The 144,179-nt window shown below is 37.6% G+C and overlaps 2 protein-coding genes and 1 non-coding gene across 4 annotated transcripts; 1 reads left to right on the top strand and 2 right to left on the bottom strand.

The window, feature by feature from the left end:
* Positions 1 to 38,756: 38,756 nt before the first annotated feature.
* On the bottom strand, positions 38,757 to 71,255 carry DCK (deoxycytidine kinase). The gene is made up of 7 exons (XM_025887686.2): positions 70,992 to 71,255; positions 65,916 to 66,031; positions 48,672 to 48,865; positions 47,523 to 47,670; positions 45,362 to 45,477; positions 44,488 to 44,578; positions 38,757 to 41,940 (listed from the first exon to the last, which is right to left on the bottom strand). Exons 1-7 carry the CDS (start codon positions 71,080 to 71,082, stop codon positions 41,914 to 41,916), a joined length of 783 nt encoding a protein of 260 aa, XP_025743471.1. The 5' UTR covers positions 71,083 to 71,255; the 3' UTR covers positions 38,757 to 41,913.
* Positions 71,256 to 75,904: 4,649 nt separating this feature from the next.
* On the bottom strand, positions 75,905 to 137,242 carry MOB1B (MOB kinase activator 1B). Of its 2 annotated transcripts, none has more exons than XM_025887549.2 (6): positions 136,860 to 137,242; positions 97,582 to 97,748; positions 93,005 to 93,098; positions 87,279 to 87,412; positions 84,562 to 84,725; positions 75,905 to 81,683 (listed from the first exon to the last, which is right to left on the bottom strand). In XM_025887549.2, the coding sequence occupies exons 1-6, from the start codon at positions 136,871 to 136,873 to the stop codon at positions 81,606 to 81,608; spliced, it is 651 nt and encodes a 216-aa protein (XP_025743334.1). In that variant the 5' UTR covers positions 136,874 to 137,242; the 3' UTR covers positions 75,905 to 81,605. The 2 variants fall into 2 exon arrangements, with proteins under 2 accessions (XP_025743334.1, XP_073747870.1); XM_073891769.1 differs by having other exon boundaries at positions 137,099 to 137,242.
* Positions 137,243 to 140,617: 3,375 nt separating this feature from the next.
* Positions 140,618 to 140,768, top strand: LOC112836154 (small nucleolar RNA SNORA62/SNORA6 family). Its single transcript, XR_003211403.1, has one exon. It is a non-coding gene; the product is annotated as a small nucleolar RNA SNORA62/SNORA6 family (small nucleolar RNA).
* Positions 140,769 to 144,179: the final 3,411 nt, after the last annotated feature.

The following is a 144,179-nucleotide window of genomic DNA, read 5'->3' as shown; positions in this document are numbered from 1 at the left end:
TATCACACACATTACACGCAATATCTTCCTCCTTTTTTCTGTGCTTATTTTCTTTTGTGCCCCTTGCATTGCTTCTATTTTAAATCCCATCATTTCAGTTATCAAGCTTAATTTCTTTCTTTCCAGGAAGCATTGTGTAAAATTACTTTGGGATCTTATTAAAATTGATGCTAATTAACCTGACCATATTTATTTTCACACTCAGATAATATGAGTAATCCATGAGAGACATTGAACTTTAGACACGAGGGAAGTTAAAATGCCTGTGACGCAAATAGAGGCATTAGAAAAAGATTATTGGACAATTTAAAACTAGCTGAATGCTACTTTTTCCTGTTACTGTAGCTGATGTTCCAACATAATCATTTGTTTTTAATTAGTGGGAAAGGAGATGTTTGAAGACACTGCAGAAATCTGGTACCGTAGCAGCCAGAGTAAAATGAAGATGGCCAAAACTTTCCAGTGCAATTGGGATTTTATTCATCTGTAAAATGAGATGGTTGCAGCGCAGGATCTCCTAACTCCCCCCTCACTCCAAATCACCAGCAGTCCATGACTGTGCAATATCCTTAAACAGAGTCCTCAGAAATTCAGCAAGAACAGGAACATCTAAAATTAGCAAAGTCATCTGTTACTCATAGACCTGGAAGGGTTAAATGACTTTAATAAAGCAATCCAGGAATATTTGTAGGTCAAAGAGGGTGACTAATTGCCCAGGTTTGCTCAGTACAAAGGTGTTTACCAGGACACGGGACTTCAGAGTTAAAGCCTGGACAGCTGTAGCCAAACCCTGACAGTTGGTCATCGTAAGGCCAGAGGTAGAGTTTATGAGATCTAAATGACAATTTTTTTTTCCTTATAAATATAATTAAGCTTTTGACACACTGAGAGGTAAAGCTGGAGCTCCCCAGATTTGGGGCACATGGCTGGGATGTGACAAATTACTTCTAATCTTCTGAGGTATCCCAACCATGATTAAAGTAAAAAATAGCATCTGAGCAAAAAAAAAATTTTTTTGTAAGCCTTATTGGAGCCTAAGGCAAAAGGTATGATCTAAATAATAAGCAACAGAGCACTTAGAAGGAATGTAGATAAACATCTTTATTAGGGAGGGATCTAGGGATTGTACTGTCCATAGCACTGACTTATACATAGTACTTCAAACTAAAGAATTTGTCAAGAAACAAATTATTTAAAAATAGTCTAGTGCCATAAAAATAAAAATAAAAAAAGAGTCTAGTGCCTCCCCATTTGTTTTAGTTTTTGTTTTAAAGCTACGAACAAAATAGAAATTGACTTCTCTCTCTCTGGGGTAAACATGGACATTCTTAGCAATGGTACCTAGTTACCTGGCTCCCCAGCCTATATTTCTGCCCTCATATATGCCTGCTCATGGATTTAGGTAAGAACAAGGATCCATCCAGAGAACTTATAAAGATGAATTCATTAAAGTAAGGGATTATTTCCCTTCACCTTAAAGTTAATGTGAAAGATAACTTGAGATTAAAAATGTATAGTTGAGGAAAGAGGATCCTGGGAAGATGCTATTGTAGAAAGTACCAGGAATCTGTCTCCCCACCCAGACAACAATTACACTGGCAGAATCTGTCTGATGTAACTATTTGGGAACTCTGGAGACTATTAAAGGCTTGCAACTTCCAGGGGAAGCCTTGGACTATAAAGTTGTGTTTACTATCAGTCAATTTCATCTGTTAGCACAGGAAATGAGAGACAAAAAAAAACAATAAGGCATATAGAAAACAAATAGCAAAATGACAGAAGTCTCTCCTTATCAGTAATTACTTTAAATGTAAATAGACTAAACTCTCCAATCAAAAGACAGAGATTGGCAAAATGGAAAACACACACACACACAATTCAACTATATGTTGTCTACAAGAAACTTACTTTAGATCCAAAGATACTAACAGGTTGAAAGTGAAAGGATGGAAAAAGACATTTGATGCAGACAGTAACCAAGAGAGCAGGAGTGACTATACTAAATCAGACAAATAAACTTTAAGTCAAAAAAGGTTTTTAATATATATATAGCTTTAGTTTTGCAAGATGAAAAGAATTCTGCAGATAGATGGTGGCAATGTTTACACAACACTATGAAGGTACTTAATATTACTGAACTATACACTTAAAATAAGTTGGTAAATTTTATGCTACGTGTATTATACAATAATAAAAAAACATTTTTTAAAGAAAAAATGTTTATGTTTTATACAATCTCCTGATTCAGGAAAAGACTTAGTTTTTTATGAGGTGGTGATTATGCTTGCAGAGACAATAAGATAACCTCTATTATGATTTATTAAAGCAAGGTAGAGAAAAGATACAATAGCTGGTCCCTAAATCCGAGTGGATTCATTTCAACCCATTTCTTGCCTGACTTCTCAGCCACATTTAACACAATTTATCACTCCCTCTTTTTATATGAATAAAATATCGAACTTCTAAATATAAAAGATTTTTAAATCTAATATTGTAATAGTGTCCTGAGGCTTACTGAAGCCTGAGACAAAAGGAAATTCAGTAATCCTGATCTTGTCTTTTTTTTTTTCTTAACAGAGTTTTTTTTTTTTTAAGATTTTATTTATTTATTCAAGAGAGAGTGAGAAAGAGAGAGAGAGAGCCTGGGGGTGTGGGGTGCTGGGTTGGGGGAGGGGCAGAGGGAGAGGGAGAAACAGACTCCCTGCTGAGCAGGAAGCCCAACGTGGAGCTCCATCCCAGGACTCCGAGATGGTGACCTGAGCCGAAGGCAGATGCTTAACCAACTGAGCCACCCAGGCATCCCCAATTCTGATCTTGTCTTTATTTAGAAGTTTGATGTTTTGCTTATCATGAATTTTTGCTTTAACTTAGGTTTTTTTTTAAAATACTGTGTTGGGTGCCTGGGTGGCTCAGTCGGTTGAGCGACTATTTTTGGCTTGGGTCGTGATCCCGGGGTCCTGGGATGGAGTCCTGCATTGGGACCCCTGCTCAGTGGGGAGCCTGCTTCTCCCTCTGCCTCTGTAGCTCTCCCACCTTGTGCATGCGCTCTCTCTCTGTGTCAAATAAATAAAATAAAATAAAATAAAATAAAATAAAATAAAATAAAATACTGTGTTAAAATGTTAATTATCTTAATTATGGGTTTTTTTGGCACTCTCTTAAATTTTGTGACCTGAGGCAAGTTCCAGCCCTGAAAGGACTCTCTTGGTGTCAACCTCTGTGGTATCACAGTTTGCTAATTTTTCTCCTCTCCTTCTGGTCTCTCCTCACTCTTCTTTGTAGCTCTTCATCTGTTTGTCAACTAAATATCAATGTTCGTTAGGGCTCTTTTTAAGTCTTCTCTTCTTTTTTCTACACATACCACCTGGGTTATCTCAGCTACTTCCATATTCTATTGATTCTCAAACTGTTTCCAGCCACAGTATATAGATAATTTAACCCTAATCTAACCCCCAGTTCTCTGCCTTTGTGGTCAATTCCTGTTCCCACAATGCATTTCTGGAGACATACTTCCCACTTCCAATGAAGTACTTCCTCCTGCCAAAATTTGAATCTCTGTGCCCACCAAAACCCTCGCCCCACCTCCATCATGCCTGCCTCCTACCCTAGGGTACAGGAAGGGAGAGAAAGAACCAAATACCCTTCAGGTCCTCCATTTTATCCTTCCCACCACTTTATCCGCCAGTTGCTCAACTATGCCAAAATATTTCTCAATTTCACAACTTCATACACACTGTCCTCTTCATCTGGCATATTTCCTTATTTTGCTAGCAAACTCCTACTTATCCTTCAAGTTTCAGCCTACATATCCTTGCCAGGGAGATTTCCTCTGACCTCTAGATTATATTAGGTTCTCCTTCTCTGTGTACCTATAGGACTCTGTCCCTTCTCTTTCATAACCCTCATATGCCTTATTGTACCTAGTTGTTCCATTTTCTATCTTCCCCACTAGACCACAAGGTCCATGAGGGCAGAAGCCATACCCATCTTATTCATTATATATATCCAGCTCTAACACAATGCCCAGGATTTCTCAGTTACTTAATAAGTAATTATGTAAGGGAAGGAGGGCAGTCAGTGAGAATAAAACACCATCCAAATAGAACCTGTGCAATCAATAAGCAAGTGAGCCAAGAGTAAAAGGCAGCCATTGCAAAGATCACAAAGTCCATACACTATTAGGAAGCAGCTACTTTTTTCCCTAATCTTGGACACATATTTTTGCTAAATAACCAGGACTCCTTGCTCTAATGCTGTCTGTACAATAGGCAGAGCACAGTGCATTCGTTGGCTTGATTGTCCTGTGGCCTCTGAAATCTTGGCAGACCTCTGCAGGGCCATCTGGCCTTTAGCATCCCTCCTGAAACTCATTTCTGCTCTTCTGTGATCAAATGCTCTGCTGCCCATTGATCTTTCCCAGGATATAGGGGTTTTACTTGCTGTTTCCTGGCGATTACATCTCACCAAGAGTCGTACGGAATAGCTTCACACGGCAGTAGGAAAGAAATTCAAGTTTTCTAGATCCTGAAAGCTCACTGTGAAGTTTGAAACCCTTTCTTAACATAGTTAGATTCATAAGGCTCTTCTAAAAAGATTATGCTGATCCAACAGAAAGCAATACTATACAATGTGTGAAACTAACACATATGGTCTTACTGGTCAACAATTTAAAATAAGTCCAATTCTATAGGTTACAAAAACAAAGAAAAGCAAGAAAAAAAGCCCTCAATTGCCTAAATTTTAGCCTGTCCATTGAAAACTGATGGAGTATATGTAGAATAAAAGTCAACAATTTCAAGCTAGGAAATGTAGGACTTGGCCCTGGTGACTTCATTGAAGACTGAAGGAGAAGAAAGAGACCTTTCTTATCCTGAAAGAATGAAGATTGTCATATGAGCTGAACACATGCACAAAAATCCAGTTTCTTGTAATTACAAAAAAAAAAGTGCAAAAAAAAAAAAAACTAGAAAGAGAAAATAGAGAGCTTCATTAACCTAACTGTGTGTGGTTAATACGCCCTATTAACATGTGGGGGATTTGTCAGGAACACTCTCAGAGCTTCCCTTGACCACATATCCTTACATGTATTAAAGCCTGAGACTTACATAGCTAATAAAACACACTAACAGATTATCATCACCCATGAAAATACTACAGCCTTAAATATTATAGAATGGTAGAGCTGAATGTAAATCCTCTTAAAAGTGTTTTTTTTCCCTGTGTCACTATAAGCACAAGCCCTATCTACAATGTAGTGCCAAAAATAGACACACACTGCCTAGCGTTTGGAGAAAGAGCCTGCATGTGCCACTCCATGCTGCAAAGTCTCTTTACAATAAATGCGACTACTTTTCCAATCCATTTTTTCCTGGGATCTCTCCCTCTGAGCATCAATATGCAAGCCGTGGATGCTTAGATGAAGACAGAAGGGGACAGCCGGGTAATATAAGACTTGAGTCTCTGACTGCCTCCCAAATTGCAGAGGATAAAATTCCCTTGCAGAAGGGCCACTACATTTTATTACTGTGTCCCACTCTTGGCTTTTCTTAAAATGCCGTATCCTCATATTTTTCTTCCAATTAGAAATTCGTAAGGGAAATCTGTGTACCGAAAGGTATAATGAGGGACACACTTTAGATTTTTTCCCAAGAGGACAGAGTTATCAGCCCCAGAGTTTTTTTTAACAGTCTGGCTGACGTTTTGGTGTCAACACCAACTGCTGGTTAAATCATCTAATCAGCCAGGATGAGGCCTTTTGTTCTCTTGCTTTTGTGACTTCATTTTTTTGAACACTTAAAGTTGCCAACAATTCCAAATGCTGTTTTATTACTTCTCTCCGATTCGTTTCCACGCAAAGATAAAAACTATTGTATCGAGATCAAATTATAATAGGATGCATAAATGACCCACTGTTGTAAGACCTACAAATAATAGATATCTCCCTATAATGGTTTGAAAAGGACATTTTTTATATCAAGCCACAGAAGGAAAAAAATGCATCCTCAAATTCTCACCTATATTCATCATCAACAACAATAACAATGATTTATTGACTGTCCACCAGTACCACAAGAGGAGCTCTGGGAGTTTAAATTAGTAAAGCTAGACCTATGCAGTTTATCAGTTCAGAACAAGGTCAGACATTTGCTTACAGACACAGAAAAGGCTTTTCTGTCCCTAACCACGAACCTGAGATTAGGACCTGAGCTGAGATCAAGAGAAGGATGCTTAACTGACTGAGCCACTCAGGCAACCCAATTTTTTTAGGTAAAGATAGGACAAAGGTTAAAATGCAAAGCTGGTTTTTTTCCATATATGTATGACTTTCTGACTTACAACAGGTCAAGCATCGGTGTTGAGGTTTATAGCCAGAGGCGGTTATGAAGCAGGTATGGGTATCTGTAAAAAGAAAAATAACAATTATTTGATGAATCTCAAATAACATAAAATTTTTCATTGAGAGTATAGTAACTCATGATACCTAAGTCAATCTAAGAATCTCTTCATTCCTTCTCTTCTTGACCCTCTTTCAGGGTCTGTTCTTGGCATTCTATTTTTAGATTTCTGCACTCTTATTGCTGAGGTAATATGATGGGCAAATTTCCATTAATGGGCAAAATACTAAAAATCAATTATTTCTTTCTTGAAAATATATAGGAAATATGTCTAAGCAAAACTCTGCAGGAACTTCTACAAGGCTACCTACTCCTAATCTCTTACTGAGATTTGAAATATATAAATACAAATATTCATTTTAGGGTGTTAATCAAAATGAAAAAGTCCCTATAAGAAAAATGTAGGAAAAATGGAATGCTATTGAAGTATGTAGAAATAAAAATGTATTGAATTTCATCAATCATAAGAATTTGAATTCTCTAAGAAAAATTCATACTTAAAATGAATTGAAGCATAGAAACTATGGTCAGGGGGGCCCGGGTGGCTCAGTCAGTTGGGCATCTGGCTCTTGGTTTCTGCTCAGGTCATGATCTCAGGGTCCTGAGAAAGAGCCCCACGTTGGGCTCCATGCTCAGCCGGGAGTCTACTTAAGGATTCTTTCCCTCCTCCTCTGCCCCTCCCCCTGATCTCTCTCTTTCTTTCCCTCTCTCAAAAAAAAAAAAAAGAAAGAAAGAAACTGTGGCCAAATTATCCTTATTTAACAGACTGCCCAATCCTGTTTATATGTTTATATTATCTTGTATCCCTTAATGAAAATCATCTCTATATTGCCTTACTAAGTAGTTCTACATATAGTCCATATACAGTCCCCGAAGATTTACTAGTTATTGTACAAATGAAGTAAAAAAAAAAACTTCATGTTATCTTAGTTGTTATTACAAACATTATTATACTCAAGAGAGGAAAGTCTTAGCATAATGCATGCAGTTTTCAAAAATGGGTACAAAGCAAGTTTTAGGAGTCAGATCCTGACAGAGATATGCCATATTTCCCAAAGCCCACACCTCTCTCTATTTTCTGTCCCTGTGAAAGAACTGAAATTTTCAGAATGCCCACCGAATAAAGAGAATAGGAATTCAGACTATGAGAATGCCATGACCCATTGTTGGCTACTTGGAAGTTTGGGACAAAACCAACAGCCCACTTTATCCCCAGGATTACTGCATTACTCTTTAAAATATTTCCACATGAAGAGCCTTCTGTGTGAATTTTCCTTGCGTTCAACACCCCTGTTTGGCACTGTTTGTTTCTGTGTCTCTGGGTACAATCGTTACAGTCACTTGTCTTAGTAGAGCCATTTGAAATAACCACACTCTGCATAATCCCTACTACTTATTTGAGACTTGGGAAGATAAAACCACTCTGAAGAGTTTCCCATCCTACCTTTAGCCTTAGCATTTTTCCCAGCAAAGAACAAACCTTACCTCTCTCAAGAGCACTTGTGTGTGTTTGGATGAAAAATGTCTTCAAGGAGGAGTAACAACACAGGCTGTATGAGAATGAAGTTGGAGTCACTGAAATCCCTCAAAGACAACGTTTCCCTCTAAATCTGATGGCCCATCCCTACTTATTTGCATATATGCACGTTTGTTTTCTAATAAACATTTTTATTTAGAGGTGGGTTTACATAAGAGTTGAGTAGGTGCACGGAGGCCTCCAATAAGTTAAAGCATTTAAAGCATACATATGAAAAGACCATTTTAGATTATATTTAGTGTCATGGAATTATTGAAGTTACTTTATAGAATATATTTCAACACAGTATCTACATCCCTTTATTGATAATGCTCTTAGAAGATGTTAGGACATGGGCACTTGGGTCATTCAGTCAGTTAAGCACCTGACTCTTGATTTCGGCTCAGGTCGTAATCTCAGGGTTCTGAGATAGAGGCCGAATCGGTCTCCAAGCTGGGCATGGAGATGGAGCCTGCTCAAGATTCTCTCTTTCCTTCTCCCTCTGCCCCTCCCCTCAACACTACACGTGCATGCTGTCTCTCTCAAAAAAAAAAAAAAAAGATGTTAGGATATTGAACAACTCCCTTGAATTAATACAGAATTCTCAACACATCCAAAAGTCTATCTTGCTTTTGAAGCATAAGTTGGGGGCTCTTCCATATAAGCTTAAGATTAAAGATTTTTTTATTTTATTTATTTTTTTGACAGAGAGAGAGATAGCGAAGAGCAGGAACACAAGCAGGGGGAGTGGGAGAGGGAGAGGCAGGCTTCATGCAGAGCAGGGAGCCCGATGCGGGGCTCGATCCCAGGACCCTGGGATCATGATCTGAGCTAAAGGCAGACGCTTAACTAAACTGAGCCACCCAGGCGCCCCTAGGCTTAAGATTATAAGAGCTTTTCAGTTACTCCCTCCGCATCCTTCCCTGAACACACACATAGACAGCTCTAGCCAAGAGACAGAGTAAGTATCTACAGACCCCATTAACAAAATAAAGGTTATCTGCATTCAAGTAATCTAATAACCATTACTCACATTGAAGATGAACAGAATACTTACCCTAACCACTCACTACAAGCCTTATATGAATTACCTCATTTAATACCCAAAACAACTCTATAAGCTACTCATGATTTAAGGTTTAGAGAGTTTTTAGAGATTAGAAAGAATTGCTAAAATCACACATGCTCCACTATCCCAGTTATAGCGTCTATACCAATCTCATATAAACCTTTAGGGCAACTTAATTTTTTTATTTTTATTTTTTGCAAAAGATTTTATTTATTTATTTGAGAGAGAGTGAGAGAGAGCACAAACTGGGGGAGGGGCATAGGAGAGGGAAAAGCAGGCTCCCCGCTGAGCAAGGAGCCTGATGTAGGGCTGGATCCCAGGATCCTGAGATCATGACCTGAGTCAATGGCAGATGCTTAACTGACTGAGCCACCCAAGTGCCCAATATTTTTTTTAAGTAATCTCTATACCCAGTGTGGGGCTCAAACTCACAACCCCAAGAATCAAGAGTCGCATGCTTAACTGACTGAGCCAGCTAGGCATTCCCCTGGGAGCATCTTTAAATCATCATTTCAGAGCTTATAACTTTGTTCTTCTTCCTTGTCCATAAATTGACATGTCTTTCAATTCAGATATCAATTTACCTCCAACACTGGAGCCAAATAAGATTTCTAGAACTAAGCCAATAATCAGAATCAGAAGTAATAATGAAATATTTCAGAGGTAATAAGGCAAAAGTTGGAAGAATGCGAAGGAAGGGAGCTTCTTCTTAAAAGTAGCCATATGGTCTATCAACTGAGAGATGTATATATCCAGTTGTGATATATTCTCAAAGATAATCACTATAATAGTTAAAATAAATGAATTACATCTAATGTGTCAACATGGAAAAAAATCTGAAAAATCTAGTTTGATTGAAATCAAGTCGGATTATGTTATTTACTGAATAATATCATACATTTAATTTTTAGACCCATAAAATAATATTATCTATTGATATGGATACACACATATAAACAAAATGCTTACAACACAGATGGGAAGGAAAAAAATCTACTTCAGCAATGCTTACTTCTGGGGGATTTAGGGAGTTAGGGGCTAGGGAGAAATAAGTACAGGACCTTGACCATTTCTGTAATATTGTATTTGTTTTAAAATATCTGAAGCAAAGATGGCAAAATGTTCACATTCCTTAAATGTAGGATGTGGCTACATGGTATTTGTTGTGTTCCTTTCTATAGATTCCTGAATGTTTGAAATAGTTTGTTATTTCAGCACAATTTTCTGACTGTTTGAAATAGTTTATCATTTTTTTTAAAGGAAAGATGAGAGGATATAGTGTCTTGGTGGTGGGGGTGCTATATGTAAATAAAATATGTGAAACTTGAACTATAGCTAGTTGCAAAGGCAGAGCCTTGGCTGGGCTGGAGATGAGACTCAGATACATCCAAGTTAGGGAGAATAAAAGGATACCCACCACCCTTCATCCTTCTTACAGACACAATCTATTGGCATAAACTGGATTACCTGAGACTTGAGATGCTTTTGGGAAAATAATTAAATCAAATCCACAATTAGGTTTTACATGTATACAATTATGTCAGACTAACTGGGGGAACCTCAAATAAAGTACGATATAATGAGAGACAACAGAAAATGTACCAAAGGGAGCAAGGTGCCTGCTGCAGTAAATTCAGCAAAAGGACCTAAGGGTTGGAGGGCAGTGGATTTAACAGCTGAGAGCAGAACCCAGGGGGACCCAGTCATTCCAGCAGCATGTTAGAGCCCTGCACCTATGAATTAACAGCTGGCTCACAACTTAGGAACTTTGGGGCACAAGAACTTCCCACCATTCCCCAAATTGATGGAAGAAACATTTTATTTTTCCTTCTCAAGAACAGAATTGGCGAAAGGTGCCTGGGTGGCTCACTCGGTTGAGCGACTGCCTTCGGCTCAGGTCATGATCCTGGAGTCCTAGAATCAAGTCCCGCATGGGCTCCCCGCTCAGCGGGGAGTCTGCTTCTCCCTCTGACCCTTCCCCCTCTCGTGTGCTCTCTCTCTCTCTCAAATAAATAAATAAAATCTTAAAAAAAAAAAAAAAAGAACAGAATTGGCCAAGATAATAGCAGGGATCCTAAATGAGAAGGCGGTGGTGGCAGCCAAGTCCCAGCTTACCAGGCTCAAAGGAGCTGCAACATCAGAGTTCCAACCAGATTAGCTCCAGGTGGAAGTTCTGGCTGTAGCAGAAGCAGTGCAGTTCAGCTCAGAAGAAAGCACTGTGTATCTAACTCATCGGGGTTTGAGGCTAACCAAGCCCATTCTAGAACCCCTTGTCTTCACTGTAATGTACAGCAAGGAAGTATTCTTTTCCTCACTTTGCAGAAGTGCCATTGGCTGAGGTGCCGGGGAGAAGAGCCACAGCAAGGCGGGGACGGCGGCGTTGTGGCATGCTGGCACCAAGGAGGCGGCAGCAGCAAGCCTTCCACCGGGATCTGCAGCCAGACTGCAGTAGCAACAGCAGAGTTCCAGTTTGGGCGGCTTTGGCAACCCAGCTTGGGAAGCCCTGTTGCGAGCTCTAGCCTGGGCTCCGCATGAACAAATGAAAAGCATTTTGGGGGGGGATTTCCACAAGTACATGGAGGAGAATTCCACAGGAACCCTAATGGGTTGGTTGGGGGTCAGCGCAATCGAGATGTGAATGCTTTTGTGCTCCCAGGGCGGGAAGTGATGAGATGAGGCTCAAGTCACCGTAACTAGCTGCGGCAAAAGACAGCATGTTTGTGAAAGACTTTGTGCTTTTTGGGGGGGGCGGTGGGGGACGTAATAAAATAAAACACAAGTTTGAATTAGAGTATTCTGCCCAATGTTTTTGCATCCCTCTAAGATATGGAATCTTCTAAGAGGATTTTTGGTTAGGCAAGGGAATGGGACGGGGGAGGGGAGAGAGGGAGAAACTGCAAAGGATCAAATATATCCACGTAAGAATATGTCATGGTGACAATCTCTTCAATTATACACAGTGAGAAACAGGTAATACTGGAGCGTGTTTTAAATGGAACTTTGTGTAAAAGTTGGAATGTCGTCTGTAGCCTGAGGTGAAAGATGAGCGATGAGCATCCTTGCAGCAGGGCCAACTAAGTATATTAAGTCCAGGTGAGATGACGAGGAGCGGAGCAGTAACAGTGACCACAGAGACAGCCTCCCATCTAAAAACGTCCCCCAATTCACCTCCGAGCACTTAAAAGCCACAACGCAATGTATAAAGCATTTGAATACATAAAGGAAGGAAATAATCCAGGGAGAAAGACAAGGGTGGTGGAAACACGGGAGACGATTCTGATGGCCACTCAAAAAGGGAAGACGGTCATCGTCTTCCATGTGCCCTGTGTTGCGAAGCATGTTAGCCGAGTGGTTTGTTGAAAGTGTAAGTACGCTTACTTACCCAGCCCTTTGCCCATATCAGGAATCATGCTGTCTTCTCTGAGAGGTCCCCCTCTGGCTAAGCGGTCCCATCTGTTGATGACTGAGAGAGCAGCAGCAAGGACAGAGCACACACTGACCTCAGTGGGCCCAGCCTCCCGAAAGGGCATATGGGACACACGTGGGCTGTCTCCACCTTCCTGAGTCTTGCACAGGTATAAACACACAAGCGTCACAGCAAAGGATCACACGGGGACCAGGAGAGACGCAAGCATGCTGCAGTCCTGCTGTCAAGGTAACAAGCACCTTCGATTCCTGGCAACAGGATCCTTCCGGACCTGCTGTCAGAGAAACTAAGGGATTAGCCAGACTTCTCCCACTGGGAAGGTCACTGCCATCCAGAGGGCCAATCAATATGTTAATCCCCCCAGAGAGGGCCAGCGTTGGCATCACATAGGAAGGAGCACGGATCATCAGCATTTATATGTTGTGGGGGACACAGCCCCACAGTCCTCACACTTCACACCTCCTTACTGATTCCCATGAAGCCTTAGAGAGTCCAGATAATGCCATATCATGACTTCTTGGCAGCCTTACCTCTGTGGAATATGATCCACATGCAAATCACATAATCCTTTTAGTGAAATTTTAATCCTATCATCTTAGGACTTGAAGGTTCAATGATACTTGGAGATCATTCTGACTACAGATTTTTTAATGAAATAGCATACCTGAAATTCAAAACACAAAAAGACATATCCCTTCCCTTCATTATAGGTATCCTAACACATGGTAGGTGTCTCATGTTTCCCCTGCCTCAACCAAGTAAGAGGATTGCAATAGGAATGCCTAAACATTTTAACACCCCAAATGCCCCCTCTCCTCCCCAGGAGCTATCTCATAAGCAATGACGGTCACAATTGTCTCCGCTACCAAACAACACTGTTTTTCTGCTTTCCTGGTTGCCTATGATGACTGTCAAGCCCTCTGAGACTCTCACCCTTGCCATAGAAAGGTTGAAGCTGTTGAAAAATACACATTGTGTCACAGCTCCACCAAAGTAGGGAATAACTTTTCATGATTTCAGTTTTAAAGTGTTATACAATCCCAAAGCAGCAAGGTTTTTGTTCTTCCAATGTTCCAGAGGTTTTCATGAAAATATTCCTTTGAGATTTTACTTACAGGCTCTCCTTAGCACTAAGACAAGGATCCATGGAAACTGGACAGAGCATGAGCTGAATGAAGAATGCCTCGATGTGGTGCCCCAAAATTAACCCCTTCCCACCAACCCTAGGCTGCCTGTAGCTCTTATTCCTTTCTGATGAATCACTGCTAAGCAAGCTGCTCAGGTTGCTATGCAGGTGGACTCCTAGAGGCCTTGTGAATTCAGAGGATCCCAAGACCTCCCAGAATGGCTAAACCTAAGAAAAACACAGTTAAGGTGCAAGTTGAAATCTCCCTAATTTATTTACAACCGTGGACAGCATTCCATCAAGGAAAATGACTCTTCCTCACAAGGGAGGACAAAACTATCATTAAATGAGGGAGAAGGCACTCCATTAGGCAAAAGCAAAGATCTTACATGTGTCCATATTTATACACCAGAGAGAGAGAACTAGAGTGGACTGAGGAAAAACCAGAGTCAGAAAGCTCATCACTTGAAACATTTTTGCCTTCAGTGACCTCTCTACTAAGAATCAAGGTTTTTCTTATTGTCAGACACAGAATCAACGGGTTGTCTGACATTCATCATTCTTAAGCAGTTTCCCCAACTGTGAATATCAAGAAATGTTAACTTTGGAGAATCTAGTAAATGCTACAGATCTCCCCGCCCCCCGGCCCAGAAAAATAAACACAAACAGTTCCAACAAAATTTGCACGCAATTTGGAACGGAGAAGGTTCACAAACCTCCTTAAAATCCAGGTTAGGCACCCCTGAGCTAGATGGTTTCTGAGATTTCTTCCAACTCCACAGTGAGTTCACAGAAGCTCTGGTTAAACCTGACAAATTAAACACTCTTATTTTTCTTTACTCCCTCCTAAAAACTCACAAGAAAAAAAAAAACAGAAAAATAACAGGAGAGGAAGAGATGGTAACAAAATAACTGGAGGTAGAAGGTTCCTGGACAAGTGAAACTGGTATGGCTGAGCAGAGATTTAAGTAGCCCCCAGAACTCATTCCGCTCACCACCCAGAACATTGCAAAACTGAAGGCTCTGCTACCTGTGAAAGGAAACCTGAAAAGTGAAGTCAATGAAGTTTCATTGTCTCACACAGGCTCTACCAAAGCCCAGGAATTAATTTTGCATTCTTTTTCTTAAAGGAGAGCCCCTAAATGGTACAAGTTTATGCCCCACTAATCTTCCTGCAGTGTGCTGAAACAGAAAGATTGAGTCTTTATTAGAAAGTTAGAGCCCAAGATGACCTTCCTCAACCCATGTCATCAGGGACCTCCTTGGCTGAAGACAGATTTACTAACTTGAGATGTTAAAAACATCTGTGTTTCAGCTATGCCCAGGGATGAGGGATTAAATGAAAATCTACATGCTGAATTGTGGAACCCAGGCCCCGTCCCTCAATTCAGCTTCCAGAATGCTGACAGTAAGTTGTCTCTGGGGGAGGTTGGAGGATTCTTTGAAGAAACTTACAGCAGTTCACATTTCTGAGTTCCCTAACAGAACAGCTGGGTCCCTGTACAACTACTGTATAGTAAAACCAACCAGAATGTAAACCTACAGAGACTCTCATCATGTTCTCTGTAATTCTCTTCTAAATATGAGTCAACAGTCAAGAATCACCAAACATTTAAGGACCATCTCCAACATGAAAGACAGGCTAAAACATACAAAAGGGTTGGGAGGGGGTGCCTGGCTGGTACAGTTGGCTGAGGGGCCAACTCTTGGTTTCAGCTCAGGTCATGATTTCAGGTTCGTGAGATGTTCAGAGTCTGCTTAAGACTCTCTCTCCCTTTGCTGCTCCCTGCCCGCCCCGCGCTCTCTCTTTCTCTCCCTCTAAAATAAATAAATAAATAAATCTTTAAAAAAAAAAATACAAATGGGGTAAAAAACAAGACAAAACAAATAATGTGGAAATAATTGATGCAAAGTACAGAATAAAAAAAACTTTTAACTATAATTAAGCTCAGAGAGATAAAGAGAGGTTATTACATACAAGTTGTCTTAGATTTAAAAATTATCTTAGGGGTGCCTGGGTGGCTCAGTTGATTAAGCATCTGACTCGATTTTGGCTCAGGTCATGATCTTGGGGTCCTGAGTTTGAGCCCCACATCAGGCTCTGTACTCAGCATGGAGTCTCCTTGAAGATTTTCTCCCTCTGCCCCTTTCTCTAAAATAAATAGATATTGAGAAAAAATATCTTAAACACTCACAAAACATGAAAGTACCCCGAGAAGTTAAATTGCCAAAATTTTGAAAACGCTCAACTGAAGTTTTAGAAGATGAAGTTGAACAAAATCTCCCAGTAAGAACAAAAGAATAAAGAAACATTTGGACAGAGTAAAAGTAAGCGTGGTAGGTAAATTCTAAGATGATCCCCAAGATTCCCACTGCCTCGTAGATGGGCCCTGTATAATCCCCTCCCCGTGGGTGAGTAGAACTTGTGAATATAATGCCAATTTCCCTACTTCTTGCCAACACTTGTTATCTGTCTTTTTGATTATAGGTATCTTAATAGGTAAAAAGTATTACCTCGGTGGGGTTTTGATTTGCATTTCCCTAAGAGCTAATGATATTATGCATCTTTTTATGTGCTTATTAGCCATTTGTATGTTTTCTTTGCAGAGATGTCTATTCAGATGCTTTGTCCATTTTTTAAATTCTCTAAGTTCTTTATGTATTCTAAATACAAATCCCTTATCAGAGAAATGATTTGCACAAATTTCCTCCAATTCTTCGGGTTATCTTTTCACTTTCTTAATGGCATCCTTTGAAGCAGTCTTTGTAAGTTTTTATTTAAATTCCAGTTAGTTTACAGTGTTATATTAGTTTCGGGTGTACAATATAGTGATTCAACACATACACACAACACCTGGTGCTCATCACAAGTGCACTCCTTAATCCCTATCATTTATTTCACCCACCCGCCACCCGCCACCACTCTGGTGACCATCAGTTCGTTCCCTATAGTTAAGAGTCTGTTTCTTGGTTCGTCTCCCTTTTTTATCCTCCTATAATCATTTGTTTTGTTTAAATTCCACATAGAGTGAAATCATATGGTATTCATCTTTCTCTGACTGACTTATTTCTTTTTTTAAAAAGTATTTTATTTATTTATTTATTTGAGAGAGAGCAAGCACAAGCTGGGGGAGCGGCAGAGGGAGAGGGAGCAGCAGACTCCCCACTGAGCAGGGAGCCCAACATGGGGCTCGAACCCAGGACCCTGGGATCATGACCTGAGCCAAAAGCAGCCATTTTAATGGACTGAACCACCCAAGCACCCCTCTGATTGACTTATTTCGCTTAGCATAATACTCTCTAGCTCCATCCACATCACTGTAAACGGCAAGATCTCATTCTTTTTATTGCTGAGTAATATTCCATCATATATATATACTACTTCTTCCTACCCATTCATCAGTCAAGGACATTTGGGGTCTTTCCATAATTTGGCTATTGTAGATAATGCTGCTATAAACATCAGGGTACATCTATCTCTTTGAATTAGTATTTTTGTATTCTTTGGACAAATACCTAGTAGTGTAATTGCTGGATTGTAGGGTAGTTCTATTTTTAACTTTTTGAGGAACCTCCATGCTGTTTTCTAGAGTGGCTGCCCCAGTTTGCATTCCCACCAACAGTGTAGGAGGGTTCCCCTTTCTCCACATCCTTGCCAATGCCTGGTTTCCTGTATTGTTAATTTTAGCCATTCTGACAGGTGTGAGGTGATATCTCATCGTGGTTTTGATCTGTATTTCCCTGATGATGAGTGATGTTGAGCATCTTTTCATATGTCTGCTGGCCATCTGGATGTCTTCTTTGGGAAAATGTCTATTCATGTCTTCTGCCCATTTTTAATTTGGATTATTTGTTTTTTGGGTGTTGAGTTTTATAAATTCTTTATATATTTTAAATACTAACCCTTTATCAGATGTCATTTGCAAATATCTTCTCCCATTCCATTTTTAATTTTGATGATGTCCAAAGTATCTATTTTTTTTCTTGCACCGATTAATTTTTTAAACATCATTCCAACTCTTACTTGACATGCAAGATATTTTCCTTGAGTCTTTCCTAGATTCCACTATCTGATGCTCCCTTCAAACAAACTCATCCTAGCTTGATTGATAATTCTCTTCTGGGGTGAACTCTACCACTTCCCCATAATCTTGTATAGATTTCTAAGCAACTCATACTTACTGATTGATATAGTTCTCTTCTGAAGTAGGCTGTAAGCAACTTGAGGGTAGGACCCTATTCATTCGACTTTGTCTTCTTAAATACAAAAACAAACAATGAACAAAAAACTGGCACATAGTGGGCATTCAGTAATGTCTGATAACAAAATGAAAAATATGTGAATAAATGCATGCTAACTGCACAAAGATGGTCTGATGCATTTTGAGGGCCCACAATGTGTTGGTTAACTTTCAGAACCCCTTTATAGGACCACAATTCTCCTATATCCAAATCTTTTCTCATGCTCTTTTCTACATAGAATACATCTTTTCCCTATAGTTCCTCTAGTTTCTTATAATCTTATTTTTTTCTTATAATCTTATTTTTTCTTATCAAGATTTTCCAAATAATGGGATGAAAAAGACCTATTCTATCTGAACATGCATTTTCCTGGGACACATACTTAGTTAACATAAATATATTTGTACTGATTTTTCTAAATAATGCATATTTAGTCATTAGATATATTTGCAGGATAGTAATTCTTTTGTCTGTTATTGTATAGAAAACTCTTAATTATCTATTTTTGTTGGAAGAAACCAAGGAAGTGCAGTAGGAGAAAAAAATAAGAGGAGCATGATCCATAGCAAATCTTGCTTTCAAATTCTTAGGCATCATTAAGCTGAACAGATACCAACAAAACCATCTGCTATAAAGCCCATTTTTTCTTATTTACATTTTTCCCCTATATTGCCTATAACCAAACTTTCTCAACCAAAACATTTATCCTCTTTAACTCAGGGAAAGTATAAAAACAAACATGAGCAAAATAGTTTGAGCCAGTAGCTTGTTCACTAGGATGGATAATTAAGATTTGAATATATATCTTATTTCAGTCCTTATCTTTGTCTACCTAACAGAGTGTGATGAGTAGAAAAACACAGAAACCAAAATTAAAAGTATATACTCTGAAAAGTCCAGGACCAAATTTCATTAACCAACTGCATACAAAACCTTCACATATACCCTAAATTCTATTTAATTTGTTTCAGTTCACTTTTATAAAGCATTCTATAAAAATAAATAACTACTAAGGCTGAATGACAAATACATTCCCATGTGCCACAGAAGAATTAAGTATATTACAGGGGAAAAAACCTATACATTGAAGGGCCAAGGATTAAAGCAGATTCTTTTATTCATTCAACCAATATTTATCAAGCATCTGCTTCATTTTCCAGATACCATTCTAAGCACTGAGAACATGGGGGCAAACAAAACAAATCCCTGCCCTTGTGGAGCTTACATTCTAGTGGAAGCAGACAGACTATAAACAAATATATAAATTGACAGTGGGATAGAAAGAATAAGCAAACATAAAGCAGTCAAAGGGAACGGTGAGAAAAAAACAGGAAGAAGGGGGTGCTACTGGATAGGTTAATCAGATAACTCCTGTTTAATAAGATGATATTTGAGCAGAGACCTGAGGATGTGCGGGAGAGAGCCATGAACAGATCTGAAGGGAAAGCACCCCAAGCAAAAGCAAGTAGCAAGGGCAAAGTCTCCGGGATAAGAATGTGCTTGACATATTCAAGGAATAGCTGAGGCTAGTCTGCTGTGAATGAGCAAGGAGGAAAGTAGTAAGAAGTGAAGGTGGAGATCATGAAGTGGTAAGGTCTTTTTTCTTGTCTCTGATTGAAATGAGACAAAAGATGGGATTACCCTTCCTTCACCCCCCTGAAGAAGTCAGTCCTTTACTTCTATCTGGGATCAAGAGGAAGGAAGGAAAGGAATACATTCATTATAGGAATCACAATGCCAAAGAGGAACAGACTAGTCCTGATGAACAACAGACTGCTTTGAAGTCTACTTCAAGATCATAACATGTGGCTTTTGCAATTTTTTATCTGAAAACATTGTTAATAGCAGGGTGACATTCATGATTTCCTTCAGTCTAAATGCAGTAACCTTCTATTTTCCCATCAGGTGAAATAGAAATGCTAGTCTAAATTCAGCCTAATCATGGTGCTAATAATAGCACAAATGTGAAGAGCATCTCTGAGCTAGAGATCCACAATTTCTGCTTCTGAATTGAGCTTTGTTATATGTCCTCCAGGTTCAGGTTAATCCTCATCCGGTGGTGAGCAAACTTTAAGGAAAGGCACAGGCACCATACCAGAACTGGAACTTAGAACAAACAACTACCAAGCACTGGCCAGGCAAATGTGCCACATGCAGTAACCTCATCTTTCTAGTTGCTGTATTTTTAGTAGTCACTTCTGAGAAACTCATTTTCCCACACTGAAGCTACTAGAACAATTTTCCAACAGAACTTGCACAAAATTTCACCAGCTAATTTGTTTAAATCCCATAGACCCTTCCTTCCTTCTTTCCTTCCTCCCTCCCTTCCTTCCCCTCCCCCCTCCCTCCCTCTCTCCCTTCATTTCCCTTAATAATCATAGTTACATCCTGGGCCTAAATGGTCTCCTTTAGATATGAAGTCTCTCACTGCTTTAGTGAAAGAAAGACTTTTTACTGTGTTTAATTTTAATGGTAAATTAGGTACAAAGGAACATCTGTTTTGAGTGATATTTAGATTGTATTGTAGCTCAAGTCCTCCTCGTGAATTCTCTTTCTAGTGAAATGCTTTTGTGGTTATTACTACAAGACAGATGAATACTTTGTCCTTCAAAATGCATGCCAGTCAAGGAGCTACATGGGAATTCCTGCTGCTTCAAGTCACAGCCTACCACACCTGGTCCTTACATTCCCAGACTCACTGGGATATGAAGACTCTCATTTACTCTTCATCGCTATGGAGAAAAAGACAATGTAACAGAAATTTAAAATGTGATGATGTCACAAAACACTTTTAAATTCCACCTAGTTCTTCAGGTAATTAATTCCTATTCTATACTGTCATCTAATTAGAGGCAAGCAAATCTCTCTTATGGTACCTTTCCTGGATTTTTTTAGGAAGCTTCATCTACAAAGTATTTGTTGAGCATTATTATGTGCCAGGTATTGTTCTAGGTGCTGGAGATACAGCAGTAAACAAAAAAAGTTAAAAATCCCTGCTATTGTTTCCAGTGGAGGGAAACATACATTATAAAATTAAATAAGTGAAATGCTTATTTGTGATAAATGCTATGGAGAAAAATAAGCCAGGAAAGGAGAATAAGAAGGACTGTGGGTAGGGAAGGTGCGATTTTAAATAGGTGGTCAGGGAAGCTTTCACTGAAAAGATTCACTTGAACAAACTGGAGAGATCCAAACCTATAAAATACCCTTTTAGGAAGCATTTTGACTTCATGTCATTTCTTCTCTAAGGACATATTTATTCTCTGTGGTGGTTTTAAGGAAACATATTTCATAACCTTGTGGATCACTTTACACAAATTCAAATATGTTAGCTCAAAATGACCACTCTCACCATTATTATCTAACATTGTTCTGGAGGAGCCAGTAGCCAATGAAATCGGTCAATAGAAATTAGGTATAAAAATAGCAAATTAGGAGGTAAACATCACAATTTGTAGATTATCTATCAATTGCTTTAACATAAAGGCCCGGTGGTGGGGAACCAATTACAACTAAAAGAGAATTCAGCAATGTGAACAGTTACAAAATATGCAGACATGAATTGCCTTCATATCTATTCATACAAACAACCAGTTTAAAAATATAAAGGAAGATAAAACCCCATTTACAATAACAACAAAAGATGTCAAAATACTTAGGAATAAATTTGAAAAAAAATGGTCAAGAACTATGAAGGAAATTTTGAAACACCACTAAGGAGTACAAACAACCACCTTGAACACATGAAAATAAGTATCAAGTTCAAGATAGCAGATCTCACAAACTTAAATATACAGATTATTCAATAGAATCCCAGTGAAAATACCATCAGAATTTTTGTTGGAAAAATAGCTAAGTGCATTTAAAGTGCACGTGGAAAAAGGAAAAAGCCACAAGCCTTTAGATATACATTTATATCTAGGGCGCCTAGGTGGCTCAGTTGGTTAAGCGACTGCCTTCGGCTCAGGTCATGATCCTGGAGCCCCGGGATCGAGTCCCACGTCGGGCTCCCTGCTGAGCAGGGAGTCTGCTTCTCCCTCTGACCCTCTTCCCTCTCATGCTCTCTATCTCTCATTCTCTCTCTCTCAAATAAATAAAATCTTTAAAAAAAAAGATATACATTTATATCTAAAAATATAAAATTAACAATAAAAGGGGAACAAGTCTAGTATATTTATTTTTATTTTGAAACTTCACCAATTAAAATAGTGTGGTGCCACTGAATGAGTGACAGATGAATTAAACAGAATAGAAGGTCTAGAAATAGATATAAATATAATAGGGAATTTAGGATAAATGTGGCATTGAGCATCACTGGGAGAAAAGATGGATTATCAAGTAAATGGTTTAGGAACAATTAGGTTCCTAGGTTTAGGAACAACTAGGTTATAGTCATCTATTTAAAAAAAATGTATGTCATACCCTTTATATCAAAATAAACTTTGGTACATAAAAGTTTTAAACTTAAAAAAAAGGCTCTAGAAACAAGAATTTTTTAATAGAGTAGGTAGAGTCCTACTAGGTATAACACAAAACCTGGAAATCATTAAAAAATGATAAATTCAAATACATAAAAATTTTAATTTCTGCAAGACAAAAACACTACAAGCAAAATTATAAAGCACACACACACAACAGATTTTCAACATGGATAAAAAGTAACATACATTGCTGGTGGAAGTATAAAATGATACCAGCTCTATTGAGAGCAATTTAGTACTATGAAATTTTAAGTGTATATATATATATATATATATATATATGTAGTAAGCCCTTCTAGGTGCCCTCCCTGACAGATGAGCCCTCCCTGACATAAAATTTAATAGTACCAAAGTTCTCTCAATAGAGCTGGTATGTCAGGGATATGTCAGGGAGGGCTCATCTGTCAGGGAGGGCACCTAGAATGACTCAGAAGTCCTTCTAGGATTTTATCCCATATATTTGGTACATATGAGAAAAGACAAGTCCAAAGATATTTATGCAGCATTACTTAAAATATCAAAATATTGGAACAACTGGGATACATCCATATAATGCAATTATATGCAAACTTTGAAGAGTAAGGCAAATCTATATGACTGATATGGAAGGATCTCCATTCTCTGCAGAAGCAGAGACCAAAAACCCAATAGATTAAGTGAGATAGAAAAGGTATGGATGTATGCTTCCAGCTTTTTTGTTCCTGAAGAGTTATAAATATGAGAGGGCATGTAGAGATGGAGAACGGACCTGGATGAGGTCCAGGACTGGGGGCCCTTTCAAAGTATGAGTGGGAACTTTTTAGGTCCAGGAACACAAAGAATAGCACTCAGTGATAAGTTATTCTTAGTGTGGACCCCACACTGATCCTTTGCCTGAGGACACTAACCATCTTACCAACCTGGAGAGTCTTAAAATGTCCCTTGAAGAAAAAGTGGGACTTAATGTGGTGACGTTAGACATCCTACGTAGAGATGGATACCTAAGGGAAAATTCTGTCCCCTGACCAATGTAGAACTGAGGAGAACATGTTGGAAATTTCTGTTTTTAAGAAGAAATTGATAACCCACGGCTATTATATATGTCATCCCAAGGAATTTGAACGTACCCCAATTCCCGAACTTTGTATCATTCATTCCCAGTCATGATGTCTTCTATGCAAAGCACTGTTAAAAACAGCTGTCCTGACAAAACTCATTTATGGTGATGGAAATCAGAATAGTGTTATCTTTAGGAGTAGGTAATGTCAGGGAGGGCTCATCTGAGAGCCTTCTGTAGTACTGAAAATATTCTCTATTTTGATGACTGGTGGGGTTAGTTGCATATATACATACTTTAAAATGTTTGTTTAAAACTTATAGGCTTACTATATATAAACTGTACCCCAAGTTTTAAAAACTAGGCTGAGATCTCCTTCTATTAGACCACAACCTACTTGGACATGGGTTATCCACATTCCTCTTTCTCTCCCATAAAGAATAAAACTCATCTATTCAGCAAAATTCCAATGCCAGGTAGTACAAATGCAAAGTCACAAGGAAAACAGAAACACAAATATATTTAGCTGATGGAGAGATAAAAAAAAAAGTAAATAGTGAACTGTGGCTTCATCAAACATTTACAGAACAGTACAGGGCAGAACAAAGTAGCTGATAATCAAGATATATGTTAGGATTATATTTGCTTTAGGGCAATTTATTTTCAAATTTGTAATTGGTTTTAAAGTTTTCATTTAAATCTAACATTTTGTTAAGAGATTATGATAAAATTTTGGTTAATTGTGGGTTTAGAAAACTATAATCTTTTAACTATTTTTAAAAATGCTGTTTGAAATTTTTAAAAAATACTTTCCTTTCTGAGAGTTTGCATTTGCATTGCCCTACTGCCCAGGACAAACACTCTAAAGTTTAATTCTTTTTCACACTGAATTTTCTTCTCTGCATGTATAAAATACTTCTCCATTTCGGAAGGTGTTGTGATTTGCTTTAGTTCTGGGTCTCTGCTTGTTTCAATCAAAAATACAATACTCCCCACTACCCTATTCTCATTCCCCTTACTTCTCAACAGAAGTAAATTTTGGTGGAAGGGTAAAGAGCAAAGTAAAGTCATAGGCCAAGGGTGGCCAAAGTCAATAACCTCCAGGGCAAACCCACTAAACTCCCTCCTACCAGAAGCCACAATCTGAGGGGTGTGGGATAAGCAAAGTCACTGCAAAACAAACTGCTATAAGATGGAGGACTGCTGTCGGAAGGAGCTGCATCAGATTCACCCAACAGCATCATATTGTCCCATCAGCAATAGTATCTTTTGTAAGGATCCTATGAATTCTGAGCTCATACAATAGTAGGTCAGGAAATAATCAGATATCAAAGAGAAGAAAGAACTTGGTAATATTTTTTAAAAGATTTTATTTATTTATTTGATAGAGAGAGACACAGCAAGAGAGGGAACACAAGGGGGGAGTGGGAGAGGGAGAAGCAGGCTTCCCGCGGAGCAGGGAGCTCGATGCAGGGCTCGATCCCAGGACCCTGGGATCATGACCTGAGCCGAAGGCACATGCTTAACGACTGAGCCAACCAGGTGCCCCAACTTGATAATATCAATAGCAATTATTCCCAACTTTATTTTTCTCTTTTTGGAAAAAAAGATGACAAGGAAAATACAGAATTTATTGTAGCCTGCTAAAATACATCTACCTGAAATTGTTTCTATTATTTATGAATCAAAAACTCCTGATCAGTTTTTATATTTTCATCATCTAAACATTTTTGTAAAGACTTTACACCTTTGAATTCTCCAGAATAAGACAGGTGTGCTATTATGGAAAGGGAATTGAACTTGGCTCTAGAATACCTAATTTGAAAATTATGGCTTTGCCACTTAGTAGATATAAAATGGGAGAGAATACCTAGCTTCACAAGGCAGTCATAAGGAGTAAAAAAGTTCTGTAGCCTGGAACAACTTATACAAATGTAAGGTAATTCCACAGCATTACCAAGTGGAAAGAATGGAGGCTCAGATCTAAAGAGATCCTGGTTCAAATCTCAGCAGTATCACTTTGACCATGTTAAATTCTCTGAACTCAAATGCCCCATCTGGATTGTTGCAAGGATTAAATATTAACTTATAGAAAAGCCCAATCACTTAACAGACATCCAATAAATGATAGCTATTATTTTGAGGTTTTCTCCCTTTTCTTTAGTCATTTTCATTCATTTATTCAACAAATATTTATTAATAGGCACTATGTGAGAGTATAATCATGAATAAGACCTATATAACTCCTGTCTTCATGGAATTGTCATCTAGTAGTGGGCACAAACTGAAAATTACAACATAATTGTATATGTATTGTTAATAGGGAAAGTATAGAGTCCTAAAAGGACCCAGAGGAGAGACACTGAATCCAGACTCGGGTTGGTACTACAGAGGCTTCTTGGAGAAAGTGACATTGAGCTAAAAACTTAAAGAGGAATAGGAATTAGCAAATGGAGAAGAGGGAGTACAGGAAATTTTCTAGGCAAAGACATATGCAAAGACCCAGAAGCAAGAAATATCATGTTTGTCAAAAAAAATACCTCAAAATATCTACCAACATGTATTCTCTGTTCTTGAATTAGAACTTAAATACTTTCATATAAATTTTTCTGTCCTTTCCTTGTCCACTGACATCATGTCTTTCAGCCTTTCATCTGATAAACATCCATTGCAGACCACCGAAGAAAACTTATTTTCATCTTCAGCCAAAATCCTACCATAACCAATCACCATTATCAAGCATAAATTCCTGGTTATGTGGCTCAATAATTTACAACTTATATCCTTATTCCAATCTACTGATACTATAAACATAGCATCAGACTGGATGATGATGAATACATACCACTCTCCACAAGTTTAACAGTCCAATCAGAAAAATAAAACATACAATAGGTTATGCAATAAAATAGTATGTGATTAAATATTAATCACAATTGGACCATGAATGTAATAGATTTTGGTTGGGCAATAAATGTAATAAAAATTAAACAAGGATAGATCACGATAAAAATCTTATAAATGCCACTGCAGTTTGGGAATATTTTCTTCACATCATTCAATGAGGGCCATGGGCTTATTACATAGAGATACTGATGAGTTCATCTATTTAGTCTTTCAACAAATATTTGAGGTTCTATTATTATATGCATACAACAGATACAAAGGCAAAACGAAGGTCCTACCCATACAGATTTTAAATTATTGTTGGCAGAGGAGGCAATAAACAAAGCAAAACATAAAGTGAACACTTTATATATATATATATATCTAATCTTTGAAATAACTCCATGAAATAGGATTTATCATCCTCCTTTTACAAGAGACATGGGATGTCAAATAATTCGTCCAAGATCAGTCAGCAAGTAGCACAGCCAAAATTTTAACCTAGGTCTAACAGACTCTAAAGCCCACGTCCAGTGTGAGCCATCTCATTCCACTGCTGAAACTTTCCATTTCCCTGAACCACAGAGGTTGCTGGAGGCTTCTCTGGCACATGGTTGGGTCCTGAAATGGTGTCCCCAGGTTTTAGCCAAATGATTCTCATACTCTTTCTTCCCACCAAACTAGGTTGTGAGCTATTTCTTACTCCTGCAGTGTTCTTCCTCCTATCTGCATTTCTTTTACTTGTGATTTTGGTTTCCACTTCAAAATATATCCATGGGTTCCATTCTATGCAATTCTCTTCTCTGCTCTTAACATCTTCAACAAATTCTCCATTCATTTTCCTCATTCACCCAAAAGAGCTGCTAAGTAGCACTGTACTCCCCTTCAAAGGAATGGCACTAAAGCAATGTGGCAACTGTGATTATGTTGGAAGGACTATTGTATTTGCATTTATACATATTAACAATAGCTCTACCATGATGCAGTTAAGTGCCTGGCCCTTTTCTACATTATCTCATTTCATCTTTTCTTTCTTTCTTTCTTTCTTTCTTTCTTTCTTTTTTTTTTTTTTTTGGTCAGAGAGAGAGAGAGAGCACAAGCAGGGGGAGAGTGGCAGAGCAGGCAGAGGGAGAAGCAGGCTCCCAGACGAGCAAGGAGCCCGATGCAGGACTCAATCCCAGGACCCTGGGATCATGACTGAGCCGAAGGCAGACATTTAACTGACTGAGCCACCCAGGCGTCCCACATTTCATCCTTTCAGTAACACTGTAAATTATTCAAAATTGTTCCTGTTTTACAGATGAGGAATTGAGGTTCAGAGAGGTTAGTTACTTGCTCAAGGCCAGGTATAGTAAATTCAGGTCTTCCTATGTGGTTCCTCTATACCATGCTGTGTTCCACTTAAAACTATAGAAGTCACAGAAATGTGCATTTGAAAGAACCCCTAATGTCTTTTATAAGATCCCTTCTGGTGCAGACATCATGTAGGCATCCTTTCTACAGAACACTTTCTAGTCATCTAGTCTCCTGAAATCCTGGCTTTGTCACATGCCAATTGGGACCTCTGTGAGCCTCAGAAACGCTCATCTACCTCATCTATAAAAGCGAATACTACCATTTACCTCACAGTTATTGTGAGGATTTAATGACAAAGTATGTAAAGGTCCTTGGCAAACAATAAAGCAATTTACAAATGCTCCCTGAACTTCCTTTACAAGTAAGTTAAACCTGTAGAAAAATTTTATCTTTGTATTTAAGTCATTGTAAATTGATTCTCCTTTATATGTCACTGATTTCATAATGACAGATTTAAATAGAGCAATATATCCACAGCTTTTCCTACCACGCACAATTATTTTACTTTACCACTAAAACTAAGCTTGCAATACAAGCTTTCCTCAAACTCTTTTGGAAACTGAGGAAAATAATCAACTTTGAAACAGCTATGAGAAAGTGAATTTCATCTTAAATGTGCAGTTATGTAAAATAATTAAAATAGCTTGCAATAGGACTAGCTTTAAATCAATTTTCTTATAAGTTTTATTAAAAGTTGTGCAAATATTAAAAATGCCAATATAACTATAATAGAAAACACTTACTAAGCACTTACTTAACCATTTAATAAAATTATTCAGCTACAGGAAAATGATAATTTAACAATTAAAGAAAAGTTTAACAGTTAAAGGAAAGTTAGTGTCAAAGCTATAAAATAATATAGGCAAAAGAAAAACTACACAGCATATGTAACCTGACTTTTAATAGAGCTTTTGGTAAATTACTAAACCTAACAGAAACGTTTCAAAACACTTCATAGAAACTATAGATAAAATAGGTTAAATTTTGTTATCTATAAAATGCCGACATGTATGCTCATTTAAAACTGATCCATGGGTATAATATTATGTTCCTTTATCCATGTAAATGGAAAATCAATTATCTCTATCTTCTATTTATTTAGCTTTCAAATTCATCTTAGTACATTAATCTTAAAGTCTGTCATTTCCAGGATTGTTTCTGTGCTTCTTTCCTTGGCATTCATATTGTTTCCCTTTCTTTTCCAAGGATTTTATTCTAAAAAGCCATAAAAATGTGTGGGCAAATATGTATTTGTGTGTGTGCATGCATGCACAGTATTTGCATCTTTTTCTAAATTAATATTTCTTTTGATAATGAATATAAATCAAATCAGGACAGAAGGTTCATTCCTTCCTCACCCCCCATGAAGGCAAAAAGGTGGAAATACATCATGTCTTTTGTACTGCATAAGCCCATCTCACTAAATGAAAACACTTAATATTTTACTTACAGCCAATGTCCTTCAAATTGCTTGTGGTGATATGTTTTTTCAGCAATGACGTCTGGAAAATCAAAGAAATTCAGTTTTCCACCTTCTAAGCTTCTTATTATCTCTGAATGATGCAGGCTCAAGAGTTGCCAAATGAGATGGGCAAAGGCAGCCAAATAGGGCTTCCTAGCCAATCTAAAAATAGCAGGTGGTGGTGGGCAGATATACCATTTCTCTCTTGCTCTTTTTCTTTTTTTTCCCTAAGAGCTAGGTACCATAAACATGGCTTATTCAATAATAAAACATTACAAAAAATATCATATTCTCTCTTGTCCTAAGATCTAAACATGTGGTCAGTTAGGAAAGTTTTTACATTTTGCTAAGAAAGATGTGAAAGTCAGAGCAAAGCTATATTCTGTATTTCTTACAGGAAGGTTTGCATATCGAATTCCCATTTGTTCTGAAAGGAAATCTCACCATAACTTCTGGAATCAAGAATTGCCTTTGCCTTTCTTCTTTCTTGGAGCATCTTGAATAATAACTATTAACATTTGTATGTTTTGTAATTTAAGAAGTCTTTTCACTGATTTTGTTATTGGCTCCTTACAACAAGCTTGTGACTTGGAAAGGTTCTCTAGCATTACGATTTGACAAAGGAGAAAACTGAGGCTCACAGAAGTTGCAGCTTGCCCAAAGCTATCCAGATAAAAAAGAAGTAGATCTTCTGTCTTTGGATTCTACTTTTGTCACACATAAACACACATACACATACATACACACACACACAGCGCACACACACACACACACATCCCTCCCTAAAGATTCTGACATAATGAAACTTAAGGTTTGAACTTTTAAAGTTTCACACATATGTAAGCATGCACAAATATATATACCAATTATGGGGTAAATGTTACAATTTTTCTTGGATTAGAGGTCCTTTACAAATGCAAAAGTTCTACAAAATATGAAAATATGAGTTTACTAATTATATTAAGAATAAAATGATAAATTTCTTTAAAGAAATTCATTTTTCAAAATTATTATCACTTGTGCTCACTTCAGCAGCACATATACAAAATTATCATCACTTACAAAAGAAATTAAATAAGGAGCTATCATGAGTATTTAAGTTTTGTTTGTTTGAAGGTGGAAGCAAATAGCTCAGAAGGAAATACTCATGTGCAAATTGGTTATCTACCTCTCAATGGTAGGATTACAGATATTTTTTTTCTTCTCATATTTTCTGTACATTTCAAATCTCATATAAGCAAGAAATTATAGGCTTAATTGCATTTTCAAAAATAACAGACATAAAAATTTTCTTACAATATACTTTAAGGGAAAAAGGCAGGACACAAAATTGAATCAATAGTGCCATCTCAATTTGGTAAAAAAGAAAAATGTTTCTTTGTAGATGCAAGTATCTAAAGCTGGAAGGTAGGGATGCCTGAGTGTCTCAGGCGGTTAGGCATCTGCCTTCGGCTCAGGTCATGATCCCAGGACCCTAGGATCAAGCCCACATCGGGCTCCCTGCTTGGCAGGGAGCCTGCTTCTCCCTCTGCCTCTGCTGCTTCCCCTGCTTGTGGGCTCTCTGTCAAATAAATAAATCTTTAAAAAAAATAAAGCTGGAAGGTAACAGTTTGATAGGATAGTGTTACCTCTGAATGATGGGATCCAAGAGTGATCTTCTTACTTGAAACTGTGCAATCCGCAAATTATTTCAATGAGCATACTGTATTTTTTTTAAAGATTTATTTATTTATTTGACAGAGAGGGCAAGAGAGCACAAGTAGGAAGCAGCAGAGGGAGAGGGAGAAGCAGGCTCCCCGCCAAGCAGGGAGCCCGATGCGGGGCTTGATCCCAGGACCCTGGGATCATGACCCGAGCCGAAGGCAGATGCTTAACCATCTGAGCCACCCAGGCGCCCCAAGCATATTGTACTTTTATAAAAAAAAAAAAAAAAAGGAAACTGTTTAGGTTTATTATCACTTCCAATGGGAAATTAAGCAGAAGTAAAAAAAAAAATCATCTCAAATTATAAGTCAATGGAAAAATATTAGTATACCCAAATTCTAATTTAAAAAACTTTTGGCTTTATGTCCATTAAGTTAGGGACAGGTATCTCTCATGACACATAAAAGACGAGGGTCAATAAATTTTGTAGATAATCACATCCAAGCTTAAAAAACCCTAATTAATTATACTTTTCAATATGGAATTCAGGATTTGGGTCTGAATGTAAACAAAAGCCCTCCAAAGATCACAAATATCCACAAATGTACAAATTAGGTCTATGTATATACATATGTGCACACACATGAGGATATATACACAGTGGATGGGTGCAAGGATGTGGACTTTCTAGAAGACTATACTTTTTTCTTTATAATTTTCTAGATTGCTTAATTTTCCATACTAAACATTGCTCTAGGACCCATGAAATTAGGAATGCCTTTCTCTCCTTGTCCTTGATTACTTTGTTTGCAATAAAATAGGAACTACAGAACACCAATAGACAGAGACCAAAGGTTTCATTCACTTTCCTTTTGGTCTCTATTAAATAATATCAAGTATTACCCTGGTATTACCTGTACTGCTCCACCAAAGAAGGCATTCTGCAACTGTCTGAACAGTCCTGAGGTCCTGACCAGGCATGAAACCAATGCAGGATTTTTGCCTGCAGCTTACACCACACACTTGCAGGAGCATCTAGTTAACAGTTGGGTGGGATGAGGAATTGAGTACCCTGTCCTTTTTACCACTAACCCAGGGCAGAAATATTAGGCTCATAACACTAATCATAATATTCTTTTATTCAGGAGCACCTGCGTGGCTCAGTTGCTTGAGTGTCCGACTCTCGGGTTTCAGCTCAGGTCGTGATCTCGAGGGTCATGGGATTGAGCCCCACTACAAGTGCCCCACTCAGCAGGGAGTCTGCTTCAGGATTCTCTCTGCCCCTTCCCTTGCTCACGCTCTCTCTAAAATAAACAAATCTTTAAAAAAAATTAATATTCTCCTTAAGAGAAGAGTAATATAGGCTTCTAACTTCTACAAAAATAAAAAGAACAAGGGCAATTTCTAAACAAACAGACTTCATTATACATACTGAGAATTCTCTTTTTTACAACCTATGATCTAGGAAAGAACACAAAGATCTTTATGCTTGAAAACAATACATAAAACCATAGCCTATTAATCTCATCTACTTCCCAAGAGAAGGAAGGTCTCTTGGTGTTAGGGAGTATCAAGTATCAATTTCTCCTGAGAGTTAACAAATATTTATTATTTTTATACTCTGAATATAATAAAGCTAAGCTTTTATATTTTAAAATTAGAACTTTTATATTCACACATGAAAAATTATAATTATCTAAAACATTAATAAAGACACCAAAAATGTTTATATTCAGCATCACTCAAAAAATAAAAATACACAAAATAAAAAATAAAGGAAAATGCTAAGAACTTAGGTAGCAATCTAATCTCCTTTATGTAGCTTCAAAGTTCCTCAAGCAGAAGAGTAATTCCTAACAACTTAAATTTCCTTCATCAGTCCCTGGCAGGTAGTATGAAATTAATAAAATATCTGCAGAATGACTAATTTAATATTAAATGAATTGCCTAATTTTTAATTTTTATACCAAAGGCATTCTCAACCACCACTCCAATCCCACTCACCAGGGGCAACCACAATGAACAGTTTAGTGAATCTCTCTCTACACAAACATATACCATACACAACATACCATACATACATGTATATGTATGAAAATACACATATAAGTATATATATAAAGGGAAGTACATACTATGTATAGTAATAGATGGATAGATATAGACCTATCTCTATAACTACCTATCCATCCAACCATCTATTAGAGAGAAAGGGGACCATACTATAACTATTCCACTTAAAAAAATACAGTGGATATAGTCATTCATTTTTATTTTTATTTTTTTTTAAAGATTTTATTTATTTATTTGAGAGAGAGAGAATGGAAGAGAGAGAGCATGAGAGGGAGGAGAGTCAGAGGGAGAAGCAGACTCCCTGCCGAGCAGGGAGCCCGATGTGGGGCTCGATCCCAGGACTCCAGGATCATGACCTGAGCCGAAGGCAGTTGCTTAACCAACTGAGCCACCCAGGCGCCCTATAGTCATTCATTTTTAATAACTCCACAAACTTTTCAATTTTCCAGGTGCTTTCAGTCACCAACACACTGAATGAAAAGAAATAATAGTAATGGCTAACATTTATTGAGAATTGTTCTAAACGCTTTATATATACTACACATTAAAGTTACACAACTTTATAAGTGCGTACCATTACTTGTGTCCCTCTTAGATAAGGAAATTAAAATACATTATTTGCCCAAGGTTATAATGGCTTGCCCAAAACTAGACAGTAAGTGGCAGGGTCAGGATTTGAAGCCAGCACTCTGTCTTTGGAGGCTGTATTCTTTTTTTTTTTTTTAAGATTTTTTTTTATTTATTTGACAGAGAGAATGAGATAGCACAAGCAGGGGGAGCAGTAGAGGCAGGGGGAGAAGCAGACTCCCCGCTGAGCAGGGAGCCCAATGCGGGACTCGATCCCAGGACTCTGGGATCATGACCTGAGCTGAAGGCAGATGCTTAACGACTGAGCCACCCAGGCACCCCTGGAGCCTGTACTGTTAACCAATACTAACTCTGTGATGTTAAAAATATTATAAATAAATTCTTACTTAATAATGACTGTTGGTATGTACCAGATGGAAACATAACAGAACACAATGTTTTGGTGTATTTTTTAAAAATTATACCAGAACCTTCTATACTTAGTAGTGCCTTCGAAGTAACCATACCAAGAGGTTATATGTTCAGTTTAGTCTGCCATTAGTCAAAACATTTGAATTAGCAAAAAACGTATGAATTTCATTCACATATATTTCATAAGCTTAACAAGAGATCTAAGTGTCTTACTATTACCTTCTTTTATGGCCCAAAGCAGCTTTTTTCCAGTTTTACTACCCATTTTATTCACTGAACTGTAACTAAATGATTTATGGTCATCAAACAAACACATTATATCCAGTCACAAAAAAAGAACCTGAATCATATTTTTGAAATATCTGACTCAGATTCTAAACTCAGATCTAAGAATGTTTTGAATAATGACAGAATCTTTGAAATAAACATATAGTCTCTGAAGGTAAATACTCTGAAGAGGACAATATTCAATTGTCTGTTTAAGGTCAGTCTGTTAAGTTAGTTACCATACTTAACAGATTTATTTCATTAATTAACCCAGCAACCAGTTCATGTCAACCATCAGCAAAATAATAACTTATGCCCATATTAGCTATTCTGTTCCCAAGTCAGATTTGATAGCTAGTATTCTAAGCATTGTATAACATAACAAAATAGCATTTCTGTGCCAAGTGGAGCATACATTGTTTTACAACATTAGCCAATTTCCTAATTTACTCTTTTAACATAAAGTGATTCCACTCTAGCTGACCGTAACAGCAAGGACAAAATGGCAGTTTTAAGAGATGCTTTACCTTTGAATAAACCTTCTTAGTTTTAAACAAGCAATGATGGTAAAAAACAGTGCCTACATACACATATAGATATATTCAATATCCCCAAACACCAGCATCACCACCAACATTTTGAAGTGATGCCAATTAACATTAAGAGGTCAGGGGCGCCTGGGTGGCTCAGCTGGTTAAACTACTACCTTTGGCTCAGGTCATGATCCTGGAGTCCCAGGATCGAGTCCCACATTTCGACTCAGGTCATGATCCTGTAGTCCCAGGATGTAGTCCCACATCGGGCTCCCTGCTCAGCAGGGAGTCTGCTTCTCCCTCTGACCCTCCCCCCTCTCGTGCTCTCTCTCTCATTTTCTCTCTCTCAAATAAATAAAATCTTAAAAAAAAAAAAAGCATTAAGAGGTGATATGTCTCAGGGCACCTGCGTGGCTCGGTTAAGCAACCAACTCCTGATTTCAGCTCAGGTCATGATCCCAAGGTTGTGAGATCCACCCTGCATCAGGCTCTGCACTCAATGTGGAGTCTGATGGAGATTCTCCCTCTCTCTGCCCTTCCTCCGCTGCATGCGTACAATGTGCTCTCTCTCTCTCAAATAAATAAAAATATTAAAAAAAAAAGGTAATACATCTCAGAAGCAGGGTCAATCAAAGATCAGGTTTTGACTACCTCTGTTACCCAATCACTTTCTTGGCTTTAGTTTTGTTAAGTAAATCTTTCTTCCTGGAAAAATAATCATCTGTCTGAGCTCTGTGTAGTTCCATAGTATAGTAAAAATAAATGTAAGTTTCTTCGTATACACAATTGCTAAATAAATGGTAAACAGCTTGGCAGGACAGCCCTTAATATAAAGTCTAATGAGTAAACATTAGAAAATTAAATTCCCTGTCAACCTGTTAAGCATAATTATCTAACCAAGTACTATCCCATTAAAAAAAAAAATTGGTATTCCTCAATCGAATACTTAGAGAAGCAGCAGGTAGTTGTATGGCAGACTTCCTTATAGTAAAATAATTCTATAAAGCCTTTTGATTGCCTATATTTAATCCAGAAGCACATTTCTTCCCCCAACATTTGAACATATAAAATATCACTCAATTAAGTATTTATTAATCAATTAATGCTTTTGCTCTGGCAATAAAAAAGACCTCTCATCAACTCCTATCTTTTTCCAAGGACTCACCATCAAAATAATTTTGCTTGGATTATAGCCAAAGAGAGGAAAGAATCAAGTATATAATGACCTCATGTGGCAAATGACTATAACTACTGGTTTAACTATGAAATAATCATGGGCTTTATTAACTACTTTTGTTATCAAATTTTTATTTTTAATTGCTATTAGAAACAGGCATTAAATACTGCCCAGAATTAAGGAAGAAAATAAAAATAACCTTAGATACAAAGAGCAGATGTTTAAAAAAAAAAAGCAGAGGTAAAAATAGAGTCACTGTTGACTAAAATGAACCTATATGCCAGAGTCAAATATTTGGGTTCTTGTTTCAGATTTGTTAATTTTTGTGGGATCTTGAGAAATCCCTTAGGCTCTCACATCCGTGAAATGGTGATAAATTCTGTCTTCTACAGACTTGTGAGGCTAGAAGACAGTTATATGAAAGGATTTTATAATAATATTATATGGTACTTTTATCTTACTTATGGTACTTACTAGTCTACATATAAAACATTTTTAAGCTCATCATAAAAACCAAACCAAAAGCCAAAGTACTGTTACCTAGTTTGACTTCTAATTGTCACCTTTTATTCTAGTGCAGTGGACACTGATTAGTATAGTACTTTTCATATACTAGGCATAGAACTAAAACTAAATAAATTCAAAGGATATCCATACTGCTATTAAACTTCCTTAAGGATGGTCTTGGCTCTTTAAAAAAAAAAACACTTCACTATCAATTTAAAATCTGCCAAAGCAGAACTTGGGTGTTAATTTTTTGTGAAATCCCTGAACCACTTCTTATTGATATATTCTGAGAATATCAATATCGTATTAAGAATTTATAACTCAGGGCATCTGAGTGGCTCAGTTGGTTAAGTGTCCAACTCTTGATCTCAGCTCAGGTCTTGATCTCAGGGTTATGAATTTCAAGCCCCGCAGTGGGCTCCAACACTGGGCGTGGAGCCCACTTAAGTCAATAAACATACATTTATAGAGCCATAGCCACAATAATCTAAAAAATGGTGGGGGTAAAACTTATTCAATATTTAAAATACCAGGCAAGGGAGTAGGTAAAACTTCCTCGAATTCCACACCTATCCCTCACCGTCTGTATTGCTGAAAGCACTGTCACTAAGTAAAAAGTTTTTAAATGAAAACTTTTCTCATTAATTTTAGTGGGACACATTATATCATATACCAAGAATACATGATATTATATACCAAGATACCAAAAAAGCATCAACTGAATAAGAACAAATTTATAAGCAATAAACAATATGGATTATATGTAAAATATATTGTAAAAAAGGCTTATTATACTTGCCAAGGTGGAAAACTTGATAGTGGATGGTGGTTAGTGGAGGAGAAGAATAAAGAAATCATTCTTTGGAAGATAAATTCTGCTTTCTGTAGCATGTCTTCCCACCAATTTTCCACCCTTTTGGGGACTAATGATTCAAACTGCACTTAAAATTAACTTATAACACAACAACAACAACCCTTTAGGGAACTTCAAAACACATGGAAATGCCATCTGCACATAACAGACTAGAGTCCTAGAAGATGCAACCTCTTCATTCCTCTCATTTGACATACTTATGCAAAGCAAAATAACCTGATGCATAATTCATGTTTTCAAAATGATAACCTCGGTATGGAAAGTGTTAAGTAAATTAGTATGTTTTTGTCTGAGATGGTAATGGCTTAAATATTGATTTTTACTGCATACTTGTTTAGTGTATTTTGGTGTAGAGAAAGTCTTTGTACCCAAAGAGCAAAAAGGGTGATTGTCTGTAAAGTGATATAACTTTCCAAGACATATTATGGCAAAAAGTTATTAATTGAACAGTTCTTATGGGGGAAGACTGGATTTGGCATTACTAATCTCAGGACTAATATACTTTATAATTAATGACAACATTGTAAGGAACTATATAGGATAAGGAAAAATATTAATTCAACTAACTGAAGATGAGAAAAAAATTCATCATACAAATAAATACTTGAAAAAAAAAAAAACAAAACCTTGTTAGGATAGCCTCAAAAAGCCTCCAAAGTATTACTAAACCTAAGTAGCTCAGGCCTCTAGGAAACACAAAATTATCCATCTTCAAGACTTAATATAAAGCTAATCAAGACAGTATGGCAAAAGAACAGACAAAGAGATCAATGTATACATAGTCAAGTGATCTTCAACAAAGGAGCAAAGGCCGGACAGTGAAGCAATTATCTTTCCAACAAATGGTGCTGGAACAACCGGACATCCACAAACAAAAAGAGGAATCCAGACGTTGACCCTACACCCTTCACAAAATTAACTCAAAATGGATCATAGACCTAAATGTAAAATGCATAGTTCTAAAAGTCCTAGAAGATAACACAGGAGAAACCCTAGATGACCTTGGGTATGGCAATGATTTTTTAGAAACAACACAAGTTATAGGACAAAAACAACAACAACAACAACAACAACAAAGAAGCAACATAAGATATAATCCATAAGAGAAATAATTAATAAGCTGGACTTCATTAAAATTAAAAATTTCTGCTCTGTGAAAAACAATGTCAAGAGGGTAAGATAAACCACGGACTGGGAGAAAGTATTTGCAAATGACACATCTGATAAAGGACTGTTATCTAAAGTATACAAAGAACTCTTAAAACTCAATAAGAAAATGAACCCAATTAAAAATGGGCAAAAGATCTTAAAAGACACCTCAGCAAAGATATACAGATGGCAAATAAACATATGAAAAGATGGTTAATATAATGTCATTAGGAAACTGCAAATTAAAACGAGATACAACCATATACCTATTAGCATGGCCAAAATCCAAACCACTGGTAACACCAAGTACTGGCAAGGTTGTGAGGCAACAGGAACTCACATTCATTAGGAGTAAGATAGCAAAATGATACAACCATTCTGGGAGACAGTTACGAAGTTTCTTAAAAACCTAAACACACTCTTACCATACAATCCAGCAACTGCACTCCTTGATATTCACCCAAGTGACCTCAAAACTTTTGTCCACACAAAAATCCACACACAGATGTTTATAGCAGCTTTATTCATAACTGCCAAAACTTGGAAGCAACCAAGATGTCCTTCAGCAGGGGAGTGGATAACGATGGTACATGGAGACAATGGATTATTCAGTGTTTAAAAAAAAAGAACAAGCTATCAAGCCATGAAAAGAAGCCATGGAAGAAACTAAATGCAAATTACTAAGTGGAAGCCAATTTGAAAAGGCTACATACTGAATGCTTCCAACTAAATGACTTTCTGGAAAAGGCAAAACTATGTAGACAATAAAAAGATTAGTGGTAGCCAGAGGTTGGGTGGGGGTGATGAACAGAACACAGAGGATTTGGGGGGGCCATAAAACTATTTTGTATGATACTACAGTGGTGGATATATGTGATTATTCATTTGTCAAAACCCACAAATGCACAACACTGAATAAACCTTAATGTAAACTATGGACTTTGAGTGATAATGTGACGATGTAGGTTCATTGATTAAAACAAGTGTACCACTCTGGTGGGGGATGTTGATAGTGGAAAAGGCCGTACAAATATGGGAGAAAAGAGTATATGGGAACTGTACTTCCTACTTAATTTTGCTGTGAACCTAAAACTGCTCTAAAAAATAAAGTCTATTTTAAAAAGTTAAACAAGAGAGAGACTGATAAAATCCAAATAAGGTCTGTAATCTGGTTTAGCATTTCTGGAGGTAATAAAATTTACATCTCTCTATAAAAAATACTTTGGGACTCTGTGTCCTTTAAAATATGACAGACCTAATTTCTAGGCAGTTCAGTATACAGTGCTCAAAGTTTCAGACATAGAAGATGAAAATATTCTGATGAGGGAATGCACAATTAAAATTACCTTCTTAAAAGAGTCAACTATAAAAATTAGTACATACAGTCTGATGTAAGATGATCTAATATGGGAAATAGGATCCAAAGAGATAATTCAGACCACTAGGCTCAATACTCTTGACCCACCCAATGCTACATCTTTTGAGTCATAACAAACAAATTTTTTAAGCTTTTATTCAATTCTACAGATTTAAAAAAGGCATTAAGTTAAACATTTCTAGAGGTTACTAAAAATCTCTAAATGATGTCTTCACTTAAAACAGATTCAGTGTTATTTAAACCACTGTCACCTTTTTATATTCATAATTTTTTTCTTCAAAAGTAGAATTTTAATTTTAAAAAGATAATCATTTCAATGGGTATAGCTCTATCACAGTTCATGAGATTTATACTTATTTATTAAGCTAATATTTAGTAAGTAAATTCATTTGTATCAAACACAAACAAAAAAACCCCATACAATATCATGAGAGAGTTTCAATATTCATGGTGAGTGTAGAACTTGAGACAAAGTCTCCCTTTCAAAAGATCAGTGCATCCCAATGTTTAACCTACAAAATTATCATCCTTGATTATCAAAAAACCAAAACAAAAAATGCCATTTTAAAAAGGAAAACGAGTTTCATAGTCAAAGTGACTCTTCCCCTCATTTTCCAAAAACAGAATTTTTCCAAAATGTCAAGTAGAAAGGTTAAATTCATAGAAAAAAACACTACACACCTTAACTAAATAAACTTGAAAAAAAACTTTATCTACAGACCTAAAATGAATCCATGCAGATTTTTTAAAAATTACAACTATTCTACCTCCTTGTCTTCTTTACTATTATATTTCCTTATATATACTTAACAAAAATGATAATGCTTTCAAGATACAGAACATATAAAACAAGATGATTTTTATCAGTAATTTAGAGGAGGAGGAAAAAACCCTAAGGTATAACCCTACACAGAAGCAAAGCAAACCGTGAAACGACGAGTGATCATGACGCTCTCAAAGCAGAAATGTGTGACTTTCATTTAAACTTTCAAACAGCAGGCTGCCAGGGCGCCTGGCTGGCTCAGTCAGAAGGGCATGCACTCTTGATCTTGGTGTTGTGAGTTGGAGACCCATGTTGAGTATAGAGATTACTAAAAAAATAAATAAATAAAAACTAAAAAAAAAAAAAAAAAGAAAAAGAAAATAGCAGGCTGCCTAATTAATCCAGAGAGTAAGAAAGTAAGGGCAGGAAGTAAGAGCTGGGATAAAAGAGACTGCACTGCTAAGAAGATAATCGATCTTGTCTTCAGTTTCTGTTTTGACTTCTGACCAAGTATAAAGGGAAAGAAAAACTACTCGTTCCCAGCACAGGGTCAATAAAAAATAAAATAGAAAAACTTATCCCTTGTTCTGTTCCACTAAATTTTTACTGATAAAAATGGGAAGAAATTTAGGGAAAACTATACTTTCACCTCAAATGAGTTAAAGACAATCATAATTTAAACCATCTTTTAACTATACGAGTAATATTCCATTCTAAAAGAATGGTCTGAGAGAAAGTAGGTAGCTATTTTAAGCTCCATATAAATTGAAACTTTAAACTCATTTATCTTTTAAGTACAGAAACATTTTAAGTTATCATTTCATCTTTAATCCTCTAAAATCCCATGCAAAAAGATGCAGTCTCACCCACCCCACAAATGTGGAAACAAGAGCAGGAAAAAAAGATTAAATACTGGTAAGTTATGCCATTACAAAATGGGAACAAAGTCTGACCTGCTCCTTTATTAATGAGTTATAGACACATTCATAAATATCAATGAAGTAATTAAATACTAAACTGGTCTTATCTTCCACATAAATTAAGATGGAAGGGGAGACACTTGATCAAAAGTATTTAAAATAAAACTTCATAATCCTTTTTTAGGGATTCCTTAAATCCCGCTTTTCAGCTTGTAATAGGTACACTAATTTACACGAGTCACATTACCATTTACATGTAATATTAAAGCTCCCAGTTAAGAAACTGGTCACCAGTGAAATAAGAAGCAAGGGGGGGATGGGCAGACAGCCCACTGAGGAGAATAATGGAGGGGAAAACAGGAGGCTGGGTTCTTTATGGTGTAATTTGGCCAGTACTTACTCTGGAACCATCTACCTCTAGATGTTGTGAGAGATAATTAGATGTCTTAATTTTTTTTAAAGCATAAAAGAAAAGAAACTGCTCGTGAACTTTTATATAGAATTCATCAAAACAATTTTTTTCTTGGAACAAAAATGGTAAAAAACCTGGGTTTTCTAGAGACTTGTATCAATATTGAGCTACGAAGATACACAAAGCTGGAATCATTTGGTTGCCTGTAGTCTTCAGCAAAATCACAAAGTGCTCAAAAATTCTTTGACCTGAGGGGAGGAAATAAATATTAATGTAATTCCTTGACTAATCGGAAATGTCTAATTTTCACCTCTATTTAATAGTATAGAACAGCTGAAGACCCAAACTGTATAAGTAACTCCATCACAAAGCCACAGCATTTATTTTCAAAAGATATATTAGTACTTCAGGAGTAAAAGATAAATGACCTAGGGGCGCCTGGGTGGCTCAGTTGTTAAGCATCTGCCTTCGGCTCAGGTCAGGATCCCAGGGTCCTGGGATCGAGCCCCGCATCGGGCTCCCTGCTCTGCGGGAAGCCTGCTTCTCCCTCTCCCTCTGCCCCTGCTTGTGTTCCTGCTCTTGCTGTCTCTCTCTCTGTCAAATAAATAAATAAAATCTTAAAAAAGAAAAAGATAAATGACCCAAAATGTCATTACAGGAGTTAAGTTTACATCTAAGATTGATACAGTTCTGTAACAGCCTTAACACAATTTCATTATCTCTTTATAATAACATAGACCACTGACATACAGCTTTAGCACCAAAAACGTAAGTAATTGTTATGATTTAAACAACTCTGAATGTCCAGACATGTAAACTTTGTAATTTTTCTGAAGCACAAATTTGAATCATGTATACAAATCTGTGATGTTAATATGCAAGGAAACGTCATATAAGTTGTGAATGAACCTAACCAACTGACCAACATCACAATGCAAAAAGATTCTGTTCTCCATAAATTCTAGATGACACAGTACTTCTTCGGAAGAAACGAAGATTACTGCCTTGTAAAAATACCTAAAGAAATACCTAAAAAATAACTACTGTAATAATGTTACATGGTGACAGATGGTGACTACGCTTATGGTGGTAAGCATTGCATAACATATAGAACTGTGGAATCAATATGTTGTACACCTAAAACTATATATAACATTGTATGTCAGTTATGGATTTCAATAAGAAAAAGAAAGCCAACTACCAGCATTATTAATGAAAGTAAAAGTAAACAATAACATTTAAAGACTATTCTTAGTTAAAACAGAAGTGTTAGATAAAATTAAACAGTGGTTTTATAGATTCAACTCAGTTAAAAATGTTGGTTGGCTGTTAGTATTACAATGGCTGATTTAATTTTATTTCATTTATTTTCATAGTATTACGAATGAATTATATCCTATTTTTTTAAATTTTTTTAAAGTTTTATTTATATTAGAGAGAGACAGCGAGCAAGAGAGAGAGAGAGAGAGAGCAAGCATAAGCAGGGAAAGAGGAAGAAGCAGCCTCCCTGTCAAGCAGGGATCTGGATGCAGGACTCCATCCCAGGACCCTGGGATCATGACCTGAGCCGAAGGCAGACGCTTAACTGACTGTGCCACCCAGGTGCCCCTATATCCTATATTTTTAACATCATTATGGTATGAAGACGTCATCTGAATTTTCCAGATATGCTTTACTTTGTTTCTAGCCTGAGAAAAACTATATGCTACAGAGTATTTAATAATAAATGTTGAGATTTTCAAAATTCTTGAGATATATCCGTTATGAATATCAGGTTTCTGTTACAGTAAATAGCAGGCATTTTATGAAGGAGAAAAAAAAAATCAAATTTCTCTTAAAACTAAACAAACCAAAAAAATGTGGCTTCGATTTTAGATCTTGGATCACCACTAAGTTAATTAACATGGATAGCGGGATATTTATTATACAATTCTCATTACTATTCTCTCTCAAGTGTACATCAATAGGTTTTCTCCCAGTCCCTTTATCAGTACAAGCACCATTCACTAATAGAATGTAATCAGCTCCCAAATACATAGATGATAGATTAACTCTGATTAGGACAATAACTCAATGATCAGGCAATGCCAATTCTTCATTGACAAGGTCCCACATAAAAGTCAGAACTAAAAATCCTTTAATCTCAAGACTTCAGCTAATAGGGCGCCTGGGTGGCTCAGTCATTAAGCATCTGCCTTCGGCTCAGGTCATGATCCCAGGGTCCTGGGATCGAGCCCTGCATCAGGCTCCCTGCTCAGCAGGAAGCCTGCTTCTCCCTCTCCCACTCCCCCTGCTTGTGTTCCTGTTCTCGCTGTGTCTCTGTCTCTGTCAAATAAATAAATAAAATCTTAAAAAAAAAAAAAAGACTTTAGCTAATAAAAAAATGGATGAAATCTTTATCCTACAACTTCAAATATCTTCCATACTGAATTTAGTTGAAAAAGATGAATTTAGTTTCACAAGTAGTTTATTATTCAAATACCTAAAGATTGGTGAGAGAAGGAAGAGGGGAAGAAGGGAAGGGGGTGAGTAAGAACTTCGGTTAATGTGATTATCCCCATATTACAGATAAAGGGACTAAAGGAGAAAAGAACCTCCCCATTCTAGGTAAGGCCACAAAGCTAGAATTTAAAGTTAGGGTTATTATCTGAGGTCTAAACCCCTCTAAAGCTCTTAACTATTTCTTACTGTAATTTTATGTATTCTTTTGTTAGAAAATTGTTTTCTCACAAGTTACCACACTTTTCTAGATAAAACAAAACAAATATTAGTGTATAGTCTTTGTATAAATCTACCTTTTCAATCAGACCGTCGTGTTTGTCTTTAAAGTCTTCATTAATATCCAGTGTTAAAATAGGGATTTCTTGTAGAAAATCAAAGTTGGTTCTATTTTAAAAAGAGAGATGGAAAAAAATAATTAGAAAAAGCAATAAATAAAGACAAACACTAAAAACTCACTCTTATACTATCTCTGGAAAATCAAATGTTGTCAATCATTTTACATTAAATTTATCCAGCAAGTACTTTATCTGGAAGCCCCTTCTTTCTCCCCTAGACTTACTACTATATAATAATACTAATATCTAAAAATCTCAAGTATAAAGTATATAAAGTTAGGCATTGTGACATGTAATTCTTCTCAAAAACCAAAAACTTCCCCTAAAGTAAGGAATGTTTGCATTTTGAAGATGAGAAAACTAAAGCTCAGGAAGGTCACTCTGAGGCTCAAGGGATGCATGCCTAAGGTTACACACCAACAAACCTGGATTTGACCCAAGATCTGACTAATGACAACAAAGTCCATGCTCTTAATAACTGTGCTATACTACTTCCCAAGCCTTGATCTAAAAAACAAATCTGAAGTATCTTATCTTAAATTCTCTCTGAAAGTGAGTACCTAATATATCTGCACACATATATATTTCCTACTTCATCACTTAAATTCCATATATCATGCTGTCAATACCACTGGAGGAGATCAGCTATAAAAATTTTAAGAAAATAGGATCTCATTACAATAAAAAGAACAAAAATTCATACCCAATTCTGGGAGATCCTATAATACTAGTTCAAAATAAAAATGGCTGAAAATGAAAATCTGTACATGTTTAGATTAAAATTTGATAAGGTCTTTAAAATAAATAGTAAATAAGAATAAGGAAGTCTTACTTCAGTGTTCTATGCAGTAGCCAGCTCTCATGCTTATAGTGTAGCTTCTCTAAATATTCAAGAGGAATGCCTTGTTCTTCATTTCTTCCTCGTAAATATATTCTATTCAAGCATTTCTAAAAGCAAACAATAAGAAAGGGGTTGGGGCAAGGAACAATTATTCTTGTCTGCGGCCATTAAATTTTTCTTCTCTAGTATTTCTTTAGTTATGCTAGCCAAAATCTCCATTTATTCCTTCTAGAAAGTTGAAATAGTTCATTTTTCCCTCCTTATGCTTTTCAACCATTTGGTGTCTCTAAACCAAGTAGTAGTACTTTCAGTCTATAAACTTACGGGATCCATACTTGAAAAATACTGTAAAGTAAGTTCAGTAAAAAGTTCAATATACCAAACTGTGCTGCAAAATTTATTATAAATCCTCTTTTTAAGACTTTATTTATTTATTCATGAGAGACAGAGAGAGAGAGAGAGAGAGAGGCAGAGGGAGAAGCAGGATCCCCTCTGAGCAGGGAGCCCGATGCAGGACTCGATCCCAGGACCCTGGGATCATGACCTGAGCTGAAGGCAGACGCTTAACTATCTGAGCCACCCAGGCGCCCATAAATCCTCTTTTCAAATACTTAAATGATCCTGCAATTAAAAGATATTACAAATAATATTGATGAAATCAAAGTTTTGTGTTTATAGACTTTAAGATACTGGCTATATTTTCTAGCAAAATGAAATTATTAGTATTCTTTATGTTCTACATTTGCATTTACTATTTTCTTAATTAAAAACAAAAAATTCTTTTCAAAAAATAAATAAGTGAATTTCAAAATTATTGTTAATTCTGGCTTCCTTGATATTAAAAAGAACAAAATCATCACTTGGAATCTGAAACCTAGTTTCTTTGAAAATTCAGCTTCAATAACAACACAGTATTCTTTCAGGCTAAAAGTCATGACATTTATATTCATCAGAGCCTACTTTGTGGCTTAGGGAAGACATAGGAATAAAAAACATAGAAAAACTGGAATGTAAGCACGAAAACCAGAAATTTGTTAATAGAGTAAGCTCTTATTTAGGTTAGCTTTATGAAAGGAATCTACTTCCTGGATTCATTACATAATTTCATATATAAACAAGAATGGGGGCACCTGGGTGGCTCAGCTCGTTAAACATCTGCCTTTAGCTCGGGTCATGATCCCAGGGGTCCTAGGATGGAACCCTGCATCGGTCTCCCTGCTCAGCAGGGCAACTGCTTCTCCCTCTCTTCCCTGCTCGTGCTCTCTCTTGCTATCTCTGTCTCTCTCTCTGAAATAAATAAATAAAATCTTAAAAAAAAAAAAAAAGAATGGCTATGTTATAACCTATCACGAAAAGCACAAGTAAGCTCCCTCAACTGAAAATGGTAAGGGTCCTCTAAGTCTCTTCTCAGCTGAGGCTGCCATCCAGTCCGACCCATGAACAAACATAAAAGATTTCTTGAAATGGACTTTCATCAGCTTTGAGATTCATTCATAAATTTTGCTGAGTTCCTACTATGTACGTAGGCCCTGTTCTAGGCAATGGAAATTCAACAGTAATTAAAATACCCGGTCTCACACCAAGAAGCCTATATTCTAGGAGTTGCTTGAGCAAATTTTTTAACCTAGCTGTGATAGATAAGAGACCTTGCAGAAGTTGGGAAGAAATAATGAAGAACAAAACTGAGGAAGCACAGAGAAGGGCCTAACAGAGCAACATGCCAAATCTGGGTTTCTTCTTTGCTGGGAAAAGAGAATGCTTCTATCTATACAGTTTGAGTTTCTAATTTGGATGTGGGGAGTAGAGAGTAGGGAGTGGAGTTAAACTAAAATGCCTTCACTGCATACCACTAAAAGGACTTCTAAATATTACTTTAAATTGTCAATGGAGCAAGCAAATTTTTTTAAAACACTTTTTTTTTTGAAGATTTTATTTATTTTAGAGAGTGAGCAAGAGAGAGAGCATGCACAGGGGGAGGGGCAAAAGGAGAGGGAGAAGCAGACTCCCCACTGAGCAGGGAGCCTGGCTGAGTAGGGAGCCTGACTCGGGGCTCGATCCTGGGATTCTGGAATCATTACCTGAGCCAAAGATAGACGTTTAACTGATTGAGCTACCCAGGCGCCCTAGCAAGCAAATTTTTATTGAGTCTCACCTCTGGAGTGGCTCGAAGATAAATGATTCCATCCAGTTCAAGGCTTTGGCCAAACTGTTGATTCATCCAGTCATGCCAGTCTTGATAAATTGTCCATTCTGTTTCATTCATACAGTCAGATTCATACAAATTAGATGCAAAGACATACCTGAAAGAGAGTCTACATCAAAACATAATTCTTTTCCAAAAAACACAAAGAAATAGAAAAGAGAAAATAAATCTATTAAATGGACATGGAACATTCTCCTAAAATCCATGGCAGATAATGCCTTAGACAGCAGAAAAAATCAATAGAATATCTCCAACTACAAGAAATATGTTCTTGGCCAGCAGTTCTCAAAAATGTAGTGTAAGGACCCCTGCTAGTCCCCAAGATCTTTCCAAGGGTTCCGTGAGAGGCCAGATTACTGTATATACAATACTTCAACCACATGGTACACAGACTGAATATAGAAGCATAAATGAGAATCCAGCTATCTCCCATTTAGACATTAAAGAGATTTGCAAAAATATAAAACAATCCTCTTCTAATTTTTTTGTTTTGAAAAATATAATTTTTGCAAGTAGGTTATTTATGCTAATATGTAATGGGTTTATTATTACTAATTTTAAATAAATTAGTAAATGTTCTTTATATTTTTCAATCTTAATTTTTAATAACATAAACATCAGTAAGACACAAAGCTCTTTGGGCTCTTCAATCATTATATTAAGAATGAAAAGGGATCCTGAGAACAAAGTTTGAGAACATTTGTTCTGAGCCAACTCTCTGGCTTAAAAGAATCCTTGCACAAGCAGGGTAACTCTAAGGCCCCCTTAGAGATTTTTGATCTTGCTCAAGATGCAAGTCTTGAATATAGATACAGACTTAACCAGAGTAGATGAAAATTTTAAGAGGGTTGGAAGAAAAAAAACTTCTCTGCAAATCTGAATGAGATGGCTATCATATTCCCTAAAGTTTCCATGGAAGCTAGCAATTAATAATGCTAGAACTAGGGAATGCCGTTACTACCAAACTGCTAAAGGTAATGTTGCATCTCAAATCCTCAACACAGCCTCTCTTATTCCTTTAATTATCAGAAACAGAAATAAAAATCCCAGTTCCAAGCCATGATTCCAGAATGACAAGGGCAAGTCATTTATATATACCTGTCACTGTATATAGATCGTTCAAAAAATAATACAGGTTTCTCTGCATCTTTGAGCTTGCCATCAAGACAGGCAAGCTGGGCTCGTATTCGACTGAGGCAGGCATATGACTGGAAGGTAAAAGACCACCGTTCAGGTTTCTCATACATCATCTGAAGAACATTTCCACCACTTTCCTGAGATGCTGTCAGTTCCTATTTTGAATTTGAAAAAAGAAACAAAAAGCAAAATTAATGATCAATAGAGCTATTTAAATTTTAAAAAAAGCTCAAAAAGAAGTTAGATAAATAAATGCATCACAATTAGCAAAACCAAGATGATTGAAGTCCTCTTCCTCCAGCTCTTTCCCATTGCAGTTTTCAGGTTGCCTGAGGTCTAGAAGAACCTGAAAGTCTAGTTTAACCATCGGTTCCTTAGAGCTTATCCACAAGAAGTCACAAACTAAAAGCCTATGGCAGAAAATACTTGTTTAGCCCTTTTAAACATTTGAATTAGTTGTCAATAGTTATTTAACTCGTTTTTTAAAGATTTTATTTATTTATTGACAGAGAGAAAGAGCACAGCAGGGAGAGTGGCAGGCAGAGGGAGAGAGAAAGGGAGAAGCAGCCTTCCCGCTGAGCGGGCTCCAGGACCTTGGGATCATGAGCTGAGTGGAAGGTCACGACCAGATGCTTAACCAACGGAGCCACCCAGGCGCCCCAGCTGTCAATATTTAATAGCTAAATAATTTCACATAATATACCTAGATTATATCTTCTTTTTAAAAACGCAAAAACCACCAACAGCATTTTCCATGGAACTAGAACAAACAACCCCAAAATTTGTATGGAACCACAAAAAGACCCTGAAGAAAAACAAAGAAAATCGTATTGAATCCGCGGCCTCTGCCCCTCCAGCCAACTTAGTAGTCTGTAAGTTTTAGCAAGCACCTTTAGCCCTGAGTGATGGATTAACTAAAACTTTCTTGGTGTATCTATAGATTCTATATTGTTTCCTAGAAAAACCCGGAACCAAACCCTCTTGAACAACATCCCTCCCCCACCCCGGGGCACCAATACACAATCTCTGAGCACCACGATAAGGTCTGTAGCCGGCACCACTGAGTCTGCACACAATCAAGAAGTGTTAAAGACCACTGTGCTCCCTTTTACTGATTAACTGCCCTAAAGTTCCTTTAAAAATCTTTGGGCCAGGCAGAAACCCTGGAGTTGGTTTTTGGACAAGAGTCCACCTTCTCCCCAGCTGGTGGATCTCCTGAATAAAGCTCATATTCCTTTCCAATCAGAATTCATCTCTTGAGTATTGGCTTTCCAAGTGATGAGCAGTTGAACTTGGGTCTTTCAGTAACAGTATCACAATCGTAGACTTTAAGATAAACTACAAAGCTGTAGTAATCAAAACAGTATGGTACTGGCACAAAAACAGACACAGATCAAAGGAACAGAATAGAGAGCCCAGAAATAAACCCATGTTTATATGGTTAACTAATCTATGATAAAGGAGGCAAGAATATACAATCGGGAAAAGACCATCTCTTCAATAAATGGTGTTGGGAAAACTGGACAGCTATATGTAAATGAATGAAACTGGACCACTTTCTAACACCATACACAAAAATAAACTCAAAATGGATTTGAGACTTAAATGTGAAACCATAAAACTACCTAAAAGAGAATACAGGCAGTAATTTCTCTGACATCAGCCATAGCAGCATTTTTCTAGATACATCTCCTAAGGCAAGGGACCAAAAGCAAAAATAAACTATTGGGACTACACCAAAATAAAAAGCTTTTGCAAAGCAAAGGAAACCATCAACAAAACAAAAAGGCAATCTATTGAATGGAAGAAGATATTGGTAATTGATATATCCATCTGATAAGGGGTTAATACCCAAAATATACTAAAAAAAACTCACACAACTAAACACCAAAAAACCCAATCTGATTAAAAAATGGACAGAGGACCTAAATGGATATTTTTCCAAAGAAGACATACAGATGGCCAAAAGACACATGAGAAGATCCTCAACAACACTCATCATCAGGGAAATGCAAATCAAGACCATGAGATCTTACTTTATACCTGTCAGAATGGCTAAAATCAAAAAAGATAATAAGTGTTGTTGGCAAGGATATAGAGCAAAAGGAATCCTCATAGACTATTGGTGGGAATGTAAATTGGTACAGCCACTGTGAAAAACAGTAGAAGGTTCCTCAAAGATTAAAAATAGAATGACCATATGATTCAGCAATTCCACTACTGGGTATTTACCCAAAGAAAACAAAAACACTAATTCAAAAAAGTAGATGTACCCCTCTGTTTATTGCAGCATTATTTACAATAGCCAAGATATGGAAACCACCTAAGTGTCCACTGACAGATGAATGGATAAGGAAAATGTTATATATATATGTGTGTGTATATATATATCCTATATATAAAATATATACAAAATATAGAAATATAAAAAATAAAAATATATATAAATACATATAGTGGAATAGTACACAGCCAAAAAAAAGGATGAGGTTATGCCATTTGCGACAACATGGATGGACCTAGAGGGTATTGTTAAATGAGAAAGGCAAATATATGATTTCATGCATATGTGGAATCTGAAAAAAACAAATGAATAAAAAAATAAACAAAAAGCAGAATCATCTATAAATACAGAGAACAACAAACTGATGGCTGCCAGAAGGGAGGATGGGGGATGGGCAAAATGGGTGGAAGGGAGTGGGAGATACAAGCTTCTGGTTCTGGAATGAGTAAGTCACAGGAATAAAAGGCACAGCATAGAGAATATAGTCAATTATATTGTAATAGCATTGTATGGTGCCAGATGGTAGATACACTTGTGTATTCAGTTCCTATATAACTGAAATTAATGTAATATCGTGTGTCAACTATACTCAAATGAAAAAAAAATGTTTTTTAATGTGAAAACCAAGCAATACTGTGCCTGTAGTTCCTCTCAATAAAAATTACCTAGAGCCAAGTCACCCATGCTTCCATTAGGTGGGACATATGCTCTCCAGTTTATCAGCCCCTGTCATTCCCTGTTGATTCTCTCAACAGGCCTGATTTATTTGTTAACTACCTGGCCCCCCTAGGCATTTTAGGCCCCAATCTTCTAATAAAACAGAATAAGTCCTCCCTAAAATTTTGTGATTTCATATCATATTTTTAGAACCCATATTTTCAGTTTAAGAAAAAAAATGTAGAATAAAAAATAAAGCAAAATCTCCGTAATTTTTTTTTTTTTTTTTTTTTGAGAGAGAGAGATGGAGAGCATGAGCAGGAGGGGCAGAGGGGGAGAGAAAGAATCCTCAAGCAGACTCCATGCTGAGCGTGGAGTCTAACATGGGGCCCAATCTCATGACCCTGAGATCATGACCTGAGCCGACACCAAGAGTAGAACACCCAACCAAACTGTGCCACCCAGGTGCCCCAAACTCGGTAATCTTATAAATGAATCTGAAATAGCATCTAGAATTCATGAATTATTTTCCTTTCTATAAAATACAGTTTTCCTAGCTCTGTCCACCAAAAGGCCTATAAACAATGACAACCTTTTAGGAACAAACATAAATGTCACCCAGATTATGATCTCTAAATACCATTTCCCACTGAAAGGAATTAGGGTCACATACCTGATTCTACGTCTGAAGAAAGAAATGTACAAGATGAGTTTAACACCTCTTGTCCCAGGAAACAAGTAAACTATCAAAATCAACTGAGGTTGTACCAAGGGAGAGGGAGCCAACATGAAAGGGCTTCCACTTGTCAAAAAGACAGAACCCTTTGAACATCCCGAAAGGAATGGTGAATGGAAGGCAAAAATTTATAAATTCATTAATACTAAAGAAAACCAGGAAAAAAAAACTCTCCAATCATCTTTGGAGATTGCTAGGTCACCAATTAATTACTCTGGAAATCTCTAGATAGAGAGAAAAAATTATCCAAAATTTTATTCTGGCCCTTTCTATACAAATGTTATTTCAAGTTAATGGAATAGTAGATGAGGAAAAGGTCTTCTCTGACTGAAGAAATCTCAGCTAACAGGCTTGATTATTAGAATATTACCTTTTCCAACACCAACTGATATATTAGATTAGGGCAACAATTAGCAATACATCCTAAAAATCATTAGAGAAAAGCTAATAGGGAATTTTATAATGTATGAATTAGGCTGATAAAACCTGAACAGACCAGGGAAATGCAAATCAGAACAGACTGATTGATTTTAACATCACAAAAGACATCCTCCTGGTGGAATGTGAAAGAAAATACACATCATCACCTAAGAAGTGCAGCCAAAAAAGAACACCAAATCTAAAATAAAGCTCTAGAGATCTAACTACAAATTTACAGGAAATACAGAGATTGAGAAACATGTTAACCTGTACCACAGAGATGCACTCAGCCAAGACCGTAATGATGGAAACTGTACAAGAACAAATGACCCAGTTTCTTCAACTAATAAACTGCAAAGAAAAAAGAGGAAGAGGAACCAATAGATTAAAATTTGAAAGGCTTATCAACTAAATATAACATGTGAACCTTATTTGACTCTTGATAACAACAAACTATAAGAAAATTATAATAGAGAAATATGAACACAAACTAGATGTGATGACACAGTGGAATTACTAATCTTTTAGCTGCAGGGTTTTTTTTTAAAAGATTCTTTTTTTCTAGAGTTTCTATTGAGTCTTTAATTTCTACAGATAAAAATATTATCTAGAACAGAGGTCATCAAAGTGTGGCAGGGGAATGACTGAGGAGTCCCGGAGATCCTTGCAGGGGTCTACAAGAAAAAAAATGATTTTAATAATAAATGTACCTTTTTCCATTCTCATTCTCTCATGAATGTATATATTTTTTTTCTTTTTTTTAAGATTTTATTTATTTATTTGATAGAGAGACAGACAGACAGAACAGAAGCAGGGGGAGTGGTTAAGGGAGAAGCAGGTTTCCCACTGAGCAGAAAGCCTGATGCAGGGCTCCATCCCAGGACCCTGGGATCATGACCTGAGCAGGAGGCAGACACTTAACCAACTGGGCCACCCAGGAGCCCTGAATGTATAATTTTCTAGAAGCTACGTAACACATGATATTGCAACAGTTTGAATGTAGAAGCAGATATGAGAACTCAGGAATAAGTCAGATATTAAGAGATGTGCAACATATAAATCAATGTCACTTTTCTCACTAAATTTTTTTTTTTGGAAAATATTTACATTAACATGTAATGGGCTTACTACTGTGATTTTTAAATGAATTAGCTGATAAATTTTTTAAGTGTTTCAAGTTAAATTTCAAATATATTAAATATTGATAGATCTACTTAAGTCTTTGGTTCCTCAATAACCATAGACTACAAATATATATATATATATAAAACTGGAGAGCATATGTCCCACCTAATGGAAGCATGGGTGACTTGGTTCTAGGTAATTTTTACTGAGAGGAACTATAGGCACAGTATTGCTTGGTTTTCACATTAAAAAAAAATTTTTTTTCATTTGAGTATAGTTGACACACTATGTTACATTAATTTCAGTTGTATAGCAACTGATTCAACAAATCTGTATCTTATACTGTGCTCACCACAAGTGTATCTACCATCTGGCACCATACAATGCTATTACAATATAATTGACTATATTCTCTATGCTATGCCCTTTATTCCTGTGACTTATTCATTCCAGAACCAGAAGCTTGTATCTCCCACTCCTCTACACCCATTTTGCCCATCCCCCATCCGCCTCCCCTCTGGCAGCCATCAGTTTGTTCTCTGTATTTATAGATTTGATTCTGCTTTTTGTTTATTTTTTTATTCATTTGTTTTTCTCAGGTTCCACATAAGCATCAAATCATATTTTTGCCTTTCTCTGACTTATTTTACTTAACAATATCCTCTACCCACAAATTTTTGTTATTAGATTTTTATACAGTCTGATTAAAGTAGTTTACATTAGGGGATATCTCATTTAATATGTGGATTTTTTTTTTTAAGAGACTTGGTATTCTAAATGAATCTCTAATTTGTAAAATATATAGGAAATAATTTTGAGCATTTGAGGACTTCCATTGCTACTTCACTACTATGGGTCAAAGTCAATAAATCCTACCATTCTACACTTTCCAAATCAAAAAAGAGGATGAACAGAAAGAAGCCACTGATATTTCTTCCTTTTTGTGGCAATATTCTTTCTTTCTTTCACAGTAATAGAATATATTAGAATACTTTAATACTAGAGTTGTCAGATTAAGAAAGAAAAAACAAAACCCAGAACCTCCAGTTAAATTTGAATTTCAGATAAATAACAAATAACTTTTTAGTATAAGAATCTCCCAAATACTGCATGTACTTTAATTTAATATACAACACCTTATCTTCCCAACCCAGCAGACTTTCATTTTTGTTTTCTTATTTAATTCTTACACGAGCTTCATTTTTCCCATTATCATTCCCATTTTAATGATAAAGAAAAGTATAGGAAAACTAGTGCTTTCTAAGATTACATGGCTAAATAATAGCTGAATTAGAGCTTATAAATATTTAGATTATCTGTAAAATTTTATTGCAACAGCATAAAATGTAACTGAATTTCACCTACAATCTATCCTTAAGCATATGCTTCTCTTTTTAAACTTTTTTTTTTTTAAGATTTTATTTATTTGACAGAGAAAGAGATAGGGAGAGCAGGAACACAAGCAGGGGGAGTGGGAGAGGGAGAAGCAGGCTTCCCGCGGAGCAGGGAACCCGGTGTGGGGCTCCATCCCAGAACACTGGGATCATGACCTGAGCGGAAGACAGACGTTTAATGACTGAGCCACCCAGGCTCCCCCCTTTTTAAACTTTAAAAACCCATTTTATTAAGGAAAATAAAACGAATTCCAATTTTATCTATAAGGAAAAGGACAATCTCACATATCTCGGGATATGTCAGTCATTCTCACTTCCTAATATTCCCCCTCTCTAAATTCCAGTGACCCAACAGTAATCCCTAAAAGGATCAACACATGCCAAATCAAACATATAAACCTAATGCTTCCATTTATAGGAACCACATCCCACTATTATTAGTTCAACTGCAACTGCTTTAGCAAAGAAGAGCTTTTATTCATAGTCCAGACAACCAGAAGGGAAAACATCCTAGGAGAGTAGTCCTCCCTTTGTGAACTAGGAATGATCATTTCCCTGCCTGTCAGAAAACCAAGAATGAGCTCTACCCTAACAGCTGATTATCTGGAATACTACTCTTTTTAAAAGGAAGACAGTTTATCCACCACGTGCACTGTAGGGTCAAATATTTACCCATAGTCCCAGACAAAAGGAATAAATAAGGACCTGTCTTCATAGATCCCTATGGTGGGCAAAGGATGCTTCCTCAGCCTGTAAAGTCAAGCTATATAAAGTTTCCCCCAAAAAGTCATATAAAGTCTTTAATCTTGTATAGTAACTTTCAAGGAATAAAATATGATGGCTTAATTCCTATTCTTAATCTTTGTCCAAATAAACACCCCTGAACGCTTCCTAGAAGGTCACGCTCAAAGTAAGTGGTTTTCCTCCGGGGGGAAAAAATCCAGAAGTGTAAATATTGACCTCAAAGTTTCAGTTAAGAACTAAAAACCACACAAACACATGGCACTGAGGCAGAATTTAAATTACATACCACAAACCACATAATTAACTGAATCTTCTTCTGAAAACTGAAAAAAAAAAAGCATAAAATAGCAAGAAGCTAACTGTCAACAATAGGTCTGTTTAGAAAAAACTCAGCAGATGATGAACTGAAATAAGGGTGTAATTAGTTGCCTTCCCAAACTGCTTAAAGAATAAATTTATTAAATTTCATTAAAAAGGCTTTGTTAATTTAATTATAAACTGACTTTGCACTTATTCAGCATCCTCCAGGGGAAAAATGTTTCATACAAGTCAATCTTTTCAGCTAAATGAAGTTTATCAACTTAACCACTTTTTTTACGTAGTTATTTTTACAGGGAGAAGACACTAGTATGTATTTTATTTTCCTACCCTTGTAAGGATAGCATTTTGAAAATTACTCAGTAATAGACACTTACTCTTAGACAACTTTATAAATATCGACTGCTGGATTTATAAAAGAAGTTTATGTGTAATTGTGCCTCCAATGTACACATAAAATATCAGATACAAACTGTTCAAATTGCTAGTCAATCTTATACTAAATGAGCCCAAATTGGTATTAGTTTTTAGTTCTTGTCTATTTTTCAATTTCTTCCTTAGGTGTCAGGTCATCGACATAACCATGTCTTTATAGTCCCTCCCTTGATAGCCCCTTCTAATCAGAAAATAAGTTTATTAGATTGTGTCAAAAGTGTTAAGTAGATACCCTATGAAGAAACCACATTAATTTTAATGCATAATTTTGTGACCTCCATTGGGGCCGCTCAAATGATGTTTCCTTCCTTTTTCTCAGCTTATTTGTATGTGCCTTATCTAGTACTTTCAACTATTACAAACATTCCCTCTTAAAAGACAAGGTAATTAAATATGTATTTTTAAAGCACACTTCCATCATGTATTGTCATTCAGAGTTTGGCAGACACAAAATAATTTGGTAAACTTTTTACCAATCAAAAAACATTTTCTCTTGGGCGCCTGGGTGGCTCAGATGGTTAAGCGTCTGCCTTCGGCTCAGGTCATGATCCCAGGGTCCTGGGATCGAGTCCCGCATCGGGCTGGGAGCCTGCTTCTCCCTCTGCTTCTCTCTCTCTCTCCCTCTCTCTCTCCCTCTGTCTCTCATGAGTAAATAAATAAAATCTTAAAAAATATATATATAAATAAATAAATAAAATCTTTAAAAAAAAAAACATTTTCTCTTAACAAAACTTCTTCCTTTCTTGGATGTCAGCTACTCCCCCTCAAAGAAGGTCTATGAGTAGACCAAAAAACATAAACATAAATGTACAATGTGAAAAAAACAAAACAAAAACCAAAAAAACTCAAAACAGAAATACCAGGTCATATTAAATTTCTTTCAGTATTGACACCAGCTTTTAGATACTTGCCCAGTTCTTCAGAAAGGTGGTAGATGATTGTGGTTATTTTAAAGTAAATCAAATTCAAAAATAGCTTCAGGGCAAAAAGTGATATAAAGTAATAAAAAAATGAAAAATAACGAAGTAAAATAGAGCCTTTAGGCTTTCTCCCTTTGTACATTAAATTAACCAGAATATTAATGAGCTACAGTTGATTTCATGAGTTACAGTTGATTTCATGATAGGTGCTAGCATTTATCTGATAGCAAAGTAGACTCCAAGCTTAATCCTAACATCATTTAAAGAAGTTTTTTCACTTCACTAAAGGAATTACCTATCTTTGATGCTAAAGTAGAGGGCAGGGTGGTAGTGGTATCCATGTATATACGGAATTCTCTGCAGTAAAAATGTTAATTCCAAACACAAAAATTTAAGTCTTGGATTAGTTTGCTCTGGTCCTGGTTACATTATCCCTGGCATACTTTTATAAAATGAATGTGCTTAGGACTGTGAGCCAAAGGTCATATTTAAGTTTTTCTAATAGTTTTTTTTTTTATCTCTTAGAAGTGGAAAATAGAGAATATTTGTTGAAGATCTCTTCCACATAAATTAATTAAACTTGGTACTTTTGAGTTTTAGTTACATTAAAAAATAAACTTAAGGTACTCCTATTTAGAAATGTGTGTGTGGCAGATACTGCTATGTGTTCCTTAAAGCCACGTTGTTTTTCTTCCTGGACACAAACTAAGTTTTACTTCCCAGCCTCCCTTGTAGTTGAGTGTGGCCATGTGACTCAGTTTCTAGTCAATGGAAGCAGGACAGAAACAATGTATACCATTTCTAAGCTTCACTCTAAAAACCTCTCAAATGTGATGTTTCCCTCTTTCTCCATCAGCAAGAAATAAAGGACACCAAGACCCTAGAGCAGAGGCTCTCAACTTCAGCTCCAGGGCAGGGGTAACAAAGTATGGTCCCCACAACAGCCACATCAGTATCACTTGGGAACTTGTGAGAAATGCACATTTTTAAGCACCCACTCCACACCAGACGTATTAAATCAAAAACTGGAGGTAGGGACTAAATATGTGATTTAACAAGTCTTCCAGGTCATTCTAATAAACACTAAAGTTTAAAGCACTGTTCTAGAGGTTCAATGAGCCACAGTTTAGAAAGGGTATGGGTCCCTGAGTCACAGCATGTAGGCTATCCACCAAACACCATATTGTACTATTCTCTGAGAAATAAAATTTTATTATTTTTAACTACAGAGATTTTAGAGCTCATTATAGCAGCAAGTATTACCTTAAATCTACCTGATACATACATTTAATAATATCTATTAGAAGTGAACTTGGTTCATCTGAAAAGCACTTAGGATAAATTTGCAATGCACAGGGATAACAAAGTAGGTTACATATATAAAATGGGCTTGTTATATAGTAAGAAGTTTGAAACTTTTTTTGAAAAACTTGGAGGACAATATGCTAGGTGAAATAAGCCAGTCACAAAAGGACAAATACTATTGTGATTTCAATTATATGAGGGTATCTACAGTAGTCAAATTCAGGGGCACCTGGCTGGTTCAGTCAGTGGAGCATGCAACTCTTGATCTCGAGGTTGTGGGTTCAAGGCACAGAGTGGATAGAGATTACTTAAAAATAAAATCTTTAAAATTTAAAAAATAAGTAAAATCTTAAAAATTAATTAATTAATTAAAGTAGTCAAATTCATAGATGTAAGAGAGAACAGTAGTTCCCAAGGGTTAAGGGAAAGGGGCAAAGGAGAATTGTTTAATGAATATAGTTTTAGTTCTACAAGATGAAAAGATTCTAAAGATCTGTTTTACAACATTGTAAATACACTTAACACTACTGAACCGTATATTTAAAAATGGTTTAGATGGTAAAATTTATGATATGTGTTTTTACCACAATGAAAATATTAATCACACAAAAAAAGACTACATATCTCCTTTTATTGGCTTTTCCAATACTCTTTTACTCTTGCCCAAAGTAATTCCAAAGTCTACTACATGAAAATAAATTAGAGAACCAATACTGACTCATCACCCAATTATAAAAATAATAGTCAGCTAGTTGCTCTAAAAATATAAATGCTTAAATTAAAACTAAATAAAAAATCTGCAGTACAATTTTACAGCTCTCAACATGTTAGTTGTTGTTTGAGTTTAACTACACCATATTAGAAAATTAACTGTAAGCCAGGATATCATTTTCTAGTTTTTCAGGGTAATCTAAAAGCCCATACAAAACATTTTCTTTTGATTCTATGCATGAAGTTTTGGAGACTACAAATTGCTGGAGTTTTTGTATGCAACTATGAATGTTAAGAATAAAATACATATTAAAAATTTATCCAAGAAAACACTGTGTATAATCTTAACCAACTTGAGTGTAATTTTATCAGTTTTTTCCCCTCTTAAAAGGATCCAGATAAAAAATGTGAATGCCTCAGGGTCAAATTATATTATGTAAAAGTTGATAGAATATCTCTAGAAAGCAGTTTAGCTATATTTATTTTTCAAAATCTATATTCTTGGGCCTACCTAACTTCACTTTTGGAAATTTGTCTTAAATAACCCAGAATACAGATTTAACCACAAAGATTTTATCACATTACTAAGCAAATAGGGTATCATTCCACTATTATTAGGCATTTATATTACATAAATACTGGTACATGCACACAATAAGTTAGGCTGCCTTTAGAAATCATTTACAGAATGTCATTTTTAATTACCTTTGATATAAACATTATGGGGAGGAAAAAAACAAAGCACAAAATTGTTTACGGTTATGCAAAGTAAGATCTATAGTCTTCTCTAGGTAATAAGATTGCAGGCAAGTTTTATTTCCTTCCTTTGGTACTCTATGATATTTTCTTAACTTCAAACAATGAACATGTATTACTGTATAATATTTTTAAAAATTATGTCCGCCCCACTGCCAATATTAGAGATAGTAAATTACTATCATAAGATACATATAGGGTGGTGGGATAATAGATAAGTTTCACTCTGTTTCTGTCATTCATATCTGTAATTCTGTAACTCACTTCATGATAGAATACTTCATTATTTTGCAGAAAGCACAAATTATTGTCAAGATAAGTGAAAACCAGTAATATCGAGTAAAGATACAAAATCATTTATCTTTTAATTCTAATCTAACCTCTGTAAACAATGCAAAAGAGCTGAATTAAGTTCAATCAAAAAAGATTAGAATCTACCAAACAAAATAATCATAAAATAGCCAACAAAAGTTATCAGGTGATTTCAGAACGTATGAGAAGTACTTTATCAAGCATTCCTAATTTTCAAGAATGACTTATCAAAAAATGCTGTTATTTGTTTTTGGTTTTTTTTTTTTAAAGATTTTATTTATTCATGAGAGACAGAGAGAGAGAGAGAGAGAAAAGCAGAGGGAGAAGCAGGCTCCCAAGGAGCAGGGAGCCCGATGTGGGACTCGATCCCAGGACTCCAGGATCATGACCTGAGCCGAAGGCAGACGCTTAACCATCTGAGCCACCCAGGCACCCAAAAAATGCTGTTATTTGAAAAACAAGTATATTTTATCCCTTCTTTATCATAGTTCTAATTTCCAGTAGCTCCTTAGCGGTAAAAAAGTGTTGGATAAAAGTAAAATAATGCTTCGCAATTAATAACAAAGATACCCTAAGACTTCAGCTCAATAAGAAAAACAGGACAGAGCAGAGATATGTTCCTAAGAATTTGTCCATCTCAAAAATAAGCTAAAAGGAAGCAATTAAATCAAAGCTTTGGGCCTAAATAATAATATAAACCACCAAATAAGCAACTATTTGAAATAAACCTTCAATTCAAAGATTGATGATCATCTGGGTGGCAACTTTAAAGATAATCTTACCATGGGAGGGGAAAGGAGGGAAGGCTACATAATCTTTTTAGGTACTCTGCCTCATTATTTTGCTAAAATTGGTGCAGCTTATCAATAGTATAGCAACATTTCAGCCACTAGGTAGCAGGTAAAAAAAATGCAACAGCTAAAAAACAAAATGCAAGCAAAGCATGCAGGTGCAAATTAAGTTACTGACTAGGGTAAGAGATCAAAGGTACCAACAACCCAACTCTTCCAATTCTACAGCAACTGCCAAGAAGTGTGATTAAATGAAGAACATCCAAAGTATGACTGGCCTTGCCAAGGTTCAGTCTGAAGACCGTCTTCTAAGAAAATCGAGATTTTGGACCGTGGGTGATTCACACTATAAGGCCAAGGAATCAATCAGAAATGAGTCTGGGGAAGAAGGGCTCGAAGATGAAGGAAGTAAATCCCATTTCTTGAGTTTAGTGGAGGTGTGGAATAAAAGAAAATATCCAAAGCTAAAGAGAACCCACCCACCACCATCCTCACACTCCACAACCTTATCTCCAAAATACTATCCACACTGTCTGAAATGCCACCTAGAAGTACAGAGGACTAATAAGATAAACAGACCCCAAAATATACACAAAAATAAAACTATTCTCCAAGAATATGCACCAGTTAAGGTTATCAAATTTTAATATCATGGAGACATGACTAGATTATAGTAAACTGTATGATGAACATATAGGTTCATCCACATGGTAGTTATAAAGGTCAATTTGGAATTTTGACTCCAGTACATGGGAAGAAAATGCCCCACCCATAAACATGAGTATCAGATCCATGAAACCAAGAATCTTAAAATAGAGACAGATGCATCAATGTGTCACAGTCTGATGACATCAGTCATTAAGATAATATAACTAAAAAACTAATGATGTAATATATGGTGATTAACATAACAATAAAAAATTTAAAAAAAAAAAAAGATAATATAACTAATTCCCCTGGGCTCTGATTCTAAGCTTAACAGACAACGTGCTTATTATAAATTTGTCTTCCCATATATATTAATGCAATGTTTTCTACCTCTCCTCTCCAACATAAACTAAAGGGGTCAATATAATCCCAACACTAACAATGATTCACTAGGGCAGTCATTTTTAACCAGGAGGCATTCCACATATTAAAATTCCCAAGGGATTGTTTATCATTTTATAAAACACCCTAAAACTGTGAGATTCTTATGAGTTCCTTCCACTGGTTGAGAATTATGGGCCTCCACAGAGAATACATTGACCTAATTTGGTGAATCTGATAATTACATTTCTCTCTACAAATTAAAATTTTTGGCATTTTGGTTTTTATATATCAGTTTCTGCACCCCAGATTAATTATAGGTATATCGAAAGGCGGAGATGTCCCTTTGATGTGCCAAAGAATCAGTTATACATATTGAATATAAGTTAGAAGCTTATGACACTAAAAACCAGAATGGACCTTAAATGGAGGTCAACTAATCCAATCTAGTCTAACATTCTCTCAATGAAAGAATCCCTTCTGTATTTCTGACATTGGTTTACTTTGTCTACTTCCTACCTAACACCTGAGGAATAACTGCACTGATAGTTTACCCCAAAAATGAGGGGGAAAGAGGTGTTTTTAGAACATATATATCTCATTTCTTTTTAAGATTTTATTTATTTGACAGAGACACAGCGAGAGAGGGAACACAAGCAGGGGGAGTGGGAGAGGGAGAAGCAGGGAGAGGGAACACAAGCAGGGGGCGAGGGAGAGGGAGAAGCATGTTTCCCACTGAGCAGGGAGCCTGCGGGGCTCAATCCCAGGACCCCAGGATCATGACCTGAGCCAGGAGCCGAAGGCAGACACTTAACGACTGAGCCACTCAGGCACCTCCTATATATATATATATATATATATATATATATCTCATTTCTAAAGGTAAGCAAACCCGGGCAGGGCACTTCAGTGAAAGAGGCCACAAGACACACTTTGGGAGATAAAAGTGCAGAGTGGAGGGAAGACAGAAGACCCAAAGGAAAATGACAAAATGACCTGAACAGAGACCTCACAAAAGAAATCCAAATGGCAATAAATTAATTAAAGGAGCACAATCTCATAAGCAACCAAAGAAATACAAATTGAAAACATAAAAGATATTAAACACCCAACAGAATGACAAAAATTAGGAAACTGGATAATAACCACTTTGGAAAACAGGCATCATACAAATGGCCCACCAACCAAGGATTTTACTTCTTAGTCCTAGAGAAACTCTTCCATGCGTGCACCAGGATTCATGTTCGTAATAGGGCTGTTTTTACAGAAACTAAACTAGACATCACTCAAAAATTGGTCAAAAGTATAGAATAAACAAATAGCTATGTGTGAATACAACTGAATACTATATGACAATGAAAATGCACAAACTGCAACTGTATGCAACAATATAGACAAATTTCATAGACTTAATAAAAAAAGCAAGAAAAAGATTGCGAACAGGTGATTTCATTTATATAACATTCAAAAACAGACAAAACTACATTATATTTCTTAGAGATATGTTCACATACTCACATACAGTCAAATTATTTTTAGAAAGCAGAAGTATTATTGCAGGAGTTATTTTATGTGATTGATTACCCCTAGCAGTTGTTACCCTAGGAAAGGAGATACTGTGACCTAAGGACAAACAGGGACTTCTAGAATATCAGTAATATTCTATTTCTTGACCTGGCTGATGATTAGCTTTCCAATTGTTCTTCAAACTATACATAAGTTTCCTATACTTTTCTATAGTTATATCATGTGTCAAGAAAAAATGTTGAAAGAAAGAAGCAAATAAATTTGCCCACTTTAAAATTCTACTTAAGGCTAATCTTGCCTTTCCCCACAGACCAGACTGAAATACCTATTTCTTAAAAAAGTGGAGTCCATATGGAAAGGAAGTCCCTTCAAGATTTAATCCTGGATTATTCTAAGGATCAGCGTGTACTAAGCTGCACCCCTAAAGTTAACTATGCTTGACAAATCAGTGTGTGAGAAAAGATTTTTAGTTATTCAAAACCATATATCCTCAAAGTCTACAGAATATCTCGCTAATGAATTACATTTTAAATACTCAATTATTATTCCCAGATTCCCTTATACCAACAGTTAAATTTGAAAAAAAAGACATTTTTGTTGAATCCTCCATCTTCCTCAATTCTAACAAAGTAAGTTTCTAGAACACATTTCCATTTTGAAGATTTCTGCTATGCTGCTTTCAATTTCAAGTCTCATTTCTCCAGAAATGAAATCTTAGCAATCAGGTCTCTTTCCTTCATACACACACAATAAAAAATTTTGCTGTAAAATACGAAATTTAACTGTTATTCCTTCTTTCTTATTTGCAATGTAGAATGGAAAGTCCTGGGAAATTGACAGTTGTGTCCAGGGTGAAAGTCTGGCAAGAATGAAAAGTACAAAGAAATAAGAAGATAAATGCTTCTCTCTAATACAAAAGGCTCAAAAGGTAAACTGATAGGGGCACCTGGCTGGCTCAGTCGTTTAAGCGGCTACCTTCGGCTCAGGTCATGATCTCAGGATCCTGGGATCGAGCCCCATATGGGGGGGGGGGGGGCCTGCTCAGTGGGGAGCCTGCTTCTCCCTCTCCTCCCCGTTCCTGCTTTCTCAGTCTCTCTCTCTCTTTCAAATAAATGAATGAAATCTTTATCAAAAAAAAAGGTAAACTAATAAAATTCAGTTACTGGTTAGTTTTTTTGGTCTTTGTTTTCCTTGTTCGCTTGTTTTTAAACAAAATGTAAAAAGCTACTCAAGGAATTTAATTTGCAATTAAGATTTTTTTTAACTTTTTAATTAATTTTTTTTTTAAAGATTTTATTTATTTATTTATTTGAGAGAGAGAGAATGAGAGACAGAGAGCACGAGAGGGAAGAGGGTCAGAGGGAGAAGCAGACTTCCTGCTGAGCAGGGAGCCCGATGTGGGACTCGATCCCGGGACTCCAGGATCATGACCTGAGCCGAAGGCAGTCGTTCAACCCACTGAGCCACCCAGGCGCCCTAACTTTTTAATTAATTTTTAAAAACTCTTAAAATTCTACTTAGATGCAATGAGTACATAAATCTTAAGTGCATAGCTCAATGAATGTTTATACACACACATACATATACACAAACATCCATGTATGAAGATGAAGATACAGACTTAAAGCTAGATTTGAAAATTTTATTAGGGAAAAAAACCCAAAAAACCCAAAAGGTTAAATACCACTGGTCCTCTAAAGCAATAGATATTTATTTTATTTAGTTAATTTTGTTTTCATACCTCACAGTCACCTTGAGCACTTTGAACATTGCACCACCTGGCAACAGGTTCAGGAACCACCTCCCAATCCTCGCAGACCTGTTTTAGGATATTCACAAATGTTGTTTTCCCTGAAGCTGTTGTGAGAGGAAAAGGAAAATTGAAGAAGGAGACTTAGGGGAAAAAAAAGAAAAAGTCAAAACAGACATCAGCTTTTTCAAAATTTATACTAGCAAACAATACAAAAAACAAAAATATTCAATTTCCCAAACTTTCTCTTTAGATTTGTTTCAGTGAAAACTAAAAGGGTCCCTACACACTTGTATTAGGCACATTTGTTACTGTTTTCAGTTTATCAAAGCCACGGAATAGAAGAATTTAAAATCTGGTGAAACTGTAGGCAACATGTTGCAGCAGGAAAAAAAAAAAAAATCCTAGCCCTAGCCTCACTTTCCTTAACCAAGTAATCAGAGATAACTGTGGGAAATAGGCAAGGCTATGCTCCCACTTAATTAGATATGTGATTTTGGGCAAGTCACTGAATCTCTCTGAGCCTGTTTCTTCATAATACAATGGAAATAATAATGATACCCTCTTTATGGAAATTGTTGTGATAAACAAGCTATGACTACAGTGACAATCATTATAGGCTCTTGCATTTTCAAAATTTTTCTGTCTACTGGCTCTATTCTCTGTTTACAAACTTAAATCTTTCCTATCTAAAACCAACTTAGAAACAGCCAAATGAACTATAAAATCAATATAAAGATGTATCCAGTACCTAGAGTTTTACAAAGAGAATTAGTATGATTATATGACACTAATTGTATAACTATACAACATTAAGCCATAGTACCTAACAGAAATTATAAAAACATTTTTGCAAAGACCCTTATAAGGAATAGCCATGCTTTCTCCGCTTCACTTTCATGGTTCTGTGCACTTATCCAACCCTTTAAAAAAAAGTTGTATGTACTTTGCTTCTCCCTGATCATTCACTAGTTTCTGAGACACCTATAGGGAAAATAACGGAAATAGTTCAGGTATAATCAGGACATACCCTATTCACTATTTTAATATTACTTGGGAATACATTTCATTTAACAGTAGGGAAAGTCTTGACCTAGAATTTTACAGGGTGTAGCAACACTCCCAATGACCACCACACCCTTCCTATCTGAAGTCACCAAAAGTGGGCGCCTGGGTGGCTCAGTTGGTTAAGCGACTGCCTTCGGCTCAGGTCATGATCCTGGAGTCCCGGGATCGAGTCCCACATCGGGCTCCCTGCTCAGCAGGGAGTCTGCTTCTCCCTCTGACCCTCTTCCCTCTCGTGCTCTCTCTCTCTCATTCTCTCTCTCTCAAATAAATAAATAAAATCTTTGAAGTCACCAAAAGTGGTTATATTAGACACCTCTGGTCAACATGATGTATTCTCTTTCTCGCTCTCTTTTTCTCTCCATATGTATATAAAAATACACACACATAGATTAAAATATAAAAAAGCAGCTTCTACAAGCTTACAAGGAAAGCTTCCTCATCCTTATAAAACGGGATCCAAAGAGGGTAAAAAGAACTTACTTTTGACCTGAATGACTATATTCAAACCTAGGACATTACATAGGCAATAAAAAGAAGAAAAAAAACAGAACTTTAACAGATCACATGTAGAGGGACACCTGGGTAGCTCAGTCGGTTGAGTGTCTGACTCTTGGTTTTGGCTCAGGTCATGATCTCATGGGTCATGGGATCAAGCCCCATGTCAAGAATCAAGCTCAGTGGGGAGTCTGCTTGAAGATTCTCTCCCTCTGCCCCTCTCCCCCACTTTCTCTCTCAAGTAAATAAAAAAAAAATTTTTTTTTAAAAGAGCACACATAGAGCAAAAACAGGGATGGGGAGGGAGGGGGTCAATAAGAAGGTAACATAGAACAGAGAACTGCTGAGAAGCAAAACAAAGTCATCCCCACAGGATAGGAGAAAAGGTGTTAAGGATAAACTAGATGACCATTAGATTTAATCATGGGAAAAAGACTGGTGACCACAGATTTCGTAGGGAGCATTTAGAATGGTAAGCAGAAGCAATTAAAATGATCACTGGACACTGACTGAGCTAGATGGAAGAAGGAAAGGAAAACATGATGTTCAGAAAGAGGATCCAATCTGGACACCTGGGTGGCTCAGTTGGTTAAGTGTCTGCCTTTGGCTCAGGTCATGATCCCAGCGTCCTGGGATCGAGTCCCACATGGGGCTCCCTGCTCAGTGGGGAGCCTGCCGCTCCCCCTGCTTGTGCTCCCTCTCTCTCTCTGACAAGTAAGTAAAATCTTTAAAAAAAAAAAGAAAAAAGAAAGAGGATCCAAGGAACACATGAAAAAAATCAGGCATCAGCCAGAGTCTGAAAGCATTTAAAGCTAGAACATTCACCTGTCTTCTGACATGCCTACAAACAGAAAAATTTCATGTGGTCATACTCCAAAATTTTAAGAGCAAAAACAGCTATTCTTTAAAATTACTCTTCAGTTCAAGCAGAGTAACAACAGTTACCTGTAGTTCCCAATCAGATTAATATCTAGTTCGTTAGCTTTTTGGGGGGAAAGTGTGGAGCTAGAAAATAAGCCAATTAATAAATTAATATTCTATGAAAGCAAAGGAGAACAAGGACCAAAGACACTGATGTTAATACTTTAAAAGTCATGGGACCTAACAGAATTACTAATGCCAACCAGGTATTATGATGCCAAAAATCATCTATACAAACAATTAAGATAAAAAGAAGCAGGTAAGGCCTCCATAAATCTAACACAAGGGAGTATTTTAGTAACAGAGAACATGAGAAGATAAGTTACTGAGTATAAAACTAAAATGACCAGTTAAAGTTTAAATTCTAGGAATCACTAAATAGTCTTCTACACACATATTAGCAATCTGTACATTTATACTTATTTGGGTCTGGCAAATAAGGTGGAAGGGACAGAAACAACAGTGCTAGCACATTAACAGCAACTGACAAAGCCTCAGCCTCAGGAAGACAGTAAGTGATAAGGAACATAACCCATCTAAATAGCAAATTGATATCTTACAGAAACAAACGTCCAGCGTTACCAGATCTTCAGATATTTTAAGAAATGCCAAGAATCTAGATATTCACAAGAAATCTCAAAATTTTTAAATGCTAGCAATTCATTAAATTTTTTTTTTCAAATCTATGCAGGCCACTACTGTGCAAATGCAAGCCACCAGTTTGAAACTCCTTGCAGTGTAGATAATGGAGAAATCAGAGAATTTTAAGTAGGGGATAACACAATTAGATTTGTATATAGAAAGTCTGCTCTGGAGCTAGTTAAGAGAAACTGGAGATGGGGTGACATATCAGGAAATTATTTCAGGTGCTGGGAAGATTAAAGATGCTTGGGGAGTAGTAACTTTCTAGGTATGATATGTTGCTTAATTGGATTTAAGAAAGGGAAGAGGATTAATTCATTGTGGTATTGATCTGAAGGGTTGTTCATCTAAATTTACTTTTGAAATGGCTGCTCAACCACTTCCTCCTTTACATATGTTCTTCTTTACCCAATATGTAACTATGAGGAACCCGACTAGTAAACATTCAACTTCAAAGAACTTATCCTAAGAGGAAATGAGAGTCTATTATAGGGATCTTTTACACTGGTGCCTGAATACTGTTGAAAGGCAACAAGATCTCCTCTTTAAGAGCGTGTTCAGCAACTTTCTACTCTTTGGAATGCTGCTATAGCATCTGCTTTGCCCCATCTTTTTAAAGAAGTACAAGAGCTTTGAATGTGGTAAGAATTAAAAAACATTTGCTGTATGCATGAATGGCCAGTACCCAACTTGGAGCCAAAAAAATTCTATCAGAACAGGAAGTGTCAGGCATAGGTTTCCTGTGGTAGGAAATACAGAAGAATCTAAGTTCAGACGTACCTTGCAAAATGACATGGATGATATAGTCTACCCTCATCTGGGTTAGGAACATAAACAGTACTGGTCTTTGAATCATAAGCCAGTATTTACTTGGGATGTGGGTGCAGGGGTGAGGAATGCCATGATATTAAGATCATTAAAAAAAACTCTTCCCTTGGGGCCCCTGGGTGGCTCAGTCGTTAAGCTCTGCCTTCGGCTCAGGTCATGATCTCACGGTCCTGGGATCCAGCCCAGCGTAAGGCTCCCTGCTCCGTGGGAAGCCTGCTTCTCCCTCTCCCACTCCCCCTGCTTGTGTTCCCTCTCTCGCTGTGTCACTCTGTTAAATAAATAGAAGCTTTAAAAAAAAAAACAACTCTTACTTTGTACTTCAATGTTTAGAGCCATTTTATCCATAATTGTTAAAAGGAAACCATCCAAATGTTCACAACTGGGAAGAGATAAACTGGTATATCCATGCAATGGAATACTACTCAGCAAAAAAAGAGAACTACAGATACAAGCAATATGCTAAAATAAAAGAAGCGTTATGCTAAATAAAAGAAGCGAGACACAAAAGGCTACATACTCTGTCGTTCCATTTATATGACATTCTGGAAAAAGGCAAAACTTACAGAGACAAACCAGATCAGTGGTTGCCAAGGGGTAGGAATGCAGAGGGACCTGACTACAAAAGAGCACCAGGGAACTTTTTGAGGTGATAAAAATGTACTGAATCTTGATCATGGTGGTAGTAAAAGAGCATTATATGTTTGTCATACCTCATTGAAGAGAACACCTAAAAAAGGATAATTTAATGTATGTAAATTACACCTCAAGAACACACACACACACCCTCAATACAAATACAAAACCAAAACCAAAAACAAAAACCCTTCCCTTTGCGCAATCCCAACAAGGGGAGGAAACTGGCCCAAGGTGCACCTTAACGAGGCCTGAAGGCCCGGGCGCCCCGGGGCCACCGCCACCCTCGGGGAACGGGACAGAAGCTGGACGGACAGGGCAAAATGATTTAGGAGCGAAGGGAATTCGAAGCCGTGTCCGCATTCACATAGCCAGGCTGGAAGAAAGCCCTCAGTGAGGAGCAGCAGAGATGCAGCGAAGGAGCGCTGGGCCGCCGCCGCGGCTCCCCCTGCTTTGGGAACATTTCCCGAGGCTCCTTACCGATGTTCCCTTCGATGGCAATTTTCTTGATGCGGGTCCCCTCAGAGCCGGTCGCGGTAGATGGGCAGCTCCTCTTCGGTGGGGTGGCCATTCTGGTCTTGTGGCGGCCCCGAGCTCATCCAGCAAGGAGGGCTGGGAAGTGGCCACAGGTGCGCGCGCTGATGCTCGCGCCACTGCCGAACGTGACCTGACACGCAAGCTGAGCTCCAGTCTGCAGGAGGTTCTCCAGCCGGCGGGTCCTGGGGTTTGATTTTGGCGCGCGGAGTCAGCTGCCGATGGGGGCGGGACTGCGGCGCGGCCGCCCGCCCAGCCGGGAAGCCACGCCCCTTCCCTCTCCCCCAGCTGGCGAAGCCTCCTGCGGCCCCTCCGCCTTCGACGCCGCGGGCGGGGCCTCTGCGGGCGCACCCGGCACGTCGGATCACGCGGGAGCACAGGGCGGGTCCGCGCGCGCAGTGGCGCGCCTCTTCCCGGGGTTCGGGGCGGGGGTTCCGGAGGCCTGTGGAACCAAGGGTGGCCGCCGAAGCTGGAGGGCGAGCGAGGGCAGGGGGTGCCACCCGCCTTCGTCACCAGGTGTGGGCCGGCCCCGACTTTGGAGAACTGGCCTTCCCAGTGGGGCCTGTGGAAGGTAAAGAGAGCGTCTGGAACAGAACTGGCTGGGAAACTGTGTGAGGTGGAAAAATCAAACGGGTTACCCTGTGCAGCCAGCCTGGAGGACAACCATCAGGCTAAAGTGCCGCCGGGCACCCCAGCCATCAGGAAATGTATGGCACTCCTGCTGCGTGCCAGGCACTGTTTCGAGAGCTGTTCTTGAATTCACTCGCAGTCCAGTGCGGGAAGTCCCACCATTTAGCCCGATTTATCAGTGAGGAAACAGGCACTGAGAGACCACTTGTTCAGAGTCCCAAAGGCAGTGAGTGGATCTGATAGGAATTTACGCAGTCAGACGCCACTCCACAGCAAGCTTTTCCTGATCTCTCAAACCCGTCTCCATTTGAGTCCCATTTATGTTGAAAGAATATGCCACTCCAAAATATGCCACTACGGCATACAGATTATTTCTAAGTAAAGGTACTTTAGAAATAGTGCAAGCCCACTCTGCCCGTCCTTTGTCCCCACTAAAAGGAGATGAATCTATGTGAAAGGTATCCTCCCTGTACCAGAAGGGTAGAAGGCCTCCTTATGGCCAGATGGGGAATTTAGGGCCGAGAAGGCCTATTAACAAACCCAGTTTATTACCCCAAACCCAAACCCCTTTGTCTTGTCAATTCTGGCTAATTTATTGTCTAAAAGATACAATGACCTACTTTGGTCATTCCTTTGAATGTCCTATGTTTATGGAGCTCATATATACACACACACACACACACACAAACTTGGTTTCCTCCTGTTGACCTGTCTTGTGTCAATGTAACTATTAGACCAGGCAAAGAACTTAGAAGGGAAGAAGGGAAAAATTTTCTGCCCCTACAATGCTATGCAGAAGTTACCACACTGGGTGGGTTTCTGTTCAGCTTGAATATAGATAGCTTAATTTTGCATGCCCTACACCTGGCAAATAGTTAACAAATGCTGAATTTTTGAATGCACACCTCTGTGCCATGAACTTTGCTAGAAGACTCATCTAGCTGGGGATAGATGCAGTGTAGAAACACCCAGAATTTGGGGCACCTGGGTAGCTCAGTCGTGGGGCGGCTGCCTTAGGCTCGGGTCATTGCCCCAGGTCCTGGGATCAAGCCCCTGCATTCGGGCTCCCTGCTCCGCGGGGGGCCTGCTTCTCCCTCTCCCACTCCCCCTGCTTGTGTTCCCTCTCTTCTGTCTCTGTCAAATAAATAAAATCTTAAAAAAAAAAAAAACCCACCCAGAATCATTTTTAATCTTGGCAAAGATCTAGTAAACACACTACCCAGTCTAGAAGTTCCTGAGTTCAAATGGTCTACAGAAACCAAAGGCCGTGTTACTCTTTTTTTACCTTGCAATTACCATCAGACCTGAAATGCATCTTAATGGTAGAGTCAGAAGGGGTGTAAATGGTGAATCCATTCTGAGAAACAGAAGGCAGAAATCAAAATGTGAATTCATGGGGAATTCTAGAAAAAAACAGCAAAAATCATTTTGTTAACATCCCTGTAATTATTTTATTACTTTTGTTTATCCCCCTAGTGATTAGTAGCAGGATCCTTGAAATGAAAAAGCCTGAACGCTTGTCATCAGGGATGGCAAGGAAGCCAGGGAAGCCACGGGGTGTTGATATTCCACACCCAAGCTTAGAAAACCCATGAAATGGTAAAGATATTGGCAGTAGAGAGAGAGGAGTAAGGCAGGGTGAATGAGACCTTCAAACAGGAGGAAAGTAGAAGAAAAGGAAGAAATTCCATATGGAACTGATAAAGATGTGTAGGTTTGAGGAACAGGAATACCCGTGTGGTTGCCACAAAAGAAAAGTAGTATAATGCCGAGATTGAGAGGTTTAAGCAGTGGAAAATTAAAAAACTGGTTTCAAATTCCAGCTCTGCCAGATTCTGGCTGTGAGAACTTGAGTTCCTCAAAGCTTGAAAGTGTTCCTTAAAAATACGAAGTCGATGGGGGAATGAGGGAAATCCAGCTTTCCTGGCATCAGGTTCAGCATAATTTACCATTTTCCTAAATAACCTTTGGATAATACAAGTTAGAGATAAGAGAAAAGCACTTTTAAAATCTCCTTGATTTCTGGGGCGCCTTGGTGGCTCAGTCAGTTAAGTGACTCTTGGTTTCAGCTCAGGTCGTGATCTCAGGGCCCTGATCTCAGGGTCGTAAGATCAAGCCCTGTGTTGGGCTCCGGGCTTGGCCCAGAGTCTGCTTGAGATTCTTTCCTCCTCTGTTCCTCCTTCTGCTCGCACTCTCTCTCTAAAATAAAATCTTGGGGCGCCTGGGTGGCTCAGTCGTTAAGCATCTGCCTTCGGCTCGGGTCATGATCCCAGGGTCCTGGGATCGAGTCCCGCATCAGGCTCCCTGCTCAGTGGGGAGTCTCCTTCTCCCTCTGCCTCTGCTTGTGTGCTCTCTCTCTCCTTCTCTGTCAAATAAATAAGTAAAATCTTTAAAAAAAATAAAAATAATAAAATAAAATCTTGAAAAAAAATTCCTTGATTTTTATCCACAACCCCTTATCTGAAACGCTTTTGCAGCCAGATGTTTCAGAATGCAAAAATTCTTGGATTTTAGAAAAGAAATTTACTATCATGTAGTACATATAACCATCCCTTACCCTCCTGCAGAGGTGTTAAATACACAGATAATTTGCAGTGAAACACAGATTTCACATTAGGTGGGATAAAAACTATTAACTTCAGAACAGGTTAAGTTTGCACTAAATTCAGGAAAATACTTTGTTTTCCAAGCTTTTCAGATTTTGGAATTGCAGATAAAAGACGGTATCAGAACACCCAGCCAGTCAGGAGCATGCTACCATCTTCACCGTTTCTTGTCAGAAATTTTACAACTACTTCAATCTGGGAATTCCTTTTCTGTGGGAATGCTGGTATAACTAAGGACAGGATCTTGACATAGAGGTTTGTTAAGAAAACTCTAAACCAACTCAGAAAATGAGAACAAAGGCAAAAAAAAAAAAAAAAAAAAAGAGTCCCTGAACACTGATAAGTAGTGGTTACAGCCCATGCATTTGTACACACAAACCAAACACCTTCTGTAAAATGATATTTATTGGCTTAATAAGCTTGGTTATAATATACTCCTTGCAACCTTCATTATTGCCTAGAAACACATGAATGCAGAAGGCATCATAAAAGCAAGAGTGGGGAGTCAGGTGCTTCCAGCAAATCTGAAGTGCAATAGCAAAATAAGCTAGAAGGGCATAGCAGGGAGCCATCAGTCCTATATAGCTCCTTATCAAAGGAACCTATATTACACTGCATGCTTGTAAACTTAGGTCATCAAGAAAATGTGACATTGTACTCATTAAGCTGTTCAAAACAGGAGTATAACATTAAACATGGTTGCTTAAAGGAATATTTAGAACTTGATACCAAAATTCATCAATCCAAGTAATATTATATAATGAAGAATTAATTATTTAAATTTAGTACAATAGAGGCAAATGAACCTAATTACCAAAATATAGTTAATTTTTACATGGGTATGTATTTCTTTATACACGGATGCTTTGTAGATACTGTATGTGCAAAATAATAAGGTGTTTTTATTTAAAGTATGCAGGCACAAATCAAATCAGCATGGACTAGTATTTCTACTCCTAATCTTTTCTACAATACCAATTAGTGACGCTGGGCGAGTGTGGACCTGATTGTCCAAACACAAATGCCTCTAAACATAAATATCTCTAAATAATGACACTCTGAGAATACTCTAAAATACACAGTTCCTTTTGGAATTTAGGTATCAGGGCAAAATGAAGATCCTCCAATACTGCTTATTAATATTCTTTAATGCCCTATAATGAAACCAAAATATTAGATAAAAGCTTGATAGAAAGACCAACAAATAATTATTTTGCTAACTGTTCTCACGGCAGTAGAATGTTTAAAGAAAACAAACAAAAGCATTGGCTTCAAGGTCAAGCCTATATGGGTTTTTAAATCCTAGTCCTAATCAGGGATTTATACAATTCCTGAGCTTCAGTTTTCTAGTATGTAAGACAATGAGATACTAACCTCTGGGGTGGTTGTGAACCTTATTAAAAATAATGCCTAACAGGGACACCTGGGTGGCTCAGTCGGTTAAGTATCTGGCTCTTTGTTTCAGCTCAGGTCATGATCTCATGGGTTGTGGGATGGAGCCCCATGCTGGGCTCCACGTTCAAATTTTAAATGTCCAACATATTCCATACTTTCAGTATTTCCCTAGGAATGTGTTTAATGTGAGAACATCTACAGCCAAAATAATCAGTAATGCAGTCAGTATTCATGGCCAAACATAACTATTTATTAATTTTTTAAATAAACATTCAGTTTCTTCCTTTAAAAAAAAAAAACCTAGAATTTAAATATTTCCCATCCCATCACATACAAGTCTGTATACATTATTTACATCTCTCAATTAAACGTATGACAGATTTTCTGACATTCAGTATCCCCTTTTAAAATGAAATGATGAAGCAGTTAAACTTTGATCAGTAATGACTAGAATTTGAGTAATCTTGGCACAGTTTTCAATATAGTGTTCATGTTGCATTTCATATTTTAGACCATTTTTCCCCATCCAGCTACTTAAAATAGAGAAAAATGGTGTATCTCCACGAGAGCAGGATCCCTGTCTTTTGCATTCTCTGCATTATTTACACTGTGTGAATGCTGCCACTATGCTTCCATTATATGGCACTGGCAGTATTCAGCTTTTGTCCTCAGAAATGATCTCTATCCAACTTTTAAGTCTTGTCATGTTTATTGTATTATCTCTCAACTAGATTTCATGACAGTTCTTTGATAATTTTAAGTAATAATGTATAGGAAAATTTCAAATAGAACAAAAGTTAAGTGTTCCCCACAGGATTAGGGCCCTTACCACCTTAGTTATGCATGTACAAAAATAACAAATACAATCTAGTGGCTGTAAAAAACTATTTCCCCTAAAAATAGTTATCTCTGCAGAACAATTTAAGGAGAAACATGTTCTTAACATGAAAATGCACTAATCTATTTTACAACCTGCACAAGTATTTCAGAACAAAATAAAAATGAAAACATGTGCAAAACACCAACATAAGAATTTAATACACAGAAGAAAAATTAAATATTAACAGAAATTTTAAATCACTAATAATCTTGGGTTTAGTGACACAATTTAAATGAAGCTGTCAACCAAACAAACCAAAAATGCTTATATATGTTGCACCTTCCAACACTTCTGTCAATGTATTGATAGAAAGTACCTCAGAATCACTAACAAGGAGGACCCACACAATCAACCTACTTTGTTTTCTTAGTGCGATGGGGAGGTTGGGAGGTGGTAAGTCAATAGCGTAAGAAGTAACTTAAGGAAAAGGAGATGACAAACATAGAATGAAAAAAGGCCAGTGATTTCAGTATCTTTGAGAATTGTAATCTAAAATTTTCTATTGCACAGCATTACATGCAGAAAAAGAACTTGCATCATACTTGCAAAACTGAGATTATTCAGTATTTTAATCTGTATTTTCTCTCTTTTGTCAAAATTTAAGTACCAGTTCAGCTATAAATGGAAGACGTGGAACACAGTATTATACCTTTAAAATAAATTATTCTCTATGATTAACTCATTAGAAACATCTTAAAAATTCAAATTGTTTACAGTCAGAATTGCTGTATCTTAAACTTTTCCATTAAATCTTGACATATCTTTACCTCTAAATATTAATCTCATACACCATTACACTGATACTAAAAAACAGTAATTCCTATGGGTGAATCTTAACATTATGACAAAACTCTACTATTTGTTATTTTAGGAGTTGTTCTTAAAGTACAGATGCAGAATAGCGTTTCTAAAAATTAGGTCTGTTCTTTAGAATTTCAGATTAAGTTTCAAAATCAGTTTTCCCCTTGGTATGCAGTCACATTTTCAAATTACAAATATACTTCTGGTCCCACAACTTTTAAAAAGACATTCAAAATTTTAAAGTTATAAACAATGTATGAAATGATTATACAATTTTAAATATTTTATCTGTGATATGCAGGCTTAAAATTCAGCATCATTATTATATAAAATTTATTCCAATTTCTTTGTACAATGATCTGCAGGCTTTAAATTCTTTTGTTCATTTGAGTGAAAATATGTTTAAAAAGTAAAGGCTGTTGTTACCTTAAGCTACTTCTATCTTAAACATTGGATCCATTTTTTCTTACTATCCCTTCAATCAAAACTATCCTACAGTAGTTGAGATAAAATTCAAAAGTTATCAGGGAAAGAAACAAAAGTAGAAAACAAGAGATAAACTTTGATTTTTTTAATTAGTATATTTAGCTGTAAGGTAATTAAACTAAATTTTTAAAAATTAAATAAAACCTATACATCCAAATGATACTACTTCAAAGTAGTGACATCAAGAAACTATTCCTTTATTAAATGATGCTACCAATGCTCAAAATGTTCTCTCCTGCAAATTTAGAACCTATGGCAGTCTTTTGAACTTCCCTAATGGTTTAGTTCTAAGAAACCAGCAAAGTAGAGTTGGTTTGGTGGCTGAGATAGGTCATATTAAGCTGCCAAAATTTTTCAGTGCAACTAAAATGATGAAATAAATTTTCTTGCATAGTCATAAACCAATTCTCAAGGCATCTCTAAAAATGTTCCAAAAACATTACAGCTTCAAAACATAGCTGGTAAGAGCAGTGCTCCCCCAGGAACCACTCTGAAGATCAACTCTCATTTGGATGTTTAAGGTATGACATACTTACTTTAAAAGAAAGCCCTACAACTTAATAATTGTATCTCACATATTTTACCATTTCAGTGGTTATCAAAACCTCTCTCAGAGAGGGTGTACATAAAGGTATAAAAGAAATGTCATTTTGCTATTTTCCCGTAAGCAAGGAAAATGCTAATACATAAAATGGAGTTTGGTGATTACATGTAAAATATAAATATCCACACCATCTGTATTTCCTGAAGATAAGAGATTGTAGTGTTTTATCTTTCCTGATAAGCCAGGCAGTAACTCAGTCTGAGATATATTATACACTAAACCTGTCTTCTCCCACCTAATACATTTTATGCTGACCCTTTAGAATTTACAAATGACGAACGGAGAAAGAGCAATCTAAAATCTTTCAATTCAAAGTAAACTGACCACCAAAGCCTCTTCCAGCTAAACTAACACGTGCTACTGTTTTAATGCAGTCTAATGCCATGATTTTTATGGGAAACAAAATAATCAAGTCAGCAAATGAAATCCAGTAGCACCATCTACTGCTTAGTACAAGATTTTCACTCTATTATTAATTTCTCTCCACCACCATTACTCCATCATTTAAAATCATTCCTAAAACTTGCTTCATTTCAAATTTAACCAAAGCATTGTGACAATAATACTATGTTAACTTACTATTTTATATTTTATGCTTTTATTAGTGGACGAGAAAACCAACTTTTGCTTTATGTCTCTGTATAAAGAGCAAGGGGGAAAATCATTATCTTGCTTATTTATAAATTAAGAGATCTGGAAAGAATCTAATACACAATTATAAGCAAACTCTGCTGTAAAACCAAGATTTGATCCTTATTCTATAAAGGGCATCTTACTAATGCTCATGGGAACTAATCAATGTTTTGATAAATCAGTTATTTCTCACATGCTCTGGTGAGTGTTTCCTTACCTATAGCCATGTAACACCATGTACAGTTCCAGGCCTCTCCCTGGGAGAACTTCTCTACTTTGTTACCATATATACACTTACACATCTCCTTACTTCCTAATAATACCTCTGTTGAAAGGAATACTCAGAAGCAGGCACCTGAGATTCTGACACAGTGACAACAAACTCCTATCTACATACAGTAGGGAAGTAGGGCCTACTACTAAACATTAATTTATAGAAACATTTTTTCCGCTTTTACAGTGTACTACTGTGTAAGGCTTAAAAAGAGCAAGAACAATTTTTCACTATTCTCTACACTTGGCTATTGCAACCCCTTTGTTACTGGGTTGATATAAAGTCAAATTCAGTATGGAAGACTACTTGAAAAACCACGTGCTTCATTTTCATAAATAAATAGGACTCAAAATTATTGGACACCAAATTTTATTTTTGAATCAACCATAGTGGCTGATATTACCTATTTGGATAATAAAAGATTTGTTTTAAGGAAATCAGCTTGTTCTCATACACATTACCAATACGTGTCCAATATATTTGCCTCTGCCAGGCTCTCCTGTTACTTCTACTATTGGTACTTGGAGAATGATTGTTAGAAATGAAATGGAGAAAAAGGCAGTTCCTAGTGATAATTGCAATGGAATTAAATTGTATCACTGCTCTCCTTGTTATGGCAAAACAAACTGATTTCATAAGATTCTTTCCTAGTGACCATTTTTAGTCTATATAATTTCAGAACAAGATTTCTACTCTACAAGGAAAAAGGTGTGTATTTCAAACTGAAGGAAGAGTTATATATAGGTAACTGAAGGAAAGACATTTACTAGAAATGACAAAATTAAAACTGGAAGTCTGAAAAAGATATTTCTTGAGAATAAAACTGAAGTAAAAAATGCTAACGTTATTTTAAAAACTAAGTTTCTGAACTTTTTACTCATGGGAATAATTCACTAGACAGTCATGACAAATAAAATGCAAAAGTTAATACTACTGAATTAGCACTTTCATTGTCTGGTATCACTGAAAAGAAAAAGATTTCCTTTCACAGTGGAAAAATTAGAAGTCAGAATGCTTCAAATTGGGCCTATCATAAGCAAAGAAGGTACTGTATCATTTTAAAATGACAGGCAAACACACCAGCTCCATTCACTGAATGGGAATGCTGGAGCATGATCAATTTCCCCAAATAGTCCTTAAATTCCATGTTTAATGTCTACCCTAAAATTAATAATTTATTTTTAACTTCTCATGGAAGTTGATTCCTAAAAGGAAGTCTCTAAGACTTTGTTTACAAGAAATTAAAATCTTCATGCCACTCTATTCAAGGATTTTAAGACAAGACTTTTTGAACTTGAGTCACCATACTTAATCCCATCTATAGCTCCCCATACAAATTAACCCTCCCAACCAAACACACACTCCTATCCATCCCCTCCTCTTCAAAGTAGAAGGGAATTCTGTAGACTTATGGCTCATTTGGCAATTGCTAAGAAACCTCACAGTTCAGCATCACCTCTGAAGTTGGCAAACCTATATATAACCTGATTTTCACACCCACAGTGCAGTTAACATGTAGAAAGAAGCTAAAATGCAACAGGTATTACACGTCAACATCCTCAAGTTTCAGTATCACAGATATCAAGAGATGGAAAAAGACCTGCTTGTAGAACTTTAAGCATTTGTTGAACAGAATTACCACCAATATCAAAAATAATACTAATTTTTTATGTTCTACATGCACACGTTTACAAATTATATTTCTTCAATGTAGTAAAAGCTAGAGATCACCAATTTAGGTAAACTATGGCTTTTATCATAGATATTTTAAAACATGCATCAGTAAGTGCCCTGGGTAGTATTCCTAATATTTCAAGCCCTGTTCAGTTCTATGTCTGTGCTCTGCACCTCAGAAGTAAGCCTGCCAAAGGCACTTAAAAACGTAAGTCTTTTGGGGACTTCAAAAATCGGCCACAACAACACAGAACCCCCATTCATCAGCAGTCCAATCAAGTAAGCATTTTCTTTCAACACACAGTATTATCAAAAATTTTGCAAGTAATCAAACCAAAAAAAAAAAAACTGTATGCCACTAAGACAAAATTTACCCCTATCAAATATATAGAGAATGGTTCTTGGCTTCCTCTAGCAATAGAATATGGTTTCATTTATTCAGAATAAAGAAAAACTAACCCAAACAGGCACCCCAAACCTAGGACAAAAACGATCAAGATAAAAATAAAACACAACAAAATCCATATACACTCCACACACTTCATTTGAGGAACAACTTGCACAGCTCTTCATCCTTTTATCTGTCCTTTGAGGTGAGTTTTTCAATCAGTTCTTGGAGTGGTGCAAGTTCTCTTCTATCAATAAGGTTGAATTCCTATGCATGATAAAGACAGGAAAAAATAGTAAAGACGTATTATTTACTTACATCTCATTCCAAAGCAGATTTCTATTAACATTTGTTGGAAATTAGCTTTCAAAGTAAATAAAAGTCTAATCTTTTTTTCAATACAATGTTTTTCTCTTCCCTAGCTCTGTCTTCCTTAGACAAATCACTTAAGCACTTTGGATATTATGTTGTACATGTCTATTATAATATTAGAGTAAATCCCCCTACCTCATAAAATTACTGTGGGGACTAAATGTGATACTGTGTGTTAACCACTTCATGTAATCCCTGGCATAACAGTAAGTGGGAGTGCTGCTTCTTGTTAAAAGGGAATAACCTGAGTATCATTTATATATAGTCAGCCAAATGGGGACCAAAAAATCTAGCATCTCAGGCAAATTTCAGCATTATAAGAAGAGTGAAAGAGTTAACACCTGCAAACTATCATGAAATGGGGTATGAGAATAAGGTGAGTAACGTGTAAAGTCCTATAAGAAACAAATTAGGAAGCCTGGATTTAATTTTTGCTTCTTTAAAATTCCACCCCTGTCATTCTGAAGTTCAGTTCTGAATAGATTTCCCCAAAACTATAAAATTGTAAGGCTAATAAATATCGACTGTCTATACTTCTGATCTTCTGCCATAGTGGGGCATTCTGAGCTCTCATTTTCGGTCATTTATTAACATGATCATATGCCAACCACTATAGTAAATACTGGGGAGAAGCATTAGGGGCATTAAGAGCAAGCCTACCCCTAAGATTTGTGGGATCTGGACTAAGAACACAAATGGATATATATATGACTATTACTATTAAATTTTACATTAAGCTAATACACTGTTAAATAAAACATGTTCTATTTCCCCACCTTGACAAATGTGCCTTCATAGTGAGCACGAAAACAGAATCAAATTTAGAATTCTCAAAATTCCTCAGTATTCTACACTGGGAAGTAGTAACATGAGGAGAGCCTGTCCCTGACCCTCAGCAAATTTCCCTGATCTTCCAAACCCCCAGCTCCACCCTGCACTTCAAGGGGCCTCACTTGCAGGAGTGTGACACCTGGCTGGTTTATATAGGCCATGGCCAGACACCCTCACAAACTGCTGCCATCTGACTACCCCCTAGCCTAGATCTAGAGGTACATATATCAGAGATATGACCTTCCCTTGAAAGAATGGACCCAAGGATAAGATCCATGCAGACGCTGGAAATACAACTGGGACGATGTGGAAAGGAAATTCTGAAGTGTCAGGTACCTAAGCACAAACCAGTGGGATCTGGGAGGTACAACTCTTTGCCCTGTGGGTCCCTTACACTGTAGGGAGTACAGCTAGAGAAGTGCCAGAATAGGGTTGTCTAAATAGTGAGGCCCAGGGCAGAGGCCCCTCTTGCTCAGTCAAGGGGTGATTGTATAATTAATGGACCCACCTTTAAGAAGGTCACAGTGTCTTAAGATATAAAACGGCTCAGATGTGGTAAATGCTGTATTTATCAATCCCCTACTATTTGCTAGGAGTTGAGAGATAACGTTGTACCTTAAGAGAAGATCATACAGGGATGCATGGGTGGCTCAGCTGGTTGGGAGTCTGACTTCAGCTCAGGTCATGCTCTCGGGGTCCTGGGATCGAGCCCCAAGATGAGACAGGATCCGCACTCAGTAGGGAGTCTGCCTCCCCTCTCCCTCTGCCTCTCCCCCTGCTCATGCTCTATCTCTTTCTCAAATAAATAAATAAAATCTTAAAAAAAAAAGTAAAAATCATACAGTAAGATAAAACTAACCCAATCCTAAATCACTAAAACCTGAACATTGGCAATCATGTTCTGCCTAAACCAAATCACAGAAGTAAACTTTGAAATAACATTTTCTTTGTTTCTGTGGGTGTCTGTAGGTGGGATACCATGGTGAAGTAACTGCTCGGAGCAACAGTTTTGGCAAGTTAGGATCTCCTAAAATGTGTTTATATAGGTGAAATTAAGACACAAAATGTGTGTGTTCAGTATGAGAGGTAGGTATAGAGGGAAAATAGACACATTTTTCTTTAGTGGAGATGGGGTAAGGGGAGGGCATTTGTAAGTATATGCCCACAGATATAAAAAAATTACACAGATTCAAGATTTGGACCTCTGCCTATCATCTACCCCCTCAACCTCCAACAACAACAAAAAAAAGCTGGTCAGCTTAACTATTTCCACCTCTTTTTCACTCCTGCCTATTAGTGGTCTAAATATTATAGCAGGATGAAAATATCCAACTTCTCTTAGTCTACACCTCTGAGAACTAAAGGGAGAAGGAAGAGGAGGTCAACCAGAGTCAGAAAAAACACTAATGGACCTCTGGAATAGCAACATTCCTTGGGACCTTTTTTTTCCTCTCTGGATATAATGAGTAGTACCTAACTTAAAAATTATTCAGAATATGGTTTTTAAAAGGAAGAAAAAAAGGTATTATATACAAAGTCCATTTCCAGGCCAGAATATGCTTAAAAAAAAAAAAAAATCTAGGGTAGACAGGAATTAAGGGTTAAGACGATTAGGAGGAATGCTAATGTGCTAAAGGTACCAAGTTCATCTACAGGCCTGCCAAACTAGCCAGGTTCCTAACTCAGTCCCTCCATATGGCCTGCTAAATGAAGCAAATTCAAAGCAAGACCTCAAAGATCCATTTTAGACTTGCATGCAACCAATATGGAGATGAATGGAATTCAGAAACAAAAGGCCTTATCATCATGGTAAGTATAAAAGAGGATAAAGACTAGACAGAGAAGGCAAATTTTATCCTAAAAGTATGGATGGAGGATTCACCTTGGAACTCTGCAGATAACTGGTTTTACTGAGCAAAAAAGGCCTCCTAATTCAACTTACCTGGACAAAAAAAATAAAGTGCTTGAAAGATGTATTGAGATGCGCTTCCTCCTGAAGTTGGATCACAGGGTCAAAATGCTGGTGATAAATGTGAGCATAAACCCTAAAGAGGCGTTTGAGTATAGTTTTTGCCACAGACATGAAATTCTTCGGGAATGGGACACCTAATAAATAGATAAACAACGCCCTCTATTAACAAGAGACAAGAACAAGGCAGTAGGAGTTTGTCAACAAACGGCAACATAAATTAACAAGACAAAGCTGAAAGGAAGTATTTGTGAATTACTAATAATACCCACTGTACTTTCTGGAAGTTCTCAACATATCATGAATGAAAATAAACTTTAAAACTTCCATGGAATTAGAACTAGACATTAGCAAGCCCCTTAAGCCTTTTTACCTACCACTTTACTAAAATGAAATAAATTTATGCCTAAGATGGTAATGAAGCTAAAACTCATACTCATATTCTCAGATTTCTTAACATCAAGTCTCAATATAAATATTTGCTGAACACAAACAATACTAACCATGCTCAGTGTTGCTTACAATGCCTGCAATACATTTTTATGTTTTCTCTATGCAAATTATTTCATAACACTCCCAGGTCTACATTTATTCTGAAATTAGCTGAAGTCCCTCTCAATGAGGCTGTTTTGTGAGTAAGAGCACTTTTACAGAATTAAACAAATACAAGACTAGAAAAAATACAAAATTCCATGTCCTTTGTCAAACTGGCTAAATGACCCAGATTTGGATTCAGTGTTATCACATTGCCTTATCACACTGCCTACTGCTCATTTTAAAATATTATAGGTCACGGGGCACCTGGCTGGCTCAGTCAGTAGAGGGCTGGGGTTTTAAGTTCAAGCCCCATGCTGGGTGCAGAGATTACTTTAAAAAAAAAGTCTTAAAAATATATATATATATGCATACATATTTAAATATTACATATTTATGTATATAGTATATTGTGTGTGTGTATATATATATATATATATAGTGATCTATTTATATATAAATAGATCACAAAGAAACATAAGACAAACCAAAATGAAGGGACACTATATAAATTAGTATGCTTATACTCTTCGAAAAGATCAATGTCATAAAGAACCAAAAAAGAATGAAGTATACATATTCCATACTAAAAAAGCTACAGAAACATGACAAGTGAATGAAAACAGAAATCAAAGATTTTCTTTTACTATAAAGGATATTACTGGGAACATTTGAAAAATCTGAAGAAAATCTGTAAATTAAACAACAGTATTATATCATTGTTAAATTCCTGATTTTGATAGTTATACTGTGATTTTCTAAGAAAATATACACTGAAGCACATTTGGATAAAGGGGCATCATACATACAACTTACTCTCAAGCAGTTCAGGAAAAAGAAAACATGAAGTTGGGGGGAGGAGAGAGAAGACAAATGTGGTAAAACGTTAGCCACTAAAAAATCTGGAAGAAGAAAAAAAATCTGGAAGAAGGATACACAGGAATTCTTTGCATAATTCTTGCAAATTTTCTAAAAGCCTGAAATTCAGTCAAAATAAAAGGTTATAAAATATAAAATATATGTGAAATCCAGTCATAATAAAAGGTTATATAAAAAATATATATAATATATATATAAAATGTATTACAGGAGATAAAAGGTGCTAGCACTTAACCAAAACGATTATGATAGATATAAGTAATGCAGTCCTGAAAACCAGATCTTTTTATTACAAAGGCTCCAAAGTAGTTAAAACATTCAATAAATGTGTTTAAAACAATCCATAATAACAGCAACTATTTCCATTGCGGTCTCCTCCACACCATTCCTCCAAACTCTAAAAGCATACAATATAGTCAAAAAGTTGTCTGTTGATAGAAGAACTAATTCTTATTTTTTTCAGAAAACACAAGTTGTAAGAAGTTTGAGAGGGTAAAATTATATGAATTATCTAGATGTGAACAATTTCCACTTGAAAGAAAATATAATTTTCTTAAAAGCAAATATAAAAAAAGCAAAAGTCACTCAGTAGGTAACAGGCTAACCCCGCAAATCTTGTTTTCTTCTCACCTAGCTTGATTTCGCAGTCTGTAAGATTCACACTGTAGTCATAAATTCAAACTCCCTCTCTGCCACAAATACACCATAAACCTGGAGATAAGTCATACAAACTCCTTCCCTAAACAAGAAATGGATATGACTGTGGCAGATGATACTCCCTGCCTACCCAGTATCCAGTCCCTTTTTTCTATAACACAGGCTAAATTTTGTTACTTTTGAAGATACACTAATCTTCTCGTTGTTTAAAATTACAGGGAGCTTTCACTTAATGTTCATGATAAACTCAGTGTGAAAAAGAGAAAACACTTTTAAATGTATAAGATTAGAAATATTTTGATAGGTATGGTAGTTTAGTATAGTTCCTGGAACAGAGAGCCAATAAGCTCTAGAAACACATTAAATTAGATAAATCATAGGGGCGCCTGGGTGGCTCAGTCACTAATCATCTGCCTTTGGCTCAGGTCATGACCCCAGGGTCCTGGGATCTAGCCCTGCATCGGGCTCCCTGCTCAGCGGGAAGCCTGCTTCTCCCTCTCCCACTCCCCATGCTTGTGCTCTCTCTCTTGCTGTGTCTCTCCCTGTCAAATAAATAAATAAAATCTTTAAAAAAAATTAGATAAATCGTAATGGATTCTGATTATACAAAACAATTATACCAATTTTTGATGGAAATAATGTCTCATCATCCAACTGGTCCTGAACCCAAGTCATCAGGTAATCAATATACTTTGGCGCAGAGCACTTAATAGGCTTCTTTATGTTTGTTCCATCTGCCCAATGATACTCATATCTGTATTGGAAAGATAACAGGCACATAGAATATCAGTATATACCTATACAAAATGTGTGTATTTTTATATTATATATGCATGTATATTATGAATGTACACAGGACATGTTTTAAACAATCTGCTCCTCTAAATAAAGATATTTTGCATTTAGCATTTAAATTTAGAGCCTTTAAACTGTTACTAGACTATTTTGCATTTATCATGATCCAAACTAAGCAGGTCCCATCAAACTCATCTTTTGTAAGCTTTTCTTTATATACAGCATTTATATTTTAGAATCATACACTGCCATAGTAGAAAACCTAGCTAGCTTTCCACTTCTCCATTTCTCTGATAACCACCTTTAATCTTTATGGTTGTTTTTCTTCTTTGAAAAACATTTCTCCTTATGCAATTCTCCTTATACAATTCTTTTAACTTGGGACTTTAAATTTTGGGTTAAGGATAGATAATGACATGGAAGCTCCAAAGTAACGTGCACAAAGAAAATGAGTCAATATCTGAGTACATTTGGTTGAGGAGCTAAATATGCCTTTAAAGAAACATGGCAACCCAAATAAAGATGCCTATAGGACCTGGGTATTAACAGAACACTATCCTTTGGTATAATCAACATTTAATGTACACCTACCATGTGAGAAATACTGTTCTTGACCAAGGGACACTAACTTTCCATACCGTCAAGGAAAACAGACTAGTAGAGGAAATAGGCTTGTAAATGAGTAGGTAAAAACAGTTTGGCAAGAATGATAATAGAGTTACACACACACACACACACACACACACACACACACACACACACACATAACCACAGCCTGATTTTTAAGATAGGGAATATGCACACAGCTGAAACTCCAAAGCATAAAATCTCTAAACTGAATTATCAATTTTGTATTTTAGTTTCCAGAAGATTACTTCTACCATTTAGCTTCTCTCTTTGAATCAATTTTGTTATTCTAACCTTGTTCCAGTTTGAACTGACAAAATGATAGGTCAGTGAGTCTACCAAAGAAGGTGAAATATAATGGAAAAATACTACAGAGTACTTTAAATGATCTTGAGATAGGTTAAATAAGGAAGCTTTCCATTTAATCATAACTACTTACACCTGAAAAATAAACTTCAACATGATACACATGAAGAAACATTCTAACAGCATACCTTACTGCCAACCCTGGGCAACAGGGATGACTGTCAAGTCTACTCTCCAAGAAGAGATTCCCCAACATTTGGTATTCTATTCCACTGCTTAATCACTTTCACTGTCAAGAGATTCTTTCTAATCTGAAACTAAAGTTCTGAGGGGGACTCAAGCCTGTTCTTATTTGATCCTCTTAGGAGACAGAGACCACAAATGGTAGAACTTTTAGCATCATTACTCTTCACTTAAAGACAGGGACTCATCCATGTTTTCTCCCACATGTTAAGAAACCTTAACATTTTGCCTTTCCTCCCAATCATATTTTTCATTTTGTTAGTGATCAGGTCTATTTTTAAATGCAAAAATCAAAAGCAGACACAGTTGACCTAGAAATCATTTTCAATATTCTGAAGCTTTTTTTAAGCCTACTAATTCTCAATGTCCCAAAGCTTTTTGATATACTGCTTATACCTCTACAGCTTATAACTATGATTTTCTGATCCATTCTTCTTCTTTTGTCATGTTTATACTGAAGATGACTTCATCCTGTAACTTTATTTTGCCCACACTGATTTTTTTATTCCACTTTTGGCAGATCATTCTCTTTGAAACTTATTTGTCATCATGGTATGAACTTATCAACTGCAAACTGTAAAATATTCATCATTTCTTGGTTAATAATAATAATAAATAATAACTGACAAAATCCTCTGAGGTATCACTCAATAACACTTTGCAAGGGGCCAGTACTAAGCTACTAATAAATGCCTCTCCTTGGTACAATCCCAAGCATCTTCTGCTAAAGATGGACATGAGGACAACTGCATCTCCTCAGCACTAACAACGGACAAAACTTAAGACTCTCAAAATATGGGGCGCCTGGGTGGCTCAGTTGGTTAAGCGACTGCCTTCGGCTCAGGTCATGATCCTGGAGTTCCAGGATCGAGTCCCGCATCGGGCTCCCTGCTCAGCAGGGAGTCGGCTTCTCCCTCTGACCCTCCCTCCTCTCATGTGTGCTCTCTCTCTCTCATTCTCTCTCTCTCAAATAAATAAATAAAATCTTAAAAAAAAAAAGACTCTCAAAATAAAAAGGAAGGGAGGGAAGTAAATGGAAGCAAAGGCAGAAGGAGGGGAAGGAAGAAGGGAAGGAAGGAGAAGGAAGGAAAGAATAAAAAGAAGAAAGGTAGTTGGAAGGATGGATGAATGGAAGGAAAAAGAAAAGGAAGATCATTTTTGTTTTTATAGTATCTTTATAGAGATCCTGTGCCTGTTACTTTCAAAGAAATACATACATTCTTTCTAGCCAGCTTTTTAGAGAAGGTTTCTGTGGAGAAAGTGATCACAGCAGTATTCTAAGTGGCAGTAATTCTCCCTAGTTCACAGGATATTGGTATAATATCAGAAAACCTCACAGTAAAAGACTAGTCAATTTCAAGGGGAGAAATGACAAATTTGAGGTAAAGAAACCTTGCAGACACTAAGATGATAAAGTAATCAGGGTTAACATCACCAGTGATGGGATGGTTGACACTGTGTGCCCCCTGATATGATCCACCGAGAAAAAAATGATCATTTCTATGGTGTCCACCCAAGAACGCATAGCCTGAATGTGGTCATAAGGAAACGTCAGATAGCCTGTGTCAGGCGTCCCCAAGACCACCCCCAGGTTTGATGATTTGCTAAGAGGACTTACAGAACTCAGCACACAGTTGTACTCACAGTTATTATTTATTACAGTGAAAGAACACAAACCAAAATCAGCAAAAAAGAAAAAACAAATGGGGCAAAGTCCAGAGGAAACCATGCACAAGTTTCCAAGGGTCTTTTCCCAGTGGAGTCAGAGGGCCCACTTAAATTCCCCTAAGACTCAGTTATGATAACACATGTTAAATACTGTCTACCAGGTAAGCTCATTGGAGACTCAGTGTCCAATAAAAAATGTTTTATTTATTGGGGGATGGCCAAGTAGGCACCCTCTGGGTGGCACACATTAAAATTCTAGATTCCCAGAAGGAAAGCATTAGCCATACTGTTTGTACAAAGAGTTTAGGCATAGTGAGCCAGTCTCATCTTAAGTTAGGGAGGTGGAAACCCTTTTGAAATCCGAGTTCCCAAGGCACCTGGGTGGCTCAGTTGTTAAGCGTCTGCCTTTGGCTAGGGTCATGATCCCAGGGTCCTGGGATAGAGCCCCGCATAGGCTCCCTGCTCATAGGGGAGCCTGCTTCTCCCTCTCCCACTCCTGCTGCTTGTGCTCTTTCTCTTGCTCACTGTCAAATAAATAAAGAAAACTTTAAAAAAAAAAAAAAAGAAAAGAAAAAGAAATCCAACTTCCCAGTTGCTATCCATGGATCAACCTTGTAAATAGGCCTTTCAAGAGATAAAGTCAGGCCTGCTATGTTAACTCTTTTCCATAAAAAGGGCAATACCAGAAAAAGACCGAGAAATTATTCTAAATTGTAGGTACCTGAAGAGATAAGTCAAATCAATGCAATACATATTCCTAGATAGGACCCTGGATCCTAGACCAGAAAGGGGAAACTGAGATATTGCTGAAGCAGTCATGAAATGTGAATGGTGTCCACGGACTGGAAGAAGTGATCTGGAGGGTCTGTATGCTGACTATGTAGAAGAGTGCCCTTGTTTTTGGAAAATACACAGCTGAGTATGAAGAGAAAAGAGGCATTAATGTCTACAACTTGCTCAAAAGGTTCAGAAAAAATTAATGTTAATGAGTATATACACAGAGTAGTGATGAAGCAAATGCAGTAAAATGTTAATAACTGGGGAATCTGTTGTGAAAGAAATATGGGAATTCCTTATGCTCTTTTGGCAACTTTTCTGTACACTTAAAATTATTGGAAGCTTCAAAGTTTGAAATAGTCTGAAAATAAGTTCTTTTCAAAAAAAATTACCTTAAGAAATACTCAAATCATATTCTTTTGAACAAACTGTCAGTCCTCTTTAAAAGGACTGGATTCCAAGAAACATCTAAACTCACTTGGAATTAATTTGAAGGATAAGGTAGACAACTCCAACTAGGTAACACTTTGCTCAATATGTGAATTTGGTCAAAAAATAAAGTACGACTATGAACTAATAACACTGCATCTCTTGGGTAGTTAGTAATCTGACTCTTTAAAAGTCACCCAAAATAGTCTACAGTAAGTGATTAGCAATCTAAGGTCACAACTTATAATGATAATACTCCTAAACACTTTAAGTTTGGGCAGTGTTGTTTTGTTTTGATATTTACACCTTATATATGATGGGAGTGTAGGATACACTTTATAAAAAGTCACACTAAAAATTAAAACCTCTCTCTTTATGTCTTGTATCAATTAATATTTCTTGTAATAATATAATAATACAATGTAGAAAGTAAGAATAGAGGCACTAGAATCGAAGTGACTTAGATTTCAATTCTGGTTCAGCCTGCTTCTAGATAATAGGACCTTGGACATGTTACCTAACCTTTCTCAGACTCAATTTCTTTTCTTACCTCATAGGGTTGCTGTATGAAGTGAAAGATAAAATGTATGAAAGGCCTAACATTTTAGGTAGCATTAATAAATGGTAGCAGTCATTATCAGCCATAGTAATAATAAAATTGTTTCAAAAATTTATTGATCTAAGCAAACATTTACCAAGTGCTAACTAGGTGGCAGGCACTGTTCTTGCACCAAAAGGGATTTAAACAAAGAAGGAATCTAATGGGTTAAATAAGACATGTATAAAGAGTGTAAGTATAATATAACAAAGAAATGTAATCACAAAGACAAAAAAGTTAAATAGATCAGATCTAGTCTGAAAAAAATCAAAAGGTTCATAAAGAAAGAAGCATTTGATGTGGACCTTGCAGATGGGTAAGATTTTTTGAACTATTACCAGATAATGATTGGAGGGAGATGGGAAGAGAAGAAAAATATCCAAAAGAATAATGGAATGAGGGGCGCCTGGGTGGCTCGGTCATTAAGCGTCTGCCTTCGGCTCAGGTCATGATCCCAGGGTCCTGGGATTGAGCCCCGCATCGGGCTCCCTGCATCGGGCTCCCTGCTCCGCGGGAAGCCTGCTTCTCCCTCCCCACTCCCCCTGCTTGTGTTCCCTCTCTCGCTGAGTCTCTCTCTGTAAAATAAATAAATAAAATCTTAAAAAAAAAAAAAAAGAATGGAATGAGCAAGTTTTCAGAGTATAAGTAATGGAGGGAATAGTAAGGTGTTTCCAGTAATTTAGTTTGGATAGACAAGAGGAGATTCATAAACAAAGAGAGGAAAGGAGGAAGGAGGATTATACAGGGAGAGCCATAAAGCTCAGGCTAAAAAATCTGGACTTAATATATCATTAGTGAACCACTGAAGGAGATGCTAAATAGAGAAACTATATGGTCAGAAACTTTCTTCTTATCTAAGACCTTTTAAGTAAAAATGAGAATTGATCATAAACCATGTCTTACTTTGGGCCAGCTGACATCACTGGACAACTTTCCTCTGTACAGAAATCTGTGATTGTTCCATAAAGCATATTAATCTGATTGAAGAAATCCACAGCTGCAAAGCAAGTATCAGTTTTCAGTAAAAAATTAAATTTTAATTTTACTCAAGGAGAATCCTAGATTTATCAGTGTTCTTTCCTCTACAAAGAAGAGGCAAAAAGCATACACAGAAATCACAACACGTGGCTACTCTGAAATTAGGGGCTTCTGTTTATTAAGTTCATCCTTAGGTGGGTGAAAAAAAAACAACCACAGAGTGGGAGAAATTCTTTGCAACACACAGAGCCAACAAAAATTTGGGGGTGCATCCAACTCCTGATTTTAGCCCAGGTCATGATCTCAGGGTCCTGGGATCCAGCCCCATGTCGGGCTCATCTGGCTCCAGCTTAAGATTCTCTCTTTCCCTCTCCCTCAGCCTCTCCCACCACTCCCACCACCTCCCCACACCCACTTGCACTCTCTCTCAAAGAAGAAAAACATATTGTGTTCAGAATATATGAAGAACTCCTATGCCTTCGGCTCAGGTCATGATCCTGGAGTCCCGGGATCGAGTCCCATGTCGGGCTCCCTGCTCAGCAGGGAGTCTGCTTCTCCCTCTGACCCTCTCATGCTCTCTATCTCATTCTCTCTCTCAAATAAATAAATAAAATCTTAAAAAAAAAAAAAGAACTCCTATGGATTAAAAAGAAAAAGACAACATAGTAGAAAAATGTGAGACAGTTTTGAACCAGCACTTAACAAAAGGAAGCTTCCAAATTGCCAAAAAGCACAAGAGATTGGCAATCATGGAACTGCAAATTTAAATGATAGTGGGATGCCATTCCACAGCTATCAAAAAAGCTACAATGTATCTGAAAATGCAAAGAACTAAGAATATCCAACATATTCTTGAACAAGATGAACATCAAAATTTATGAAGCACAACGAAGAAAACTGTGTGGTCTTAATAAACTAATGGAACAGAATGGAGACCAGACACAGGTTAGCACAGAAGTGTATTAGTTTCAGGTGTACAATATAGTGATTCAACAATTCTATACATTATTCAGTGCTCATCACATTAAGTGTACTCTTTATCCTCTTCATTTATTTCACCCATTCCCCAACCTATCTCCACAAATAAATTTCTTAAGAAGAGCACAAAAAGGACTAATAACACAGTTTTCTATGTTTCACTGGATTTATTCCTAGGGTTTTTTATATTTTTGATGCTATTTCTAATTTTGATATTGACTCCAGTAACAATCTTGTTAAATTTATCTATTGGTAATAATAATCTTGGTGTAGTAATAACAATCCTAATATTCTGGTTTTTCAACATTCATTCATATTGACTGAATGAATATGCTTTCTTCCAAGAGAAATTAAGATAACCATCCCACTTGGGTGCCTGGGTGGCTCAGTCAGTTAAGCGTCTGACCTTAACGTGAGATCAAGCCCCACGCTGGGCTCCACCCTGGGTGTGGAGCCTACTTAAGATTCTCTCTCGTCCTTGCGATGCCTGGGTGGCTCAGTCGGTTAAGCGTCCGCCTTAGGCTCAAGTCATGATCTCGGGGTCCTGGGATCAAGCCCCATGGTTGGGCTCCCTGGTCAGTGCGCTGGAGCCTGCTTCTCCCTTTCCCACTGCCCCTCCCTACCACTCATGCTCTCTCTCTCACACACTCTCTCTCTCTCAAATAAATAAATAAAATCTTAAAAAAAAAAGATTCTCTCTCGTCTTCTCCCTCTGCCTCATCCCCCCTCACACGACCTCTCTTAAAAAAAAAAAGAAAGAAAACAATCCCATGTATAAATCCACCCATAAAAGTAAGATACCTAGTAAATCTAACCAAAGAGGTGAAAGACCTATACTCTGAAAACTATAAAACACTGATGAAAGAAATTAAAGATGACACAAAGAAATAGGAATGTCTTGGAAGGACATGGATTGGAAGAGCAAATGTTAAAATGTCTATACTACCCAAATCAATTTACAGATTTAATGTAATCTCTATCAAAACATCAACAGCATTTTCCACACAACTAGAACAAACAATCCTAAAATTTGTATGGAACCACAAAAGATCCTGAATAGCCAAAGCAATCTTGAAAAAGGAAAGCAAAGCTGGAGGTATCACAATTCCAGATTTGAAGGTGTATTACAAAGCTGTAGTAATCAAAACAGTATAGTACTGGCACCAAAAGAGACACATAGATCAAGGGAATAGAACAGAAAACCCAGACATAAACCCAGAATGGTCAATGGTCAATTAATCTTTGACAAAGCAGGAAAAGAGTAATGCAATGGGAAAACTGTTCAGCTACATGTAAAAAAATGAAACTGTACCACTTTCTTACACCAAACACTAAAGAAACTCAAAATGGATTAAAGACCTAAATGTGAGACACAAAACCATAAAAACCCTAGAAGAGAGCACAGGCAGTAATGTCTCTGACACAGAAGAGAGCCACATTTTTCTAAATATGTCTCCTGAGGCAAGGGAAATAAAAGAAAAATTAAACTATTGGAACTACATCAAAATAAACAGCTTCTACATAGCAAAGAAAACAACCAACAAAGCTAACAGGCAACCTACTGAATGGGAGAACATACTTGCAAATGGCCTGTCTGATAAAGGGTTAATATCCAAAATATATAAAGAATTAAAAAACACCCAAAAAACAAATAATCCAATTAAAAATGTGGCAGAAGACATGAACAGACATTTCTCCAAAGAAGATATACAGATGGCCAACAGACACATGAAAAGATGTTCATCATCACTTACCATCAGGGAAATGCAAATCAAAACTACAAGATATCAACTCACACCTTGTCAGAATGGCTAAAATCAACAACACAAGAAACAGGTGTTGGAGAGGATGTGAAGAAAAGGAACCTTCAGGCAGTGCTGGTGGGAATGCAAACTGATGTAGCCACTGGAAGACAGTATAGAGGGTCCTCAAAAAACTAAAAATAGAATTACCATATGATCCAGTAATTCCACTACTGGTTATTTACCCAAAGAAAACAAAAACACTAAATTCGAAAAGATATATGCACCCCTATGTTTACTGCAGCATTATTTATAACAGCCAAAATATGGAAGCAAGCCAAGTAAGTGTCCATTAACAGATGAATGGATAAAGAAGATCTCTCTCTCTCTCTCTCTCTCTCACACACACACACACACACACACACACACACACACAAGTATTACTCAGCCACAAAAAAGAATGAAATCTTGCTACCTGCAACAACATAGATGGATCTAGAGAGTATAATGCTAAGTGAAATAAGCCAGTCAAAAACGACAAATACCATATGGTTTCACTCCTATATGGAATTTAAGAAATGAAACAAAGAAAAGAGACAAACCAAAAATCAGACTCTTAACTATAGAGAACTAGTGGTAGCCAGAGGGGAGGCGGTGGGGGCTGGGGGGGAAATGGGTGAAACAGGTGAAGGGCATTAAGAGTACACTTATCTTGATGAGCACTGAGTAATGTATAGAATTGGTGAAACACTATCGTATATCTGAAACTAATATAACACTGTATATTAACTACACTGGATTTAAATTTTTTTTAAAAAGTCTACCCAAAAATAAAAGAGTATCTCAAACATATTTTACTAACTTCAAAAATCATTATTGAATTGCCTTAAAAAAAAAGCATAATGTAAACAAATAACTGAGTATGCTACTGGAAGAGGCAATTTAGTATAGTGGCTAAAGTGTAGTCTCTACTTGTCATGATGAACACTGGGTGATGCATGGAAGTCATGAATCACTATATCGTACACCTGAGACTAATACAATGCTGTACGTTAACTAACTGGAATTAAACTAAAAACTTAAAAAAAAAAGTGTAGTTTTGGGTCGCCTGGGTGGCTCAGTCGTTAAGCGTCTGCCTTCGGCTCAGGTCATGGTCCCAGGGTCCTGGGATCAAGCCCCGCATTGGGCTCCCTGCTCCGCGGGAGGCCTGCTTCTCCCTCTCCCACTCCCCCTGCTTGTGTTCCCTCTCTCGCTGTGTCTCTGTCAAATAAATAAAATCTTAAAAAAAAAAAAAGTATAGTTTCTAAAATTCTAAAGCTCTATATCTGAGCCCAGTTTCTATCATTTGATAGCTGTATGACCTAGGCAAATTACTAATCTTTCTGTCTCACCTTCCTTATCCATATTAAACTGAAATAACAACAGAACCTACATCATGAGGCTATAAAGATGAAATAAAAAGAATCCATGCAGAAAGGGTAACTGAGGGCCAGACATAGAATTAATGTTCCATAAATATTAAATGCTGTTATTATTACAATTTTTTCTACTGAAGATGGTAAATCTATGCTTTGTGTTACATTGTAACAGGAGATAAAAATTTCAAAAAACTCCATACTCACAAATATAATAACATAAAGGCTAAAGTGGATTGAGGTATCACTTTAACTGTGGCATTAGGTTTGATAACTAGATCCTTGAACAAACAACATCCAAACACTCATCTACAATGAGGCTACTAACCTAATTTAGAGTCTACCTAGAAACAGATAGGCTACTTACTGTTCACTGCAACCCATTCATTTAGATCTTCCCCCTCAGGAAGCATGACAGCCATCCGGAGATTGCCACTACCAAGTGTGGCTTCTGCATGCTTTAGGAGTTCATACTGGTGAGAACCCTCTGGGATGTTCTTCTTTGGTTTAAATGTTTTAGAGGAGCGGCTACCACTATGAATAGAAAAGAAAAAAAGAACCTCAATATTTAAGGCATGACTTTCAACAGAATATTCCACATTGTACTACTGAATAAAGTAACATTGAGGTGATCCTAAAGTCCACAAATAGCCCTAAATTGTATTGGATACATTAAATCCCAGCAAAATAATTGTTGTAGCTACTATGTTTGATACCCAAAACTCCTACAAACCTCTACATTCCCTACTGCAACTCCCTAGGAGAAAGATAATTTTTAGCTATAATTCATCCAGCTTTTCACAATAAATTAATGATTCAGGATTATAAATTGTAGTCTACAAGAACAAAGTACTTGTTTCCGGTCATTTTATTCCTTTTCACCCCTATTAAGTCTCTCATTCTAATACAAATAATTTATTTCCTTCATTAAAGATAGTTTTATGTCAATAAAACATAAAAACCCTAGAGTGAGAAAGAGAAGCTACATGTTCTGCCCAATTATAGGAAGCAACAGCAATCTTAATCCAGAATTTCACATATGCAGGTAAGTAGCTAGACATTAATATGGCTGACTTGCTCAAATTTCTGAATTCGTGTGGATACACACATGCATTTTTTAAATGGGTCAAATGAAACTAGTCTTAGAAATGGTTTTAAGAGTTTTTAAGAGATAGATTTTTCTATTAATGCTATCAAATTCTTATCAAACTGTATTATATCCCAGTCATCCCTTCTCAATACTTCCCTTTTCTTCTCTTCATATAAAAAAGGAACAGTTAAGAATGAATTAGAGGAGGCTGGGTAAGTGGCAACTCTGTAAAGTTTAATGTTACTAAATCCATACCACCAAAACATTCAGACATGTGAGCTTATACATACGAAAGAGGAATTCCAAAAAGAATAGATGAACAATAGTTATACTTTCCAAGCTCTCCATAGCTTTTCACTCACTACCCCTTCTCCCAAGCGTAATCCCATGATCTCTCCTGTCTTCCCCAAGGTAAAGGGTAGTTCTCAATGTTGCTTACATATTATAGTCACTTGATATGCTTTCCAAAAAGTACTGAGGATCCTGAGATAAACTAAGCATCTACCAATCAACCCAAATATCCAATCAAATGACAAGTATTTTTCATTTCTAAGGCAATGGCATTCTCCTTTAAATCGGTCTCGTCTCAGGTGTTCAACTGGAGTAAACTGAGGTTCTTCAACTCTAACACTGCCCCCTCTCCCTGCCAGGTATCTCTACTTAACAGTCAAGGTATCTCTAAAAGCCCTGATCAGACATTACTCCTCTGCTTAAAACCACTCAGTGGTTTAAAAAAAAAAAAAAAAAAAAACACTCAGTGGTTTTCCAATGCTCTCAAAGTAAATCCAAATGTCAAACATTAGACACAGTCAGGCCCTGGACCAACAGTAGAGTACAGAAACTCTTCTTCAGTTTAGTCAGATAATGCATTTAACACCAAATTCTCTCCTAGCATCTCTAAAATACAAAAACACAGAAAAGATCATTATGGCTACACTAAGCTTGAGACTTACTTCATTTTCCTGCTCTTCTCACCCTTTGTTTATCAAAATTTAGTGTGAGAAACAACAAAGACATTTCACTAATTTATGTGTGATTAATTACAAAAATAACTCTCCTGTGACTAATCTGGTGCATGTCTTCAGGCAGGGTGTAAGTTAAGTACACTCCCCTTAATTAGCCACTCTTCAGACTAATACAGCAACTGAGGATGGGACACGCTATTCTGAAAAGGGCTGGCAAAGTACATGAGCTACAGGGACATCAGTTGTGCCTGCACTCAAGAGGAAGGTCAGAGCCTCACCTGCCCCCCAAAACCATCTATTTATTGAATCACTCAGCCACAAAATTTTAGGCTTCCAAATGTTTTTTGATTGATGTGCCATCCAGAATTGGTCTTCCACAAAGCTAAGTAAATCTACCTCATAAGACTTCATTCTTGAGTAGAAAGAAAAAAAAATCTGAGTTCGATTTTGTGAGGGCCAGCTATGTTTTCTCAGGCAAATACCCCAACCTTCTTGAGTCCATTCTTTCTTAAACAGTGAAAGCCTAATAAAAATAACAAAACATCACCACTACCTATATGACAGATCTGCTGCAAAATGAGAAAATATATGTGAAAAAGTTTTTAAAACTGTAAAATGCTGTGCACATAAAATGCTAATTTTTTTCATTGTCCTTCCTGTTTCTGAACCAGAATGACAGAGTAACAAAGCAAATGGTAGAGCAATATCCAAAGCTGGATTCAACCACTATTCCCACCCTCTTCTCCTAAGACTGGATAGGGGGAAAATATAACCTTACTTTTACACATCAAGTTTACATAAGAAGTTTTAAAATTTTTGTTCTGTTTTTTCATGCTATTCCCATAACAAGGTTCAGATGATCTAATGCTAATTGTGGGACTAGACTGGAAATCAAGAAACAAGGTTCTATTCCTCATTTTGCTATTTTCTTCTTATGTTACTTAGAAAACCACAAATTATCATCTGGGCTTCAATTTCTTTATTTTGTTTTTTGAAAGTCTGGAAAATAACTTTTTACAAAAGGTTATAATTTAAGAGATGAGATAATATTTATAAAATGATTTTAGTTCCTTGGAAACTGTTGACTCCTTTCTCCATTCCTCTTTTCCATGTACATTCAAACTTCCAAAATGTTCTCAAGTCCTTTAATTTTCTTTCTCTCTAAGCTTTCTGCTTTATTCAGGCAGAATAACCTAACCATTTCAATATTTTCTAAATATTCTTTTTAAAAACCACATTCAGCTTTTTCAACCTGAAACTTCTACCAGGATCCACGCTACCCTGGAAGGGGTGGTCAGTACTGCTCCCCATTCCTAAGTCAAAAGACCAACTGACAGAGTCCTCAAGTTCAAAAGCACAAATATGAAAGCATATATGCAAAAGTCCTCATTGATGAGTACAAGATCTCATAATAACAATGTATGGCCAAATGCATATATCTCATATGGCATTTTAAGACATTTGATGCAAATATTCAAAAACATTTTCAATAACACAAAGTATGCTGCCCTTCCACCCCACCCTCCTCAGAAGAAATCTGTGTGTCAGAAGAATCTCAGAAGAAATATCTTGTATATCCTTCCAAAGAGTCTATGTCTAAACAAGGCAAAGAACACCTGGGTCTGTTTTTGTTTTTACACAACTGTTGCATGCTATACTAAATAATGTTTTTCAGTAAACATATCCAGGAGATGGTTGTATATTAAGACAGAACTAGATCTAACTTATTCTTTTTAAGACTGAATAGTACTTCCTTATATAAATGTATAATATGTCTTAGTCACTTAATGATAAACATTTAGGTTGTTTCCAGTCATTTGTTATTACAAACAACACTGAAGTAAGTATCCTCCTGCACATGCATATATGAAGGATAAATTACTAAAAATAAAATTGCTGTGCTAAAGGACATTCACATTTTTAAATTTTATATAAGCTATTTTTCCCCAAATAAGCTGTACCCTTTTACAATCCCATTAACAATGTATGAAAATAGCTATGCACATTTTCAGTCTTAGACAACAAGGATTCTAACTGCTAATTATTCTTGTATGGCTCCTAACACAGTATAACTTTATGAGAATTTGGGGCTTTCTGATTAAAATGTGAATGATACATTACATATAAGGGAGTTGAACTGATAATTCATGGCATTACCCTGAGGTCTTTTCTTTCCAAATAAACCAGGATTCAGGATTGTTTGTCCTGGTCAGTCAGTCCTCTTATTCACATCAGAAGGCCAATTAATTTTTTTTCATATTCAAATTTTTTATTATGTTATGTTAATCACCATACATTTTACATCATTAGTTTTTGATGCAGGGTTCCATGATTCATTGTTTGCATATTAACATCCAGTGCTCCATTCAGTACGTGCCCTCTTTAATACCCATCACCAGGCGAACCCATCCCCCCACCCCCCTCCCCTCTAGAACCCTCAGTTTGTTTCTCAGAGTCTCTCTCATGGTTTGTCTCCCCCTCCAATTTCCCCCCCTTCGTTTTTCCCTTCCTGCTATCTTTTTTTTTTTTTAACATACAATGTATTATTTGTTTCAGAGGTACAGGTCTGTGATTCAACAGTCCTACAGAATTCACAGCGCTCACCATAGCACATACCTTCCCCAATGTCTATCACCCAGCCACCCCATCCCTCCCACCCCCCACCACTCCAGCAACCCTCAGTTTGTTTCCTGAGATTAAGAATTCCCTCATATCAGTGAGGTCGTATGATACATGTCTTTCTCTGATTGACTTATTTCACTCAGCATAATACCCTCCAGTTCCATCCACGTCGTTGCAAATGGCAAGATCTCATTCCTTTTGATGGCTGCATAATATTCCATTGTATATATACACCACATCTTCTTTATCCATTCATCTGTCAATGGACATCTTGGCTCTTTCCATAGTTTGCTGCTATAAACATCAGGGTTGTCCTGACACAAGTCAGGCCAATCAATTTCTAAAGCAAGACAGGTTGATTTTCCTAAGGGAAAACCCTAAATCCACCTCCCTTATACTTAATTAGTCATCCAATTTGATCTACCCTTTCTAAGTTTCAATAGCATTATTTATCTCCTCTTTGAGAACCTAAAGAATAGATTAGTTCCCACAGTGACACCTAGGTTAATTCCCATAAACCATTTCCTACCATCTCAACACTGTCACATCCATTATTACCCTTAATTTTAATCCTTTATTGTCCAATCCAACTATCAATGAAGTTGATATTTTCAAATTTGGACAAGAGAATCTTAAGGCTAAAGGAAATGAGGCAGGGGGGAGATACGCAGAGAACTCAAAACAGGGCCACTAGCAAGGGTTAGAAGGTTATCTGTATGTTTTACTGACACTGAAGAACATGACAATTATCTTAAAAAGGTTCTTAACATTACCAAGCCTCAGCTTCCTCATCTATAAAATGGGAATAATAATATCTACCTTACTACTGAACCCTGTGGTAAGAACTCCACTAATATTTGTTCTCTTTGCACCACCTCTAGGTACCAACCTGTTATTTCCATAGGTCTAAGTCCAATACTAAAGACCAGGTACTTGATAAACAGTTGTTAATTGATAGTTTCAATGAACTTCAGGTTAAGAACTCCTACATCAGAATAGTAATGATGAATGTATTATATAACATATATTATCTATTTCATATATATATTATACATATATGATATATTAACCAACATTTGCTGCAGGCTTTGTGCTCAGAAGTATTTTACATGTAACATCTCATTTAATCCTTTTAACTCTATGATGTACAGGCTATTATTTTATTTTATGGATAACAAAACTGAGGCTTAAAGAACTTACATAATTTGCTCAAGATTGTAAGAGTGGTAGATAAAGGAGCCAGAATTTAAATCTAGGATTTAAATCTTTAAAGCCCATTCTTTTACCCACTACCAAAGACTACATGATACTTATCTTTATCTTCTATCCAATTATTTCTAACAATTTTCTTCCTAAATCACCATAGTTTAATTAAACCACTTATGAAAAAGCACAAGACTAATTCAAACTGAGTATCAGGCACATTTTTAAAACAATTTCAAACTACTTAATTCCATTTCTTCTCCTCCTATCTCTTCTAATTTATATGAATATTTAGTACTACCATTAAGAAAAAATAAAATCCCGCCAGAGAGCAATTTCTCTCAAAGTTGTCGAACATAATAATGCTTTCAGAAAGGCAGATATGTGCCAGCAAAAAAAGTTAGAAATTACCAAAATCAAGTAGAACATGCTCTAAAAATAATAAAGCTAAAGGCTATAGGCTAAAAGCTATGAGTATCAAAAAGATCATCTTCATCCAAGAAAGTGAGCAATCTGAACAAACATACCTACTTAAATTTCTGCCTAACCCTAACATTCTTTTCTTTTTTAAAAAGATTTATTTATTTTAGAGAGAGAGAGAGCACACACACACAAGCAGGGGAAGGGAGAGAAAGGGACAGAGGGAGAGAGAGAATCTCAAGCAGACTCCCCACCGAGCATGGAGCCCAACACAGGGCTCCATCCCAGAACCCCCAAGATCATGACCTGAGCTAAAACCAAGAGTGGGACTCTCAACCGACTGAGCCACGCAGACACCCCATGTCTAACATTCTTTTTAAGTCACTGTTATTAGTGGTACTATTGCTGCTACCATTAATGTTAGGAAAGTAAAAAGTCCTTAACATTGCTAGAAAGCAAGAAAGAAGGCTATCAGTAGACCAGAAATTGAGGAATTCTGGTAAGATTAAAAAGCTGAGGGCCCCTGGGTGGCTCAGTCATTAAGCATCTGCCTTCGGCTCAGGTCATGTTCCCAGGGTCCTGGGATCAAGCCCCGCATCAGGCTCCCTGCTCGGCGAGAAGCCTGCTTCTCCCTCTCCCACTCCCCCTGCTTGTGCTCCCTCTCGCTGTGTCTCTCTCTGTCAAATAAAGAAATAAAATCTTTTAAAAAAAATAAAATAAAAAGCTGATGAGAATACATCTGAAACTAGGAGGATATTATATGTCAATTATACTTCAATAAAAAAAGATTTAAACAAATGTTGATGAGATACAGTGACAGAAAAAGTCTATCTTTAAAAAAAGAAAAAAAAAAAAGGATGCCTGGGTGGCTCAGTCCGTTAAGCTTTTGCCTTCAGCTCAGGTCATCCCCAGAGTCTTGGGATCGAGTCTGTATCAGGCTCCTTGCTCCGCCGGGAGCCTGCTTCTCCCTCTGCCTGTGGGTCCCCCCTGCTTGTACTCTCACGCTCTCTCGTGCTCTCTCTGGCAAATAAATAAAATCTTATTAGAAAATCTAAAAAACCTGGCCTAGGACATGCCCACTGATACATGCTATAACATGAGTGAATCTTGATAATACTATGCTAGTGAAAAGAACTCGGACACAAAATATGTAGTATCACATACCATATGACTCCATTTATATGAAATGTCCAGAATAGGTAAATTCGTAGAGACAGAAAATAGGGGCTGGAGAGGAAGAAATGGAAGAGTGACTACTAATGATACAAGGTTTCTTCTGGGGTGTGATGAAATGTTCTGGAATTAGATAGCCAGGATGGTTGCACAACTTTGTTAATACACTAAAATCCGGGGCACCTGGGTGGCTCAGGTGGTTGGGCGACTGCCTTCGGCTCAGGTCATGATCCTGGAGTCCCGGGATCCAGTCCCGCATGGGGCTCCCTGCTCAGCGGGGAGTCTGCTTCTCCCTCTGACCCTCCCCCTTCTCATGCTCTATCTCATTCCCTCTCTCAAATAAATAAATAAAATCTTAAAAAAAATACACTAAAATCCACTAAACTGTACACTTTAAAAGACGAGTTTTATGGTGTGTGAATTATAGTTCCATCTTTTACATTTTTCAAAGAATAATCTTTATTATTAAAAAATGCTGGGATGCCTGGGTGGCTCAGTCGTTAAGCGTCTGCCTTCAGCTCAGGTCATGATCTCAGGGTCCTGGGATCGAGTCCCACATCGGGCTCCCCACTCAGCAGGAAGCCTGCTTCTCCCTCTCCCACTCCCCCTGCTTGTGTTCCTGCTCTCACTATCTCTCTCTGTCACATAAATAAGATTTTAGAAAAAAAAATGCTTCTCACCACCTCAATAAGTCAGTTTCTTTCATGCACTTCCAAATTACATACTCTGACCATCACCTATGTTCTAAGTAGCACTCTTCTAAGCGCTGAGACACAGCACTGAACAAGAAAGACAAGATCTCTACTCTCATGGTGGGGATGGAAAGAAGAAGAAAGATTCCAATATTTGTAGGTAGAACCAACAAGACTCACTATCGGATTTCAAGATTTGTGGAAAGTGGTGACGAATCAAGGATACCTAAGTTTTTAGTCTCAAGTAGGTAGAAGATAGGCCCTTTATGGAGGGTTTTGGACATATTAATTTGAGGTATCTATCAGACATTCATATGGATATGTTTGGTAGGCAACTGTATTTACAAAACTCAGGCTCAGAGGAAAGATCAGACTAAAGGTAACAGATAATTTTGCTAATTTCACTGGTTAGCACAGTGCCAAAAGATGCACTAGTGTATTATTAAATGAGTATTTTATAAGCTATGAGAAGTCTTAGAGTAGTAAAGAAAATTGTTTATGACTTAGTCCAGGGCTTCCCAAACATCTTTAGTCATGGGAACTTTTCTTCCGTATTTTAACATCTTGCTCTTTAACACATTATTAGGGAATATTTTACCAGTATATTAAACTGATAACTGGGTTGCCCCTCAGTGTAAAGTAGGTTCACAACATTTACAACTTTATAAAGTATAACTCAGTGACTTCATATAAGAACAGGTAGAGGGTTGGTCAATTCACTATTTAATGCCCCACATTTTACAATCTAATCCTTAGAAAATAATAAAGCACTTCACACACAAAGGCCAATTAGTTTCTACACCTGTGAAGTGATCTGAGGCATTATCTCAACTACAGGCGAAGACACTAAAGTTTAATCACTCATCTTCAATCACCCTCTGAGCTTTTGAGTCGTATATTGGCAGCAGTTTCCTTTGCCCAGCACTAAGTTCATTATTCCAGTCAGTAAATAGGTACTGAAACCGCAAGAGATTTTAGGAAGTGCCCAGAGGCAAACATCTGGGTGATTTCCATGCAAGGCAGTGACTCCATTTTCAGAATCCTATACAATTTACTGCACTGTTAAAGGGAAGAAACTGAATTTTGCCTGTGCAGAGCTCAGAATGAACATCATCTAGCAACTGAGCTGGCAATAATTCCAAATATACTGGTATTTCAACCAAGACACATCTAGGGAGCTTAAACATCACTTCTTTTATAAATTTTTTTCCTAACCGCCCAGGAAAAACTGTCTATTCTCTCGTGTTTCACTGTAGCTTAAAGTACCTATAATACCTTATGTATTTTTGTGTTTGTTCTTTTTTAGATAGTACACTGGAGATCAGTATCACCAATTATGTAGGACTATTATGACAATACATTTAAAGCAACTTAGTTTTAAGGTAGCTGTCACACAGCATATGCGCAGTATAGGAACTGACAGCTTTAAAATGTTCAGGGAATGAATGACTATATGTATATGCACGTTTACATGCATGTATACACATATGTATATGAGTATGTATAAATAAAACACCAATCCTCATTTTATCCCTGTCTTAGTCTGTTCAGGCTGCTGTACCAAAATATCACAGACTGAGTGGCTAATAAACAATACAAGTTTAGTTCTCACAGTTTTAGGGGCTGAAAGTACAAGAACAGGGAGCCAACACTGTCAGGTACTGGTGAAGGCCCTCTTCTGCGGTTGCTGCCTGCCCACTTCTCTCTGCGTCTTCATATGGTGGAAGGGGCCAGGGATCTCTGTGGGTTGTTTTGTTTTTTGTGGTTTTTTGTTTGTTTGTTTGAATAAGGGCACTAACCCCAGTCATGAGGCCTCACCTCCTAATACCATCACATTGGGCATTAGGAGTTCATATAAATTTGGGGATACACATTCAGACCATAGCAATTCTACTGTCACACTTACACTAATCCATAAAGGGTTAAATCATTCCCTCTCTTGCTTATTTGTTTGCATTTTACACTAGAATGTGAATTAGTCAAGAATATAGATCATGTCTTAGTCACCCTTGAATCCCTAGTACCTAACACAGAACCTGGGATGTAACAGACACCTAACAAATGTTTATTTAACTTTAAATAATGATGTTGAAAGGGGAGAAAAAACTGTTCTTATTGCAAGGAGCAGTTGGTCCCAATATTAAAGAAAAAAAAAACTGATCCTCTGTCTTTATTTGGCACAACAAATCTAAAAGATTTTAACTGCAACGAAAGTAGCAGATGGATCGGGGTTATTCCTAATCCGGATAACAAAATTTCATTTTCAATCTTGGGCCCTTTGTAGTCCTGCCCTACTTAAACCTTGGTTTAAAAACTGGTCAATCAAAGCAAGACATCTCAGCAATGTTAAACAAGCTTACTCCTCCCACTGAGGGGGAGGGAAGGGAAGAATTAGTTTTTATAGTTTTTTTATTATTGAAATACAATTGACATACATTGTTATATTAGTTTCAGGTGTACAACATATGGATTCAACAATTCTACATGTTACTCAATGCTCAGAGTAAGTGTAGTCACCATCTTTCACCATATGTTATTACAAAATTATTGACTATATTCTCTACACTGTACTTCTTTTTAAGACTTTATTTATTTGACAGGGAGAGAGGGAACACAAGCAGGGGGCAGCGGGAGAGGGAAAGCAGGCCCCCTGCCGAGCAGGGAGCCCAATGTGGGGCTCGACCCCAGGACCCTGGGATCATGACCTGAGCTGAAGGCAGACGCCACCCAGGAGCCTCTACACTATACTTTTCATCTCTGTGACGTATTCATATATATATTTTTTTTAATAACTGAAGAGGTTGCCATATCCTCCCATAGTTTAAAGTTATTTAATCATACTTTAAAAGCTAATAAGCACTTCCTTGTAATAATAGGATTCTTTTTTTCTTTTTTTCCAAAGCAAAACAGCAGAATTACCCTGGTATTTAATCCAATACTATGACCCATTTTAAAGGATGCAATAAAGGACCAAGTCTGCAGTCCTGGCAGTAATGGAACAATCTTTTTTTTTTGTTTTTTTCGGTAGGCTCCATGCCCAACATGGGGCTCAAACTCACGACCCCAAGATCAAGGTCATATGCTCTGCCAACTGAGCCACCATTTGTCCCCTGGAACAATTTTTATATCAGATATAGATCTCAAGTTAACACTAAGAGCAAAGGCTCACCTACAATTCCTGTTGTCTATCATTTGCCTACAAATACAAAGTAGTAAAGCAATAGGTGTACAATGCAAAATATAGCAGTTTTGTGGTCTAAATGCTAGGAAATTAAATTCTTATAATAAAACCAGCCTAACTAGGAAAAAAATATGAAGTTAAAATCAGAGCCTACTCTCCTTATCTCATATACTTTTAACTGAACTTTCTTTTTTCACTGGATGTCTAGTCATCCCCAGAGAATTAATTCAGGTATCATTTTCCTCAGGAGGCTTCCCTGATAGCCTAAACTGGATTAACGAAGCCTCCTCTGTATTCACATAGGTCACTATCATGCGTCTCTATTTTACAATGTACTATGAGTTTCTCAAAGCAAGAACTACTTCTAAGTCAACACTGCATCTCCAGAACCTAGCAGAAGGCATAGGTTAGATCTTCGATAAATGTCTGTTGAACCAAACCAATAAAGGACTCCAGGCCAAAAATAGTAAGGTAAAGCAAATATTTTGGCAATGTTTGCTAAATTCATATTCTGGGCTTATAAAATTAGGTTCAGTCTTAACAGATATAAGTAGCATAGCACATACTACATTACTACATATGTATGGTGGTATACATATTTTCCTTTAAACTAACATTTTTGGTAGTCAATTAACAAATGGAATGGTCTAAGCACAAAATTACAGCTTGAGACTGTAGGATTGGATTTACCCTGACATAACAGTTTAAACTTCAGGGATCCTCAATGGCAGGGTCCCTTCCAAGTGCAAGAAGGAGTCCTAACAATGTGTTCCCATGGTCATATGTTTTCACAAAAAGTTGCAAAAGTAAGCTAATTGCAAGTGGTAAGACTGCTTTCTCTAACTCCTGCTCCATCCTTGGTTAATGCAGTGTTCTGGGTATTTCGCTAAAAGGAGGTTGAGGTGGGAGATGTATTTAGGTTTCACAGGATACATGTAGTTCTCAATCACTTCCATGTATGATTAAATTACCACCAGTCTAGGTATAGGAATGACTACCAGGAATATTCCTATCACCCAAGCACTGCCTTATCTGGTGTCATTTACACTAATGCACAGGATCAAGAGTCATCTAGATATGAGCTCCACAGGATACTGGCAGAAACATAAGAACACTGTAATATACATCACCTATGGGAGAAACTTAGTAGAGATATACTCAAATATGACAACAATCTTAAAATAGTACATGATATTCGCAATGAGTTATAACTCTGACTCTTGGAAGCTATTAATAATAATAATAATAAACACATTTTGATCAGTCATGCTAGAAGAAAGAGGAAATAATCCTTCCATTCTCTCAACAGAAAACAGTAACCCTATTTTACAAAGTGTTGACAAGAGGTCTGAAAGTATGCAGCCAAAAAATGTTAAGTAAAAATATATTAAGGTATATCAGGCAGTTTATTTTTAAAAATGTTATTTTTCTATATTTTGTGATATTCATTGACTTTGCTTTATTAAGTATGTAATTTATTGTGGTATTTTTACTCAAAATATTTACTTTGCTACCGAATTTTGTATTCTTAAGTTTTTATTCATTTTCTCAAGAAGGGCCCCCAAATCTCTACCAAATCTCTAGTCTCTATCCATTTTAAGGATCACTAAAGGTACTGACAGATGGAAAATTAGAAGTTGGCTGATATAACTGATTCTCTCAATTATCCACACATAAACCTACTTAGTCAAGTACCTTCCCAGAGAAACTGCCCTTGACCAACCCCTAAAGAATTAACCATGCCTTCCTCCTGGTGATACTGTACTCTGTGCAGTCTTCTATTTCTGTATTTACCAAACTGAAAAATTATATGCTACAGTCTGTCTCCCTTATTACCATGTGCTTAAGAGCTGGTCCTACACCTCTTATTCATGTGGGTATTTTTTCAGAAGCTACTCTTAATGCAATAAATGATCAATAATTGTTAATCTTTCTAGAAGTTGCTACTCCTTGAACTACTATTTTTAGGAAAGTTTATTAAAGTTCTTTCACTCATTATATCAGATGTTGATTAACCACTGTGGGTTAAGTAACAGGATTAACTATAACAATTCACATGAGCTAATTTCTTTAAGAACCTAGGAGGTGAAGTACTTAAGTGTCATCTCAGTGCTTTGCTCATCAGTTTAAAAGGCTGTGTTGTCCAGGGGCGCCTGGTGGCTTAGTCAGTTGGGCATCTGACTCTTGATTTCGACTGGGGTCATGGTCTCAGGGTCTGGGATTAAGCCCCACATCAGGCCCCCCAGTTCAGCAGGGAGTCTGCTTTGAGATTCAATCCCTCTGCCCTTCCCCTCACTCGCACTTGCTCTCTCTCCCTCTCTAAAGTAAGTAAATAACCTTAAAAAAAAAAAAAAAAAAAAGGCTGTGTTGTCCAATGGGGAGAATTAGCAGCAAGTGTGACCAGCAGACCGTAGAAGACTATTTGTTCTTCCCCTATAAAAGCTGAGCAATTCAAGGGATGCCAGCCTGGCTCAGTTGGTAGAGGGTGTGACTCTGGATCTCAGGGTCATGAGTTTGAGACCTGTTGGGCATAGAGCCTACTTAAAAAGAAATAAAAATAATAAAATAAAATGAAATTTATGGGCTGCCTATCTGGCTCAGTCAGTAGAGTGTAAGACTGCATCTTGGAGTTGTGAGTTTAAGCCCCTCATTGGGCACTGAGCTTAATTGGAAAAAAAAAAAAATGCTGAGCAACTCATTTAGTTAACAGATTCTCCAGAACTGCATGAAGTGAATGAAGGGGAACGTATGTAAAAGGGCTACAAAGAATGAGTCCTTATGGGATGCCTGGGTGGCTCACTCAGTTAAGCGGCTACCTTCAGCTCAGGTCATGATCCCAGGGTCCTGGGATCAAGTCCCACATCGGGCTCCTTGCTCAGCAGGGAGCCTGCTTCTCCCTCTGCCTGCAGCTCCCACTGCTTGTACTCTCGCTCACTCTCTCTCACCCACGCTCTAACAAATAAAATCTTAAAAAAAAAAAAAGAACGCGTCCTTATATCAAAGGGCTACAAAGAATGGACTTTGATTTTACTTTAAAAAGTTAGGGTACCTTCTGGGGTCATGAAAATGTTCTGGGTCTTGAAAAGGGTATGGGTTACACAAGAGGATACATTTGTCTAAATTAATCAAATTACATACCTCAGATCTGAGGATTTCACTGTTTATAAATTGTATTTCAATAAACAAAAACAAAAATAAACCTAAAGCAGTGAATGTGAGCCTAAGACGTATCTCTGAGCTACATAATATAGAAATACACCTCCCACAATGTTCTTAAACACTTAAACAACATTTTTTTCATTACTGACTTTTTTGCCTCTAGTTCTTAATGTTTTTGTGCCTCTGATAATCTGAAAGACATTTATGAACTTTCTCTAGAGACATAAGAGACCAGGTATTTTACATACAGGAATTCAGGGAGGCACTAGAACCTGTTCATAAACCCAGATACAGAACTCCTGCCCTAATCTGTCTCCTTTCTCTCAGGCTATTACAAGAATATTCACTTTCGTGAAATCTTCTATGAGCTCCACATTTATTTGCTAATCCTATAGATGTATTCTTTTGGATAAAACCGCATAGACATTCACGATGAATAAATACAGGCCTTTTATTCAATGAAAAAATATATAGTTTATACTCTATGGTTTATTCTTTAATAAACAGTGATTCTAACAGAAAGCTTTGATCATATTTGTAGAATACTTTAAAGTTCAAAACCACAGCATTTTTAAGAAATTCAACACATTAGTCTTTTTTTTTTTTTTTAAAGATTTTATTTGTCAACGAGAGAGAGAGCACAAGCAGGGGGAGCAGCAGAGGGAGCAGCAGAGGGAGAGGGAGAAGCAGGCTCTCTGCTGAGCAAGGAGCCTGATTTGGGACTCGTCCTGGGATCATGACTTGAGCTGAAGGCAGACGCTTGACTGACTGAGCCACCCAGGTGTCCCAACACATTAAATAGTCTTAAGAAAAATAAGGAAGCTCATGATTGCCTACGAAAAATGATAAAGTATCCAGGAAAATGGGAAAAAACTTTATTTCTTTTATTTACTGGACCTGGAGAAAGATATCGGAGATATGAAGACAAAAGTTATAAATCATTTTCTCCTATAAACATAATTTCAGGGGCACCTGGGTGGCTCAGTCACTCCAACTGAGCAGACCAAGCGTCCGACTCTTGGTTTCTACTCAGGTCATGATCTCAGGGTCGTGGGATCAAACCCCACACCAGGTTCTGTGCTCAGCTCGAAGTCTGCTTGAGGTTCTCTCCCTCTCCTTCTGCCCCTCCCCCTGCTCTCTTTCTCTCTCAAATAAAATAAATCCTTAAAAACATATATATATAATTCCCAATGCAGTTGACTGGTTTTTATTAGTTTTTAAATAAAACAGATCATTCCTGATTTAGAAATAAATTTTAACCAATTAATAATTAAAGTCAAAGACATTAAAGATGTAAATGAGATTTGCTAAAACATACTTCAGAAGCATAACCTGAATAATGTGGAAAATCAGTGAAGACTCATAATAAATAATAAAAAAAGTTAGTTCTTTACAGCTCAAATATGGATTAATCTGTTTCCTTGTAAAAATAAGTTATTAAACCCTGTTAGTTGGAAAAAGGACCTTTAGACTCACTATCTATTAATACATCACTGAAACAAAAACAACTCAAAAACGGAGTAATTTAATAGAGACATAATTTCCTTTCACTTAAGAGACATCATACAACTGTTGATACGTAACAGAATGTGGCAATAGAATGAATTAGAATTTATAATAAGACTATTTTGAAGAGTGATAGTTGAAGGTGGTGGGCTACTAGTTTCCACTCCATGCTCAAAATGATAATAAAGCGATTTTTTAAATTTTTTTCAAGATTTTATTTATTTGAGAGAGAGAACGAATGGTAGGGAGGGGCAGAGGGAGAAAGAGAGAGAAGGAGACTCCCTGCTGAGCAGGAAGCCCGACATGGGCTCGAACCCAAGATGGGGATCATGACCTGAATGCAGACACTTAACCGAATGAGCCACCCAGGTGCTCCTAAAGTGAATTTTTAAAAAATCATAATCCCAGAAGGACAAAGAGAATGAAAGAGAAGTCAACAAAATTTTGAAAATTAGAAAGTAGAGGAATAAATAACTGAATTAACATACCTAAGGAAACCTAATCCTAAACTTAGAAGCAACCCAAACCCAATTTACACCATAGATCCCACAAAAGGTTCAGAAATAAAGTAAAACACTCTGGAAGTGGGAGTGAAGATGGAACAAAACTTTCACAGTCTAAGAAATTACACACCCAAATCCCCTCTGCAATCTGCACAGTGGACTTCAATACTATCCCCATCCTAAGAAAAGACTAGGAACTAAAGTTATTCTATGAAAAGGACAAAACAGAGATGGTGTCTGGCTTGGGAAATCAGGCACACTTGCAGGCAAATGTACCATGACTAACACTGGGAGATTGGATGAGTGTGAAAAATCAAAGTCAAGACCTCTACCTAGCCTCCCCTGCACCTGCCCCCCTACAGGATCCCAAAAACCTTGCAGCCAGGATAATAATCTCCAAACACAAGAAGAGCTCTTCCTGACAAATCTAACCACCCATGTACAAAGACCTAAAAAGATTCATACTAGGAGTTCTTCAGGGAAACAACCTAGCCATATCACCCTTCAACAAAGACCACAGTTGACACACCCTTCACACACCTGCACACAGTTTCCAATTGGCTTTTCAGTTATCCTACTTGTAAATAAAAGCAGAAAGCAAAAGGGTTACCAGGCACTTGCAGGATGCCTCTAACATGAAAGAAGACACTAATATAGAAAAAAGCAACTTGAAGAATAAACAATCCAGAGGAATAAAAATGACCCCATTCCAAAAAAACTACTAATACTTACAGGGAAAAAAACAAAAAACAAAACATTGCTTTGTGAAATAAGAATAGGATACTATAAAAAAAAAGAGAAACTAAATGGGACACTTGAAACTTTTAAAAAATGGTAGCAGAAATCAAAAACGTAGTAGAAAGAATAGAAAATAAACTTGAAGTAATCTCTTGGGACACAAAGCATACAAAATAAAGAGATGGAAAGGAGAAAATCAAGAACCAGTCTAAGATGCCCAATATCCGAGAAAAAGAAATTCCAAAAAGATAGAAAAATAAGAAAATATTTTATCAAGGTAAATCAGAAAATTTCCCAGAATTGAAAATGCCTTTTTAGACTGAGAGACCACCAATTCACTGGATGAAAATAGACCCACATCAAAAGATGCCATTATGAAACTCCAGAACTGTATGTACAAAGAAAAGACCCTACAATGGTCCAGGGGACAAAAAAAACCAAACTAAGTTTCATACAAAGAGTTAGGAATCAGAGAGGCATCTGGACTTTTCAACAACTGGAGCTTAAACCCCATATAAATTGAAATTGAAATTCTGTGGAAAAATTATTTACAACCTAGAACTCTATACTGACATAATAAAAATAATACCAAGTAGAAAAGTAGAATATATTTCTATATACATAAGGTCTCAAAATATTTACAATCTGCTTACTGTTTCTAGGGAGTTTTTACAGATCTGCCCCACCGAAATAAGGGAGGAAACCAAGAAAAAGGACATGAGATCCAAGAAACAAGAAATCCAATCCAAAAGCCATGCAAGGGGGAATCCGCAGAATCAAGATGAAAGGAGATTCCAAAAGTAACAGCTATGCAGCAAGACTAGATAACATCAGCCAATACAGACAGAATAGAGCAGGTCAGAAAACTCCAACAGGCACTTACTGAAGAAAATAGAGTGAAAGAATCTGAATGTTTTTAAAGGTTAACTGGGGGAGTACTGGGGTATTAAAAGAACAATGAGTACATAGAAAATAAAACATTTCCAGAGACACTGTAAGTTAAGAAATGAAAAATAAAATTATAGTACGAGGCGCCTGGGTGGCTCAGTCAGTTAAGCAGCTGCCTTCGGCTCAGGTCATGATCCCAGGGTCTCAGGATCAAGCCCGGCATTGGGCTCCTTGCTCAGCAGGGAGCCTGCTTCTCCCTCTTCCTCTGCTGCTCCCCCTGCTTGTGCTCTCTCTCTCTCTCTCTCTCTCTCTGTCAAATAAATAAAATGTTTTTTAAAAATTACAGTCCATACTTGGCTCAATTGTCAACAGTGTTTACATAGTCCTAACCATATGGAAAGCTGGCAGAATGGGAAGTATGTATATATATGGTATAGGAGGGGGGGTGATATTTTCTTCTTCCATTATAAGAATTCAACCATGAACAGCCAAAACAATCTTAAAAAAGAACAAAGCCAGATGTATCATGCTCCCTAATTTCAAACTATACTACAAAGCTACAGTAATCAACAGTATGGTATTGGCATAAAAACAGACACACAAATCAATGCAACAGAATAGAGAACTTAGAAATAAACTCATGCATATGTAGTCAATTTACAACAAAGGAGGCAAAAATATACAATTATTGTATACAAAATACACGATTTTTCTTTTTTTAATTTTTTTTTTCGATTTTTGTTTAATTTTTCTTCTTTCCTCTTTTTTTTTTTTTTAAGATTTATTTATTAAGAGAGGAGTCCAAGATGGCAAAAGAGTAGGAGACCTTAGTTTCGTCTGGTCCCAGGAATTCAGCTAGACACCTTCGAACTCAACTGGAGATCTAAGAAAAGAATAGCTACAACTCTACAAATAGAAAAGCAACCACTTTCATTAAGGTAGGATGTGTGGAGAAGTATCTCCTAGGAGATACATAGGAAGACAGACCACGGGGGGAGGGAACCTCCATAAGCCAGCTACCAGCAAGTGATAGAGGAGCAGAGCACAAAATTGGAACTTTTAGAAGTCTGCTCCACTGAGGGACATCACTCAGGTGGCTAAGCTGGGACAGAACTCTACCTGGGACAGAACTCTACCTGGGACAGTGAGCTCTCAGAATCCTTGGGGTCAGGGAAGACTGGGGGTGCCTGAGTGCAGCAGAGGTCCCCGGCATCAGAGCAGGGAAGCCTGCTGCAAACGGGGAGCCCAGGAGTGGGTTCTCAGCTCAGGGTTGCCATAAGCTGTGAATCGGGGCACAGTCAGGCGTGCTTTTTGAGCAGAGGCCCAACCAGCGGCAGAACCTGTGAGACCCCCTTTTCTCCTCTGGGAGAAGTGGCACGGGAGCGTACTGCAGGAATCTGCAGGGTTTGGAGACTCCAAACGGGATTGCGTGCCTGAGACAGAAACACTTGGTCACAGGCCGGGTGAGCACGGAATGTGGCTGGAGACCAGGGAGATAGGAGTGATTGACTGCTTTTCTGTATGGGCGCACCAAGGAGTGGGGCCCCGAGTTCTCACCCTGGGGCAGGAAACTGGGAGGCCGCCATTCTCATTCTCATCCTCATCCTCTAAAGCTGTACCGAAAGCTTTCAGGGAACAAAAGCCACACAGAACAATCCAGAACCACTTACTTAGTCTGGTGCCCTGGCAGGGGTGGTGCAATTCCAGCTGGGGCAAAGACAACTGATAATCACTGCAACAGGCCCCTCCCCCAGAAGATCAGCAAGAACATTCAGCCAAGACCAAGTTTACTGATCAATGAGAACGGCAAAACTCCAGAGCTAGGGGAATACAGCACAGAGAATTCATGGCTTTTTTCCCATGATTCTTTAGTCTTTCAACTTTAATTTTTAATTTTTCTTTTCTTTTTTTTTTAATTCTTCTTGTTTCCTTTTTGAACCAATTTCTTATTTTATCAACTTCTTTTTGAAGTCTTTTAATTTTCATTTTTACATTTACATTCTATCCCTTCATTGCATTTAATCTTATTTTTGTATATATATGTTTCTTTCTTACAATTTTGGAAATGCAGTTTCTTCTAACCACCAAAATACACCCAAAATCTAGTGTATGGCTCTATTCCATTCACCTGTCTGATCATATTCTTTTTTTGTTGTTGTTAGTCTTTTTTAATTTTCATCTTACAGTAACATCCAATCCTTTCAATGTATTTAATTTTATTTCTATATATGTAAGTTTTCCTTTCTTTACAATTCTGAGATGTAGTTTCCTCGAACAAACTTACCAAAATATACTCAGGAGATAGTATATTGCTCTATTCTCTTCCCCTGTTTGTTTATATCCCTTTTTTTTGCTGTTGTTGGGTTTTTTTTTTCTGTTTTTTTCTTGTCTTTTAATTTCCATTTTACAGTTACATTCTATCCTTTCACTGTATTTAATTTTTGTACATATATAAGTTTTTCCTTCTTTACAATTTTGGGAACTAGTTTTCTAAAAAACAGACCAAAATACACACAGAATCCAGTGTATTGCTCTATTCTCCTCATCTGTCTGATTATATTCTTTTTTTCCTCCCAGTTTTGAGTCTCTTCTGATTTGATTAGTGTGTATTTCTCTGGGGTTGTTGTTGCCATTTTAGTATTTTGTTCTCTCGTTCATCTGTTCTTCTCTGGACAGAATGACAAGAGGAAAAAAATCACCTCAAAAAAGAGAACAAGAGGCAGTACAAACTGTCAGGGACCTAATCAGTATGTACCTAAGTAAGATGTCAGAACTACTGTTCAGAATGATTATAAAGATACTAGCTGGGCTTGAAAAAAACATAGAGGACACTAGAGAATCCCTTTCTGGAGAAATAAAAGAACTAAAATCTAACCAAGTTGAACTCAAAAAGGCTAGTAATGAGATGCAATAAAAAATAGAGGCTCTAGGGCCGCCTGGGTGGCTCAGTCGTTAAGCGTCTGCCTTTGGCTCACGTCATGATCCCAGGGGCCTGGGATCAAGCCCTGCATCAGGCTCCCTGCTCTGCAAGAAACCTGCTTCTCCCTCTCCCACTCCCCCTGCTTGTGTTCCCTCTCTCACTGTGTCTCTCTCTGTCAAAGAAATAAAAAATAAAATCTTAAAAAAAAAAAAAAAAGAGCCTCTAACTGCTAGGATAAATGAGGCAGAAGAGAGAATTAGTGATATAAAAGACCAAATGATGGAGAATAAAGAAGCTGAGAAAAAAGAGATAAACTACTGGATGACGAGGGGAGAATTCGAGAGATAAATGATACCATAAGACGAAACAATATTAGAATAACTGGGATCCCCGAAGAAGAAAGAGAGAGAGAAGCAAAAGGTAATATTGGAGCAAATTATAGTAGAGAACTTCCCTCATCTAGGGAAGGAAAACAATCATTAAAATCTGGGAGGCACAGAGAAACCCCCTCAAAAATCAATAAAAATATTGATGAACACCCCAACATATAATACTGAAACGTACAAATCTCAGGGACAAAGACAAAATCCTGAAAGCAGCTCAGGACAAGAGGTCTGTAACTTACAAGGGCAGAAACACTAGACTTGCAGCAGACCTACCCACAGAGACCTGGTAGGCCAGAAAGGGATGGCATGATATATTCACACTGCTAAATGAGAAAAATATGCAACCAAGAATACGTTATCCAGCTAGAATGTCATTCAAAATAGAAGGACTGATAAAAACCTTCCAGGACAAACAGAAACTAAAAGAATTTGTGATCACCAAACCAGCCCTACAAGAAATATTAAAAGGGAACCTCTAAGCAAAGAGAGGGTCCAAAAAGAACATAAAACAGAAAGGAACAGAGACAATATACAGTAATAGTCACTTTACAGGTAATACAATGGCACTAAATTCCTAACTTTCAATATTTACTCTTAATGTAAATGGGCTAAATGCCCCAATCAAAAGACAGGGTATCACATTGGATAAAAAAGCAAGACCCATCAATACGCTGTCTGCAAGGGACTCATTTTAGACCCAGAGACACCTCCAGATTGAAAGTGACGGGGTGGAAAATGACTTATCCTCCCAACAGACATCAAAAGAAAGCTGGAGTGGCAATCTTCATATCAGACAAATTAGATTTTAAACCAAAGACTGTAATAAGAGATGAGGAAGGGCACTATATAATACTTAAAGGGCCTATCCAACAAGAAGATCCAAAAATTGCAACTATTTATGCCCCGAACATGGGAGCAGCCAATTATATAAACCAAATAATAACAAAATTAAAGAAACACATTGATAATAATACAATAGTAGTAGGGGACTTCAATACCCCCCCGCATTGCAATAGACAGATCATCTAAGCAGAAGATCAACAAGGAAACAAGGGCTGTGAATGACACACTGGAGCAGATGGACTTCACAGATATATTCAGAACATCCCGTCCTAAAACAACAGAATACACATTCTTCTCGAGTGCACATGGAACACTCTCCAGAACAGATCACATACTGGGTCACAAATCAGGTCTCAACCGGTACCAAAATACTGCAATCATTCCCTGCATATTTTTGGACCACAACACTTTGGAACTCAATCACAAGAAGAAAGTTGGAAAGAACTCAAATACATGGAGGCTAAAGAGCATCCTACTAAAGAATGAATGGGTCAACCAGGAAATTAAAGAAGAATTTTAAAAATTAATGGAAACAAATGAAAATGAAAACACAACTGTTCAAAATCTTTGGGATGCAGCAAAGGCAGTCCTAAGAGGGAAGTATATAGCAATACAAGCCATTCTCCAGAAACAAGAAAGGTCTCAACTATACAACCTAACCTTACACCTAAAGAAGCTGGAGAAAGAACAGCAAATAACGCCTAAAGCCAGCAGGAGAAGAGAAATAATAAAGATTAGAGCAGAAATCAATGAAATAGAAATCAAAAGAATGGTAGAATAGATCAATGAAAGTAGGAGCTGGTTCTCTGGAAGAATTAATAGGATCAATAAACCCCTAGCCAGGCTTATCAAAAAGAAAAAAGAAAGGACCCAAATAAATAAAATCATGAATGAAAGAGGAAAGATCACAACCAACACCAAAGAAATACAAACAATTATAAGAACAAATTATGAGTAATTATATGCCAACAAATTAGGCAATCTGGAATAAACAGATGCATTCCTAGAGACGTATAAACTACCTGAAACATGAAGAAATAGAAAACCAGAACAGATTCATAACCTGCAAGGAAACTAAAGGAGTAATCAAAAATCTCCCAACAAACAAGAGCCCAGGGCCGATGGCTTCTACCAAACATTTAAAGAAAAATTAATACTTATTCTTCTGAAGCAGTTTCAAAAAAACAGAAATGGAAGGAAAACTTTCAAACTCTTTCTAAGAGGCCAGAATTGCCTTGATTCCAAAACCAGAAAAAGACCCCACTAAAAAGGATGATTACAGACCAATATCCCTGATGAATATGTACGCAAAAATTCTCACCAAGATACTAGCCAATAGGATCCAACAGTACATTAAAAGGATTATTCACCACAACCAAGTGGGATTTATTCCTGGGCTGCAAGGTAGTTCAACATCTGCGAAACAATCAATGTGATACAATACATAAATAAAAGAAAGGACAAGAACCATATGATCCTCTCAAGAGATAAAGAAAAAGCATTTGACAAAGTACAGCATCCTTTCTTGATTAAAACTCTTCACAGTGTAGGGATAGAGGGAACATACCTCAATATCATAAAAGCCATATATAAAAAGCCCACAGTGAGTATCATTCTCAATGGGGAAAAACTGAGAGCTTTTCCCCTAAGGTCAGGAACACGGCAGGGATATCCTCTCACCACTGCTATTCAACATAATACTAGAAGTCCTAGCCTCAAAAGAAATAAAGCAAAAAGAAATAAAAGGCATCTGAATAGGCATAAAGAAGTCAACCTCTCACTCTGCAGATGACACAATACGTTATGTGGAAAACCCAAAAGGCTCCACCCCAAAACTGCTAGACCTCATACAGGAATTCAGCAAAGTGGCAGGATACAAAATCAGTGCACAGAAATCAGTTGCATTTCTATACACAAACAATGAGACAGAAGAAAGGGAAATTAATGAGTCAATCCCATTTACAATTGCACCAAAAACCATAAGATACCTAGGAATAAACCTAACCAAAGAGGCAAAGGATCTATACTCAGAATACTATAGAACACTCATGAAAGAAATTGAGGAAGACACGAAGAAATGGAAGAACAGATATAGTTAAAATGTCTATGCTACCTACAGCAATCTACACACTCAATGCAATCCCTATCAAAATACCATCAACTTTTCTCACAGAACTGGAACAAATAATCCTAAAATTTGTATGGAACCGGAGAAGACCCCAAATAGCCAAAGGAATGTTGAAAAAGAATACCAAAACTGGTGGCATCACAATTCCGGAATTCTATTACAAAGCTGTAATCACCAAGACAGTATGGTACTGGCAAAAAAACAGACACACAGATCAATGGAACAGAATAGAGAGCCCAGAAACAGACCCTCAACTAATTAGGTCAACTAATCTTCAACAAAGCAGGAAAGAATATCCAATGGAAAAAAGACAGTCTCTTCAACAAATGGTGCTGGGAAAATTGGACAGCCACATGCAGAAGAATGAACCTGGACCATTTCCTCACACCATACACAAAAATAGAATCAAAATGAATAAAAGACCTAAATGTGAGACAGGAATCCATCAAAATCGTAGAGAACACAGGCAGCAACCTCTTAGACCTGGGCTGCAGCAACTTCTTGCTAGACACGTCTCCAAAGGCAAGGAAAACAAAGGCAAAAATGAACTACTGGGACTTCATCAAGATAAAAAGCTTTTGCACAGCAAAGGAAACAGTCAACAAAACCAAAAGACAACCAACAGAACGGGAGAAGATATTTGCAAATGACATATCAGATAAAGGGCTAGTATCCAAAATCTATAAAGACCTTATCAAACTCAACACCCAAAGAACAATGAATCCAATCAAGAAATGGGCAGAAGACATGAACAGACATTTCTCCAAAGATGACATCCAAATGGCCAACAGATACATGAAAAAGTGCTCAACATCACTCAGCATCAGGGAAATACAAATCAAAACTACAATGAGATATCACCTCACATCAATCAGAATGGCTAAAATTAACCAGTCAGGAAATGACAGATGTTGGCTCTTAAGATTTTATTTATTTATTTGACAGAGAGAGAGCGCACAAGTAGGCAGAGCAGCAGGCAGAGGGAGAAGGAGAAGCAGGCTCCCTGCTGAGCAGAAAGCCTGATGTGGGGGCTCGATCCCAGGACCCTGGGAGCATGACCTGAGCGGAAGGCAGATGCTTAACCCACTAAGCCAGCCAGGCGCCCCTCTAGTATACCGTTTTAGAGGACAAATGCAGGTCATAAGAATAACCGAATTCTTCTACAGAGAAATTTAAATTTTTTTTTCAAGATTGTTTCATTCTCGGGGCGCCTGGGTGGCTCAGCCATTAAGCGTCTGCTTTCAGCTAAGGTCATGATCCCAGGGTCCTGGGATTGAGCCCCCCCATCGGGCTCCCTGCTCAGTGGGAAGCCTGCTTCTCCCTCTCCCACTCCCCCAGCTTGTGCTCCCTCTCTCGCTATGTCTCTCTCTGTCAAATAAATAAATAAAATCTTAAAAAAAAAAAATGCTTCATTCTCCCTTTCTTTTGGGAAGCAAGGGTTTCCATCTTTCCAATCACCAATGATTTAAGCATGAGCTTATGGCACCCAAGCACAGGACAATCATTCCTCTAAATGAAAGCTAACAAGAACAGCTTGTAGTTACCAGTGGGATGTCAGGAAAGCCCCTATGAAAATAATCAGATGCAGTCAAACTTGGGAACACAAGGCAGAGAAAGGGCTATATATAAAGCTCCTGGAACTGTACAGAAACAGTACAATTAAAAAAAAAAATCCCCTTTAATCCTAATACTGTAAAAATAACATTTTTGCATTATCTGGATTCAGCAATGCTCCCCAGTACCTGCAATGGGCTTCAACTGCAGCCATTTAAAACTATGAAAGGATAACACAAATCAGTGAAAACCACCAAAGAGGAGAAAAAGAAAAAAAAATGCATAAAACTAATTGCAAAAATCTCTCATCATCTCCAGTTTCTTTTTCAAACTAAGTGAAATATAAGTATCAGAAAAAGGAACAAATTCATTAAGGTTGGCAGGGTTTCTCATATATACAAATATGCAAAGTATTTACTGATAAAATGATAAAGTGTTCTGAGTTGTGATACCAACTAACTTACTCATGCTTAAAACAGGCAGCCCATAAATGCCCAAAACTATAAGCACTTCATAAAAGCATAGGCTTCAGATTCAACAGCAATTAGATACTACTACTTACTTATATTTTGGGGAAAAAAACTCTCTCCCTCGAAATAATACAGAGAGAAAAATAATACAGAGAGGCAGAGCTCCCTATCAGACTCCATGAGAAAAGCAGTATGTTAAAAGTAATAAGTGAAAAGCAGCTTTAAATCTATCTTCAGAATCTATAAGTCATTTTTACAGCTCCAAGTATGCCATCTGCCTCCCAAACATGTTCATTATTTGCATTAAATTATTGGTTTATTTTCTGCATTAAAGTATCAAAAAGATAACAAGAAATTCAAGTTAAATACTTCATTTTGGGGGCACCTGGGTGGCTCAGTTGTTAAGCGTCTGCCTTCGGCTCAGGTCATGATCCCGGGGTTCCGGGATCAAGCCCCGTGTCAGGCTCCCTGCTCCGCGGGAAGCCTGCTTCTCCTTCTCCCACTCCCCCTGCTTATGTTCCCTCTCGTTGTCTCTCTCTCTGTCAAATAAATAAATAAAATCTTTAAAAATAAATAAATAAATAAAAATTTCATTTTGTAAAATCCCCCTTTACAGACTATTATCTGTGCAGATCTTGGAGAAAATTAGTATTTTACTAATATGTTATTAGTATTTTAAAACTTAATTTTTTTTAAAGATTTTATTTATTTATTTGAGAGAGAATGAGAGACAGAGAGCACGAGAGGGAAGAGGGTCAGAGGGAGAAGCAGATTCCCCGCTGAGCAGGGAGCCCAATGTGGGACTCGATCCCAGGACTCCAGGATCATGACCCGAGCCAAAGGCAGTTGCTTAACCAACTGAGCCACCCAGGCGCCCTTAAAACTTAATTTTGTGACCATTAAACACATTTATCAACAAAAATTTTTTAATTATATTCTATTATTTTTATATGACAGTTAATTTTTAAGTTTTAATTATTAACAAAGAGCTCCATTCTAAATTATAACATAAAATACATTATTTTACCCTTTCAAAATAAAAGGAAAAAGACTGATGGTAATAGAAGCAAGTACCCTATTTTGTTAGAAATAAAGGGGACAGGGCACCTGGGTGGCTCAGTCCTTAGGCGTCTGCCTTCAGCTCAGGTCATGATCTCAGGGTCCTGGGATCGAGCCCCGCATTGGGCTCCCTGCTCAGTAGGAAGCCTGCTTCTCCCTCTCCCACTCCCACTGTTCGTGTTCCCTCTCTCACCATGTCTCTCTCTCTCTCTGTCAAATAAATAAATAAATCTTTAAAAAAAGAAAAAGAAAAAAGAAATAAAGGGGACAGAAATTCTTTGGAAGAATCTTTACCATTAAGTTGTTTACTTCAGGGGCGCCTGGGTGGCTCAGTCGGTTAAGCATCCGACTCTTGATCTCAGCCCAAGTCTTGATTTCAGGGTTGTGAGTTCAAGCCCCATACTGGGCTCCACGCTGGGCGTAAATAAATAAATAAAAACCACTTGTTTACTTGGTATTAATATGAAAACCCCAAGAAGCCAAGAAGTTTTCTTGATTATTCTTCTTAATAGTGCAATGGTGGTAGGGATGCAAGGAAATGGGTACTCAAACTCACCGCTACTGTAACACAATTTACAGTGGCAGGTAGGAAACGTGGCTGGCATATATTAATCCTGAAAAAAGGGTAAGACAAGAAGGTCTCTACAAAATTGTGAGATGGTTTTCTTTTCTGAACAGACACCAAAGGAGGAGGGTACCTGAAGCACCATCAGCCAAGCAGGCCGGGCAGTAGTGTCTGCAGGCCAGTCGCTAGGCTCTTTGAGGTGCAACAAAGCCTATGAGATGAAGATGACTGAAGGTCCTCCTGATGTTTTCCAGAAACCCCCAAAGGACGGCTGTAAAAAAACCACTAAGAGCACAACTGCAGGTAATGAGCATATAGATAGCTGCAGATGCATATCAAGTCCGTAACTACCGGGGTTAAAATTCTTCATTGCCTCAAAGGCATGCAATTGGAAGGAAAAATGAAGAATTGGTCAAGAAGACATGAATTGAAACAGATGATGAAAATTAATATTTTCTTTAACATTGATCACATCACAATAAGTTATGTAGAAAAATACACGTTTGGGGGCACCTGGGTGGCTCAGTCGGTTAAGCCTCTGCCTTCGGCTCGAGTCATGATCCCGGGGTCCTGGGATCAAGACCCACATGGGGCTGCCTGCTCGGCGGGGAGCCTGCCTCTCCCTCTGCCTTTTGTTCCCCCTGCTTGTGTGCGCTCTCTCTGTCAAATAAATAAAATCTTAAAAAAAAAAAAATACATGTGTGAAACTTGTAATTGCTGGGCAATAAAGTTTATTATCTTTAAAATATAAAAAAAAATTGTGAGATAAAGATCCAATAAATAGGTGTTCCAAACCTTTCTGTGCACGGTAGCCACCTATTTATATTTCCCAAGAAGTCTCTTGAAGGTCAAAATTAGAGCAGAATAAAAGGAATACTCACACCTCCAACTACGACCATGAAAATACTTGAAAATGTCACTGATTTAACAAAATTTGGGGGGGCCCCTGGGTGGCTCAGTCGGTTAAGCGTCTGCCTTAGGCTCTGGTCATGATCTCAGGGTCCTGGGAGCGAGCCCCACATCGGGCTCCCTGCTCAGTGGGGAGCCTGCTTCTCCCTCTGCCTCTGCCTGATGTTCTACCTATCCATGCTCTCTATGTCTCCGTCAAATAAATAAAATCTTAAAAAAAAAATTAAAATTAAAAATTAAAATAAATAAAAAAATTTTTGTTACTGAGTATGTAATATATACCAGGCACTGTGCTAGGTAGAAGAGATTTAAAAACGGCTTTTTGAAATTGAAATTGCAAGGTCACACATTCTGATGAAGAAGAAAGGCCTAAAAACTGACACGTACAGTATCCTTTTGATAAGGGCTATAATAAGGAATATGAAGGAATCTGAAATGGTAACCAACAAACTGAAAAGGGGGCATATTTGCATTAAATTATTAGTAGGTAGGGAAAAAGTAGTAGTAGGGTAGGGAAAAAGACTTGGCTCTTGAGCTAAAGAAATGAGGGTGGGAAGGAGAAGGGCAGTCCAGCCAGAAGAGCAGGAACAGCATTTACAAAGGCAGGCTGACTCGGGAGAACTGCATGTTGAAAGAAATGCAAATCAGGCCACCTGGGTGGCTCAGTGGATTCAGCATGTGACTCTTGATTTCAGCTCAGGTCACGATCTCAGGGTTGTGAAGCCCCATGCCAGGGCTCTGTGCTGGGCGTGAAGCCTGCTTAAGATTCCCTCTCTCTCCCTCTGCCCCGCCCCCTCCAAAAATAAAAAATAAAATAAAAAAAGAAATGCAAATAAAATGGCTGGGCTCTGTGGAGGAGGACACGGAAGGAAGGCACAAATGACTCTGGTGTGATAAGAAAACACCTATCACGGAGGTTCTCTATGCCTTGGGATTTTGCCAACCACTGCCAGCATACTCCAGTCTCTATCTGAAAAACCCAAATGAACTGCAGGAAGAAAGTGGTCCAAACATCCTGGGAAATAGAACAGTGAACAAACCCTATGAAACTTACAGTCCAGAAGGGATGAAAAACCTTAATTAATAATTTAAATAATCACAGATGGGCAAAGACAACCAAGGGACTTAACCTCCTTGAGAGTGGTTAAAGAAAAAAAATACTGACAATTGTCAAAGATAGTAAGGCAGTCTTTATTCAGGAATGATGAGACAGATATAGGAACCAGTGCAATGGGATTTTACACTGGGGGGCGGAGCACAGGTAGAAACTGGGTTCAAATCTAAATACAGCATGTGCAAGAAATTACAGGAAGTGAGAGCAGAGTTCGGTGATGAGTGGACAGAAAATTACTAGGAGAAAAGATCAGGGTTAGGAGGGTTCTGGCTAAACTGACCTAATGGGATTCTTGCTGAAGACAGGCCAGGGTGATCAAACATCACCTGAGGGACAGGGGAGGATGACGAAGCTAAATCAGATTTTTAAATTGGGGGAGGGGCTTCTGGTTAAACTGAACAAGCAGGGTTCCTGCTGAAAGTAAACTTTGTAAGTGCACAGAGGAGCCTAGAAGAAGGTTCAAGAGCCTGACTAAAGTTTGGTCAAGCACTGAATCTGTCAGGCTCTCACAGAATGTCTCAAGAACAGAGGTAGTAATACATATACCTATATATAGGTATATGTATTTTTTTTAAGATTTTATTTATTTTTTGACATAGAGAAAGACAGCGAGAGAGGGAACACAAGTAGGGGGAATGGGAGAGAGAGAGAAGCAGGCTTCCTGCAGAGCAGGGAGCCCGATGCAGGGCTTGATCCCAGGACCCCGGGATCATGACCTGAACCAAAGGCAGACGCTCAGCGACTGAGCCACCCAGGCGCCCCAAGGTAGTGCCATATTGAATCTCTTTTTTTTTTTTTTCTTCTTTTGGATTTTTCTTCTTTACCTTATTTTGAATCAGTTAATTCAATAAACAGGCATTGTCCACTCGTTATTATCTAAAGCTTCTCAAACTTGACCGTGCCTAGGAATCTTAAAATTCATTCAAGGTTTCAGGCCTGAAATCTTGCATTTCTAACATGCTCCTAGGTGACACCAAAGCTTCACACTTTAAGGATCTAAAGTAGATTTATCAAGAGCTAAGATATTGATCTCCTTAGTCCTAGGGGTAGCCTTCTGTCCCCAGACAGCCAACAGCAACCTTTCTTCCGAATGGTGCTATAAAATGACAGTGGTACTTTTTTCTAAATGTTGAATGGCATTAAAAAATAATAATAATAAAGTTATCTCTGGGCCACCTGGGTGGCTCAGTCGTTAAGCATCTGCCTTCGGCTCAGGTCATGATCGGGGATCCTGGGATTGAGCCCGTCAGGCTCCCTGCTCTGCGGGAAGCCTGCTTCTCCCTCTCTCACTCCCCCTGCTTGTGTTCCCTCTCTCACTGTCTCCCTCTCTATCAAATAAAAAAAAAAGTTATCTCTGGAACCCCTAGTTATCACTAGAGAATACAGTCCCAACACCCAAATTATGTTCCCACTTAAGCAAAAGCTAAGATCAATATATCTCAATTGAGGTACATTTTGGTTCCCAAACGTCTAGCAACTTATAATTGTACTTTGTATTTTTTGGAACAGTTTGGCTGTGCCTGTAGTTTGGAAGAAAAAAAAAACTTTTAATCTTGTTCTTGATAACTTGTCATTTCCCAAATTAAAAACTGCAAGGTTGGGGTACCCGGCTGGCTCAGTCGGTAGAGCTGGAGCTGCATGTTGGAGGGAGAATTTACTTAAAAAAAAAACACACAAAAAAAATTGACAAGGTTGACAAAGGACTGATTAAAGGGTAAACAGGCTAACTGTTAAGACCCCTTTGGGAGTCCCTAACAATAGACTAGAGACACAAGCAAGCATCAGTCCTCAAAACAAAGCTGTGCTCCAGTTGAGAGAATTCGGCTTTGTCAAATCGGTTTGTTGTTCACGGATTCAAAAGTGAAAATTTTAAGAGTTGAAAATAAGAGGGCCAGCTGAACATTTGGCAGGATGTGGGAAGAGTTAGGGAGAATGGAACCAGGCATATGTGAGTAAAAACCATAACCATGGGGAATTTTTTAAACAAAGTTATTTCAGCAGTTAAATCTAATGCTATAGGGCACTAACAAGCTAACAGATTCTCTAAAGAGCAAAGAGGCCATGCTGCTGCTCTGTCTGGAACATGATCTAGGCACCAAGATACCAGAAAAGTTGCCATAAAAGGTTTTCACCCCTACTGCTTTTACTTAATTATTCTATATTTACACTGAATATTAAGAAAGCCTTGGGTTTTGTTTTTTTGTTTTTGAGAGAGAGAGAGAGCAAGCACACAAACGGAGGCAGGGGTAGCGGCAGGCAGAGAAGGAGGAGCAGGCTCCCGGCTGAGCAGGGAGCCCGATGCGGGACTCGATCCCAGGGATCATGACCTGAGCCGAAGGCAGACGCTTAACTGACTGAGCCACCCAGGTGTCCCAAGAAAGTGTTTGTTATACCATTACCTATTTCTACAAAGAAACACACAAAAAATATTTCTCTAATACCCAAAACTACAACTACTGAACTATTTCCATCAAATTTCAATTTGAGAACAAAAGGATTTAGGCTGAAAGATAAAACAATAGTAGCAATAAAAGAAAATTCAAACTTTTCTTTATAAATAATAAGGCTACTTGGCTATGACGTAAACTATTACCCAAATATTTGCTTACCTTCAAACTCCTGCTTTTAAGTTCTAACTGCAGAAGATCAAAGCAGCACTGATACATATGATTATAAACCTACAGAAATTGGCTATGATTTAAGTAATCAGAAATGATGACTATGTCAATAAAAAATAATAACAGCTACTAGCAATCATGACACTGCTGAGTTATCGATAATGAACTAGATATCACTGCTGTACTTAACTAGAATTTATTGAGTTAGGCCTTTTACATATCTCTAATCCTCCCACCATCTGAGGTACTGATCCTAAACACAGGATTCATAGAGAAAAAATTAGATTACTGTCACACTCATACCATACACAGTGGAGTCTCAGACTGCTTTCAACAGTAATATGGCTGAAGCAGGGGCCCGCACATGTTCAGGAGATGTGGATGACATGTGGAGGGCCATGCCACAAGAAGGGTGGCCAGGAAGGGTTAGGAGAATGGCTATATACAGTGGTTTGAGCAAATACATTATGTTGAGGATTATGAGAGCCTGGTTTTTCACTAACAAAGTAAAAAATATGTAAAGGGAGAAGGCTAGGATGAACCTTGTGCTACTTGGCTCAGAACTGCAGGTATTAGTGTGAACTCATTCAATATATACAGATAGAAAAAAATATCTATGTATGTAAATGTGTGTGGAAATGTTGTTTTCTAGCACTGTCCACTGAGAGGGTCTGGAAGCAGAAACATATCTGCAGTAATAAGCATACCAATTACCTACATTCTGTTTTCTCAATCGTATTTTTCAATGAACAGAACCAACACCTTTAGAGAAATGACCATTTGCAGGGATAGGGCAGAGGAAGTGGAGGATAAACCTGGAATATCTGGTTGTGCCAGAAAGCTACTAGGTAAGACAGAGGCAAGCAAAGAGACATAGAAGCCAGCTTGAATAGGACTCCCACTAGCCAAAAGTGAGACATTATGAGCACCAAAATAAGTATAGTTATAGATTATAACTCATTAAATAAAATAGGAATCTAAGTGTCCACACTTATAGATCAATAAATAGTAAGTTCTCAGTAAAAATGTCAAATAATAAATGTAAAAGCAATGACAGAACAGACATCATTAATAATAATTTAGACAAGAAACATCAATGAACACTAAAACTAGTGGATGACAACAAAATGAGGTATGAGACAGTCACACAGTCTCAATACATCTCCCCACAAAATATTAATTACTAAGAGGAAAAAAAGATATAACAACTTCACATTGGAGAATCTTTGTAGACACTTTAATCAAAGGATCAATTCCAATAATGGACAAACATACATTATATGCACCTGGTAAGAAGCTGTAAGATAAACACGGAACACTTCTGCGATATTTTTGCCCCAAATGCAGAACCAGGTCTAACCACAAGAAAACATGACAAACTCAAACTGAGGGATATCCCACAAAATGACCGGACTATAATCCTCAAAAATATCAAGGTCCTGAAAGGCAAGGAAAAACTAAGGAAACGTTTCAGTTTAAAGAAGGCTGCAGAACAAAATTGGGTGTGATTCATGACTGGATCCTGCCACTGAGGATAACATTATGGGAGCAAGAGATGACACTAAATAGGGTCTCTGGATAAAAACTATGTAGGAATTCTTTGTGCCATTCTTTGCAACTTTTCTTTTTTTTTTTTTTTTAAAGATTTTATTTATTTGACAGAGAGAGACAGACAGCGAGAGAGGGAACACAAGCAGGGGGAGCAGGAGAGGGAGAAGCAGGCTTCCCGCGGAGCAGGGAGCCCGATATGGGGCTCGATCCCAGGACCCCGGGATCATGACCTGAGCCGAAGGCAGACGCCTAAAGGCTGAGCCACCCAGGCGCCCCATAACTTCTCTAAAAATTCGAAAATCTTTCAAAATAAAATTTAAAAACTTTCTGCAAAAGAACAGGTTTCACAGCTACACTTTTAACTAAATGCTCTATAAAAGATGGCCTTAAGTTAGATAACTGATATGAAAGAAAATTAATACAATGCTATACATCAATTATATCTCAATTTTAAAAAATGGAAACGCGGAAAGAAAAGGAGAGTTAAAAAAAAGAATTCTCTGTAGGACTTAATTCAACATTTCTAACAGGTACCATATTTTTCAAGTAACCCAAAGCTATTCTGCCTCAATACCTCCTAATTGAATATACAGCTGAAAAAATGTACTATATGTGCTTTTGTATATTAGAAAATCCAAGGTACAAAAACTCTGCAACTATACAGAGGGGAAAAAAGTAATGGTAAAAGTAATCACATAGTAATTACTTTGCATTCAGTAATGTAAAGCAAAAGCAATCCTATATTAGAGAGGAAAAGTAAACTAAAGTCAGTCAAGTGTCTACCATTCCCAAACTGTAGTTCTAAAAAGATGACCACACTTACTCTATGCCCTCTCCCCCCGACAAAAAAACGTAACATATTAAATCAGGTTGTCAGGCAACAAAACTGTTAACACTTGGTCAAAAGTCATTCAAAATGATGTTGCTGAATGATGTTTACTGACATAAAAAATTCCCAAATGAAAAACCTAATCTATTTATGGTAGAAATATGGCAGAAAAGATTAGGAAACTGTATTACAAAATACAAATTACAGTTATTTCGGAAGGTGTAATCATTATGAGTGACTTTTATTTTCTTTTCTTAGCACTATATTGTGATTTCTCCAACATGTGTATTATTTTTACATTGAAAATAGGTCAAAAATAATTTTAAAGTATTATTTCAATTTAAAAGTTTATATATTTTTTTCTTCTACCATTATAGTCTTGGTGACCCTTAACAAACAGTCCCAGGAGTATGAAATATCAATACCTGGGAAGAGAGACTTCTCTTAAAACAAGGCCTATTTTGAATACTATCTTTTTATATAATTTTATCAATTACAGATACAACAGTATGAGGCAGGATCCCTGGATCTAGACTGCTAGGATTCAGACCCCAGCTATATCACTGGCTACATAATTCTGAACAAATTACTAGGGTTCCTGCTAGTTACTGAACTGAGTTAATCATTTAAAACATTTAGTGCCTGGCACATGGCAAGTACTTAGCAAGATTTATTATTAATGATAACATTATTATTAACTTCCTTTCATAGGTGAAGATGCTGAAGCACTCACGTCAGTCAACTCATCTGCCTTAAAACAAAGATGCTGGGATTACTGGGGGTGGGAGGGAAGATAGGAGAGGGAGACAGAGACAGACATACAAACACAGCTACATCTCCTTTCCTAAATTGCTATTTTTAATTTTTATTTTTTTAAAGATTTTATTTATTTGACAGAGCACAAGCAGAGGGAGAGGGAGAAGCAGGCTCCCCACTGAGCAGGGAGCCCGATGCGGGGCTCAATCCCAGGACCCTGGGATCATGACCTGAGCCGAAGGCAGCCCTTTAACGACTGAGCCACCCAGGCGCCCCTAAACTGCTACTTTTTAGAAAAGATAAATTGAAGTTACCCAGCATAATGCTCAATAAATATTTCCTTCTTTTCCCAACCCATCTCTTTGATTCTTCCTATACAGAAACAGACCTGGTTTATATTCATTCACATCCCTAAACCACCTTTCCTCCAACTTCCATTTTAAAGTTAACTACAAGTCTTTGTTTTTAATTCTGTTCCAACCAAGTAGCCCTACATTAGGAAATAATACCTTGGTCTTCTCCAAGTCAAATATTTCTGTGAAATTCTACTGGTCAGAAGAGACTAGCAATTTCAAAATGCTAGAAACATAGAGAACACTCAATATACTTTGAGTGAATGTTGAGAACTCACTCTGATCCTAAATTTCCCTGAATGTTATATGCATAAAATGACATAAGAGGAAAAACCCTAAGAGACCCGTGTTCCGATTCAACCCAACCCAATAATTAGACCAGTAACCTGATGTTGGTGATTTTGCCATTTTACTAAGAGGTTGAGCAAGCTATGTTATGGATAGATCCCATCTAGCTCCACAATTCCACAGCCTCTTGGACAAACCTGAAAATGGACAATTCACAAGCAAGTTCATATCTCTATGATGTCTCCTCTGACTGAAATCTTCGAGTTCCCCATACCCTTTTAGAGAACCCTTGTTATACATTTCATTAACTACCCAACACTTCTTTCATGAAGCCTTCCTCCAGCCCAAATAAAACAAATTGCTCCGTATTTTTAGACCCCCCATGATTGTACTGCCTCTATCATAGATGACTATTTATAAACTGTCTACCACTCTGGAGTCCCACATCTTGCACAATGCTTAGCACACAGCAGGTGCTGAGGATGTTTAAAGATTTGAGTCTACAAAGTTAAATTAGGTTCCTGTGAAGTTTCCCTATGTACATTCGGGAGTTTAGCTTATTAATTTGAAGATACACAAAGGCCAATTTGCAGCACAACCATAGCTTTGTCCCAGTCATATCTACATATGCCATACAAATTTATTCTCAGCATTTGTACAAAAGCTACAAAAGGTATCACTGCTGCTGATTATCTAGGCGTCCTCTGGAGATTACCTAATCTACCTCATCTCCCTATCCAAAAAAACCTCTTTACCCTGCTCTACTTTGTTCCATGGCACCTACATCCTCTACCATGTAATATAATTTACTGATATTCAGTGTTTATGGTCACTTACCAAAACATAAGCTGAATACAGGAATTTTTGTTGGTTTTGTTCATAAATGATATCCAGTGCCAGCATCAGTGCCTGGCACATTAAATGATTTTTTTAATCAATAATTCTTTCCTTCTGTCTTAAAGCCCTCAGGAGTTATGAGTCAGCACCTTCATAAACATTCCTCAGCTCCATCCACTCACAGTAGCCTTACAAGTAGGCTTCCAAGAACTAGAGGAAAATATTTATATTTATTTCCTAACCTGCAACTCTTAATTTCTCTGCTCACCTACTGGTAGAGAAATAATATTCAGAAAGCTATACCAAATAACATATATATGAAATAACCAAAACTTTGTTCTTTCACGTCTTATAATAATTATTTCTATCTATGAGGTCTCCACTTTAGATTTGAAACTACTGGTGTACAAAACCCAAAACCAGTAAGGTTGGATTTACTTTTCTGTATTGTCAAGCACAAGGGCTAAATATGTTGGGAATACATTAACTGCTACATGAGACCCGAATGCAAAATTGTGCTCGAAATAGTACAAACCCCCTAACGTGCTATATATATATATATATATATATATATATATATATATATATATATTCGTTATGGCAAGATTTTTCTTATGTAACTAGTATGCTTCAGGAGAAATGAACTTACCCACTGCATTTCTGTAACTATTAAATACTGAGCCATGTAAAAATAGGATACTGTTCTATCTGTATTCAGAAAATACCACCAAAACCTTCTCGATCCCCTAGTTTCAGCCAAATATGGTTCTTCCCTGCTCCAACCAATTTATAGCTATGAGTTCCAAGAGACATAAGCCCATCAGCAGCAGTCATGGACATCACCTACATTGCTATTTTGAAGACAGCTTTTAAATTCTTGAAGAAATCAAACAGCAATATAAAATATAGTCAAGATGAGAAGCTTCAAGCTGAGATACCTGGATATCTTGATTCAATCTAAAATAGGAAACAAAGTCACCCAGTCCTCTCATCTAGCACTACCTACATGACAAACTCAGAATCAACTTCTAAGATGAGCCTAATAAAGAGATTTCACAAACTCACATACATTAGGCAGGGTGACACAAGCCAGGCCTCCTGTGCGTATGAGAAACATTAGCAATTCGGCCTGCCAGTTAGCCTTCTGTGATCACTCATTATTGCTTGAATGCTTGAAAAACGAACAATATTCTACATCTGAGCACGTGAAATTAAGGGTTAAATTCTCAGGATCCAAGTGCCAATGTGATGACTAAAAATGACAGGTGGGAGAATCAGAACAGAACTATTATTGTTGTGAAGAAAAATGCTATTCTATCCACAACAGTAAAGGAGTATATGGTGCGAGTTTCAATCTCTGAGTTTTTATGAGCTTTCTAAATACCGATTAAACATAGGTGAATCACAACGAAGCTTTCAAAAGAGGAATTCCAAGGGTGTAATGTCCTGTTTACTGACGACCTGAGGCTGGCTGCTGCCTCCATACCCCCATTTGGCCATCCCATCTTTCTGCCCATCCCCCCAAACTCGTCTACAATAAAGGTTAAGTAAATGAAACAATGACCAGCCCTAAATGTGACGGCAAGTCGGCATTTACAATGATTTGCAAAACAACTCCCCAGAGGACCTAATCAACCCTGGGGCACACTACTCAGACTACTTGGTGGTTGTCTAAAAAGATAAAGCCCGTACTTTTCAGGGGAGCGCACTGGGAAGAAGGGCGCCTCGGGGAAGCAAGGAGCTGCTCCAGACCCCAAGACCCATGGGATCCCGACCCGAAAGCAGCCTCATTAAGGGTGTTATATCCACAAGAATTGTCACCCCAACTTTCCACTCCTAAAACCTAAGCGTGAAGTTAAAGGGGTGCTGGGGTGACAGGGAAAAGTATAACCCCCGATTTTCTATGCTTGGGACCCAGAAAAATGCAACTGGCAAGTGAAACGGAGACAGGGCCACCGAGCACGCGACGCGTAGGGGGCATAAGGGGGAGTGGGTGGTATCTGTGCTGGGCGTCCAAACCCACAAACCCAAGAGAAGAGGGAAGACAACGATCGGGGTGATGGAGAAATGCAGATCCAGGCACCGGGGTGTGTCAGGACTTGGGGTCCGGGGAGAATGAGCCTCCTTGGGGGCTGGAGGGCTCCAGGCGAGCTCGAAGCGGGTGGTGGAGGCGACAGCCGTCAGGCAGCGCCAGCGCACCGGGCAGGTTCCCAAAGATCTGCTCGATGGGAATGCCCGGCCCGAGCAGCAAGGGGCAAGGCGAGCGGGGGCCCGCGGCCCTGGTCTCCCGAACAAAGCCGGCGCGCGCGGGGCCTGGCTACTCACAACAAGAAGCTCATGTCGGCCGCGGCGTGGGCTGGGGGGCTCGGCGGTCTCTAGGCCTCGGGGCGGCGGCGGCGGCGGTTCCGGCGGCGGCCAGGGAAGAAGAGGGAAGGAGAAAAGAGGAGAAGGAGAGGAGGAAGAGGAGCGCCAGCTGCTCGATGGCCACAACTTGTTCTGCTTTCCTAGTTCCGATGGCAGGCAGAGGGGGCGGAAGTGGGAAGCGCACGGCCTGAATCACTCACTGGGAGGGGAAGGAAAAGAGGGCGGGGAAAGGGCCACACGCCCGCTCCCCGGAGAACAGCCGCCGCGGCTTCTGAGCTGCTCGCCGCACCTCTCCGTACTCCTCCTCTTCTTCCTCCTCCTCTTCCCGCTCCTAACCCCTAGCCCCCCGCGGCCCTCACCTCGCGAGCTCTCGCGAGAGCGGCGCACGCCCACCCTCCTTCTTCTGTGGCCGCGGGTCAGCCAAGTTCTGGACATCTTTGCAGCCCCAGACCACGCCCAGCGAGTGCACTGGGGCCACCAGGCCAGCGAAGGCCAGTCCACTCAGTTGGGGGTTGTGGCAGAGCCCTCCGAACTGCTTAGCTGGGTTTCAGCAGTCAGGAAGGAAGTGGGCTTCAACTCTGGGATGTCAGGGTTCTGCAGCGAGGGATGGAATTGCCACCAGAGTTCTGCCCGCTGCAAGTGTTCAGCAAAGGATGATGAAAGGTTATGGAGTCTTTTGCTAGTAAATAAAAACAGGAGGGAGTCTAACATGTTTTGAATGGTTTGGGTGTGGTTCGGCCAGAAGAGAGAAAGTCTAAATGGGTTTTCAAGCTCCCTGTCGTTTTATGGTTGTATCTTAAAACCCTGAACTAGGAGAGGTCAGGGTCCATCATTGTTTCAACAGGCGAGTTAGGCTGTCATCAGTAGCTGGGAGAATGGCTGTAGTGACATATTCAAGGTATGTGGAGCATTCTTAAATAGAGTATAAAGCCTGGACCTGAACCCCTTAACTCTGAAATGCAAGACTCTCTATAAGGGGTACTGAATCAGTTTTGTGCCTCTAGAATGTTTTGTGCAGCAGAAGGCCCAATGGTTGGTTATAATGGTCTTGGGCCCCATAAATGCTTAATCAGCATTGCCACTGATGAGCAGCCTACCACATTATCAATTCGAGTACCCATTTATTTTACACAGGAGATGTACATCTTCTTTATTTGCAACACGCATCAAATCCACAAGTTTTTAAAGTATCTGAACAAAACTTAAATAATGTACAGCTATTTGGGGTGCCTGGGTGGCTCAGTCAGTTGAGAGTGTCTGCCTTCCGCTCAGGTCATGATCCCAGGGTCTTGGGATTGAGCCCCTTCCCCCATCGGGCTCTCTGCTCCGCGGGAAGCCTGCTTCTCCCTCTCCCATTCCCCCTGCTTGTGTTCCCTCTCTCTGTCAAATAAATAAATAAAATCTTTAAAAAAACGAGAGCAGGGAAAGCCTGCTTCTCCCTCTCGCATTGCCCCTGCTTGTGTTCCCTCTCTCTCTGTGTGTCTCTCTCTGTCAAATAAATAAATAAAATCTTTAAAAAAAAGAGCAGAGAAAGCCTGCTTCTCCCTCTCGCATTCCCCCTGCTTGTGTTCCCTCTCTCTCTCTCTGTGTCTCTCTCTGTCAAATAAATAAATAAAATCTTTAAAAAAAAAAAGAAGGAACAATATGAAATATATTCTGAGAGGTTTGTGAAGTATTAGTTTAGTATGTCAGTAAATCAAACCATTTTTTAAGCAGAAGGAAATATTGGATTCTTGACACTATCTCAGAAATAGCAGAGGTTACTGAAGTAATTTGAGAAGACTTAAAGACTCAAAAGTTGGAGGAAAGAAGGGGAGAAAGGATTTATCATAATATAGTGAAAATAATGGATTTATGACAAAAGCCCAGATCTTGATTTGGTACTACTAATTTACTATATAATTCCTTGAGGGTCTTCTGAAAGTAAAACTTGAATTACCAGATGAGGAAATTATGTTTGGGAAGAGTAAATCAGTTAACCTGTTAGAACAACAGTCTCAACCCTGTTAAAATGAGGGCCTTGGATTATTACATGATCTGTAAGATATCCTCCAGTTCTAAAATTCTGTCATGTCAGGGGTATCCTTCAAATGACTGGCAGACAGTTCCCATCGGCTCCCTGATTTGGTAACTGGCTTATGTAGCTTTGCTCTAACACAATTTAGATGAATTCTCTGACACTGAATCAAGATAATGATGGGCAGAGGAGAGACTCTGCTAAATTACCTGCTGAGTTCTTTTCATATCTCAAGGAGAGTTGCCTGAAATTAACAGCTGATAAAACGTAAATATATTGGTCTTAGAAATGATAGAGATGTCATGTTAATAATACAGAATATAATTCCAGAGGTTAAACATTTAAATCAAACCATGGCTGTCACTTAAAATTATTCAGATTCAAAAGCATTGGGAAATTTAGAATCAAATAGGGGGTATATTCAAATAGACGTTTCTAATTCCAATTTCACCTTCACCAATTCATATTTCATATCACTCTCCTCTTAAAATTTTGAGAAGTTACTCCCCTGATCAAAATCTTAATTCGTTTATAAATCTTTGTTTATGAAGGAAGATGATTAAAATTTGTATTTACCAATTTTTCAAAGAATTGACACTATAACATGAATGGAATAGAACATGTGTGGGTATGCCTTCAAATATGTTTTAAAAAGATTCATTCAAATTTACGATATATATATATATATATATACGCACACAAACAAGATAGTTATAAATTGTAGTAAGATAGGAAGTAGACAGAATAATGTGATAGTAATGATGAAGGGAGAGGATCTAATTTAGACGGAGTGGTTAAGAAAAGCCTCTCTAAGGACGTGACATTTTTGCTAAGACCTGAAACAAGAGAAGAAGCCAGCCTCACAAAGAGCGAGGGGATGACCATTTTCTAGTAGAGGAAATAACAAGCGCAAATGCTCTAAGATAAGAAAGAGCTTAAAGAGTTCTTAGAGCTGAAAGGTTATGGCCTGGACAGAGTGAGCAAGAAAAATGGCATCAGATAAAGCTGGACATGTAGACAGAGGGCAGGCTGGGGTTCACAGGCCTAGGCAAGACATTTGGATTTTATTGTAAGAACATTGCAAAGTCAGCAGAGAAGTAAAATAAGATAATCCGAGTAACATTTCATTTTTTTTAATTTGGAAAATTTCAAACATATACAAAGGAGAAGAAATTAATATAATGAATCCATCACACAGCTTCAGCAATTATCAGCTCATGATCCGTGATTAACATTTGGAAAGATCACTCTCACTTTTTGTGGAGAATGGACCAGAGGGGGCCAACATGTCAGAAGGGAAACCAGAAGACTATTCTAATAGTCCAATTATTTCTCAGTTGTGATTTGGCTTAGGGTAGTGTCATTAATAATAGGAGAAATTAATAATCTCAAGGTAAAACCAACAGCATTTGGTGATTGATTAATTGTGGAGGTTGGGGAAAGGAAGGAGTCAAAGATTACTCCAATTATTTTTGGCATTAGCAATTAATGGAAATAGCCATTTATTGAAATAGGGAAGATATGAGTCACAATTTGGAGGTAAAACTAAAAATTCCATTTTAGATATGTTAGCTTTGAGATGTCTATTAGACATCAAAGTAGTGATATCAGGTAGAGTTTTGACTGCTGTGCAAAGAGGGAGTAGGGAGACCTGAACTAGAGGCATGAATGCAGACTTCAGTAAGTAAATAGTATTTGAAGCCCTGCACATTGTTAGAGCTTGGAGTTGAGGCTGGTTGGCCAATGAACTCACAAGTGTAGGTAGTGTACTACATGAGGGGCAAGTCTTTGGCTAATGCCACAAGTGTCTCTGGCCCGATGAGTGGAGTTTGGTAGTAATTCTTGCTACAATTAAAAAAAAAGTATTTGAATCCATAAGATGGGCTTCCAAAAAGGAATTTACATGCCCAATAAGGATAGACATAACGAAGTGTTACCTGTAAGCATCTGAGTTTGTTCTTTCTTTACTTCTCTTCCCAGATATCTCTGGTTTCTGATCACTATTTACCCGGTTGTGATGATGATGTTGTAGTTATGTTTTTTTAAAGAGCCCATATGTTTTATAAAAATATGCTGAAATATTCACGGGTGAGATACTATGCCTGGGGTTTGCTTCAGAATAATGTAGGAGAGGGAAGTAGGAGTATAGATGAAATGAAATTGGCCATGAGCTGATAGTTGTCAAAGCCAGGTAGACAAGTAGACGAGGATCCTTATACTCTCCTGTCTGTTTTGTTTTGAAATTTTCCATAATAAAAAAGAAAGAGAAATAGCAGGTCTCCTTTTGAAGAGGACTAGAAAGGTATTATTAATGATGGGAACTTAAAATTTGCTGTTATAGACAATGATTCTTTGGACTAGAGCATTTTTTCCTTGTCCTCATATTAGCCAGGTTTTTGCCTATATATTAAGATATTCTTTTACAGGGCGCCTGGGTGGCTCAGCTGGTTAAGCGATTGCCTTCGGCTCAGGTCATGATCCTGGAGTCCCGGGATTGAGTCCCGCATCGGGCTCCCTGCTTGGCGGGGACTCTGCTTCTCCCTCTGACCCTCCCCCCTCTCATGTGCTCTCTCTCTCATTCTCTCTCTCAAATAAATAAATAAAATCTTTTTTAAAAAAAGATATTCTTTTACAAGGGGACCGCTTTAAAATAATCCAGCAAAGGGGGCGCCTGGGTGGCTCAGTTGGTTAAGCGACTGCCTTAGGCTCTTGTCATGATCCTGGAGTCCCCAGATCGAGCCCCACATCGGGCTCCCTGCTCAGCAGGGAGTCTACTTCTCCCTCTGACCCTCTTCCCTCTCGTGCTCGCTATCTCTCATTCTCTCTCTCTCAAATAAATAAATAAAATCTTTAAAAAAAAAAAAGAAAAGGTATACCTGGGCAACAAATCTTTAGTAACCTGATAAAATGCATTCTGTTGTGCAGCAGTATTTTGGTTACATAACATCTAGACTGATGTGGTAATTATTCCATCTAATTAGTTTATTTCATAAGACTGTTTTTATAGCTACCATATATTGAATATTTCTTTTTTTTAGAGATTTTATTTATTTATTTGACAGAGAGACACAGCGAGAGAGGGAACACAGGCAGGGGGAGTGGGAGAGGGAGAAGCAGGCTTCCCGCAGAGCAGGGAGCCTGATGCGGGGCTCGATCCCAGGATCCTGGGATCATGACCTGAGCTGAAGGCAGATGCTTAACGACTGAGCCACCCAGGCGCCCCATATATTGAATATTTCTGATGGTCTAGTCACTCTGCAAAGCTTTTCATATATTTTATCCTTCCGTCATTTATTCCTTACACTGCCCCATACAGTTGGTGTTAGGTATTACTTCCCCCATTTATAGGTAAGGAAACTAATGCTAAGAGGTTATGTATTTAACTTGCTCAAAATCACATAGCTAATAAATACAGTCTGAATTCAGTAAAGCCCATTTCCCTCTCCCCATTCCCAGGATGACCTAAATTAGAATGAATATATCCTAAGTGAATTTTGGCATGCTACACAATCCCACTTAACGTACCTAGCAATTCAACCTAACCCTTATTAATGCTCTTTAGATTTTAATTCTGTAACTTGCTTCATTAAAAACAACCATGTATGGTTATTCACAAACCAGTGTATGGTTATAAATGCTTCTCAAGGACATATTATTCTGATATAATAGAAAAGAATGGAGGTATAAAAGATTGGTTCATGAAACTTGGTGTCTCTCAGTGCATTCATTTATCACTGAAAGCCATAAAGTATCAAAACACAAGGCTTATTTAAAGCGTTATAGCAGAAGAAGAAATCTTCCCAATACCCTCCCAAGCTGTTCATTCTTTTGAAGGTGAGGTTTGTGCATCAGAATATTAAATTTAAGACAATGATGGGATGCAAATCATTTATCCACTGAACAAGCATTTATTGTCTACTATGGCCTTTGGGAGCAAAAAAATTACAAATCCTGTAGGTCATTGGGAAATACAGGCAATAAAATAAATAAAAACAAAATTAAAAATTGTATAAGTTTCAGGAAGGAAAAGTCCATGTTATATGTGAGCGTATATATGTGTATGTTATATGTGACCTTACCTATTTTTGGTTGTCAGAAAATTGGATCCTGTGCATTCAGAAATGAATAGTACATATTTACTCCTTGCATTTAAATTCCTGCTATGTTTATAAACAGCATAGTTTAATAAAACTACTAACCCTCTTATCATTGTCAGCCCACTTTTGGTGTTTTGAAGCACCATGATTTCGAAATTGATTTTTGTTTTCGAGAAGCCAGTCTTAGAACTTTTTGGAAGGTGTTACTTTCAGTACAATTGTTAGAATCTTAGTTCATAAGACAAAAATCATAAAAGATTTCTCACATGGACTCTGCACTTGCTCAGTAAATACTAAATTTCTCAATCTGTCAAATTTATTATTGGCCAAAATTAATTGTTTTCCCCCACTAAACTTAGACCATGTAGCCACTTTTCCAGGCAGCTGTGTTGGGAGAAGGAGGAGGAAGGGTCCTTTTTGAACCTATCAAAGCTGCTTTCCCCAAATTGATAGGACATTGCCAAGGTCAGAAAGCCTAAAATTAACTCTACCAGCTGTGTTTTGGTTTGCTTCATAATAGCATATGGGCTCAGGGGGTTCAATCTGGTAGGCTTGCTTGCTGCTTCAGTCTGCTGTGCCCTGAAAATTTGTTTGCCTGGAGTGCATGTTGTGCACAAGATGTGGTAGCTAAGCAGCTTGAAAGTGTATGGGGACTAAACAAATAAGTCTTTTTTAATCTCAAAGAGGCCTAGCAACAATGTGGGGGGTGGGGGATGGAAGAGTCACTACTGAGTATGTCAGATGTGCAGCTTAACTTTTAACCTTGCTGAAGTTTCCCTGAGAGCAAGCTGCTTATGTGCTGTCAGAGACCAAGAGATGATGATACAGTTTCAAGGAGTCTATGTTTTCAGCCCACCCATCTCCATGAGGTCCTTTAGCATGAAGGACCATATATAGGCATGGAGAGTATCCCAACTGGCTGCAACTTAAAAATACCCTAAGAATCAGCAGCTGTTACTTTCACCCACACAAATTCACAGTTGGCTTAATTAAATAGTGCCTATTCTCAAGAGCTGAAGGCCTTTGAATTGTGCCCTATGTTCTTAGGCTGCTTCCCCCATCTCCATTCCCCTCCTCAGAGTTACTTAAAGCAGAATGGATGAATAATAGATATTAATTACGAGCTGTTCAGGGTTTGCGTCAATGTATAATGAAACGTGGAAGTCA

This window comes from Callorhinus ursinus, unplaced genomic scaffold (assembly GCF_003265705.2).
Source record: "Callorhinus ursinus isolate GAN/ISIS: 27379988/994484 unplaced genomic scaffold, GSC_fseal_2.0 scaffold4, whole genome shotgun sequence".
Taxonomy (NCBI): domain Eukaryota; kingdom Metazoa; phylum Chordata; class Mammalia; order Carnivora; family Otariidae; genus Callorhinus; species Callorhinus ursinus.
Note: the sequence above shows the minus strand (reverse complement) of the source record. Positions and strands in the feature narration are given on the sequence as shown.

Coding starts and splice junctions, on each gene's coding strand:
- DCK (XM_025887686.2), bottom strand. CDS start 71,082: ATGGCCACCCCACCGAAGAGGAGCTGCCCATCTACCGCGACCGGCTCT. Junction 44,579..45,361: donor CTACTGCATAGAACACTGAA/GTAAGACTTCCT, acceptor TTTTTAAAATAG/AACCAACTTTGATTTTCTAC. Junction 41,941..44,487: donor ACGACGGTCTGATTGAAAAG/GTAGATTTATAC, acceptor TCCTCCCCTCAG/GTCAAAGAATTTTTGAGCAC.
- MOB1B (XM_025887549.2), bottom strand. Junction 84,726..87,278: donor ATTATTTCCATCAAAAATTG/GTATAATTGTTT, acceptor TCTATTTATTAG/GTGTCCCATTCCCGAAGAAT. Junction 81,684..84,561: donor ACTTTATTTTTTTTGTCCAG/GTAAGTTGAATT, acceptor TATCATGCATAG/GAATTCAACCTTATTGATAG.